Genomic DNA, 144179 nt, shown 5'->3' with positions numbered 1-144179 from the left:
ATCAGTTAACATCTTGTGAAGTGAAAAGCTGTTTGTTAAAGACAAATCCACCCTTAATGCATTTTTAATTTCAAACTACAACTTCTGGCAAAAATACGAATCGATGATCCATAATTACACTTTGTGCAGTGAAAAAAATCCACAATCTCACATCAAAATCCACCAACATGTTTGAATGTTTTCGATTTTAAATGAAGCTTGATCTTTACACACATCTCTCTTGATAAAGATAAGATGACTTTTCCATCTTCAGAAATCAATATTATGGATAGAGGACTCATATTTTACACTGGAAGCAACATTTTAAAGATACAAATCGGTCTTAATGATGAAACGGTTTTCGGCAAACATGCAGCTTTTCGCTACACACAAGACATCAATTGATGGACTGTAGTCCTTGACTGGACTGTACTATTTTAATGTTTTTATCAGTTGTTTGGACGCTCATTCCCATTCACTGCAGAGGATCCACTGGTGAGCAAGTGATGTAATGCTACCTTTCTCCAACCCTGTTTTGATCAGGAAACAAACTCACCTACATCTTGAATGTCATCAACTTTTTGATTATATTCTAATTATATGATGAGCACCTGTACATTTTGGGGTCAATTATCACTTTAAGACACCTTTACAAACAAATTGTGTTTTCTTGATTTGGAAGTGTACTTGAATATAATCTACAAATAATCAAATATAATTAAATAAGAAGCATCACATTATTTGTCTTTTATTAATTTGTCTGACTTGTGTGTTTTATGAACATTAGGAATGAGTCCCACAATCTAAATATATAAATAAATACTGTGTGTTTGTATGTACGTGTATATAAAAAACACATACAGTTGCCAGCTAGTAAAGCTATCTGTCACTGCAAATATGGCAGCTGAGTAAGTGGCTACTAGTGGCTATAAACGGTATTGCAAAATAATAATAATAATAATAATAATAATTTGAATGTGAGAAATTGTTGCATTTTCAAAAACTCAACAGCATAGTGTTGTAGCAATTAGCTGCCAGAGCATTGCTTTGCTGTTGTTTTTTTTACTATGCAGTTTTTATAATGTTCTTGGTTCAGGTCCAAGTCAAAATAAACTACTCTTAAGTCTGTATGACCGGTGCAATCTGAGCCAAGTATAATACTTGGGATTACAGATTTGAACAAAGGTGAGAAATAGTAAGGTGCACCATGAAACCAAAATTATAACAGCACACTTACTTCCTCCTGGAACCTTGAACAAGATGTATTTGGTTTTGCCCTTCTCTGCAATGGATGTTCCCATACTGTAGCTATTTCCCTCTGTATCATAATGTGTATGTGATGCCACAATATTTGCAGGAAGGTATTTCAGGTAGTCCACCTTGAGTGAATAAAGCCACAGCAATATTCTTTGAGAACATGTAAATATGAAGAACATGTTGGTAGATAAGACAATGTTAATGTATTTGGTCATGGCGGAATAAATCTGCTATACAAGCTGCTGATATATGGACTTGTTACTGACAAAGATACATAGACAAGCTGCTGTGAGCATGCAAGATTTGCTGCTGCTGCATAAACAGGCAAACATAAATCCTGTAGCAAATCTAGACAAGTGGAGCTGGGGGAGGTGGGGGGTTTCAGAGGAATCAGCTTACAGCAAACGCTGAACCAGGCTATTTAAATGATGAACCAACAATCTCATTTGCATCAGAAAAAGCTTGTGTCATTTACTAAATTATAGCAGATTGCATGTAAAGAGCATCTTTAAAAGTCAGCACCATCTAGAGCTCCATGAGTGAACTCTCATTTTACAAATGTGTTTTTTTTTTTTTACCTTGTCTTGAGTCTCTAAAGTGTTGGGGTCAATTTTACGAATATAATTGGTTTCAGATGTCGCATGGTAGTCGTTTCCATATTTGATTATATTATTGGCACAGTTGTCAGTGAAGTCCGGGATGGTGTGGCTGAGGAAGGTGATCACTCTGAGTTAAAGAGAGTTAAAAAGAACATTTAGAGATATTTAACATCTGATGAACTGTTTTATATGAATAGAAAATTAAACTCTACTCTTATCTTTTAGTCACTACTAGTTGAATTTCAGCTGTTTGTCTCATGAGTTAACAGGTTTTATATTATTTTCAATTCTCAGTTACATGGGTTAGTTTCCATAAAAATGAAAAGTAACGGTAAAACACTCTAGTTTATACCTAGTAGTATGCTAAATAATTGAGGTGAGATTTCTTCTCATTAAGTTGATGCATTTCTGCTTTTCATTGAGGAGTCATGTTTTGATAAATAGGCCAACATGTATTTTTTTTTCTTCTGAATTGACTGAATCAGACAATAATGTTACTTACTTGGAGAATATATTTTTGCATGGGTCTGGGTATGCCATTGTCCCCATCTCTGACACCACTATTCTGTTGGCCTGCGTGTTGTTGTTGTAGGTGTCACCTCGAAGATATTTGCTTCTATATATCACCTCTCCTGAAAATTAAACAATCATCAATATATTCGTTTGGAGCAATGAGGTAACAAAACCCTCATGAGAGAAGAAATGCACACAGAATGCAGAGAGACATTAAATACCTTTTTTAATAGTGAAACTGTGCAAAAGTGCCATTCCATCAAACCAATGGTTGTATCTTGTCTCTCCCAAAGAGAAAAGGCCAGGTCCATTGCGTATAAGCGTTCCCTGCAGCCATTCAGGAATCAAGCCTGCAGAGTTTGTTATAATTAACTGCTTATGTCCACTTCTCGGTCCAAACCACTTGCTATCACAAAGAGAAAACAGCTAAAGATCTACTCGAGCACTAGAATCATAAAGCACTTAAGGCACTCTCTATTTTCTGTAATTTACACGTCTGCTCTACTTGATACTGAATTTAAAAAATAAATCATTATGTCACATTTTGTCAGCTTTTGTATTTTCCCTATTTTGCAAGCAACTTTGACTAAAAGCATCTGCTAAATGGGTAAATGCAAGTACAGATTAGAAAGAGTGAAATTCAAGCCCTTTTCCAGTACTTTCAAGCAGTAGCTGCCGGTGCTTTTCAAGGGTGGGGACGCGGTTTATATTAAACTATAAAATTACTTTACATTTACTTATGTTGTTGCATAAAGCAGTCTCTGTCTGGTGTACATGTATAAGCAGCACACACATTTTGAATCATTTTGAATCATTGGTTTTTTAGGTTATTTTATTTATTTTTTTTACCACTCCGGAGTTATTTTAATATTTTGGCTGGTTTTATTTGATAAAAATGAATTAAATACTAAGAGATTATGATGTGAATGTCAAAAAATGAATAATGTGGCTTTTGGTCACCATGGAAATGACATAAGTGTTCTAGTATGGATTTTAACATATGCACGTCGACCTATTTCACAACGCAAATATTTGTCCTAAGTAAATGAGTTATCATTGAAGATTATACTGTGTCTGGGTTAGCTTTATGGTGGCTGAGGAGAGAGAATTCTTCATGTGTACTTCATATGTGCTTCATATGTGCTTGCATTGATTCCAAAGTCTCTGTAAGTGTATTCTATAGTCTTTGGTTGATTCGGTACTAACAGAGCAATGATCTATATACCATTGGTTCTCAACTCCACTCACTCAGATTCAATTTTTCTTTGCTTTAATCATGCTAACTGGAAACTCTACGCAGAAAAAAAAAAGAATTTTCATGCAAGATATTGAAAATAAAAATCAAGCACTTTCCAATTTTTCAGAACTCTGTATGAACCCTGGAGGAAGTACAGTGAAAACTACCAATCTGATCATGTCTGCGATTACATTTATTTAGTAGATGACAGAGAACTTCATCTAACTACACATTGTTTTCAGGCATTCTTTCTCATTCTCTTTAAAGTGTTATACACTTTGGACTAAACATGGTGATATAAAGTGCAAAAAACTATTCTGCTTCAGCTTTATTATATGCAATGAATGTATTTAATCACTGAGAATTGTTATTAAAAGTGTTAATTAGAGAAAAGTTAATTAATGGCAATCTTATGCTTTATTGTGCTTTAACGTGGGAATTGCTGCGTGTAGTTATATAGCCTGAATATTATTTCATAACCAGTTTTACAATTTAAATATATTTTAACCCTCTCAAGCCAGGCGTTGCTGATTTGCAACAGTTAAAAACTAACTACCTTATTACTCCAGATATATGTTATCTGGAGTACTAAAAACTTGTTACAAAAACTTAATTTGAGCTTGAGAGGGTTAAGAAAACAATATAGGCCTATAGTAGGATATTTGTTTACTTTTGAGACAAAGTTTCTTTAAAAACGTGGCAGGTATTTGCCATACGTTAACAGTGATCCATTTAATAAAAATACACCATATAATACAATACATTACAAAATTGTCCATTTGGATCTGTTGTGGTAATTATTGTTTACTTCACAGACATATGCTGAGCATATTGGTGAACGGCGTAGCCTATTTACAATATCAGTGTTTTTACTAAAGACGCTCTCGTGAGAAATGCAATAAAACACGGAGAAGTGCAAATAGAAAGGTGTATTTCATGTTGCGCGAAGAAACGCGTAAAGTTTTAAAAGTAGGCTACTCGGTTATTTGTCCTAACAAACGGCAGTGATTCAATACAAGCGCGTGGTACAGGCAACGTCTTTTCTCCTCCTACCTTTAACCTCAGCTTTAATGGGCTCCGGATGTTCCTCCTTGTTTTTACTATAGTCGTACTGCATCTTCCCCAAGTGTTGTCCAAAGTTTCTCCAAAGAAGTGACGGTCAGTGCTCCAACACAAACTGTCTATAAAGCTTCAGGAAGATGAAGACTCCGCCTCTCATTTCAGAACTGAGAGAGAGTCTCATGTTTACAATGTGTGCTAAACGAAACCTTATCTCCTCGGTACTGCTTTGGGCTTATGATTGTTTTTAAAAAGTAAACAGTTGCAAATTGTATTTACCCAATTATAGAGACTACAGATAAGCAGCAGGTCATTCCGACCTACTGTAAATTTTTTATTATTTTTAATTTTTTGAATATGGGTTGCAGTAAAAAGTGTTTCTGTGCATGTTGAAATTAAGTGATGTGATGTTACATTCAGCCAAGTATGGTGACCCATACTCAGAATTCGTGCTCTGCATTTAACCCATCCAAAGTGCACACACACACAGCAGTGAACACACACTCGGAGCAGTGGGCATTGATTATTTAGGCTGCGGTGCCAGGGGTGCAGTTGGGGGTTCGATGCATTGCTCAAAAGCACCTCATTCGTGCTATTGCTGGCCCAAGATTCAAACCCACAACCCTAGGGTTAGGAGTCAAACCTTCTAACCACTAGGCCACAACTTTCCCACAAAAGGGGAAGTGAGGTCTGTGCTGTGAGGTCTATTTTATTTTAGATAAATACGATAACAAAGTCATATCAGTCATATGTATGTCATGTTAAACCAAATAACCAAATATTTTTGTTGCATAAAATAATCAATGGTTGTGAATAGCATTTCTACAGTTCTATTGGAAACTATAAACATTAATTTTAAATTAAAGTCAATCCATGCTGATACTGTCAATATGTTCGGTTTCATGTAATCACAATGAATTCTACAATAAAATATATATTTTCTATATTCAATAAACATAGTTTCTAGTATATTTTAGTATTCATTATGATTGGAATGTATGCCGTTCTGCCAATAAATTGTGAACAAATGGGCATTTGCCTGCATTGTGCTAAACATGCTGAGAACCTGAACCTGAAAAACATAAGTTTATGTTACAAAAAAAAAAAAAGGAAAAAAAAAAAGGCCACAGATTGGACAGTAATTTGTTACAAATAATAGTCATGCAGTCAGCCCATGATAGCATGAGCCAAACAAATCCTAATTTCCACAGTTTCTCATTTATTTATTTGGCGAAATATCCAATAGTTTAGTTTTATTAATTTTAATTTTACTGTTGTCTTTAGTTTTAACTAATTAAATTTTTTTTTTGTACATCAAGTTCAACTAAATAAAAATGAGAAATGTTGCTTATTTATTCGTTTATTATTATTATTATTATTATTATATCCATGAGATGTGCTAAATTTAGCTTCATTTGCTGATACTACAACAGGAGGTTGTTATTATTTTTGGTTATTTTCAACCCAACTTATTCAATATGCTTTTGTAACATTACAGGACACAACATTCACTTATAGGTTATAATAAACCAATGTTCTTGACCTTCAACATTTAAAGATAACCACCATGATAATGTAGATATGAAATAAGAACACATGATCACTGCACTGATAAAACAAATTGGCCTTTTCCCAAGCCATAGCCATATGCAGACGTTACACGGTCTCTCTCGTTTCCAACAGAAGAGAAAAAACTTTGAATCAAACCCATTTGTAGCACATGAGAGCCACTAATCTCTTAGCCACAGCTTCGACAGAGCATGCTGTTTCAAACATCACTTCAGAGAATGCATGCAAAGTTACTGCTGATTTCTCTGTAGTGCCCTTTCTTTTCATTACTGGAATTTGGACACAGCCATTTAATTTGTGGTCAGACCTATTTTAACTGTTTTGAATAAAAGCTGCAAATCACATCCTTCCATTATATTTGTTGTGGTAACTGTCGTAACGTATAAAATTAATATGTGCTAACTGTGCCTTTTGTTTCCTCAAGTAAAACATTTAGCCTACTGCTTCAAGTTTATCATAAATGTATGATAAAGTCCTAAGAAACATCTTTTTAAAAGATAAGATGAGAGCAGTGTTCCTAAGAAGACTTGAGTAGGCTATACTCAAACAAGAATTAATGTCTTATGGCACATAATTAACCGACATCATAAACTGTCAAAGGCCATTGAGTAACAACTCTGAGAATACATTGGATGCTGAACTAAAGCAGAGCAATTAAATCCAATGCTGTAAACCCGATCACCCATCATAAATCTCCTTAAAGTTATCATTTTCAATAAAAAGATTTCACACCCCATATCCCAGCTTATAATAAATGCTGATGTTTCAGCTGACAAACTGACTTTGTGTAGCCCCGCCCCTTTTCAGCTCTGCTCTCATTGTCTTCGGTTTTTTGGTTAACTGCTGATTTTACAATCTTCCCAGCCTACTGGCATTTGTTACGACATCCGCTTCAAACATTAGGCCTACAATGCAAATGATAACTTTCGTTAACTCTACAATAAAATCCACTTCACTTCAACAGCATTGCTATAGAGCTACCGCAAAAACGGAAGTTCAGAGATAAATTCTAAAGATGGCTGTGCACTTGTTCCTCTGATGCATGTTCTGTACACTAAATAGCTTATATTTGAACAAACAACCAACCTTAAGGGGATACTCCATCCCATATTAAAATGTTGCCATTAATAACATACCCCATGTCATTCTAAATCTGTAAAAGCTTCGTTCGGAACACAGTTGTATATATTTTGGATGAAAACCAGGAGTCTTATAGACTGCCAAATAAATTACACTGTCAAGGTCCAGAAAAGTATAAAAGATATTGTCAGAATATTCCATCTGCCATCAGTGGTTCAACTGTAACATTATGAAACAATAAATGGCAATAAAGCTCATTTTGAATACTTTTTGTACGCAAATAAATACAAAATAATGACCTGAATTATGAGCTGAAGGCGGGCAATGTATGCTCTTCTGGGTCAGCTGCGCCTGGAGGATATGTTTTCTATGTGTATTTACGCTTTAATTTGAAAGAAAACAGTGCATCCTTGTGTCCCGGCTGACACAGAAGAGCGTGCTTTGCCTGCGTTCAGTTCATATTCTCCAAAATGGCATTATGGGGATGTGGAGAGAAACAGAGGAGACAAATTGTTGACTAAAGTCATTAGTTTTGTTTTCTTTATTTTTGTGTTAAGAAAATGAACTAAGCTTTTACATGTTTGGAACGACATGAGAGTAAGTGATTAATTACAAAATTGTAATTTTGGGGTAAGGTAGTGATGTTTGGTGCATAACTTGTAACATATATATTGCCTCAAATTATGTCTTGCTAAGGTAAGAAATGCTTCCAGTTTTACCCGGTCAGTATTTTACCAGGCAAAAAGAAATATCCTAAAGACTCACTTTCAAGGAAACTGAGCTGTGTAATGAGACTTACGTGTAAGAAACATTTGCAACCACTTACACAAGGTACAAAACCTATCACGGGTGTAACCATTTAAAATGTATACGTACCATTTAAATAATATGTACACTTTAGGTATATGGACCTTTAAACTACTAATATAGGAGTAAATAAGGTACTTCTTTTAGATACCATATACAGTAGATATCAAAACTGTACATTGCCCTTTCTGAACTTTACTCTCAGTAGTTATAGTAGTAATAGTAATAGTTGTCAGACTTCAGCACAGAAGTCAACTATAACCTATATGACATGCAAAGATTCGTCACATGGTGGCAGTGCTGTCTTTAGAAACAAGTAACAAGCGGGGAAAAGCCATTCTAACAGTTTATGAAATAAGATGAATTATTTGGGTTCTGTAGAGACCCTAACCCTGCATTAAACCTACCCCTCACACAAAACTTTCTGCATTTTTAGATTTTAGATTTATAAGCCTGTTTCCTCATTGGGACCAACAAGGACAATGATTTTGAATATTGCCATCTTTGTGGGGACATTTGGACCCCATAGCCTACACTGTTAAAAATGTTCCTTTATTTTTACAGTAAGTTACTGGCAGCATGTACGGTTACCAATGTACTGTAATTGAACTTTACAGTGTGTAAAATAGAGTACTGTATAACTAAAAAAACTGTATTGTACTGTATATTCACATATTCAGCAGTAGTTAAAGAATGCATAAAGAGACTAATATCATATATTAAACATGAATGTGAAAACAACTTAAAAATGGCAACTTCTCTTTTTTGGGACACAACAATATACACAAAAAGTGTAAAAAAAAAAAAACGTTTTACAGCTTTAAGCTATGACTACAATGAACAGTTCAGGAGATCTTACGAGTCATTTACATCGCATATATCACAATAGCCTGTTTTACAGGATGTCTATCAAATTACCATAATAATTCAGTCACCAGATGCCTTTTTTTTTTACAAATTGACTTAAAAATATGAAACATAAAAATACATTTTTTTCTGAGAGCCAACAATTTTCATAGTGTATAAAGCTAGGTTTACTATATGATGCTATATTAGGAACAATAAATTACAAAGTCTACAGCTTTAAGCTATTTGTTTTCTACTTCAGACCTACTCAATTGTCACAAACAATCAAGAATAGATCATTTTATATAATCATGTTACTATGTAACAATAGCCCTTTTTTTTACAGAATGTCTATAAACATATCATAAAAAATAATGTAAGGATGATAAATAATGTTGGCATAGGATTTGTAAGAAAAATATTGATTAATCTCAAATATCTTTACAAAAGAAAATAAGATTTTTTTTTTTAAATCCTACTCCCTAAAAATGAGTTGTTTGATTATTTTAATGTCCATTTTAGGTAGATTTATCATGGATGAAAAGCCCATGCAGGTCCATATGAATAGCAGTGTCAATGGTAGCGCGACCAATCTCTTTAAAGGACTTAGCATCCAGGACCACCAGGAAAGGGGGCTTTTGGGGATTGAATGAAACCACAGAAGACAGGATAACACCTGGAATTGAAGAAAAAGCACTTATGTTATGTCAAGATAACATGACTATAAAAGATTTGCTCTAATTGTAAGCTGCCTAATCATTATGGAACATCACACCTGACCAGTTTGGTTCACTCTACATAGGCAGCTTCTCCATGTGCCACACAAATAGCAAAAAGCATGGGTGACTCAACTTGCAATTGATTTAAACATAGTTCAATCACAATTACTTTCTCAGTAGTTTCAGTATGGATAAGTTGTATTTGGACTAGATCTGCAACACGCTGCTGTATGGAATTGCTACATACTTCCAATAGATACACAGGCACACTTCTATGAGCATTGTAATATACATCAATCCTGTAGCAGTGGAACTAGGGGAGGTAGAGGGTCTCAAAGCAACTGTTAGGCTGATGATACACCTGGCAACTTCCTCCAACATTTTTTGAGCAATGTTGCTTGAGCACTTCTCCATTGAGAATGGGTAACAAATTTCTATCTGGATCCTTTAGATCGGTCGTGGGCCCTGTGTCTCACCTGGTCGCCTGCTGATGGCAACATTAGCCAAAGTTGCCCTGCAACATTGTTTAAAGTGTTGCCCCGTATGTCATCAGCTTTAGAGTTTTTTTGCGGAACCATCTTACAACAAATACTGAAACAAACTATTTAAATGAGCAAGCAATCTCTAGGATAAGCAGAGGCCAACACTGCAAAAAAAAAAAATATATAAATAAAGGCTTATCTCAGTTAGTATTTTTGTCTTTTTTCGAGTCAAAATATCTAAATTGCATAAGATATTTAGTCTTATTTCCAGTTTAAAAACTAAATTGTATTTAACAAAATGCACTTATTTTAGTTAAAATAAGTAAAATAATCTTCCAGAGTGGTAAATAAAATACTTATGTTAAGAATATTTTACTTACCCCACTTTTAATTGTTTTATGCAAAATGCACTTAAAATCAAGGTTTTTTTTTACCCATGGAAACATGGAAACCCATGGAATTTTAAGATATTTTACTAGAAACCAGACATAAATACTAAGATAAGCCTTTTTTTGTTGCTTTTAATCAGCTTGTGCCATGCAATAAATTATGTGCGTGCTGCATTTAAAGACTAGGTTTTTTTTTTTTCAAATCTTTTCTTATGCATAAATCTTATCAATATTTAGCAAAGATGTCAAAGGTGTCTAAAAAATGCTCACCCTCATCTTCTTCAACAGCATCTGGAGATGCCACAAACACTGGCTCAGACGGGTAACATTCCTCCTCTATCCACACTTGGTGTGTCCTGGTAGCTATGTCCACTTTTGCAATCTATGTAACAAGAGGTCATATTACTGAATTATGGCATTTTATGGTGCCAACAACAGCAAGGTATTTGGTTTAAAATAAATGCAAAACATTTACCTTGCTTGGATATGGTGACCAATCCACCCTGGTGCCATAGAAGTACCTGTACTTCTTACTGTTGAATTTGTAGTTAATCCCTGGCAATTCTAAACCTGTTATTATTCAAGAAACAATGGTAAAAATTAGGTGTGGGGGGGGGGGGGGGTACATAAAAATGATAAAGTTCCGAATATAGGAATCACCCTCAAAAATAGTGTCAGGGGTGCAGTAGATGGAGCCGTCCTGCTTCAGCACTGCTGTGGCTGTTGTGTCCTGTAACTTCACCAGGTTGGTGTCTGGTGGAGCTTCCTGATTGCATGAGAGAAAAGATTTGTTATTCTATGAAAAGTGATATGGTAAAGTAAAGCTTAAATTGGATATGGAATTTCGTCTCAATTCAGTTTGATTCTATTCAGTGGTATTGATACAATGAATAATTATTTACAGAAATATGCTAAGACTTCTCCTGTTTTATCCAATTTATCCACAGATCTACATACTGTTCAAGACTGTTTACTGTTTTTGTGTGTTTATGTCTTGCCTATAATACAGCATATTCTAAACAACTATTAAATTTCATCATGATTTGAATTAGAATTATTTTCAGAATAATGCATTTGCAGTTTTCCTCTTAATGTTTCCTGCTTTACCTCGTCTATGTTGAGAGGAAGGACAAACCGTTGACATGTTGGTCTAGAGAAGTCCTTGTTGTTCTCTATAAATTTGTCAACGTCTTGCTTCATGTTGTGTATGTAGAACATATCGTACAGATTGCTGTCCTGGTATGTGATCAAGTCAAAGACAACATGTCCATCTTCTTCATAAGCATTGATGTGATGGAAGACCACAAATGCGTCTGTGTAGTACTTTGTGCTCACAGTTTTCCCAGTCCTCTTACTGACCAGATGGATCAGTGTCTATATGGTGATCAAAACCAATAGTTAGACTTATTTTTATGAACGAATGGAGTACTGTTTTACACAAAACAGAAGACTTTTTTCTCACAATGTCATCTTTGTCGAATTTAAGGCAACTGCCCCAGTTGACATCCCTGAAGTAAGCTGTGGCCAGTTTGAGGATATCCAGCTTGAAGGCCTGCTCTACAAAGATAATGTAGTTCTCCGTCATGCCGAAGCTGTGGAAGTAGCTCGGATACAAGGTGGAGCGGAAAGGAATGGAGCAAATTTGTTCCACCTTCGCAAGAGCTGGCTTCTTCTCTTTATCTGAAATCAGAAATGTATGCATTGTTTAGCTGTTACTTCTGAAATATGATACATTTTATACAATAACACTTGTGGTGTAATTAAGATGTCTACTGCCACACCAAAGCTTAACAACTCATTACGGAAAAACAGCTGAGAACAGCCTAAGCTGATTTACTGCTTCGACTGGTCTACCAAGCTGGTTTTAAAGTGGTTTTGGCCACTTATTTAGCAGGTCAGGCTGGTCTTAATAGGTTTTTAGCTATTTTTTATTTTTTTAATTTTGTATATATATATATTAGGGGTGTAACGGTTCACAAAATTCACGGTTCGGTTCGATACGATACACTGATGTCACGGTTCGGTTCGGTTCGGTTCGATACGTTTTAGATACAGCAAAATGTAAAAACATCTCAACTTTTCAGAATGCCGCAAGCGCACCGCGGGTCATGTGACAAGAACTAACCAATCAGCTTCATCCTTTCCCGTAACAACGTTGAGAGCTCAGCCAAGATGAAGGAACAGCTGATCATAGTTGTATATGGATTGCAATTTTGAAATAAATTCAGTAGCAGAGCTACTGCAAGCGATTTTTAGAGCTGCAAATCCATTTATCCTTCGCTGAAATTTCCGCGTCTCATGGAGAGAGCACGTCATTGTTGCTTAGCAAAGACAGACGCCTCATGAGCGCTTCTGCCCGAGCGCTTTGGAAAGGAGGAGAAAGACGCGCTTATCGTTTTCCATGCGTTTTTAGGCACGATATGTGAACGGCCCCTAAGGCGCTCGCTCACTCAGCACGCGCTGAAGGCTCGTTGAAAAATGTCTAATGCATTTAACAGACCAGAAATATAAGATCCTAAAATAACCAACAGGTCTGGTGTTTGGGTTGGATTCCCTGTAAGCTATAGTGTCTAAATGCTGCAGGGATAGTTTGCTGCGTGCATGTTTCTCCTTTTTTTCGTCTTTTCCCAGATAGTACTGACGCATATATCCCAGATATTCCCGCTGTTTTTTTTTTTTTTTTTTTTTGTAATCCCGCTGGTGTACCCTGTCATGTTGCAGATGCGACATACCGTTGTTTTTTTATCCACCACTCTCTTGCCATCACCATTATAGCTTAAAGGGAATCCAAAGTGCACCCAAACACCAGACCTGTTGGTTATTGGAGGATCTTCTCATTTCTAGTCTGTTAAACGCATTGGCTATTTTGCAACGAGCCTTCAGCGTGTACTGAGTGAGCGAGCGCCTGCTGAGTAGCCTAACATAAACATATAAGATGGTGTTTTTTTCTTCTTCGGGAGTGTCAGGGGCGTTGCCTGTTACGTTGTTTGGGTTATTGGGCTACCTTGTTGAACGCATATCATTATATTTCTTTCTCTCTCTCTCTCTCTTTTTTTTTTTTTTTCAAATATAGTTAATTACTCCAACGAACCGTTCGGTATACATAATGCGTACCGCGTACCGAACCGAAAGCGTCGTACCGAACGGTTCAATACGAATACGCGTATCGTTACACCCCTAATATATATATATATATATATATATATATTTTTTTTTTTTTTTACTGAATCAACTGGTTTTAGCAAACAAATGCAAACATGCTAACAAGCTAGTAACCTGCTAATCTGGCTAGAAACATGCCAGCGAAATGCTAGTAAGTTGCTAATCAAGCTTGCAAAATGCTAGTCATTTGATAATCATGCTGGAAACGTTGTAGCGACATGCTAGACACTTACTAATCATGCTAGCATCATGTTAGTAACTTACTAATCATGCTAGCAACATGCTATAGAAACATTTAAACATAATGCTAGTTACTTGTTAATAATACTAATTATTATGAATGAATGAAGGTCAGTATACTCCTGAAGAATGGAGCATTGCCAACTGTTTGTGATCTAGGTACACCCCAGAAGTAAGTATCACATGTTAGTTTTGCAAATTGCCTTTCTGAAAGAACTTCTTGGCACTTTGTAAGGCCAATATTGTTAAAGCAACCATTGTCTGTCTGTTTTCACTGATGCTGAGTTCACATGCTACCAGAATGATCGTAAACAGGAATGTGGGAGTTAAAATATACAGTTATTTAAAGATAACAGGCTTGTACTAATAGTGGAGTCTTTATTTGCAAAGGCCATCACCGATATTTGCCCTGAGCTTGAGCACTTGAAGCTCCGCCCTCTTCTCTGGGAGTACCAGCTCATTTGCATATAGAAGGAAAGATGAAAATGGCACGTTCTGGATCATATCCTAATAAGTGGCAATTTTAACAAGCTATAAAAATTATCTGTAAGGTATCTTGAGCTAAAACTTCACACACACACACACACGCACACGCACACACACACACACACACACACACTGGGGACATCAGAGACTTATTTTACATCTTGTGAAAAGGGGCATAATAGGTCCCCTTTAGGCTTTTAAAACTACTTCAAATTGTCTGGCTAGGCTTTTTCAAGCCAACTTAAAGTTTGCCTACAAACTTTGCTATCAAGTTTCTATATAAAATAATAAAAATATAAAAACAAATATTTCATTTTGGGCTATAAAGTCTTCAAGTTGTCTAAGAATATTTGTAGACATGATAACTTTTATTAAGTTTAGCATTTGGACATATTTCGATATTATAAATAACTACTTTGTGGCTGATTTGTAATTTTTTATTGTGAAGTTCACAACTCTGACTATTATTTATGCCATTTCTAATCATGTCTATGTTTTTTGTATTCATACAGCAAAGGGCCACAATAGTCACCAATTGTATACATTTCTCTTGTTACCTGTGGCATTGGCTGGCACCTTGAAAATAACATATTTTGGTCTTCCGAAATTCATGATGGCAGTGCCCATGTTGTACGTGTTCCCTTCTTCATCATAGTGAGGGTGTGCAGTTGCCAAGTTAATGGCAATGTGGTTTCTGTAGTTAGTCTACAATGATAATAAAGACATATTTATCTGTAGTGGCATGAGAAAAACATCTTGAGATGCAGCAGACAAACAAATGAATGAATGAACAGATATGGACTTACTCTTCCTAATGTTTCTAATGTCAGTGGGTCAATTTGGTTTATGTAGTTCACTTCTGATGATGCGTAATAATCTTCACCATATTTTATGATGTTTATGAGATTATTATCTGTGAAATCCGGAATGGCGTTCATCAAGTAACTGAAGGCTCTACAAAGCAATACAAAGTAATTTACCAGGTCATTTTGATTGGACTCTTAATACAAAATTAAAATGGTTTAGAAGGAATGACCGTTTACTTGGAGAATATATTCTTGCAGGGATCTGGATAAACCATGGTTCCAAATTCAGACACAACGATCCTATTGGCAGCTATGTTCTTTTTATATGTTTCACTATTCAAGAATTTACTTCTGTAAAATACATCCCCTGAAAAAAAAAAGAGTTTTATTGTTTATGATGCATCCAATACTCTATACATACAGTAAAATAGCACATGCACTTTGCAGATTTTGCAACAGTTTTCAGCGTAGTACTGCACTTTCCATGAATGTAATTTAAAAGGTTATTTTTCACCCAATTTACCGTCTTTAAATGTGAAACTGTGGATGAGTGCCATTCCATCAAACCAGTGCTTGTAAGAAGTGTTACCAACTGAGAACAGACCAGGACCATTTCGCAAGAGTGTCCCCTGAAGCCATGGCGGGATGGAGCCTGAATGAAAAAAAAAAGACCATTTAATGTTTAAATCTCACATTAAGGCTTTCAGCAAATCTATCAAACGTGAGGCAAGAAGGCGGAAAATTACAATATTTGGAAAGACAATTAATGAACTGATCAGTTCACAATGGAACAAGTTCTGTTATTTTTCCAAATTGTGAAATAGGCACACAGGGTCTCTCTCAAACCCTCTAGGGCCACTGACAGTTCAAAATGTTTGTGTAAATTTGATCTAATAACTTTAGTCCTGAAAGACTGCTCTTCAGTTGCCTCAAGACAATGAATCAGTTTCCTAAACTTTGCCTATGCAGCATTGTTTGACTGCATCTTCTAATCTTCTGATAGCTTTATTATGATTTATTTACAGAAAAAAAACTCACTTTTTATAATAAGTATCTCATTTTATATTTATCTTTTTAGATGACATTGCTGTCATAGCTCACGGTAGATCTGAATTTATAGGATAATATGTACGAATTTAAAGTAAATGCAGTGAAAATGAATGAAATTCTTACTTCCAGAACAGACTCTTGCACTCTAAAGATACGACATCCCCAGTATGCTATTCTGAATTAAACAAATTAATATAAAGCCATAAGCTATAAATATACATATGTCACCATAAAACGTTTTTGAGTATTTCAATAAAATGCTAATATTTTAACAACATCTGTTTTTTAACGCTCACACGCTGGATCATGGTCATTCATGGTCAGAATCGATTCGAGTCGTGCCAATGGTTTTGTGAAGCTGTTCAAACGATTCATTTAAAAGATCCGCTTCAGGTGATCGACTCGTTCGCGAGTCAGAACTAATTTCATTCCTTTTCCGTAGAAAAAAAAAGCCGATGACACATGTGGATGTGTAATTTCTTTCAGAAATGTGTATTTGTAAATACACACTGATATTTCGGAATCAGAATCATCTGTTTTCATTGCTCTTGCGGCTAAGCTAACATCTGCTTGAGGAGTCTTGATGATACAGCTATGTTTTTTTGTTTATGTTTTGTTGCGAAAAAATGTTGTTCAGTGAAACAGAAACATTACCTGTCATATCTGCTTTAAGCGGCTCCGGCGTCTCCACCCCGTTTCTCCAGAAAAACGACAACATGCTGAGCTGAAGCTGAGCTCTTACACTGACATGGCTGTATTGTACAGTATCTGATGCGTTTGTGAATCATTATATAACAGTTGGAGAGTTCCGCTAAGGTCACACGCTTAGTTGAGGCAAGTTCACGAGCTATTAGCCTGCTTACTCTGCAGAACATTTCATGCAGATAGTGGGGTCTTGTTGCAGTTGCTTTTAAATGCAATGTTAATGCATGTATATACAGCCAGATCTGATAATAAACGAATGAATTCAAAAGTCTGAGATATGAAAAATTATGTACATTACACACATTTTTTTGTTGTGTTTTTACATTTGTTTAAGAAAGCCTTTTATATTTTTAATTTACTTTTATTGCATTTTTTTAAATACATACATACATAGGCTACAAACATATTACAATATTTTGACCTATAGGGTAAATGGCTTGATTGTTGCCTGTCTAACAGAATTAAGGTTAATTGCACAATCAATGTACCTGCATGATAAACAAATAAACCAGGCCTTTCAGTACACAAACATCAATGCACTTTTACCTCAGACTAAGATAAATAGTTTTTGCTTTGATAAGAGTTTAGTTGTAAGCCAGCAATGTTATTTGAGATTTTCAATTGTGGGTCATGATTAGAATTTTTTATGATAATTTTAAGGTCAAATTTTTTCGGGAGACTTTATTTTTACACAGGATATCTTTATAATGAATGTCTTTTCTCAATATTTTGTATTAATTGATGAGTTAACCTGCAATTGATTTTGACCTGTTTTTGACCTATGAGAATTGATTTGAACTGCGTTTGATCAGTAAGAACAGACTTGTTTTGGTACATTTGTATATGATCATAATCTCAGATCTGTTATAGGCATCGTCTCATTTCTTGCACATTTCTAGCATCATCTGTAGCTACTTCATCATGCAGACGCAATAACATACGTGTTTCCAAATGTCTCAAATGCCATTTTTCCGAGAGGACTATGTTGATACATAAGAGATAAAAAAAAAAAAATGTCTGTATAGCCCCTTAAAATGGGAACTTTGGTTAGTCCAGGTTTCTTGACCTCATATCTAACAATACAAATCTTAAAACATTGGCATATTTTGACTTAATTAAAATCTAATTAATAGTACTAAAAGCTATTTGTGATTTCAAATATTGTTGCTGACTGCAGTCAACCTCATTACCCAAGCTATTTTTAGAAAAAAGAAACAAATAAATACAAATTTCTTCTGAGAACTGTAAATACTACAAACTCCTGGCCCCAAACTAAATGACAGAAGTCCTGTTACTTGCAAAATTGTAATGCATTCTTGCATACGTACACTTAATTACTTTTCTCTGTTTGATTCTTCTGTTTACTCAAAGTTTTATTCCTTAAAATCAGCCAAATCAGGGACATAAACAAATTTTGGTAAAAGGGTTGTAATTCTAAACATCATATAAATATAGTCAGAAATTCAGCATCATATAATATTTTGTTTGACTTCCTAAGATTTATACAATCAACAACAAAAAATTTTTTAAGAATTACATGAACCTTTTTGTACCCTAAGTGCCATAAACAATAAACACATTTTTTTTTTGAATTTCAGGCTTGTCACTTAAGATTTAATATATATTTGAAAAATAGTTTTATGCATCCAGTCCCAAACCTTTATATGGTGTATTATTAAAATTATATTGCAAAATGATTCGGTTTCTTGTTTCCGGTCAAGAGCACTGCCACGGACTGCAGGTGTGTCAGCCTGCTGCCAATATTTCATCTTTTGGAGAGCCATGCCCTGTGCTGGGAAGCCATTTTTCAGTAGAATATCATTCCAAATATGGTCAGAACTCTTTTGTTCCCACCCATTATGAAAGATGATGTAACACTAGATTTTCCTTTCATAAAAACACATATCTGATGTTGATAATATGGCGCATTATCGTCTCTTATGTATTACACACTGTGACCTTTAGACAGTATGTTTATTACCCCAGTACGTGTCTGATTGCATGGATTCATGTGTGACTGTCAGCTTATCTGTTGCACAATTCTTAATATATTTAGAACTGTTGGTCAAAAGAACATTTTCTCCTCAAGTTCATGAAGGTGTTCTATAGCAGATAAATCACAGTTTTAGCTCATCACATTAACTATGAATATATTCCACTAGCTTCATAACCAGAGTCCTGTGAGTATTATTTTATTGTTTGAAACCCAGCACATCTGTATTTATTTATTTATTTACATAGAAATAAATGCTACTTGGTTTGATATTATCTAATGCATTCTTACCTGAAACAAGCGAGAAATATGCACAGATCAAACACCATTTACAAGTGAAAAACAATCCAAGACTTTCTTAACAAATACTGTAATATTTTATCAAGCTGTTTGGACTCTCATTCTGATGGCACCAATTCACTGCAGAGGATCCATTGATGAACAAGTGATGTAATGATAAATGTCTCCAAATCTATTCTGATGAAGAAACAAACTAATCTACAACTTGAATGGCCCAAGGGCAATTTAGTTACATTTTTGGGTGAACTTTTACTTTAAATGCTTTTGGGGACCACCAAATTAGATAAAGCTTTGTCCTTGTTATACATATGCCTACTTCTATATAGTAAAAAAAAAACTGATTTGCATAATTACATTCAGCTACCCTTAACCAAACCCTAACCCTATTATCTACATGATGTAAATTGATTTTACTCTGTATTTGTGTAATTACACTGTATCAATGACACATAAAATAAGGTGTAACCCTAAATTACGTTGTGCATCTTGAAATTTAAAGGCTATTACTTCACCCCAAAGTGAAAATTTTGTCATTAATCACCTACCCCCATGACAAGCTTTGTTCGTCTTCAGAAAACACAATTTAAGATATTTTGGATGAAAACCAGGAGGCTTGTACGGGAGGCAGAAGTGTCATTTTGGAGAATATACACTGAACCCAAACTGTATGCTATCCTGTGTCAGCCTCGACACAAGGATTTGTTTTCTAAGTGTATTTACACTTTGATTTGAATGAAAACAGTACATCTCTGCAGCGTGGCTGACACAGAGGAGCCCAAACTGCCTGCATTCAGCAGATGTTCTCCAAAATTGTGCTGCAGTGATGTGGAGATTCTCGTTTTCTTTGCATACAAGAAGTATTCTCGTCGATTCATAACTTTACAGTTAAACCACTGATGGCAGATGGACTTTTCTGACGACATCTTTCATACTTTTCTGGACCTTGACAGTGTATTTTTCTTGGCAGTCAATGGGACAGTCACAAGCCATGGGATTGGAACGACATGGTGGTAAGTGATTGCTGACAAAATTTTAATTTTGGGGTGGAGTATCCCTTTAAGACCCTGGTTGATTGATGCCAAATGTGTTCTCTCTTAGCTGTCAAAGGCAGCTTATCTGGATCTGCTAGATACACAGTTCAAATTGTTGATACGTCCAGTACTGAGGATTGTTCAGTCCAGCCGCTTTTGCCGACCACGGTCTCTTCACCATCTCATATTACTGCAAATCACTCAACTCTGTAACTCTGTAATAATCCCTCCCGCATTAGTATCCCTCTTGTGGGTGATGTTCTCTCTCCTTAAGATTCATCTTTTTGCAAAAGGGTCCTGTATTTTCTGCTTCAAAGCTGCCAAGGTGAGAAATTAATTGTTTTTTTTTATCTAAATTTGGTTCTTCCTGATAAAGGTCAAAACAACCTATGTGTATAAAGGTTAACTTTGTGTACTTTGACCAATTTTGCAGGTAATTATTTTTATTGCGGTGCAGAGCCCATGGTGGAGTCACTTTACCTCCCTCTAGGGAATAAACATAACAACTACAGCCTGATGGTGGTCATCACTGTTAAAAAAGCTGCAGGTGTTACTGTTGACACTGCTGTAACCACTCAGGTTTGTAGTCAAGTTTATTGGTTGATTAGCATCTTCCCAAAAGCAAGTTTAAAAAACACACTTCAATACAGTTCAGCTGAATTGATTAGACAGATGGTTCTTGCTCAGAAAACTGTGCCAAATGTCCTTCAGAAATGGAATAAATCACTGCCAAATTTCAAGAAATTATATTTTCCACTTCAGCCCCAATATTGCCAGATCTGTAACCACTATAAAGTGACCAAACAGCATAGAGAAATAAATATTCAGATAACCAACACATACTTGTTCTTCAAAGGCCAACTCTTAAAACTTTTCAGACTTATATATAAATATGTGGCTATAGTTTTACAAAGTACAATTTTTTTGTTAATATATCTTGTATCATTACTAACCTTAACCCTAATTCAACCCTGTCACAATAAGTTTGGAATCTATATACTTATTAATACTTGATAATATGAACAGATATCGAAGTACATTTTGGTAGTTAGGTTACTACGTTATCTTGTAATAAACCAACCATGAATGAATAAAAAAGTTTGAATAAATAAATATAAAAAAGAACATGTCTTGAATTTGAAAACATTTTGTGTTATAGGAGTACAGCTAAAGAAGACCAAACATTTTGGAAACCAAGTGTTATTTATCAATAATCATAAAAAACTATACAGAAAGTGAATGAATGACTGTGATTCAATAAATGCAAAATGTAATTTTTAAATCCTAATTGTATGTTTTTTTTCTTCTAATTTCAGTCTGTTTTTAACCTGTGGAACCATTTCCTGAGAATAAGTCAGATAGATAAAATGATATACAGAAAAAAAGAATGACAGAATGATATGACAGAATTATTCACTTACAGCCAAATAAGACCACATAGAGCTCTCTATTTGGGCGTAGCTAACTTCACATTCAGTCAGTGACTTTGAGGCAGAGCTAAGCGCCTACCCATCCTGAAGCAAGACTGCCCCGAGGCTATATGTGGATGCATCCACTTGAGATGCAGTTCATAGTACAGTTCATAGTATGCATGTACCAGTCCAGGTTCCTTAGTTATGAGGTCTTTCGTTTTTTTGGGTGCATCATCGTGATGGGAATCCCATATGAAGTAACTGGACTGTATGAGCAGCTAAAGAAGTGGTGCATTAATGTCCGATGCATGTGCAAACTTGAACAGATATTTTTTTCTTTTTACAGAGTACTGTAATGCCTACCTACCTACCTGCCGAGTTCATTTATAACCCTGCTGCAACACCCCGGTCTTTAATTATCTACTGCTTCTGAAGATATAAATTAGTTGGTTCAGGTGTTCAGGTTCAGGGTTGGGGCTTAAGTTTGCAGGAAGGTACATCTCCATTAACAGCACTGGGCACCCCGAATTAGGCACTATATATTACAAGTTAATAACGTGATGAACAGACTGAAATGAAGGGAATCGTGATTGCCACCATAACTCTCATTTGCAGAAAGCACACATTTAATCTGATCAAAGTTTGACAACTTGTATCCCACTAGTGAAATCTGATGTACGGTTGGAGGCTCTACTCATAAGAACTCTGCTTGAGCCCTGCATTATCCTCAAGACATTTGAAGTTATCCCTATTTATAATCCAGTGCTATGCTACAGTTTTCACCTTTATAATTATTTAATTCAATGTTTATCTCTTTTCCCTCAGTACTCTGAAGAAGAGGAGGAGATCGTAGACCTGATGCAGATCTGCGGTCTTCTTGGCATCAAATGCAAGAAAAAGTAAACTGACGCAGATGCTTCTATGACTACAGCTTCAGTCATGTCATAGAAATGATACTTGTATTTATAACAATGTCACAGACAGTTCAAGCTTTATTGTAAAATGCCTCTTGGTCTTTGGACTTCATCTTTGCATTACATCTATTACATGTCTGAGTAGGTAATAGATGAAAACATAAATTTTTCTTGCTGGGTAGCTTTAAAACAACCTGCGGTAAAATTACTATCTGGGAAATTATAAATTCTGACAACACACTGTGCATCGGTATTGATACATAAAGGGATCTGAATCATATACAGCATTGTTTATGCCCTGCAGGAGAAATAAATTTGCTGCCATGCACTAAATGTCTTTTTTTTTAAGGAAAATTTCAACCATACCAACTGGCTCAGCCAATTACCCCAAGGACTATACATAAAAAAATGGCCTGTGATTGTTTTTCAGGACTCAACTCTTATATTGCTTAAACAAGACAGTAAGCTCATTTAAATGACCATTTACCAAGAAATTAATAGGCCTTTTGGGTGCCCAGCCACAAGCATGCATGTACCAGCAAGAAGACCAAAATCAGTCATTCTTACTAAATATTGAGTGCCGCAACAAACCTATTGAACTAATCAGTATGTCAGATATTTGGGAGTCTATAGCCTTCAAAAGCAAATGCAAAATGATTGTGAACTTTGGTATACTTATTGGACAGCATTACTGATAGCAATGTAAGCATCTAACACTTAACCTACAGATTATATTCAGGTTTTATCAAATTTGGATCAGGTAATCTTGAGACTACTTCTGTAGTTATCAAGCTTTGATATATACACAATATTTATTGTACCATTCCTGAACCCGAAGAGCCACTTTCCTAAAAGTTTAATTGTAAGCGTGCCCCAAACATCTGGCAGTTATTTTTTGAGGCAAGACACAAAAGGTCATTGCAAAAAAGGCTGGCTGTTCATGGAGATCTGTGTCCAAGCACATTAATAGAGAGGCAAAGGGAAGGAAAAGATTTGGTAGAAAAAAAAGTGTACAAGCAATAGGGATAACTGCACCCTGGAGAGGATTGTGAAAGAAAACGCATTCAAAAATGTGGGGGAGTTTCACAAAGAGTGGACTGCAGCTGGAGTCAGTGCTTCAAGAATCACTAAAGACGTATGCAAGACATGGGTTTCAGCTGTCACATTCCTTGTGTCAAGCCACACTTGAACAACAAATTTTGCATTTCCTTTGGAAATCAGTGTCCCAAAGTCTGGAAGAAGAGAGGAGGGGCACACTTTTCTGAGATACTGAATTTAGGATTTTCCTTAGTTGTCAGTTATAATCATCAAAATGAAATGAATAAACATTTGAAATATATCAGTATGTGTGTAATGAATGAATATAATAAACAAGTTTCAGTTTTTGACTGGAATTAGTGAAATAAATAAACTTTTTGATAATATTCCAATTACATGACCAGCACCTGTATGCAACTTTTATTATACTGCTGGGCTTTCATATAGTTTCAAAGCTGACAAAGATATATAACCAAACCCAAAAATCATGATTAGTTGAGCCAATGCATTGAAATACAGTTTAAGTTTGATTCTGAAGGAAAGTGGCTCTTCAGGACCTGGAATGCCTAAATGAATGTTAATGCAGGGATGGCAACCATGAAGTGAAGCTGTATTTTATCACTTTGGTGTCCAGAAGTAAAATTGGGAAATGATCCTTATCACAATGCCCACAGAACCTGATTTCACCAAGTGTGACATGTTCCTAGGATAAACAATATTGTGATTAACCAATTTTATCAGATTTGAAGAACCAGTTCATAGTTTTTATGAAGTTTAGGCTTACAATCAGTGTTTGGTGCTTGTACATCATTGTCATTATTCTATACTTTTCTCTGATTCTAGAGTTTACTCATGGTTTAGTTTAGGTTCAGCTGTAGGGATATATATAATTTTTTGGATTAAAATATTGTTCCAGGGTCAACAAAATATGTTGACCTAGGAACACATATGACTCTGCAAAATCAGGACGTGCCACAATGGGTTAGGTGACAACAGCACCTACAGGACATTTTTTTTTACAGCTGTAAAACATGATGACATCCAAAATGCCCAAAAGAAACCCTGAATCAGACAAAGTAAATAGCCTTATAAATTTGTCTTTATTATTTTCAAGAAAGTAAGGCTAAGTGGTATGGCCAAGACCATGCCTTAAGGGACTCTTTATAGCTCTGAGATCCTATAGCTATATTCTCTGCTTTATTTTTCCCCCAATAATATTGCAAGACTACAAAACTACTAGCCAATTAAGTGTGAGTTTCCATGGTAAAATGGCCAAATCTCCATCAGTGGAAACATGTTGGTATTAAGACACACTTTACAAACAAGTGGTGGAGTAATAACCTCTGCTGATCAATTAGAGATTGTTATTATTGTCAGACCTGTATAAAATACACAAGTAGAGAGCTGTTCATTTTTTAATTGCGTTAACGTGCAGTATGTAATTGCCAGACATGGTCCATTCAGTCAGCAGTGTTCTCCAAAAATAATTTTTAGCTGATCTTAAAAATGTGGCACAGAGGACTACATCACTGTTTTTGAATCCCTTTGTGTCATTTTATTTGATGTTACAGATTTACTCACTCTTCAAACACCGCGCTGATTGTTTACACACTAATATATGTTTATAAGAAATGAAAGAGATTGGAACATACTGCATGTTTCCTTGCATATTGTGTCCAAGAGCAAGATCAATGCAAGTCAACATCACGCTAATAAGAAACTGTACTTCAAACCACAGTCCAGGTGTTGCAGTTCCAACCACACAACTCTGCAAATGAATGTTTGTTGGAAGTATGGATTCAAAAAATAGAATCATTGACTTTATCAGCAATGACAAACTGAAAGCATAGTTGGTTAACAATGCTTTTGGGATAATGGAGAAACTCCACCAATAACAAACTACCAGAAAAGGCGGATTGATCAAAAAGTATCAGATTTAAAGCTTTTTTTTTTTTTTTTTTAATGTTGTGTATACTGATGGTTCATCCATACATCAACCAAATGCTTGAGACCTCCTCAAATCATGCTCCAATGACTTACAGTGCTTGTAACAAACAATATCTTTGCCCAGATTGAACCCTATGTGCATTTCTTTTGGAGCCTAAAACATTATCATTATTACAAGCAGCAAATGATTGCCAAACACCATTATTGAAGCCCTCTGAACACCAATCATTATAGGAGAAGTCACCATCCAGGTAACAATGTTCCAATTCTTAAATAGTTTTCAACCAAGTTAAAAAATTTGCAGTCTGATACAGAAGGCTAAGAGACCTGAACAATATGAAAGTGCTAGTCATTAATTTACAGATATCAGGCATCACTGACAAGTATCCAATATGCTACATTTGAATACACTTTTGACACCTTACAAACACCTCTGGTTGTTTGACCAAGCAACTTAAAAATCAAGTTCCTTGGCTTATGTACAATATGAGATTTGTTTTTTGTGATGAAGAAAAACGTTGACACCACTGCCAGAGGTATAATCTTGAAAAGGCCCTTTGGCCCATACAGTGACAATTTTAATATTATGTCTCAATTTCAATTCATTAGCCCCCGTAGTATGCGTGTGTGCGAGCTGCTGTTACAGTATCCCTTGAATTTTTGGATTCCGTAAGACAACATTGTTCAGAGCTTTATTTTTTCTTTTTTTTCCCCCACTTGCTTAGCGTTCAAGTTCTTGGTTTGTTTTCCCAGGCATCAGTTGCGTTTGGTTGCCTTCCCACATCTTCTGGTGCTGTTTAAATTGGATAGTCAGATTGAAGAGTGAGAGAGAAGAACCAGTTCTGGAACCACTACTTCAGGAAGCAACACAAGTGTTTTCATTTCACTACATTCAGTCACAGTTAGAAAAGGGAAGGGAAAGAGAGGACTCAATTCATCCCAGGGGCGCTGCCACCAAAGTTGAAATTGGATGGCACCACAGGATCTGCAAACTTGTATCCTCCGTGCTTCTCAATCATCTTCGATTCTAAAAATCAACAGGAAAGAAAACCAAAAGTGGGATAGAAAAAAAATCAGGAGGCTGAACAATTGGATTACATTTTGGCAGCATATTAAGAACACACATTAATCTGGATAAATTTGAAAATGCATCTTTGTTTTTCTCTTAATGTTGGTATTTTAACCACACCAAAATGCATTTTTTTTTGAATAGTAAAAATTTTCTTTTTTTTAATTTATTGCGTTGTAGTGTAGATGGTAGAAACAGGTTTTCAAAAAAATAACTACGATAAACTACATTTGGTTGTGATGCATTTTTATTCATATTGTACAACGCATTGTTGCGCCGATCCAGGTTGTGCCAAATTGGCTTAGGACTAGGTCTACAGTGAAACATTGTGATGGATGATGACATCGTCGGGGGCTGGGGTTGGCCTGATGCGTTAATCTGTATTGAGAAAGCCACGGAAAACAGATGACGCATTTCAAGGAGCCACTAAAGGGACATGGATAGCTGTTTGCTAGCAGTAGCTTGTTACAATAGAGTAAATAAAATTTCCAATTAACACAAAGAAAGTAAGGACAGATGACTGGGGACAATGGAGAATGACTTGCAGATCCTGAAGACCATAGACAAACATCTAATCTTCTAAAATGTGCGCCAAGTACTGGCGCGCCGTAGTATACACAGTTACGTGTAATCACCAATCTCGAAAGTAAAAGGCTAACGTGCATTCAAAAGTGGTTTCAACGACCTATATATTAAGTACCCCCTTTTAGTACCAACCCTACTGCTGTACCTAAACAATGTACTGAATGCTGATTTTAGGTGGGACCTAGGCCCCGTCCACACGGAGACGCGTTTCTGTGAATACGCACAATTTTTTTATCAGATAGGCGTCGAGTCCACACGGATCCGGCGTTTTCATTAGGTGAAACCGCTATTTTTTGAAACCGGGTCCCAGAGTGGATAAATTTGAAAACGCCGTCTTTGCGTTTTCGTCTGGACGGCTAATCCGTATATTTTCTGAAAAGATGGCGTCATCAACCCACGTCTCCCCCCTAGTCAGACACCTCTACGTCACGTAACAGCAACAAAAACATGAACAAGCACTGAACGATTGTCTTTATTAACTAACATTAACACTGATTAATAAATGTATTGTTCCATGTTCGTTTGTGTACCACGTGCAATGTTTATGAGCATAGTCCAAGTCTTCTTCTCTGTTTTTAGTGTAACTCTGTGGCAGAATTACAGCGCCACATACTGGTCTGGCATGTATACTACATCATTATGCAGTTTTGTGTGGACGTGGATATTTCTTGAGACGAGGAAAAAAAAGATTGGATTGGGGTAAGCTCCGTCTCCGTGTGGACGGGGCCCTAGACGCATGAAAAGTGATGTCAGTGTGGATCAGTAAATTTTGGACTAGTGTGGACAAGGAGTTTGAATCAAAAACACCTTCAAATATATCTAGATTAATAGCCTCTTTTCAAAGCCCAGCATAAAGTATGTTTTTGGTCCAATGTCTTGCCAAAACTACACAAAATTAAATATTGGTAGAATGTCAAGGGGGAAAAGTAAGTGCTGTGCAAACAATTACTCCATCAGCTTTTTTTTCTTTTGCCTCACCATGTGCTGCTTGTCGCTGATCTGCGAGTGTTGCAATATCCTGAAGTTGTTTTCTTTGTTCCTCATCGAGACACTGTGTGAGTGCTTGGTACCATGCTGGGTCACGGGCCTGGACATCTAGAGGAAAGAGAGCAGTCTGTCAGTAAAATACCCTTTTAAAGGGGCTCATTTAATTTGTACTATATGTGAAAGCCATACTCTGGATTATGACTTTGAAGATCTGGTATTCATCAACAAGGTTGTCCTCGTCATCAACTGAGGTCGTATAACTCTCAAGAGCGGTCTCCTCTGCGTCATCTTCCTCCCAGTCTTCATCGTCACCGTCCTCTCCTGCTTGTTTAGCGAGCATTTCAAGGTATTCCTGGCCTTCATCGTCTATGTCGTCTTCATCACTGCCTAACTCGACTGCATGGATACACAATGAGTCACGTCAAAATTACAGTTCATTACTTTGAAACGACAGCAGGAAATAAAGCAACTTAATTGAATATACCAATTTACTCAATTCGACATTCCATTTTCAATTTAATAAATTAACTGGAAGACAGACAAGCTTAACTCTTTATCTGATCCAACTCCACATTGGATTTAATTTCAGAATTGATACATTTCAAAATAAACTAAAATTAACCAAGTAGTGTGTGTCTATATAAACACCCCACTAAAGTCGGCTTTATTTCTTTTTAGTATCATTTGTTTCACATAAGGTAAAAAAAAAAAAAAAAAAAAAAAAAAAAAAGGTATGCACTATCCATATTGCAGTGTACAACTGACTAAATATCAATGTAACCAATATCTAAAAATACTCATTTTATTCAGAAGACTGAAGATTTGATGAAGTTCATTTACCATTCTCCTCTTCCTCCTCTCCATCCTCTGCATCGTCATCATCGTCGTCATTCTCATGTTCAGCCCTGCAGGCGTAGGCCCTCTTCAGGCCATTGAACAGGAGAATGGCTGCGGGCAGGAGCTGACCTGCGACCTGATTGACAGCCTGTGGCCTCTGATCAAGATCCATTAGAGCGCACAGTCCCAACACGCACATCTTTCGATCGTGGAGCCTGCAAACGATACAAATCACATGTTGCAATGACCAGAACTTTTGTCCTGATAAATGTTTGAGCATTTTAGGTATCATTGTGTACCCAAGGAAGCAGTCGATGTCTTTGAGCCATTGGGAGATGAAGTGGTTTGTGATTGGCTCGGTGTTGTTAGGGAAGCGCAGATTCTCCAGTGTGTTGAGGAGCAGGGGAGGACTGTAATAGAGAGCAGCGATGGCCACCTGCAGACACATGGTCCTCAACTCGCTGGTCTTCACTTCACGTGTCAAACGCTCCAAAGTGGTCGTTACAAACAAGGGTACCACCTACAAGAACAGGAACCAAGATTAACCTTTTCATTACATTTCCATTATTGCCAATATGTTTTGTCCAATATGAGTGGTCAAATCCCAGAAATTAGCATTTTAACACTTTCAGTTCCATTGTCAAAGTCAATGGGCCTCATTCATGAAACATTTGTAATGTATCGTCAGAGATTTGAGGATAAGAGCACTGCAGTGGACCGCGCTTGATTTGAATACAAGAACACGGTTTGAAATGGATTAGAAAAGTGCAAGTAAAAAATGTAATAAAAAATTAATAGGGCCTTGTGTAGGCTACAAAGAGGTTTAATTTTGCCACAGAGGAACACAACCTGGGATTGCCTGATATAAAGAGACGTAGTCTCCAAAACAGAGCTCCCCACTTGCGCAATACAGAAATATTTACTAAAGTGTCTTATTTTTGTCAACCTGGCAGCAACCATGTGCACGCATGCTGTCTCCTCTGTGCATAAATGCACCAGCTTTCTGAAAACACTGGTTAGCTTGCAGTTTAGTGATCTCCACTTATAATACATAAAAAAATTTTTATCAAGTGTTCATTTATGTATTTTACCACCTTTGCAGTGTTTCTCCATAAACAGTGTGGCTGTGGATATAATAGGTTTAGAAACAATGTTACTAGCTCCTTGTTGAGAATGTAGCTCTTCAGCGATTAATCTACTTTATTGATAAAATGCGGAGCAGCACTAAAAAGAATGTCTGCGTGCATGCAGCGTGATCTTGTGACTAATTTGAAAATACAAACTTCTTATGTATTCGAAAGTTTACGTCAAAACAGCTTTATGAATGATTACACAAATTTGTTCTGCTTGTGTTTCATGAAAAGGGTTGGGTACCGAAACCCGGTACCAATATGGAACCGGTATGCACTGAAATAATTAAGAACGCATATTCCGGTGCCTCTTAAATGCCTGAGCAATCGTTTGAAATATTTGTCCTGGTTATTCGAAATGTACACAAGAAGCATGGGCGTCGCTAGGCTTTATAAGCAGTGCTATAACATTTAGCTCCATAAAGTCTCAAAATAACTCAAATTCGTGATCACCTCAGATTCAGTCCGATTAAATTTCATATGAAAACGGCAGCAGATCTGTCTTCTCTCTGTCTTTCAGCGCGCTCTCCAATCCGCAGACCACGGCGGAGCAGTGCGAGCGGACTCAAACACAAACAGAGGACACAAGGTGTGTGTTTATCGATAGATTTTAAGAATATCTGTATCTGTGCGGTTCTTTGTCATAAATAGTTTACAAACGGTCACGAGGGAGCAATCAGTTTCTCATCTACTGTAAAGTTTTCGCTCTGATCACCGCTCATCACACTATAGCGGTTTCCTCCAGCGAAAATCGAGCCCTCAACACACACGAACGCATACTTTAATTCATACTTTTTTTTAATATACTTAATTTAATTATACGTAATTTATGCATTCACTAGATTATTATTCAAATTAATGGCAAAACTAATGTTTTGAAATATAAACTGGTATTTCCTACTGAAATACTTCAGCAAAAGATATAAATAACTGTCTTAAAACTCTTTTTCAGGGTGAAAATACTACTGTGCCTAAGACTGTACTTTACAAAAGACATTGTTGTTACTTTGTAAAGAATGAGCATACAGTCAATCACAGAACTGATTAAAGACAGTGTCAGACAGCAATCATTTTAACTAAATATCAGAGTGATTGACAGATACAGTAGAAACATTACGTGTGGTTTGTATTAAATAATGACCCAGATCATGAAATACATTTATTAGCCTTAGAGAAAGGGAAGCTTGGGAAATGAGCATCCAATGAGTGTGTGAAAGCTATGGATTTATTTTAAATCTTATGAATGTTATCCTTTTTAGGCTTTTTACATTTTATTTATTCATTTTTATAGAAGTTCCAATTAAGGCACTGGTACCGTTTTAAAAGTATCGAAATGGCACCGGTATCGAATAAAACCCAATCAATACCCAACCCTATTCATGAATGAGGCCCACTGTTTATTTTTATTTTTATGGGTTTTTGGTTAAATGTCTGAAATAAGGTCTGTGGTGCATATTGTAACACGGACAATGTTCAGGAAACAGACCTGGTCAATACCACGACCTTTGCACTGTAGAATGATGACCTCCAACAGCTTGGCCGCATGGCATTCTGGGTCCTCCCCTGGGTCTTCTGACAAAATCTGATTGAGCACACAGTCATATCACCACAGTTTCTTCAAACTACAGTAAAACAGTACAAACCCTGAAGCAAAGCCTAAACCTAACCTAAGCCCATATCAAGTAGTGCCCTTACATTATTCAGTACTTTCTTTATACATACATTGTTACATTGTTATACAAACATACAAAAGTGCACTGGACTTCACTTTTAGTTTGCAATGAAGTGGCTGTACCTTTTTGCACATATTGTAGATTATTTCAAGGTATTTGGTGTCAGACAGGAGTGTGTCTGTGTCAACTGTGATGTAGTTATGGAGAAGTGGCATCATATCTGAAATAAAAAGCACACGTGAGAAATTATTTTAATATCTATCAGTTAAAGTAAACAATTCTCACACTTTTCTAATTCGTGCAATCATCTGACATTATTTACAATTTAAAAAGGAAGTTAATCAAGTGAACATGCAAAGTAAATGCCAGACACTGCACTACCTGTGAAATAGTCAAATCCGTCTTGTTGGAAGACCTCATAGACCAGGGGGAGCAGCTGCCACATCTGAGGGGACACCTGTTGACACGTCAGACTGTGGGCCAGGGACAGGATCTCCTCGTAGAACTCTGGGAAAATTAACCCAAACCAATCAATACACAACCAAAAGGTCACACAAAACAGGTTTGTCCATAAGTGTGTGAAACTCACCCAGGACATGCTGTTGGAGGACTGTGCCGATCACCTGCAGGCAGATGCCCTCTAACTGCTGGGTAATCTGAAATCAATCAATCAGCAGTTAATGCAGAGACATCTCTCCAATCAACATCTGAATCACAAATAAATACCACTAATGTTTGGCAACTGCAAAGCAAGCAAGTACTGAAGAGTATGTTCAATGTGCTATCTGAGAGTGCGCTTGTCTTATTTCTCTCCAAACTCCACATGGTTTGATATCTTTGATAAACGACTCATACATTTTTAAACAAGCATTCTGTTCAAATTCATAGCAATAGGATTAGCATGAAATTGCATACAGTGCAAAAAAAAAAAATATAATATTATTATATATACACACACACACAATTGTTTTTGCACTGTATGCAAACTTTTTTTTAATCTGGACTACAACACACCCTAGATATCATTTGAACACTTTTGGATTCTTTATTGTTAATTTAAACTTTACATTGGTATTTATATTCAATAACACTTTGTTAAAATCTAAAGTGGCAACTCTGTTATTTAATGAGCTAACACGAACGATGACTTGTATTTTTTAACAAATATTAATAACTTCTGTAGCAAATGTAGCTATTGCTCTATGTGAATGTTAATGGTTAATTAACAAGGTCTTATTGTAAAGTGATATCTATGGGTCGAATGTTCAGTTGTTTTTGTTATAAGAAAAAAAGTTATTTAACCTGTTATACTGTATCATGACCACTTTTTTCAAACTAAATTTCAATACTAGACAATACTATATACCGTGATAAAATTTTATACTTGCATATCCCTATCCCCATCTATAACTATATCTATATATATCTATCTATATCTATATATACATACACAAATAAATAAATAAATATCAATTTCTTCAAGGCTATTTAAAGATGCTCTGCAGCCAGTGAGGCACATTGTCAGAAGTTGGCAGGGGGATTTTTTATGTTTGTTAATTCAGCAGGGTGCTGCAGGCTAGAGGGACAGGAAGAACTTCTGCAGTCCATGTTTCTATTCTCACCTCTTTATGGTCCTCCACTACACTCAGCAGTGTGTCAATGGTGTTAAGGATGCCCATGGCAGTCACTGCTTTATCATCACCTCCTTCCTCATCAGGCCCTGTCTGGATCACCTGGTTGAAGGTCATGGCCTGGGAGAGAGGAATCAAGCAGGAATGTTTACAAGATGATTCACAACAGCTCTACTTGTCTTGTCTGATTGATAGTTTATACTTTTTTAGCAAATCAACAGCATTTTTGTATAGTAAAAAAAAAAAAAAACTATTGTGAAATCTCAGATTTTTCATAAACTAAACATAAGATTACATTTTAATGCTGGGCAGTTTGACCAAAAATATATATCACAGTATTTCTTCTAAATTATACCGGTTTCACAGTATGAGACTTTTTTTTGTGCATGACCGGGTGTTAACCACGTTTTCTACTGATTGAGAGAGGAAATACTGCAGTAGATTGACTTGGAATGCCCTATTTTACTGTCATGAGTGAATACTGTAGAAGGAACTCACACAAAATGTTGTTAACCACGAGTCACTCACTTTACTCCTTTAATCCTGATTTATACTATTTTTAATATTGTAACATTGTCTGATAAAATCAACATGAATCTACACTAAAGAGGGGCAGTGTGGTTTTGGCTTCATTATTTTTTTATCACTAAGTAACAAACCAAATGCATGTTAACAGATATGCTCATATTTATAATTCCAAACAGTCAAGCAGAGACAGGAAACGCTGTTTTGTACTCATTTACTGACGAGTCTGCTGCAGTGTTGACTCAATAACCACAACTGTATTTAGCAATAACACTCTTTACTGCTCAAACACATTCAACTCCCTCAGCTCCGTATACAAGACTGAACTGCACTACAAAAAACCCGCGCTAACCCCCAAAATGGTGCTCTTCGCACATGCGCAGAATATAAAACATAACTTAACAATCTCCCCTTTTTTTTTCTTTTATGCAAAACTAGTTAACAGAGATTTAGTTTGAATGACTAAACATTGACAAAACATAAGAAAATCATTGTTAGATGATTTTAGTCTAAGTTGGCAAACGCCTGTGCTCAGAGCTTTCAAAAGGCCAAGTGCTGATGCTCCTTTTTTTGTTAAGCAGTTAGCTAGCTGCTCTTTGGTGGCTGACCACAAGATCTGCTGAACAGTTCCAGAGTGTATGAGCTCCTTCATACTGCTGATTTCTAGGCGCAGTCTCTTTTCGGTGACAGATTTTGTAGATTTGAGAGCATCGAGAAGGGAATGATTGTCTGTTATACACACAATGGGTAAGTTTTTGCATGAGCAGTCACCAGTGGTAATCTCTGAGTAGAATGTAGCAAGGAAAACAGCACTGTCAATCCCATCTGCAAGTGCCAAAGTCTCTCCTGCTAAGGTACTCCGTACAACCCTCCTGATGCGTTTTGACTGCCAGGATATAGGTGAGAATTTTCCATTTTCTCCCATAAGAATGATGAAATGTCCACCCTGTGTCCCGCCATCTGAAAGGTTTCCCATCGAGGAATCACTGTACACCACTAACTTAATAGAACTGTCTTTCCCTAGGTACTGGAACCTCAAGGTGACCTCTTCTGATTTTAGTTTTCTGATGAGTTTATTTGCACAATGCAGGGTCTGAACAGTAGCATGTTTTGTGTTATATGCCAAAATGGATATGTCACACATTATGTCCGGTCTGCTTTGCCTGGCAACCCACAATATTTGTCCAATCTTTGATTTCAGCATGTCCATCTCAATGTCTGTCAGTGAAGCTTCACGTTGTGTTGCTCTGGTAGAGTCCAATGGAATGGGTTGCAGATTTTTTATGTACGTTCCTTGTTGTACATGTATTTCATTCTCCAGAGAGTGTACTTCTATTCCAATATAGTTGAAACTGTCATGCTCTTCCCGTCCAACTTGAAAGGCATCTTTCAACTGAGGAATGATATCTGTGGAGAATGCATCTGTACCACCCCAAATAAAGTCATCCACGTGAGATGCAAGAATTCCCATCACTTTGCAGGAATCATCCAGCCAGTAAAATACAGCTGGATCTACCTTTGACACTGTAGCACCCAGTTGTTGCATTGTGTCTTTCACCCTATTATACCAGAATAAAGAAGCATCTGTTAAGCCATAAACACATTTTTTTAACTTCCATATAATTTCTTTGCTCTGCGCTTCTTTTGGTGGCCGAATGTAAATGTCCCTGGTTAACTCTTTACCTTGTAAAAAGGCTGCTTTAATGTCCATGGAGTTTAGATGCCATTTTTTCTGACATATGACTGCCATGATCATTTTTAGAGACTCTGAACTACAAGTAGGTGAGTCTTTGGGAAGGTCTTGAGTGTTTGTTTCTTCAAAGCCTCTCGCAACAAGTCTAGCTTTAGGCAGAACTCCAGCAGTTGTTTCTTTTAGTGTGCACACCCATCTCGTGGAGATGCACTTCTGCCCTTCATCTTTCACTTCTTCAAAGACGTAATTTCTCTTCCAGGTGTTGAGTTCTGTATTTTTTGCAGCAATGAAGAGATCATCATGTACTATCATTATATCATCCTCATTGTAGTCAGTGCTCAGCTTAGAATGTTCAAATGGAATCACCTGAACACTGTCCATCTGTCCAAGATCAACTGATCCAGTTGTCCCAGCAATTTCCTCAGGCTCACTGTACTGCAAATTATACCAGTTCTTGTGCTTTCCAGTAGCCTTTCCTGCTCGGCTGAGGATTTTCCCAGTGTGGGTTTGTCCACTTTGATTGTCGATGTATTTCACCGTTTGGCCAATTTTTAGTCTTAGGCCTTCACAGCTCATGGATGAGTGTGTTTGTGTTATCTGGGATTGATCAAGATTATCTCCTCCTGGCAGCATTGATGTATGAGGTTCACTGTTATCTTCAGCATTAGTAGGTCCATCATTTTCTGGTGTCACTTCCTCATTTTCACTTTCAGTGTCACTGAGATCTGCTGCTGGCGTTACTGTAGGATTTTCATATGTTTTCATTTGTTCTCTTTCTGTCTTCTCCAGTTTTGTTTGCGGATCATCCACCTTTCTTAGTCTAGACTGATGCACCCTAACATAGGTTCCGCCGTGCCTGACAAATACCACCACACCATCTTGGCCTATTACCACACCTGGACCTTTCCACTCATTACAATCTACTCGCTTATAATACACTTTGTCCCCCGTTTCATATTTGTCATGAATGGGCCGCAGTTGCTTACGAAGCGCTCTTCTGATTCTCTCTGAGCATTCAGCTTCTGTGAATGCTTTTCTCATTGCATGTAGTGTTGTGATTTGTTTAGCTATCCAAGTACTCTTACTTGTTTCCATAGCAGGGGGCTTATCAGTGAGGACTGAAGGTAGATTTGGGTTCTGCCCAAACACCAACTGGTAGGGACTATAACCATGGACATTGTGCAGAGAGTTTTTTGCCATTAATGCCCAATCTAGAGCTGTCTTCCAGTCACAGTTGTTGTCCCTCTTCACTTTCAGCAAAATTTCAGTGAGGGTCTGATTGTGCCTTTCTAATAGGCCATTGCTCCATGGACTGTATGCTGCAGTTGTTTTAACTTCAATGTTAAACTTTTCAGCCATGTCCTTCATTTCATCATTGTTAAATTCACCTCCGTTATCACTAAACAGTCTGCATGGAGGACCATGAACACTTATCCAGCAGTGAATAAAGTGCTTCACTATCTCTTTTGGATTCTTTGTGGTTACAATACTCCCTGTACTGAAGCGTGTGAAGTGGTCAATAGCGTGCAAATACCATACTCCTGGCTCAAGCTCATGTAAGTCCACAGCCACAGTCTCATTATAGGCTGATGCCATAGGCAAACCCACTACAGGCTTATGTTTTGGCTTGCTGTATCTGATACATGTATCACAGTTTTTAACAATGTTCTTGAGGATTGTGTTGCTTTCATCATCATGATTACCTGAGCAGGCCAATAATTTTTGCAGTCTATCAGCTGAAGCATGTCCAAATTGTCTGTGTAGTTTCAACAGTACTCTCTCCTTTTCTTTTGTTGTCATGTTTTCTGTCACAGCAAGAATTTCATTTTCATTTTGTGTTTTGCTCTCACTTGTCTCCTTTTCACCCAGATGACTGTCATCTCTTAAGTTCACACAATAATGTCCTGAAGATGTCAGTTCAAGCTTAACAGGTTGTTTAAACATGGTTGCTTTGTCATTTGCAATGTCAAGAACTGCACTTGCTCTTTTCAATGAAGCCTTGCTTAAGAGCATTGGTATATCTGCAGGAACAACTTCTGTCTCTATTTTGCACTTGGTATGTCCTATTTTAACTGGAATGGTGACTTTCCTTGTGGAGTGAATAACTTTGCCATCACCAAATCTGAAAGGTCTTGAACTTTGTTTGTCATCTATTTTCAGTAACTCACTCTGTGGCAGCCCACTTGTATAATCATCAAGCCATTTTTCTCCACACACTGTTCTTGTACAAGCTGTGTCAATCACAGCTGATCCTAAAGCCTCCACCATGAAGATTTCTGTGTTAGACAAGGATTCATTTGAAAACAAAGTGATGTTGCATTCTTCAACATTATCTTTAAGTCCTTCATCTTTTGTCAATCTTACATGTTCTTTTTTGTTTGGACAGTCCTTTGCCCAGTGATAAGTGCTTTGGCAAATTGCACATTTTGTTCTTCTCCCATATTTATCAATGGGGTTTGTGCCTTGAGCCACGGTTTGGGGTTGTTGTGTGGTGTTTGACTTATTTCCCCGTTTACCTGAGTATCTCGTGTAATAGGCAGTGTCACTATCTGCGCTCTGCAGTGCACTGTCGCCCTCTAGTGGTGAAGCAACGTTATCTCCAAAAATTCTTTTCAAGGCTGATTTCATATCAACGAAAGAAACGCTGGGGCAAGCTGTAAGCGCTAACTGTTTATCTTTAACGGTAAGTCCGGCAGTATCTAGTAGCTTGAAGGCTAGTACGGCATCTGGGAGCTCCATTTTGAACTTACGTAGCCTGTTGTATCGATGTTCGAACTCGACGATGTATTCCACCATAGAAACGCCGCTTTCTCTTGTGATCCGGTCGAACTCCGTGTACGCCTCATATTGTCGATCTTTTTCTTCTTTTAAAAACACAGAGTCCAATTTCGTTATAAGTGTTTGCATTCCAGTGTCTGCATTTAAATCCTCAGCGGAAATTTCCAGTGCACTCTCCCTTGCTCTGCCCGTTAGTGACAGGGTAACTGCCAAAGCTTGTTTCTTTTTGTCCAAGTCGGTGACACGTCTCCAAATTTCAACCTCATTTTTCCAACTTTCGTACGCCGTCTTCTCGTCAAACGGCGGGGGATTTTTGTAATTTCCAGCAGCAACCATCCTCTGCTACCAATGTTGACTCAATAACCACAACTGTATTTAGCAATAACACTCTTTACTGCTCAAACACATTCAACTCCCTCAGCTCCGTATACAAGACTGAACTGCACTACAAAAAACCCGCGCTAACCCCCAAAATGGTGCTCTTCGCACATGCGCAGAATATAAAACATAACTTAACAGCAGTATGGCCAGGTTTCAATAAACTCTTCCATTTCAAAAATACAATTCTTAGAACTGTTACTTCATGTGTCAGGCTTTGTGGGTTGAAATGAATATTTAAAAGGCTATTACCAAATGCTGGGTCATCTCTACAGCGATTGGTGTGACCTCCTCACTGTACTCGCAGATCATCTTCTGAATGACGTTGGTAAGATCATCATTCTCAGTCTCTCGCACAATTTGGAGGAGGGCCTGCATCACGGGCCGGATGTGGGGGGTGATGTAATCTTTGGCTGAGAGGAAAACCAAACAAAGCCATCTCAAATTCAGCAAATGCAAGAGGAAGGAATTAAACAGAAAGAGAGAAACAATTGAGTGAAATCTTACCTTTCTCCTGATTGCTGATGAGGACCTGGAGGGCGATGGCAGCCTCTACTTTAACAGGCATCTCGTTGTCGTTGATCAGACACAGGCGGGTGAGCTCGAGGGCTGTCTGCAAGTTCTGGTCAATCTTGAACTTGACCTCGCAGAAGTAATGAAGAACCCAGCAGGCCTAGAGACAGAATTACAATGAACTAAGACGAGTTGACACTTTGCAGCACTCAAGTCGCTGCTTCTATCTAGTGGTTGAATTCTTCTTTAATAAGAGTGCAATGAGCACATCTCTCACCCGGGCTCTCATGTAACCCAGCTCACTGCGGAACAGAGGGAAGACATGATTCTGCAACATGAACTCCATCTGGTCTTTGTAGATCTTCCTCTGATGGGAGAAAAAAAAAACATCAATACAACTTAACCAATGCTGCTTTTTAAGTGTTTCCTAAACATTATAGCGATTTCAGAGCATCTAAGCACAAGAACATGCAGAAGAACTCTATTTGAAAACAATACACACAAAAAGTCAAAAAGCCTGTCTTGGCGAGCATCTTCAAACATTTATGCCTTAAGTGAAGATAAACTAGAAGTGTATCATTACACTGGATTGTGAATTTGGTCTTAAAGTGACAGCAGCCCAATATTTTATGCACAGATTATAAAATTTATACTCCTGAATAACACTGTTAAAACTAACAAAAAAATTTAAAGGACTGCTTTATCTTTTTACTGTACTTTTGTACTGCTGCTTGTAAAATTCACTTCTCTTCAATATTAGTTGAAGTGGTTTTTGTTGTAGTACCGAGTATATGTCGAGCTCATTTCTTAAAATACAAGTAAAAACAGAGGAGATTTTCTATTATATTATTAACTGCATTATTATATCTTAATAAAATCACCTTGAGAAGAATCTCAGCCAGCGAGCCGATCATATGAAGAGCACCATCTTTTTTCCTGGGGTCACAGGCCGGGTCTGTTAGGATCTGATAGCAGAAGCCCATTGACTTCTGCAGCACCTGTTATACAACAAAGGTGGTTAACGTAAGATTCAAAATACCACAAGCTCCCATGATTCTTGTCATGTGTGGGTTTTGTAGGAGACTATGGAGGCTGGCCAGTGGTGGATAGTCATTTAGACGTCACTGGGCCAGTACTATGATCTCCAGTGGATCTGTGGCTGTGAGTGTGGTGTGAGAACCGTCTCACAGCCTGTAAGACACAGACCGGAGACGGCACTAAACGCAGATGGACACTACGCACACCGTCCACTCACAGCCAATTTATAGGCTGAAACACAAACTCCCATGGTGCTTACACAGCAGAGAAAGCTTGTGCACGAATACACAAGATCCAATTTAAATGTGGGACACTTTCAAATCGAGCAAAGTAACCCTAAACTAGTGTGACATCAAGACATGGACAAACATAACTGTGGATACAGAGTGAATGGGGGCAGAAAAAGAATCAAGTTATTAAAAACATGAGAATGCATCATATGATGCTTTAAAAAAAAAAACTTTAGAAAGTAGTGCAGCATGGCTTATCAAGCGCTCTGGCACATTTATCTGCCGTTAAATGCATTTGGAAACTGGTTTTCCCCTGTGCATTACTTCCATTTAACTTACATTCTGTAATACATTTTGCATAAAAGTTTGTCCTGAGAGGAAGCGAGTCTCTGTTACACAGGCTTCATGTGCAGAAGGACTACATTCAAAAGGCCTTGAATGTATATACAGAAAATGAAATGTATATGGAATATTTTAAAACGTTTAATTGAGCAAATCACATTAACTGCTTATCAAAATAAATGTTAGTTGCACCCCTTAAAATAAATAAGGGACACAGCTCTTTGAGATGACGGAGAAGCTCTTTCCACCTGGCGTCAGAAGCATCCAACAGTTCTGTGGAAGGAGCCGCAGGATGCTGATTGGATACATGAGGGTTGGCAGTAAGAGATACACAAAACTCAGCCAAACACAGTCACATCATGCCAGATGGTGCCTCCAAACACCCACCTCCTTTCTTTTGTTGCAAGCGGTGAAGAGAAGCGTCTGAGCTGCAGTGGAGGGGGAGATGAAGTCTTCAAAAACATCTAAGAGGAAGCAGAGAGATTATGAGCAGATCTATCAGGCTTTGGTCTTCTTCTCAAAGAAACATTTGGTTGTCCAGACAAATAAGGTGACTCTCTAACCAAATTTCATGCGGATGTACTCGTAAGGGTCTTCCTGCCAGAGCTCTTCATCGCTGTCTGTGTAGCACATGAGGGGGAACACCACGTCCTGAATGATTCCCTGAAACCACATACATTCAGTTTACCAAAAACTTGGATTAGGTGTGTGACAATACGAGCAGTGCTTTACAGTAATTTTACACTGGTTACGGAGGTTTTCAGTTTAGACGTTACATTAGATAAAACAGCATTTTAGGGAAGTCTGATTTATTTCTGAATCAGTTCTTCTGAAGGGTGTTTTTCAATCAATCAAACATACTGTCTGATTGATTTACACTTCAATCTTTTCTTCAATTTGCTACTAAATCACACAATCACTGAAGTTGGTCAGTTCATATCTATCAGCTCGGACCGTGATAAAAGCATTAGCAATTAATCGCAAGAGAAAAATATGATGCCGGTATATCCTTATACAGGAGACCAAAAGGCACCCTACACCCATAACTCAAATTTCCAGTAAAAAGTCAGACTTCTCTCTCTAACGAGATATGCTGGACTTCACCAATATTTCATCCACTTAAAGTGCTCCTATTATGCCATTTTTAAGGTTGCTTATATTGCTTCATCAGTCTCCTAAAACAAGTTTACATCACAGGCTTTATAAAAACATGGACGTAGTGTCCGTGACGTCAACCGTAGACTCCTGAAGAGCGTTTTTGAAGCTCAAAGTGTGCAGAGCTGGCCATCACCAACTTGGCAGCGTGTCACTGTCCTACTCTCCCAGACAATCGAAAGTGGGCAAAAAGGTGGGAGCTGGTTGCTGAAGCCACACCCACCTAGCTCAACAGCGGTGGGCGTGTCAAGTGACCACGCCCTTTATGCAGAACTTTAAGGCTTAATATAATTTAAACATGAGTTATAAAAAAAATTCACCCACCTCACAGTTAATGAAGGGCAAAATTAGCTATATAGACCAAAATAATTTTTTGAACCAGGCTGTAAACGTTTTTTTTCTGCCGTAAACCTCTATGGGAGTCTATGGGACTGACTCCCTTTTGCAGCCAGTCTCAAGCCGCCAGTCGATCAATTACAGTTTTAGTCACTTCTTTGTTGGCTTCACGAGAGAGAGCAGGAGGTTGGCACTCGGTTTACATGCATGCAAGGTCAAAAAACATTTTTCCCAGAAAATATATTTAATTTGACCCGATTTCTAATGAAACGCCAACTGACATGACAGATAGACAGCGCTGGAGACTTGTCAATACATTAAAAAAAGATTGTATGGATTGTAGCTTACCAACTCAAGCTGGAGTCTGAAGTGGTTTATTGACAAGAGACTGATTTACAAGCATGAGTGGAGCAGGACATTTCTCAGTGCTAAGTGTCAAGTGTTGACAAGTTTGTGGTAATTATGAGATGTGATCAAATTTACTCACAGCTTAGGACATGGCGTCTTATCAAAACAATATGTTAACCACACATGGTAATTTCTCAACATTATGTTAACCACACCACACAAAAGGCATAATAGGGGCACTTTAAACACTACACCCTTTTTTACTATTAACTGCACTTTTACACTTTTAGATGTTTCTATATCTATTCAATTCTCTTTTTCAAAATGCATCAAAGAAAGTGCATGTGTCACTACCTGCATTACACTGCAATTTTATTATATTTGTCCCTAATACTTTGTTAAAATTTCCTATAACAAACATATAACATGTACATACTTGGATGTGTGGCTTTAGGTTCTTCCAGGTAACAGCGTGTGCGATTCCTTGGTTGATGTAATTCAGTGTCTGCTGTAAGACTCTGGGAGCCACGTATTGCTTTTCCTTATACTGATACAACACCTTCAACAGTACCTTTCAGAAGCAAACAGTCAAAGGTCAACAGTTATCTCAACTGAGCATACGTCATGTCAACAACCCACTGAAATATCTACTGAAGTCTCCTGTTTACCTGCTGTGCAGCCACGGCATAACCCTTGAGGAAAAGTTCTGCAAACTCTGTGTACTCTTTGGTTGTGTTGCCAGGGCTGCCATACCTTGGGGCAAAAACATGCATGAAAATCCAGCAACCATTTGAAAAACACAAGACCTACAGCTGAAAATAACTACTCAAGTGTTTCCAACTGCTCAGCGTGGGCCAGGATTCAAATGAACAATGAGTCATCTGTGAAAGCTTTATCTTTAGCATTCCTGGGAGGAAGTGATGTTATGTTAGTACTGCACCTTTCGAAGAGCCGGGCGAGGATGTGAAGCGCCCACTTCTTGCATTTCCACCAGGGCAGCTCCGGCCTCTCGTCTTCATCTACCTGAAGCGTCTCCTGCAAAGCCACACACACACACAAGCACTTCAGAAGATCAGAGCGACATAACTTAATGCATAATATAAAAAAAAAAGTTGAAGTTGAAATTGAGGAACATTTCAAAACCTAGGTATTTCCTTCACAGTATACATTATGCAGAAAAGGTAGTATGTTTTTCTGAACATAGCCATTGATTCATGATCTTTAGATGGCGTTTACTGGATCTTGTAGGAGACTATGGAGGCTGGCCAGTGGTGGACGGTCATTTAGACGTCACTGGGCCAGTACTATGATCTCCAGTGGATCTGTGGCTGTGAGTGTGGTGTGAGAACCGTCTCACAGCCTGTAAGACACAAACCGGAGACGGCACTAAACGCAGATGGACACTACGCACACCGTCCACTCACAGCCAATTGACAGACACTAAAAGACCATTAAAACCAACGCTGCAACTATATTAAACTCCCATGTGAGCCCCATCACAACATCTATTATAAACATAACATCCTTACCGGAGGAACATCTCTGTCCACCACAGTCTTCAGGATCTCCATCCACTCTGTAAGAATCTGCCGATTGATCAGTTCCAGAGGAAGGTTGTACTGTAAAAACAGACCAATCAATCCATGAGACCCAAAGCACGAAAGCTTTATTGTGGAAAAGCTGTGAGCTTCTTTAGTACATGTATCAGAAGTGACAGTAATACCTGGAAGAGAGCGTAAAGGATCTTGAAGATCTGTTTCTGCACAAGGACAGACTCGCTGGAGGGGTCCGGCAGAAGCTGTATGAATCTGTCCTTCAACATAGGCATAAAGATCTGCATTGCAGCGACCAATGGCTGGCGCTCCTCAGGCTTCTTATACCTTACAAAAAAAAAAACAACAACACGCAGACTTTTATCAGGACTCCACATCGGTGGTATAGTATGGCTGTTCGCACTGCCTGCTCAAATCCTTTTTTGGTAAATCAGACTCAAATTGGTTGTGTTTTAGTATATGTGAACCACTCCCCAAAAATAAAATAAAACACACCAAGCCTGATTAATACAAACTCAAATTAAATGGTTTGAAAACGAAATAGTGAGATTTTTTGGAATATGATAAATATTCAAATATATAATGTCTATGCGTAGATGCAATAAAAAAAAAAAAATGTATTTGCAAAAATGAGTACACCTACCACAATTAAATCAGTAATGTGAATGTACAATATAACAATCTAAGCAACCGCAAATCAATTCAGAAATCATGCTCAGATTGAACACCACCTGTGAGTGTTTCACGGCTCTTACTCGTAATTCTTGACCAGCTGGTAGAGGCACAGCAGGATGCCCAGCCAGCAGCCACTGTTATCAGACTGCAGGTAAAAGCCGATCTTGTCCACAACAGCCGTCCATCTAGCGGGGTAGTCATGCTTGATCATGTGGTGAATGCAAGTTGTGAGTTGCACTCTGTGAAAGTGAGAAGAAAAGGTTATAAAAGAAAGTGATCCTTCATCCCCCCCACCGTGTGTACATTTACCGCTGTGTTACCTGAGGCGCTCTGGGGACTGGATGATGGCCTCCACTATGTGGTCTCGGATGAACTGCCTGTCCTCTTCTGGGATGTTACTGGTAGGCCCTTCGGTGTTTGCATTATCTCCTTCACTCCAGTGCTGTGTCACCATGTTCTTCAGGTAGATCACACCTGAACAACAACAACAACATATGTCAGAGAGAGAAGTCCTAAAAGCTATGCATGGATCACAGGGACAATTGCAAAAAAAAAAATTCAGGAAAGGTCACAGAATTTGGTGATTTTTTAATTATTAAATCCAAATGACTAGAATCATAACCATCAAAATGAATCCAGATAAAAAATAAATAAAAACAACACAGAAAACATAACTGCAGAAAACAAAAATAGTATGAGTGGCATCAATGCCTTCTATTCTGAACGCATCTTAAAACTTGTTGGCCTTGAAACCTAGCCCAGTTCGCGCAAAGAAAGGATGAGGTTAACACGCTCTGTTTGAACACCCATGTGATGTCAAGAAAGCCTGAGCTATGTCAGGCACTCAATGCAGCTGTGCATCCGTTGAAAAATCCCAGCAGGTGCACCTGAGGACTCTCCAGAGAGCAGCTTTTCATATTTAGAAACACTTGGCATCTGAGTAAAAAAATTCTCACAGGCAGCCAGAATACATTTGTAAAATTCAGATCTCAGATATTTGTAAAATTCATAAACTGTTTTAGCACAGTTGCTGGCACAAGTGCTGAATTTACAACCAGCATTAGATGATGGAGGGGACGAGTTAGACCAGAGACAATCAAACAGCAGACTGATGGCTGACAGGTTCATAAAGCCGGAAACCAGTAATCTTGTCTGCTGCTGCAGAATCAGCAACTCCTCTCATGCCTCCCTTTCTCCCTAATCTAATGGTGTTATCTGCAACTGGGCATGTGAACACCAAACTTCAGAACAGCAGTCAGGCGATGGTTCTCTTTAAACGGCTGATAACACTTTGAGCAAATCCAGCCACTTCACAATACTAAATTGAATAAATTTAAGTCAGATGATGTCTTGTATGCAGCATAATGCAATAAATAAAATCCCTGAGTGGAGTACACAATGATTCTTGCCTTTTGTAAAAGTTTTTCTTGTAAAAACCGTAGTTTACAATAACATTTCCAAAAAATTAACCTCCCGACAGTTGTGTTCACAGTTACAAGTTTTCTTCAGGCAGTAAATGGAGTCCTTTGAAATCCCCTGTAATTTTTCACATTTTCTATTGCATTTGATCTAGATTCAGTTTCAATGATTTAATTAAATAAAAATCATCAAAAAAGCAGGTCTAATCAATTGAACATCATAAAAAAAAAAATTCCCTTCCGAAATTCCGTTTTATTTCTTTCCCCCAAATCCATTTTTTACGATTATTTAACAAACATTTTTCATCCTAAACAATGGCAATTGATTAACTGTACAGCACTACTCCTTGATTTCTCATTCTGCTTTATATTAAATTGTTAAAGACTGGATGTCAAAAAAAGGTGACAAAAGAAAAACAGCTCTCAGAAATAAACTGCACACATCAAGATCTTTCAATGTAAAGACAAAATATTTGAAGAACGCACTGCCAGTGCACCTCCTATCTCAGTTATGAACAGTGTTTTTCTTTATAATTACCATTTGTAAAATCACAAAAGACAGTCAGGCTATAGAAAAAAAGACAGAATGCGATGAAAAATTGTCATGGAGCAGCACAAAAGCAATTTCAAAAGCAAACATCCACCCACTCTAGGACTATACAGACTGAATTATACATTTGTGCTACAATTACACTTTTGTGCCAAAGTGTGTATTTGTATTTTCTACAGCAGGCCATCTAATAACCATAAATAGGAATATAGAAAAAATTCCAAATGTAGCAACTAGGCCCTTGAAAACACAAAGTGACAGAATGTCTCAGCTCTGTGTCAACATATGACATCTGATGCTAAAGACAGAACAGGGACAGTCACAGATTGACAAAGGAGGAGGTTTCAGTGTGCAGTTCATCGCCTGAACATGCCAAATGGTATGACAGCAGCATTGAGACTAACACTGGTTTCTTCTGACGAGAGGATGAGAAAGTAGGTTTTAAAGAGCCATAACCGTACCTGCTTGGCGTACGGGCAAATCCAACTGATCAGTCATGGTCACCTGCAGTAGTGTAGACAAAAAGTTCACCTGGGTATGGCCCTGTGGAGAAGAAAACAAATCACAAATGTAAGAAATGCACAATGTAGCATTTGACTGAATCCAGTTCATTTAAAGTATGGTTTGGGTTCTTATAGATTCATTACAATTCAGGTGTAAAAGTGGATCAAGTTGCTAGAAAATTAAGTTTGTGGTAACTTTGGTTGTTGTTAAAAGAAACTGAGAAATATATCTTTCCCCAAATGCAGCTGTTGTTCTTCAGTGTGCGGCATGAAACAGACTTTATATTAACTGAAAGGATGAACTGTTTACAAAGAGACCTGTATTGCTCCACTGAATAAACCGAAACAGTGTTTCAGGGAACTCCTTTCAAGTTCACTTCCAAACGAACACCAAACATACTTCTGGCCTCTGATACCGAACACCAGAAACAGACAAAATGCAGTAGTCAGCGAAGATTTCTGTGGGAAGAACCACTGACATCCAGCCAACTTGACTACAATTTATGAACTCACACTAGACTCTAAGAAAAAGTTTTATCTAGAAAAACTTGATTAATTTTTTTTTCTCTCCTATGAATCATACAGTTATATATATATCTTTTTACATCCTCGCTTGCTCTCATACATGAGAGAAAAAGCATCACATTTCACAAAACTAGGCAAAAACAAAAGACTTCCATCCAGGCCGATGGGCTGGTCTCAGGTATTGTCTCGTGTTCCTCAGGTAACAACTACTGTATACAGATTACCACTAAACTACTAAATAAACTCAAGCACCTAGATACCACTCAATATAAGTTGTCTAACAACCTAATTAATATTGATTCCTTTCATTTGAAGCAAAGCAAGCAAAAAATCAGATCCAGTGATGGAAACTGCCAAAAGGGTGTGCTCTCAAACTAATACACATCACACAAATCAAGAGCAAGGCTCAGTTATTAGAAACATTACTTTAGACAAGGATGCTAAATTTCAGTGAATTAGATCTATTAAATCTTCATCGCTCACAACCCTGTTCTTTGAGAATCTGCATTTTTGTAACTACTTCGTAATGAATGACATTTCATGACAAATCTGCTCTAACTAGACAACTTTGCAGTGGAGCTACCCTTACATCACACAATTTGGCGTTAAGTTGTTGGCTATTTACACAAAAAGTACCATGGCGGTGTTTACATGACATATGACAGATGTAACTTACCAACGTTTTGGGGTTGGCACCTCAAAAAAAAAATACCAAGAACAACTACTTCTGTAACAACTATTGAGTGTCAATAACGGTCTAAGTTACTAAATATAGCCAACACTTAACTTCAATAAATTTTCGATGATTAACTTTAACTACAAACGTTACAAACAGTACCGTAATAACGATTTATGTATTCTTTACGGAGTATAGCTTACTGGCTATGTTAGCTATTACATTAACTAGAACAAACAAATGAGATATTTATCTGATTATCATAATGTTATCATCGGACACATCGCTGTAGCTTGTACCACAGTACTTATAAAATACTGACGCAGCTCGCTAAAGTAACGGGGCTAAAACACGAGTACAATAGCGATTTAACACATCAGTGAGCATCGGAATCTGTCGCTGTGTTGTTAAGATATGCTCATCAGTTATTCTAAAAGTTAAGTTGGTGAAAGGATTCACGAAAGAGAGAGCGAGATGACAACAAGCCTTCTGCCTCATGTTGACACGTGAGACTAGCGCCTAGCATTTCCCGCGCTAGCACATTAGCGCACTCCAAATAAACCGCTTAAACATACTCCGACACATCCAGGTTTGCCCTTAGAGCATAGACACGTATACAACCTCGTGTATTCTAGTCACCTTTTCAAAGTCACATTACGTTTCAGAACGGTATCGTCCGTTTAACGCGATCACATTTGCTCGAGCCTTTATCGCGGTGACGTAGTACGCGGACACGAGCTGCTAGCGCGTGCTACAAAACGTTAAAAAATATATGATATTTGGCCTTTGATAGATTATCAACTTACATTATGTGTTACTGAAGGGCTGTGCGCCAACAAAAATGCTTTCAAAAACACATTTTAGCGGAATTTATTAGCGGCTGCAGCCACCCTGCTGCGCCAGGCCCGAGGCGCGCCACCATCATCAGATCACTTTACCTCGTTCAGTTGTCTCTCTGCGGCCTCACGCAAATTTGCGTCCATGGTGCCCCGAAGGGCCTCGATCAAAGAGTTGAGATCCATCACAAGGTGGCGGTCTGGCTCGGATTCGGAAGGCTCGGTGATCTATGAAGTCCCGGGCGCTGCGCACATGGACGCTCGGTTCGTCGTGTACCGGCGCGAAAGGAAGAGCAGTGGAGATGGACCGGATACATCACCAGCGAGCTTCCATTCCGCCTGAGACGCGCAGGGAGTTGTAGTTTTTTTTTGTCGTCGACGCTGCCATAACGTCATGACCTCAAGCGATACGAAAACACATGTTACCATGGTGACTGAGGTTGTGTGTACACAATTAACATTTTTTTTGTGAATTAGGTTCCTTATCTCTGACATAAATGTGTTAATGTATTGGACACGGAGAGTAAATATGTATACAAATACAAGGCATCTTTAGCATTAGCTTTGGTGAAAAGTGTTAAATTAGTGGTGCATTATGAAGGAAAAGGTCATCTTTTTAATGAGCATGTTTGTTGGTGGGCATTACTTGTAGGTTATTTACATATTTTTGATGTGACTTTTCACTCCAATATAATGGAATTTGTTTAAACATCTTAATAGCCTACATCTTACATTTGTATAGTCATTTGATTTTTTCAGTGGAGTGCTATTATATTTATCAATTAATGAATGCTTCTCGAAACCCTTTACAATTTGACATTAACTACATTTTTGCAGATTTTACTATAAGAAAAATCCAGAAAAATAAATAATAATTTTGTAAAGTTGTTCTAGACAGCATGGGTCCTCCAAAGCTTTTAGTGTCATTTTTATTTTCGGTTACGTACTTGTGTGGCTCAAAGGTAGCTGTGAACTCGTTTTTGTATAATTTTTCTTTGCTTTGTGTATGAATTTCTTTGCTGTGGTGGGATATGGTTCACATTGTGTTCAATAGTCACATACTTGGATTTTTTTTGCTTCATACTATAATTTTCGCCTCATGTCGTTCCAAACCCGTAAGTCCTCCGTTTATCTTCGGAACACAGTTATTTTAGATTTAGTCCGAGAGCTCTCAGTCCCTCCATTGAAGCTGTGTGTACGGTACACTGTCCATGTCCAGAAAGGTAAGAAAAACATCATCAAAGTAGTCCATGTGACATCAGAGGGTCCGTTAGAATTTTTTGAAGCATCGAAAATACATATTGGTCTAAAAATAGCAAAAACTACAACTTTATTCAGAATTGTCTTCTCTTCCGTGTCTGTTGTGAGAGAGTTCAAAACAAAGTAGTTTGTAATATACGGTTCACGAACTAATCATTCAATGTAACCGGATCTTTATGAACCAGTTCACCAAATCGAACTGAATCGTTTGAAATGGTTCGCGTCTCTAATACGCATTAATCCACAAATGACTGAAGCTGTTAACTTGTTTAATGTGTCTGACACTCCCTCTGAGCTCAAACAAACCAATATCCCGGAGTAATTCATTTACTCAAACAGTACACGGACTGAACTGCTGTGAAGAGAGAACTGAAGATGAACACCGAGCCGAGCCAGATAATGAACAAAAGATTGACTCGTTCACATTTTCGATGCTTCAAAAAATTCTAACGGACCCTCTGATGTCACATGGACTACTTTGATGATGTTCTTCTTACCTTTCTGGACATGGACAGTATACCGTACAAACAGTTTCAATGGAGGGACTGAGAGCCCTCGAACTAAATCTAAAATATCTTAAACTGTGTTCTGAAGATAAATGGGTTTGGAACAACATGAGGGTGAATTATTAACGACAAAATTTAGATTTTTGGGTGAACTATCTCTTCAGATGGTTTTATATTTTGAGCAAATTTCTTATGAGGCACAAGTATTTTGTGTGTGTGTTCAGAAAGACATATTTTAGTGTATGACAGTCATTTAAGTTTATGATGCTTATCGTGTTATAAAATATGTTCTGATTTTAAAAGTTGTTTTAAAGCTATGAAGCCAATTCTGCAGAGCGTTTGTAGAGCCGACTTTGCTGTATGATGAAGAGATTTTTATTTATTATCTTTTATTCAAATCTTAACACTGACCAACACACATACATAGAGCTCATTAAAAATGGTCAAAGTGATAATCTGTAGCATGATTTCCGTGTGTGCCAGGGCCCAGGAGCCTGAAATTTGTAGAAATTCGCCTGAAATTCGTACATTCGTGAAAACACAGCTTACTCAGAGTGCACGAAGTTTCATTGAGCTGCAGCAATTCTGGCCTGTGTGATGCCCAAAAAGTTTCTTTAAAGAAAAAAAGCTCAATAGATCCACCCTTCTGAACTGTGAATGTTTTTATCATTCATCATCCAGAGATAAAATAGGCGCACAATTACAATGATATTGTTCATCTGAGTACTCATTGTTTTAGTTGTGTGGACTAAAATATTCTTATATAAAGCTTATTAAACCTTTAGTTATAGTTATCGGCCCTTTAGTCAGTGTTCATGACAATAAGAATGAGTCAAATAGACTCTCCTAAGAAGAGCAGCAATGCAAAAACCACAGCACATAACAGGTTTATGTGGGCATTTACTTTTAACTGTGTCTGTTTAAATAGGCTAATAAAGTCTATTTTCACTAACTTCACCCACCATTTATCAGATAATTTACCCAATGTAAAGTAGTTTGGATAATTATGCTTAGCCCCCTCTACAATTTGTCACCAACTTTGTGTTTGTACGACTTTTCAAGAAAAACTCAGACAAGGAAACCAAGGCTTGTTTTAAAGTTAGCTGTCAACCCGTTTTTAGGGAATGACTTGTCAATCATCCTGTCACAGATAACTTCCTTATACACTTACCATATTTTAGTCCTGAACTTGTTTTTAGGGAATTTTTCTTTACTGTTAACCCTAATTTGTCAATCATGCTTTCGCAGTTAACATTCTCATGTACATTCCACATTTTAATGAATTTAAAAACACTACTAGTACACTATATTCCACTGTACCAGTCTGACTCATGTTATGAATTGAATCATGTAAAATTGTTGTACATTTTATAAATTTTCCAAGAAGTCATTGTACCAACCCTTTTTCTAAGTGGGACGTGGCATTGGAAACCCCTGGCTTAAGGCCTGTTCCTGCCAAGAATGATAAGTATCAAAGGGCTCATTTGATGCGATTTCAAGTTTTCCTTTCTCTTTGGAGTCTTACAAGCTCTTGGTGCAATAAAGAAGATCTAGATAAAGTTGCAAAGACTAACGTGCAAATCCAAAGAGATATTCTTTATCAGAGTTAAGACTCTGCCACGCTTCCCTAAAATGCCTTGTTTAAACATGTCCCCATGTGTCTATGTCACTGTGTGGAAACATTTGTGTAATGCCGCACAAATGTTCACGCAAAGAATGAAGGCCTGGTTTCAGTAACACAGTTAGTGTTGAAGCAGTCATGCCAGAGAGATACTGTGTGTATCAAGGAGAAAGCAAAAGCACTTTATTTGTCCTTAAGAAAGTAGATGCGTTTAGGAATCTTTAAGATTACTTACAACAGAACAGTAATTCATTTTATGGACGACAGTTTCATGAACCTAGGAGAGGAGGTCATTCTGACTTTGGTACCACAGTCTGGTGCTTCTGAATCAGCTACTGGAAGTATGTTTTATTATTAGTTTAAGTATTTGCTATTAAATGTTCAAATGCTGAAGTTTGCCAATAGTATGATATCTGCGTGTCATGTTGACGATCACACAGTGGAGTCAGCTGTCTTAACCGTCCGTGGCTTGTGTACTGCAAACACATATGAACTTCATCACTGTGTCTGTCACGTGACTCTGTTCCCCTTTCGGCTTGAACTGATGGTAAAACTAAGGACATTATTAGCTGTCTTAACATTTATTTTGAAAGATGAAGGAATTCCATGATTATAGAAAGGGGCGTTACATCACAATGCACTGGGTCAGTTGGCCAATCAGAGCAGATTGGCCAACTGACCAATTGGTGCTTGTCAGAAGGAGGGACTTTGTAGAAAATGACTTGTTTGAGAGAGGCGGGGCATAGAGGACCTACAATAATGTACAGTATTTGAAAAATACTTTGTAAAAGTGATATCATTATATGATCTAATATAATTCCCATGTGTTGTTATTGTAATAGCTGTGTTCTGGATTTCCCTGTATGCAAAACAAAAACCACCACATACCTCAATGAATAGTTTTGTCTAATCATCTGATCTGGATGATTGTTTGGGATAGTATTTTATGGACTGATGGAACAACATTTGACACTTGAATCAAAAAAAAAAAAAATGTTCAAACATGTAACTGGGTAATGCAGCAGGAAAATGACTGATAATAAATATCAGGTCATAAGATTAGCTAAAAATAAACAAAAGCTTTAGATTCCTGATCACAGTCGTCCCTTAAATTCTGGGCAGGACCTTAAAATAGCAATGCAAGTCTGCCAAGATTCCTCAACAGAGATAACCAAAACTCATATCTTAATGCTAAATGTTGTCCAATCAGATAACAGGTTTACGAGGCATTTACTTTTGCCAGTGTCTATTTAGTGAAAATCACTAACTCCACTCACCACTGCTGAGTTATTTTATGTATTACCAAATTATTAAGAAATATTTATTTTAGTACAAATAGCATATTACGTCTCTTTACGCTTTATACCACTATTTTGAACATAAAGTGTAAACAAAATGCTATTTATTTCTATTTATTCCTACCATTTTTTACACTCAATAGTATACTATAAAATACAATTTTACACTATAAAATAGTATAGATACTATTTGGGTCATACGTCTATTATAAGTAGGCCTAATTATCCTTAAAATAAACATCAAAATAATAATTTGGCTCAAAAGTTAATTTTGTACAATAGTTTGCATTTTCAAGCATATATTTTCCAAAAGTAAACTATTATTTAGTTATTATTATTTATAGTATTATTTATTTATAGTATTTAAGTATCTGATTGCGTATATCAAATTACGTGTAATGCGTTACCCCAACACTGTTGACGCAGTAGGGTTTTTATTTTTTATTATTATTTATTTTGATTTTAAGGTTATTTATGTACAGTGTTACTTACGTGGTTCTTCAAGGTGCTTCAGAAAAATCGTTGTACTTTTTGTTGTCAATTCACAATCTAATGTCTCGATATCTTCACTAGATGGCAGTAGCGGCTGACAAATGCGCTGTCATCCGAGCTGAACAGCACCGAGGAAGAATAAAACACCGTCACAGATCACCGGGATCACGAGAAGAAAGCCGGTGTGGTGAGAAATCCAGTCCCCCCGCGAAATCGAGTCCGCTTAGGACCAAGGCGGTAGCTGTTTTAAATGCCTGATCAAAAGTTGTTATCGCGATAACTTGTTGCATGGCTAATCGGAGCTGCGGTAGCTTGTTGTTTCAAGCTAAAATAATTTAATAAAAGCAACATACAGAATGTAATTGATCAAAATGTTTTTTTAAATGTCATAAAACTAGCAGCATCTCATAAATAATGCATTGTAATTAGTTTTAATATTCGGTTACTAGAACGCCTCAGCACAGCTTTTGAATATATTTTCCAGTTCTAAAATAATAATAATAATTCAGTTGTGATGACTAAAACACGTTTAGCCCACAAATTCAGAAGATTGTGGGATAGTTGAAAGATAATTATTAATAAAACGAACCTATATATATATATATATATATATAGACACACACACACACACTTTGATTTTTATTTATTTTGACTTACTACCTAATTCATGTAATTTTTTACATTATTTTCAATATTGTAATAAGTATACTTATGTTGTTATATATGGTTTTGCTTACAAGCAGTTCATGTATTGCAATTGCTGATTGTATATTATTTAAGAAGCTATTGTTTTCAAAGAAAATCATACAGCAATTATCACATTATGATGACGAAATTACAATTGTAATTGACTTTAACTCATATAACACAGTACATAAAATAGTACAACAGTTACTTGTACTATTACAAATCAGTAATAGTAAGGCAATAATGGCTGTTTGTGCACTGAAAGTAACTAAAAATGCAGCTAGTTTATAATTGTTAATTATAACTTGCAATTATAATATAATTCCACACAATTTTTTTACATATAAAGGTTCAAGCAATATGCACACTATCAATGTAAGACATTTATACATTTTTCAAAATGCATAACATTTTCAAATAATTTTTACACAAAGACATACTATTGTGTCTATGTGGTCAAAAACACCCTCACTGTTTTAATAGTTGGTGTTAAATGCATTAGTCGTCATACATACAGCAAGCAAGCCAAAGGCAACAGGGGTTAATTAAGAAAAAACTGTAAGATGTCGATACTGGAGTAAAAAAAACCTTTGGAGAAACCAGACTAACCAAAAACACTGGGGACCAGTTCTCCTCTGTATATTCAGTCTGAACATTCAGCTGTAAGGTTAGAGGTTAAATGTGCCATGTACAGGCAGCAACATTGTTTTCTCTGTGGCCCAGGTGAGGCATGCAGTGGGAGTGAAGAGTGCTAAGGTGCAGTCATCCATTCATAAATTCTTGCTGTTTTGCTGAAACTGGAAACAGTTCATCCTATGTGAAGTCCATTGTGGAAGATTGGGGAATCCTCAGTCTCAACGTAACTCGAAAGCGTCTCGGGACAGAGCTTCTGTGGTAAAGAAAAATATAAAAATTGTTTAGGAACTGTAATATAATAAAAAAAAAAAAAATCCTCTCTGCCTTTGTAATATACAGTATGCTGGAAGACTTTCTTGACATCATACAGAACGGGTTCAGAATACAACAGAAGCAGGAAACATCAAAAATCCCTGTTAACCGTATAGAGCATCGGTTTACAATTCTTTGATTCTTTGAAAATGTTATGCATTTTGAAAAATGTATAAATGTCTTACATAGATAGTGTGCATATTCCTTGAACATTTATATGTAAAAAAAAACAAAACAGTAGAATCATTATATTATAATTGCAAATTATAATTATATAGCAATTATTGCTATCTATATAAACTATCTAGCTGTATTTTTAGTTACTTTCAGTGCACAAACAACCATTATTCACTTACTATACTTAATGGTATAAATATAATAGGCATACTGACATACTTCATGTAAAATTAATATAACATTCATTTTACATAAAATAATAATATATATGTATATAATACAACAATAACACGGTTCTGCACAAGCAATTGCGATATTATATCATTTAGATTAACAATATAAATTTACACACACACATCGAGTAGCTGTATGCTATGCTGATACGCGAGTAACAAAAAAAAAACAAAAAACGAGAAATGTTTGATTTCACAACCTAAAGCGCGTCGGCTATATACTAGCATATGAAACATGTAATTTAAAGTACATAAATGGTCATTATAGCAAAGTTCAAACGACAAAAATAAAAACGCTATTTAGCAGGAATTGTAATCAGGCGCTAAAAAATAATACCCATTAATTGTTCGTTGAGCCAATGGGATCACTCGGGGTCCTAAGCGGACTCGATTTCTCAGGCGGACTCGATTTCTCATGACACCGGCTGAAGCTTTGCGTTTAGCTCATACATTGACACATGATCTCGGTTAAGTTCTGAGATCTACCTTCTTAGTTTTCTTTAGTTGAAAACGATCATCATGGTCAAGAAGAGAAGCGGTAACCGTGAGACCGAGAGCAGTCCGCTGGTAGAGCCGGAGCCGAGGCCCTCCAAACAAACTCCAGTCCTCAAAGGTATCGCTCATCCTGACGGTGTGCCCTGATATCAGTCTAATACGCTGATATTGTGTAGCTTTCCACGATAATAATAGATATATACGGAGAAATAATTTTTTTTGCGAAGACAAGAAAATCTGACAGACGGAGGTTGACTGTCCAGGACTAATTTTTAATATTGATGAACTCTTCAGTTTTGTCGAATATAAGTCGGCTCTGCAGTGGCTCACAATGGAAGAAATCAACACAATCTACAGCAAACAGTTATCTGAAATGGTTCTAAATGTGACTTTATTTGGCTAATAATAACATGGACTGAAGGATTGTGTAATGCAGTGATGATATCCGCTTCCTTTGGTTCGCATCTCTCATCCTTTCAGAGTTCAGCCTCAAAAACAAGAGCTATTATATCGTCATATTATTAATAACATTAGGTGCTAGAGAGAAAAGTTACAGAAATTATGCTTTTGAAATATACGTTTTTCCAAAAAGTGTATGTTTAATATTAAGTCATTTTAAATTTACAAAATGTAAAATAAACATTGCTATAAAATGTAAAAAGTACTTATGTATATGTTATTTGCTCTCTCTCTCTTTATAATATTTGATTGTTCTTAACGTTTCAAAATGCCATTCTTAAAATAAAATACACAAATCCTACCTTCATATTATATTTTTCTAAATCCTTCCAAAATAATGGAGCAAAACCATAGATAAAACAAATGCGACAATTATTTTTTTTCCAGTACACAAAATTCATAGGTTTATGTTCAACTTAAATCTTTGCAAGACCTGCTTAAATTGAGCAAAGTATGTTGTAGCATACTTTATTCATATTGCTATTATTGATACAAAATTAGTTTTTAATATTTAATTCCCCCAGAGATATTAAACTGGTCAAAACATTTAAACATTTTGACCCGGGGCGTCACAGGGATAATGCAAGTTATTATTATTTTTTTCATTTAGAAATTGGACTGAAATTGGTATGAATGGTCTCTTTCTGATTCATCATAATGCTGAGTCAACCAAATCTCTTTTAATACTGCATAGCAAAAATATTCTCAAATCAAATTGACTAGATCTGTATGACAATGAAAAAGATTAGGATTTAATATTAAAAAAAAATCTTCAGTTCAGCTTAATGCTAATTTGTTAAATTAATTTGATTAAAGTTGATCTAAATGCATTAAATAAAGACCACAATGCAATGACCTGTGCTTCAGCCTGTAAACCACTTGGCACAGTAAAGAGCACCTTAGATTTTAAATGTAAACTTCTAGTTTTGTAAATCAGTTTGGTGTCAGTAATGTGGTAAAATTTACACACTGCTCCTTTAAGATGATGTCACACTGATGTATGTGATTTTCAGCTTTGTAGTTCTCCGGCTCTCCACATGCAGAGCTCTCAGGGCCTGAATCCCCCTGAGGAGTGTGAACCGCTGATGCAAATGTATGCAACACATTGCACAGGAGATATTCGAGGTCATTCATGATGTGTTTTTGACTCATTCTCAGGAGCCCAGTCGTCAGGAGGAGCCTCCGCACGCATGTCAATCCTCCTCCTCATCACTATCTTTGCCTGCTCGGCTTGTGTCATGTATCTGCTGTTCAGAAATTTCCCAGAGCTGAGCGAGTAGGTCTGCCTCCCCTCTGAGTGTAGTTTGTGTACTGAACATAGAGGGTGTTTTACGGTGACTCAACAAACGGTGATGTTTTTCTTCATGCCTTGCAGGGACGAGAGAGAAAAAATCAAAATTCCTAAAGACATGGATGACGCCAAGGCATTGGGCACAGTGCTGTCCAAATACAAGGACACATATTACACTCAAGTGCTTTTAGCGTACTTTGCTACATATGTCTTGTATCCTTTGTGCCATGATTAATCTGGATTTGTTTCAAGGGACTGATTATTAACGTTATTGACCGAGTTAGACACTACATTGAGTTTAATACAGATTAAATTTATTTTTGTTTGTTTAGTTTTTACAGTTTAAATCAGTCCCTCGCTGGCAGATAAAATGCTTGTAGTTTCTGTTATTTATGTTTGTATCAGATACATGACAAATTTGGACCAGCTTTCTCTAAGTTTTTCCACTATTGAGGTAAAGCCTTAACTAAACCCTCTCAGCCTTCAGACGTTTGCCATCCCAGGCTCCATCTTTCTCAGTATACTGTCTGGTTATCTCTACCCTTTTCCATTAGCTCTGTTCCTGGTCTGTCTGGTAAGTTCCTTGTTTGAAGTCAAATGCATTTCAAAAGAGTCTGTCTGCCAAACATTGTCTTCTGGTATGACTTATTGTTGTGTTTTATGGTTTACAGTGTTCAGGCCTTGGAGCGTCTTTTTGCTATATGTTGTCTTATTTAGTCGGGAGGCCGATGGTGTACAAGTACCTCACAGAGAGGGCTCAGAAATGGTCACAGCAGGTGAGATCTTCATATGAATAGCTTTCACTTTTGTATGTAAATTGACTGGTTATAATGTTGAGCCAATCTTGTTTAATTGCAGGTGGACAAGCACAGAGAGCACCTCATTAATTACATCATTTTTTTGAGAATAACTCCGTTCCTTCCAAACTGGTTCATCAACATCACCTCGCCGGTCATTAATGTGCCTCTGGGTGTCTTCTTCCTGGGGACCTTTCTAGGTAGGATTAATCTTCACACAAGATCACTTTTACAGAGAACAATTTACAGTAACACAAGTTAGTTGGTGATGCATGTATCATGCAAGGAATAGGTTGTCAAAAGCAATTTTCTCCTTTTTAAATGCTCCTTTTTTATATATATCCACCTTCTGTTAAACATTTTTTTCTTCTCAAATCTCATATCAAACTGGAAAGGCATTTATTTTCAATACAAATGAAAATGGTTAAAGTTGAAAAAGCATCGTTCAGGGTTAGGGTAGGTGTAGGGAGGGCTTTATTGTCACAATAAGGTGGCATCCATTTAAAAAATGATTATTTACACTTAATACATTATCATTGTATACGGTTTTATAATGAGATAATTGCCACTATTTGCAATAAGAAAACCCTGCTATTTTACCAGTGTAAATGGAATCTACAGCAATTTGCACTTAGTGTAAATAGCATATTGCTTAAAAAATACTGCTATTTTCATTTAGTGTTAACAGAATCCATCACTATTTACAATACTATTACTATTTATTTGCTGTGGGGTAACCACTAGATGTACCTCTACCTGTGTAGCCTTATATTTAAATATATACCATGCTCTTTTTTTTTTTATAAACCCTTTAGCCTTTTCCAATCATGTCACCAAGTTTCATACCACTCTGATGAAGTATGAAAAAATAAAAAAACTGAAACCGTACTTATTTTTTCCGGGCTAAAATGATTATAGGCCACTAGAGGCCGGGTTAATTGAGATTGTGCTCACTTTGTTATTTGATCACTCGACAGCTCTTCTAATGGCTGTTATCTGATCTGTACTGTAGGAGTGGCTCCTCCATCGTTTGTGGCGATAAACGCAGGGACGACATTGTACAAGCTGACCACAGCCGGCGAGGCCGTGTCCTGGAACTCTCTTCTTGTGTTGGCGGTTTTAGCCGTTCTCTCCATCCTGCCCGTCTGCTTTCAGAAGAAACTCCAGCAGAAACTTGAGTAGAGATCACCACCCCTGCTTGATTCAGCTCAGGAATGATACTGGTCCTCTAAAGCTTTCTTCTCTTCTTTTGTGCATGTACGACAAACTCTCATTTCATCATATGATGGGCAAGTCAGGTCCACCCTCCATTGTTTCCACAGTACTTTCATGGGATGAAAAATTCTGTCATCACCGATTTCCTCTAGCGTTATTTTCCACATCAATGTCTTCGGGGGAATTTCAATATTTTCCACAAAACCGCATTGATTAATGTGAGATCCACTGGAAGAGACATATTTTCACTCCCTCTGAAGATGCTGAGCTAAAGAGGAAAGTGCCAACTGCGACCTTTTTCATTCTTATGGCTAATTTAATATTCAAACGTGTTCGAGAATGAGGTATTACATGCATCAGAAACCGTCTTTGTGGGTATTTCTCATGAATGGACAATCTCTAAACAGTGCCCTGTGTACTGCTGCTAACTGTAGAAGATACTGCTTAGCTCTTGTTATAGACCTAATTTTTCCCAGACAACTGATAAATATGGATGATGCCATTAGTATTACAGATCACGACTGTAGAGTGTATATAATATAACAGCCTTAATGTTACAGGTTACTTGAAGTAAAATAAATGGAACGAATTTACCGACATCACATGTACTGAACTATTAACACCTGTTTTAACATTTCAAACTATTTTTCTTCCTTCATCTTCATCCTCAGGCCATCCGAGATGTAGATGAGTTTGTTTCTTCATCAGAACAGATTTGGAGAAATTTAGCATTCGTCTCTTGCTCCGCAATGGTTCCTCTGCAGTGAATGGGTGCCGTCAGAATGAAAGTCCAAACAGCTGATAAAAACATCACAATAATCCACGATTGATCCAAACAACTCCAGTCCATCAATGAATGTCTTGTGAGGTGAAAAGCTGCATGTTTGTAAGAAACAAGTTGGACTCTAAACGTGTCTAGATTATTGTGATGTTTTTATTTTTATTTTGTTCTGACGGCACCCATTCACTGCAGAGGATCCATTGGTGAACAAGTGATGCAAAACTGGTGAAGAAATAAACTCATCTGTATCTTGGATGGCCTTAGGGTGAGTAATTTTAATTATTGGGTGAATTATTCACTTAATCGGCAGGACTTTATACAGTTAAACCTTCTGCAGTGAAAATTCCCTTTCAGTAAAATAAATCAGTCCTAAAAAAGGTCTTGCATTTTGTATAATAAATGTTTTTTCTTAATATCTTTCTAAATAAACCTTCAATGTACTAGTTTCCTGTCTGTAAAGGAAACCGAATCCACAATATGTGCAATAAAGCATTTGCACAGAAATGTCTCTGAAGTGGAAGAGTGTGATGAGGGACAGTTCTTATTATCATTAACCTCGTTACCTCATTTGAGTCGTTTCTCTCATGTTGCATTCATTTATATATCTGCAGTTTTTATTTGAATATCCACCCAAACGTTTAGTTTTTGTCATCTGTAAATGTCTCTTGACGTAACATGGATGGCACTAAACACTACTGTACTCTCTCGGACCCATTTATAAAGTTGTACTCATCCTGATTTTTCTCTAGCATATTTTTACAGAACTCTATCAATAAATGAATGTTACTGATTAGAGTATTACAAATCATGTGCTGTATTTTTTTTTTAAATCTATTCATTTATGTCTGTCCATCTTCTTGGAATATAATATATTGTGTAATATATTGCATATATATGTTTAATATATGATGACATGATTAAATACAGTAACATTAGTAACATTTGCCTCTTTTGAATTTGTCCCTTGTTCATTTTAACTGGATTGCAGTGTGTGTGCGTGTGTGTGTGTGTGTGTGTGTGTGTGTTTGCTTTTCTTTTTATAACATTATATTGAAATGAAGGCTGCTTTAAAAGAAACAAAAAAAATACAGTATATCACATTTTGAGCCCTATTGAGATGATTTACAGTATATTTGTTATTTTATTTGAAACATTTTTCCAAAAAATATTAGTTGGCATTCATATTTATTGATGTCTTGCCACTTCGGTGGGTTATAAATGTAAACTTTTTGTAAAAAGGAAAACGGTTGAAAAGTAAGAGGTCAAATGAGTGCTGGAAGAAATAATTGGCTGAATAAGTATTAGATCTATCAAAAGCAAAATAACTTCAAAATAACATTTAAATTAATTTGGCATTCATATTTACAATATGAGGAAGAATAACTGAAAAAGTGACAAATAATTGCTGTCAACAATACTGCTGTGATTACCATCACTTTTTTCATTTTAGAGTTTTGAGAGAGATTTTTTTTTAATTTATTTATAATTCATAATCTATTTATATTAATAACTTAATTGATTACTTGTGTTGGCAAGTCCAAGACTAATCAAATTTTATACAAAAGGAAAAAATCATCACCATCACGTACAATAAATATATCATTACACATTATGTCAATATCCAAGACATTGAAGTTCTGCGTTTCGTGTTTGTTCTATTCATTCGATTTCCAAACGCACCACCAGAGGGCCACATCAAACAACTAATATGGCCTTGCTGCTACAATGTATAAAGATTAATTTTAAACACTCCACACTAATGCAATTGTTTAAAGTTAATTCTTAGTTAGTTGACGACTTAATATGCGACTTGACTCTACTTGCTGTTAAAGAAGCGATGATGTATTCGCAGCGGAAGTGTCGGCTCGGTGTCCTCGCGCTCGATGATGCTCAGCGCATAACGTCATCCCGAGCAGAGCGGTGCGCATGCGCAGGAACAACGCCGAGCACCGAGAGCTACTTTAACGTTACCGGAGGCGGAGGCCACAATGCGACTGGCGCTCGGGGCTCCTGCCTTGGTCCGCATCCGCAATGGCTGCGCAGAGTGATCCACAGAGCTCGTACTATGCGCTCCTCTAGACCCGCACACAGAGGAACACAAGCGGAGCCGTCTCACAATGAGCACCGGATTCAGCTCGAGCTCGTGCCGCTTCGCGGATTATTTCGTGACCTGCGGTCTGGACACCGAGAGCGGCTTAGAACCAGACGAGCTGTCCGGTAAGACCCGAGCAACAACAAGGCTTTTCAGGACTCTGACCTCGCCAGATTTATGAGATTTTATTGTATCTACGCTTTACGTTTCAGTGAAGTGATTTATCAGTCAATAATAATAATAATAGAACCAAATACGCACAAATGGCTTTACAGTATGGTGGACGTGCGTAATATCAAACACACGAGTGCTGAGATTTATGTTATTATATTACATTAATTGTTGCAAACAGTAATTTGTAGTGTTAAAGTTGACATTTGATTTGTCTTTGAGGAAATCTGTCAACAGTTTTTTTCATCTTTTATTAGGAAATGCTTATTTTAGTTAATTAAACTCAACCCAAAATAAAGCATCAGTCATTTCATAACAGCTCCTCCATTCTTATTATTTATACAGGCCAAAAAACATACCCAAAACAGGGAGAATGACACTATTTACTTATGTAAGAGTAGTAGCTGTGAAAGCCATATCATTAATTTATATTCTGCAAATCATTTGTTTTATTTGTTTTTGTGTTTACTCAGTAGGTTTTACTCTTTCATAAACAGTTCATTTCCAGCAGTCATCAAAGCAAGGTGTTATTATTATGTAATCTTTTCAGACTATTCCAACTTATTATGATTAATTCCTTCATCTCTAGCTTCCAGTTAAGTAACACAGTACTTGTTAAAAATTATCCATGTGTTTATGGTGGATCATTTACACTATCGTCTCATCTTAAAGGCTCTCTGAAGCAGCACGTGAAGAGTTGTTGGGCGAGAGTGCAGATTTCCTGTGGTTTCGGGCTTCCTCAACTTGCGTTTTCTGTTTTTGTAGATTTCCACTGTTGTAATAAGACTCAGATGTTGATGGATTTCTATGAAAAAGGCTGTTTTGTTTCCCAAGGGCTCTGTTGCATCAGAGTCAGTGGGTTATAGTGCTGCTCCATGAACTGCATCGGTTTTAAATCAGATGTAAAAGGTGAAACTCAGTCACTGAATTTAAGTTTCAAGAAGCTCTATTTATGGATGTGGAGATCAACAAGGGTAGTTCCTGTTGTGCCAGTCGATTTGTTCTTGGTCCCTCCTCAAAAAAGAAAAAAAAATTCTAAATGCAATTTTTATTATACTTTTTTGTTGTTGTTGTTGTTTTTTGAGGAGGGACGTTAAAATAAATTAAAAATTGTAAAATAATTATCATAATTTATAATAATAACACAATTAGTTACAATGTGTAAATATAAAAATGTACATATAATTTTATAAATATGTTATAAATAGTACGATTTACCTGTTCTAACCTGTTTCCCAGACTGTCGCAAATCATTCTTATGGCATTTAAATTTGAAGAATTCACAAGAACAGTGTTCAGTGCACAACAGAAAACCAGAGGTTAAAGTTTGGAAGGTCTAAAATACTTGATATAACAATTGAAGATAACAAGACAATGTGCCATTGGCCATTTAAGTATCAGTTTCCTTTGTGTATTTTGTTTAGAGAGTATGATTATACTGTTAGATGTGTGTTGTGTGACTTTGAGTCTTGGAGTTATACATATCTGTTAAGGGTCTAATGCATTGATTAGCAATGAATGATGCGTTTAGAGATGGCTGTGGTAAAACTGACCCTGTAGTGAAAGTCACTGGTGTCCAAAATGACGTGCCCTCTGGGGAAGAGCCCGATCAATGGAGCGTGTCCCACACGTACCCTAAAGACAAAGAGAGGTCACTGAGATTCTCTGGGGAGAACAAAAAGCCATCAATTCCTAAAGCAGCATCCAGTCACAGTGTTGTAGCCAGAGATGCTGTTTAAAAAAAAAAAAAGGAGATTTAGATTTTAAGGTTTTAAAATGTCTTTTGAAAAGTTTTAACATGTCAGTGTTATGGGTGATATTCTTTGATTCTGTGGTGGCCTAGTTTAACTGGGGGACTGAAAGTGCTTACATGCTGTTTTTTTTTGAGGAAACGAGTCAGTCAGGTTTTTTCTTTGTCATGCATTTGTAATGTTACTGTCTTTTAATGAGTTCACACTCAGTAGTTTTTGATTATTTGTTGTCCATTTGCTAGGGTTTTTTCTGTATGGTTAACCTTTACAAAAAAGCTACTGTAGGAGTACTATGTTACACTGATGCTATCAAATAGTAATGGGATTTTGCTTTTGACATTTAATTTGCCACACAATTTTTTATGTTGTATTGAATGGATTCTGATAAACACTTGAGAAAAAGTGCTCCACATGGCCATGTGAGCGTCCTGTGATCCTTTACCGAAACTTTCCTCCCACTGGCGATGAGAATGCTGTGCATTGCTGAAGTGTTAGCATATCTCTTGGCTAAGAGAGCGAAAATAAGAGCCATTGTCATTCCTTGCATTTCTCTGTTGGGCCAGACGGTTGGGCTTGAGTTAGCTGTAATGAAAAACATCCATTAGACCGTTAAAAGTGGGTCACTATTGCATTAGAGCACCTACATTTTCCATTGTTATGTTGCCTTCCTTAAATTTGAGGTTAAATGAGGACAAAACTGAATAAATATTTGTCCTATAGGTGGAGAAAAAAAACGTACTAATGTATATCTTTAACTTAAAGCTGCGGTAGGTAACTTTTGACGCTCTAGCGGTTAATAAACAGAACTGCTTGCGTCTTGCGGAAGAACATCGTAGCCGGAACAACTTCTCTCTGTTTACGTCTATGAAGAATCACAAAGGTACTGGGTTACTCCGCCGCTGAAATTTCATTTTGAGTGGATATCAATTTAAGGAATGACGCCTTATAGTTCAGAGAGTCAGATGATGATTTGTCAGACTAATTTAAGACATATTTAAACTGATAATTTGTGAGTTAATGAGTCTTTTCACTGAGAAACAGGCTTATAAGAGTAATCTGTTTGTGAATCACTAGTAACACTTTTTTTTACAGCCTGAGGACAACGTCTTCTTTTTTTGCAGTACGCTTTTTTTTTATCTTGATCAGTTCTCATAGCAAGCTCACAAATCGTGGAAAATCTTTATTTTGCCTTTGCACATGAGTTTCAGAAAAGTACTGGGGAGATTTGGATAAAATAATTTCTTGTAGATTTTTTTAAAATAACCTTTCATATCATCTATTTTCAATTATTTGCTGGGACTGTTTTAAGGGACACATCTGATCCTGTTCTGTATGCAACCCTTTTTGTGAGGTTTTGTGTCTGTGGCTTTAAAAACTCTTGCTTGTACGTTCCTCCCACTTCCTGTCCCCTTTAGCAGGTTACAATCACCAGATATTCACAAACAGCAAGAACGACAAGGAGAATACAGTTTGCTCTGCACATAAAATTGGCTGTGTGAAGTGTGTTTAGACAAAAACATATTTTTCATGTTTTTGAGATGCCGTTTAGACCAATGAAGTAAGCGGGCGTCTCTCTGTTAGTTAAACATCACCAGTGCTAACTTATACTTGCAGTAGAATTGCTTTGAAGGGTCCTCATACTTTTACCAAACTGGTTTTCCTTAGTTTGTTCCCTTGTTCCCAAAGTACAAATTAGCATACTTTTAAAAATAGTGCAAACACATAACTAATGTAATTTAAATTCATATAGCACATAAGTGTATTCTTAATTGTTTTCAGAAACTTAATTGCTATTAAAAGGGAATGTATTGGATTAAATTTATATTAAACTTAAAAGTGCTTTTTTGACCCAGTTAAAGGGATAATGCATCCAAAAAAAGATGACAGAAGTTTACTTTTATGTAGAACTGATGATGTTTTTCAGAATGAACAGTTTTTTTTTATATATATATATCTTTGACTACAAGTGTATTTTAATTTCTTTTTCACAGGGGTTTGTGTTTTTTAGAACTGAAAGTTTAAATGATTCTGGTTCACTTGTGGTTCTTTCTTTCCTTGGAACTCCCAGATTTACTCAGTAAATGCTGGTGTCCCTCTTGTATTTGTGTTGGGACCCCTTGTAATCAAAGCAACCCTGGGTTTATTAGTAGGTATCCGGGTGGTTTTTATTGCACATCTTTATTTTTGATTTAATGGATGAAAAGCTTTGGTCTGTTCACAATCACGAAGCAGATAAGATCATTGCATCTCATGTTCCCTTTCATGCATAATTACTTTTTGTATCTTTGCAGCTTAATCTAGTCTCTTAGACATGGATGATTGTCAATTTAAAATGCCTTGTGGGAACTTATGCTGGAGCTGAAATGTTTTTCCTTTTGCTCATCAAAGGAGCTTCAGTAGTAGTTAAGATACGTGTCATGCCAAACTTATATGCTAAGTGTATGCATACAGCTGCACAGCAAAGAATTTGCAATTCGATAGCTTATATGCGAATACAGGTGATTGACACATATTGTTGTTCGATCTCTTCCTTTCTTTTTCAGCATTGCTCATTGCAATAACCAGATTTTTTGCTGATAAATCGACATGCATGGATCATAAACTACAACAATGGGTTGAAAAATATGTATCACATACGCTAAACTCTACCATAGACCAAACCAATAGTGTTAATTAGAGGAAAAATAACATATCACGTTAGCTGAATCAACCAGGCTGCATGCATGTCTTTGAAAACTTTTATCATGAGTCTGTTTGATTGATTTGATTCCCATTTGCTCTTCTTTGCAAGTGCTATGCTGTACCAGGTGCGCTACCGAGCAAGTTTACGTCACGAAAGCCATACATATAAGCTGGTAATGTGATGCAAATATGAAAATGTATTAGTTTACAATTGCACAATGGTAAAAGTGTTTGAAATCTTAACATAATATTATGTAAGGCACCTCACATTATGTAGTATTGCTTTTTGTAATTTGCTACTCTTCAACATGGCATCTTGTACATAGATGTCAGGCCATCACAAAAATATAATAAAGTTTCTTGTAGACACTTTTCCACTATGAAATGCCGAAGGAATCCCTTTAGCAACTACTCAAACAAGTTATTAAAACGTACTTTCATTTTAACCAAGAGGAAACCAAGGGGGCATCAAAACACATAACACATATATTAATATTCATATATTCAGTGCTAAAACTTTGTGTGAAGGAAGCATTGAATGTTTGCACATTCTCAGAGTCAGACTGTGCATTAAAAAAAGGACATCTTCTGTAATGTAACTGATCAAATGAATGCTGGTAATTGGGGCTGCAGACTAACATACTTGTCTTCTCCACTTAACCTTAGATTAGATGCGATACTATTATTATTATTATTTTTAATGAGCTTTTTCATCCTCTGTCCTGTTGCTTTTGCATAAAACACTAGTAGTTCCAGAATTCTGCAAAGTTGGTGACAAAACCCTCTTTTATTCCCAATGACAGGGCACAGGGTGAGGGCTTCATTAGCATATGCATGAGAGGCCCTGCTGGCAGAGCGTTCTGATTGGCTGGCTCACAGCCTGGGTACACCGTCAGGCCCTCAGTACACTGAGGACAGGCAGCTGGGTTTGACACACACTCGCACACACACAGAGTTAAACACTGTCCCCCAGGAGTTCCCATGCACCCCCATCTCTTGAGCTCGTTCTCAATGACATCACCATGAAAGAGCACTCCTTCAAACTTCTTGCCCTCTGATTAGTCATTAATGTAGTGTGCATGATAAAGACATTTTTATGAGTGGCTTTATAGGATAATTTTTAAGCTTTCCTCTTCATTGAGAAAACGATAACAAAACATCCATGTAAAGTCCAATTCCTTATTGAAAATCCACTTTCTGTAATATCTTGTAAATGGTCTAACTCTATCTAGCATACACAATTTAAAGATGTGTGACTGCTCAATTAAACCTATTTTAAAGCAATCCAGCCCTAGCCATTTCATAGTACACCATGTACTTACAGAGATTAGCTACAATTGTCTTTAACCATGTATGTAGTCAGTTTGTTCCTGTGTAAAAATGAGCTCAATGAAAAAAATTAGTCTTTCTTCCTGTGGGAGCAGAGGAACACAGCGTTCTTAGCCTGCTGGTTTTAACCACGCTGCATGTGTTGCTGAAGGGTTGCACTGCAGTAAAGGAAGCGCTGTTCACCAGTGATTCTCCTCTGTGCCAATGGTCTTGATTTATTCTCCAGCAATAAAATACCCCTACACCTGTACACTGCGTCCTAGGGTACTTTTAGGAACAGTTTAAGGCATAGTTTACTCGAAAATGAAAATTCTGTCATCATTTACTTATCTAATTCCAAATAGTGCCTTGCACACCTAAATCATTCATATATGTACTTTGAATAAAAGTCCAATGTAATCCCGAAAAATCCTGCACACTACTCAAACTTGCATCATTACAAAATTGTTTTAGCAACAATTAATCAAGTTTGTTCAATTAGCCATCCTTGTGCTCTTCTGTGGAGCACAAAATAAGATATTTTAATACGTATATACAAAATTAAAATATAAATACAATGACATTCAATGGTGTCCAGTGTGGTATGGACCACAGAGTCCTTAAAACTATCTTTCTTTTGTGTTCTGCAGAAAGTCTGTGACACAATTTTCATTTTTGTGTGAACTATACCTTTAAACAGTTGCGAATCCCAAAAACAAGTGTAGTTCCCTGAAAAAAAAATCATAGCCTCTAAATCTCTGTAATCTGGTCACATCTTGGCCAAAATATGATATCATGATATGACTACCAGTAATTTTGTGTCACAATAACAATATACATAAAATACAGTAATTTTTTTCTGGAAATAAGCTTGTTACCAGATCTAATACTAATTGATATGCTGTTTCTTTTTACTTATGATTTCAGATAGACAGACCTGGGGCTTTTTTGACTTGTGCTATAAGCAACCACTCAGAATGCCTTTGCAACCACCATAGAAAAAACTAACACCTAAGCAAAAACTTAATGCCTTAGCATATGTGACACAAAGGGTGCATTTACATTGCATGGTTCAAGTGACCCAATTCAGTTTTTTTCTCTCTCATATGACACAGAGCAGATATGACCAACGAACACATAAACAGGAAAAAGCACATGGATACTGATATTCTCAGATCGGTTTCAGGCCTCATTCGTATGTGGGAATAAATCTGATATGAATGGGATGTGTGCATCTGCTTCTGCTGTGTAAAAGGGCAGGTCAGACATCCCCCTGTCAATGTGAGGCGTATGTCATTGAAAAAGCTGGTCAACTCAGGTGGATACTTTTACGGGCAGTGTTGTGGTTTTCACGCAAATTTGGGCTTCTTTAACTCTGTTGCTGCAGGTTATTTTTTTAATTTGCGGGTTAAAATGATCTCCCCTGGAGTGGGATTTTGATGGGATGGACTTCTGACAGAGGGGATAACCATGGAAAAGATGCGACTGGGCTAGTTTTGATTAGCAGCTGGATTTTTTCATTGACCTGGCAAGTGGCAACCCTGTTTTTGGCAGGCATGTTAATGTAGATATCAGGCATGGGTCAGTTTTAAATGAAGATATAATCTGATCATCATAAATATAAGATATAGTCAACCAATCAGAATTGGGCATCAAGGCATACAGTGTTAATGCAGCCAAAGTGACACTAATTGTTCTATATTTTCTAATATAAGATTATGTAACTTTAACTGAATGTTTCCATTTGTTAAAATAAAAAATAAGACAGTATTTCAGTGAGTAAAATAGGAGAATTGGTTAAGAAAAACATCTGCTAGACATTGCAAGTTACCCTGACCTTACATACAGTAATGGTAACAGATGAGTAGATGTTGAGCACAGTGAGCAGAAAGCCATCTGTTACTCCTCTTCTCTGAAATTCATTTGCTCTCTTTGTGCCCCTGTCTTTGCTCACACATAGATGTAGGCTACCCACTAACTCTCTCTGTCTGGACTCCACTGCAAGGGTCAACATTGTGCCATCACATCAACTCCAGTCTAGTTATTCAATAGCAGAGGTGATCATGCCTCACTTCACAAATGATCATCTAATGCATAACCGATCTGTCATTTCTCATTCTTAAATACCCAGGTTTGTGTATTTCTTTTCAATGTTTTCCTGCAGCTGTGTGGATATGCAAAATATGCAATTTGGTGCAGTTGCTGAATGATTCAATTCTTACCAGATTGTAAATCAATCAGACCTTTATAGCAGAGAGTCTTTGAGAGATATTATTAATTTTAGTTTTATGATCAAAACTCTGTAGTACAATGATAATTGAGAGATGAACAATCCTCAAAAGTCTGATGATGCATGCAGTATAAAATAACTTTTACTGGCTAAAAAAGCATAACGTATCAATCAGACAACAGAAGCCATAATAGATTGTGTACAACAGGTTTTTCAGCAAAGTTTTGATCAAGCTGATAATTCCAAGGCCTTAGAAATTAGCCTGTCAAATGTGGTACAGTAGGCTTCATAGGGTTAATTTTGTTCTTTCCTGCATGAAGTGGCCATCACTAAAGAGCTCTCCTCCTCCCAGAGCTAATGCATGCATTCATGTCAGGCCTGTAGCCTCTGGCTGTTCTCTGGCCACCATACACAAGTACCTTATAAAATAAGCTTTATCTCTTCCCTCATAGCCTAGAAACAAAAACAGTTGGAGTACTCAAAAGAATCAGCTTTTCCTTTTTTACAGTCCAACTTTTTCCTATACTATATCAAATTAAAAGCATTTTTCCACAGATATTTAAAGCCACCATAAATATCACTATGTAAAAATAAAATCACTATTGTATAAAATTGCAGCAGTCAGCAAACGCAGTGATGCACTGATCAAGTATTTTTTTTTCATTCAAGAAACTGTTCACTCAAATATACGGCACAACAATAAAAAGACAACTTCCATTTCATGTACTTCAACATGTTTTTGTAAAATGTTGGTAACGTAGGTTAAATTAAAATGCGAACAAATGTAGTTTGGAATAGCCGAAACATATACAGTATTGTGGGACTTTCCATTGTGTAGAACTGTGTGGTTTGTTGAACCATTTATTTTAATGTGGTTGATTAGTTATCTTTCTGCTCTTTCCCAAATGCAGTCAGAAAAAAGGTCTGATATGTTTTCTAAAGCACTGACCTTTCCGAAAACCACAGCGTCTTGTCACTTTATTACAGTGTGTTTTCCCCCTCCGCTTCATTTCATGGTTTCTTTCGGCTCTGATGCTCTTTGTGAAAGTACCAAAGCCTTTTGCAGGGGTCATTTCATGAGGAATCAACTTTTAAAAAAAAATTCCAAACAGAATAATATCTCACTTTTTGTAAATCAATTTTTAGAGCTGTTTCATAATTAATTAAAATCAAATAAAATCATGGTGTATGGGCTCCAATCGGCAGCAAATACAAATATGACTGCACTTATATAAAGGTTGAACCACTAGAAACACTGAGAATATATTTGGGGCCCTGTTGTTTGTTGTGGTTTGAATCTGACCCCTTGGCCTCTTGTAGTTGAGTACTTTTGCTTTGTTTACAGCAGCGGTGCTTGTCACCTTGGCCTTATTGATCTGTTTGCAGTTCATAATATCTAACGCTTGTTTGCTGTTGACAAAATGATGAGTGTTTAGTTCTTCATTGGCTTCATTGCTGTTGGCTCATCCTCACTTGATCTCGGGCCTTTTGTGCTGACAGTCCCATGACTGAAACAAATCATGTGTGAGGTGCTGGCAGAGAAATAACAAGGCAGATGAACCATGACGAAGTCTTTTCATTCATCAGAGCTGATTGCTTTTCTCCACTCTGCCCGCCTCTGCGTGTGGCACTGCCTCTGAATTCATACTTAGGATACTGGTGACCACAATTTGCTTGCAGTACCTTTTATATAAGGATTTGTCTAAGTGAAATAATACTGGGATTAATATGGTTAACATTCTGAGTTAAATATGCTTCCATAATGCATCGGGTGTCTTTGATAAATGATAATAAATCGTTCAACAATGGTACTGTACAATACAATATATTTAGTTTTTTACTAAATTGGTTTTGGTTAATACCAAAGTTTTTCAATGTAGAGTTTTTAGTGATCCAAATTTTCAGTATGTTTTTAGTCTGACAAATTAGCAAAATGGAAATTCTGCAAGATATTTTCCCACATATTACTTGAACCATTTTCCTTCCTGAAATTAGGCTAAAAATGTATATATATAAATTATACTACAAATTTTTAATCCATGCTTTTAATCCATGCTTTCCATACAATTTAGCTGGTTCAGCTTTTTTGTTTTTCCAGTGGTAAATTAAAAGCATTGTTGCATAACTTTTATTTATTAATATGGTTGGGATTGTAACTAATTGCACCACAACAGACCGAATTTCTTAAAGGCCGCATAACTACTTCAAATATGCATACAATTTTGAATAATTTATTGATCTGTCATCAATTGTTATTGCATACGTCACACTTTATGAAATGTTAGTCTCACCATTTATTATATTAATGTATTATCCTAGCATTATTGTATTAAAGATAAATAAAGATTAAAAATGTCACATCTGAACTCTCAGTATCATTAAGCATTAAAAAACATTCTGGAGCAGAAGCTTAAAAGCATCCTCATAAATATATATATTACACAACATATGCCAGTCAGTCTCAATTTATGCCAGTGTTGATGTTGAATAAAAATAATCTATTATTTCATCCAGGAAAAAGTTTTTTCTTTTTGAGAGTGAGAGTTAAAAGTTGAAAAATATTTGAATAATTGAATCATCTGGGTATCCACACATAAAGATTTTAACATCTGCCTCGGTGTTTGCTTCTCAGGCGTTATGTAACATTCCCCTAAGAGTCTGTAGTGTTTGCACACTACCTTTTACTAGTTTTAGTCAGATTCTCGTCTGAATCTTCTTTTTATATATTTGACACATATTATAAAGAGTGGAAAGAGAACAAGAACATGGGAACAAGTTTGGCATGGAAAATGACAGATCGGAAACATTAATAAAGTACAGGAAAATGGATAATTTAGCAACATATTAAATATTGTAGCATGTTGTTATATTAAGATTGTGATGTTGTCTCTGGTGGTCACTTGTAGAACAGTGACACTGTCCACAGCCTCTAGTGTATGTGTTTTGTTGGTCAATTCCACACATTCCTGGTCTTATCCCTGTAATGATCCCAGGCTGGTGAAACCACCGGATTTGATTTGTTGCTTGCCCTTTAAATGCCACACAAAGATTCCATTAACTCTTTAAACACACGACATCCCTAAAGACTGGTGACAAATAAACGTGTTCATACCCTCCACTTAAACCTGAACACATTCCTCAGGGAAACATCTCTCGGAGGCATGTCTGTTCTTGTTGCATCAAGGCTGTATTTGTTCATTGTCTGAGGCAGATCAGGTAGGTATCTTACACTTTCTCTGATATGGGAGCTGAAAAGCTTTAAATTAGTCAGCTTTTACTGTGTGGGCAGCAGAGGAGAGGAAAACACCGGTGACATTCATGTGTGCGCACACCGCCTCCAGTCTCGGTTGTTTCAACATGCTGTGTCTAATGTGTGTGACAGCGAGCAGAACGTCTCAAAACCAAAATTACACACAGTCAATCTGTAGGATCTGTGACCAGGAAAGGGAGTTAACATCTCTGCAACAATGGACAGAATACAACGTAATTGAACAGAGGGGTTTCAAGATATTTTTAAAGGAATTGTCCACCAAAATGAAAGTTTTGTGAAAATTTTTTCACCCATCAGGCCATCGAAGATGTAGATGAGTTTGTTTCTTCATCCGAACTGATTTGGAGAAATGTAGCATTTCTTTACTTGCTCACCAACGGTTCCTCTGCAGTGAATGGGTGCCGTCAGAATGAGAGTCAAAACAGCTGATAAAAAAACATCAACTGTTTCTTCCGGCTTACTAAAGAGTCTATAATATCACTTTCTTCAGCTGTAAAGTTGACTCGTCTGAATCAGGAGAGAAATATGCACAGCTACAGTCCAAAACAGTTCTAATCAAATATGTTGGTGTCCTAAAAAAAGTTGGAAATCCTAAATTCCTCCAAATCTGTTACGACGAAGAAAACAAACTCATCTACACCTGAGAGGGGATACATTTCTGCAAATTAAAATGTTTGGGTGGACTGTTACATGGTGTTGGAAAAAAAAAAAAAAACATGTCGCAAATGGCTAAAGAAATCAATGTCAAATACGATTTTTTATTATTATTATTGATTTATTGTTTGTACATTTTACCAAAGATTTAAACATGAAATCGTATACTTTTATATGTGTATTTATTTATTTATCAGTTTAAAAATGATTTATTGATTTATTATTATTGTTTTGTGACAGTTAACTATAATTTAAATATTACTTTATTTTGTAATTAATGAATTGAATTGATCATTTTTTCTTAATTTTATTGTTAAGCAACACTAGTCCTCTATATTGGACTTCAAGAAGTGCCCTTAATGATGTTGTGTATGAGTAATAAGTGAAGATTACTCACTCTCTTTATGTAAGTGATTAATTGCACTGTTTTATCTTTTGTGTAGCTTTATGCCAGTATATACAGGCTACTAAATTCAGAGATGTTGGCAGAGGAAATTTGGCGAGTGCAGACGCAGGTAACCCCCTCGTCCCCCACTATGCTCTCCTGTCCTGCAGTCAGTGCTCCTGTTTGTGTCACAATCAGCCACAGCTTGGCCTGGGCCCGCTAACCTTTAACTTTTCCACGCACCTCTTTCACAGCACCACTGTTCATGTGTGAGACGACTGCGTGGTCGGGTAGCGTGGGATCACCTGTCTTCCCACCCTTTCCCCCTCAACACCTTTTCCTCTTCCTCTCTCAGCAGCAGAAATTTATTAGCACTCCAAACTGTTTGTCAGTCACTGCTTGGTGAACTTTCAGCAAGGTTTGCTTGGTGGGCTGTAACTCCTTCACTTTGAATGATTTTCGAGGCACATCTTTTCCACGCGTTGCAACACTTCTCTGCTTCAACTGTTCTTGCACTTTTGGCTTTGACTGGGTTTGATTTCCATTTTTTTGTGTTTTTTGCAACTTTCTAAACAAATGTCTTCTTCCAGAAATTGTTATATATATATATATATATATATATATATATATATATATATATATATATATATATATATATATATATATATATATATATATATGTAAGGGTAAGATATACACCAATATATAATTTATTTCTGTGATGTGTTTTCTTGAATTGCAATGAAGTTTTGAGGATGATTGCCAGATAAGAGCTTTCTGAGCTTATCTGTCTTTTTCTTTTCTCTTTCTCTTTCTGTCCGAATCTCAGGTGAGAATTTTGAGCAGAGTCCGCTGCGGAGAACTTTTAAATCTAAAGTTCTAGCGCACTATCCTGACAATGTGGAGTGGAACCCTTTTGACCAAGATGCTGTGGGCATGGTGAGTGACACACATTGAGGTCTACCAATATAGGCTTTTCAAAAACTAGTTCTAGTTTTTAGAATGCAGGGTGGCCACCAGCAAATAAAATGAACATTTTTCGAAAATATAATCATTGAATGAACAAGTTGTCAATTCCATTCCAACCTTTAAAGCAACAGTTCTCCCAAAAATGAAAATTTCGCAATGATTTACTCACCCTAAAGTCATCTAAGGTGTATATGACTTTCTTCTTTCAGACAAATAAAATCATAGTTATATTTAAAATGTCCTGGCTCTTCAAATCTTCATAATGGTTGTGACTGGGTGTTGAGATTTTGAAGTGCATCCATCATAAAAAAAATTCTACACTGCTCCGGGGGGTTAATTCTGAAGTGAATCAGTCTGTGTGTGTAAGAAAAATATCCATAATAACCCCCCAGCGCCATATGGAGTACTTTTTATAATAGATGGATGCACTTTATTGGACTTAAAAATCTCAACACCCATTCACTTCCATTATAAAGGTTGGAAGAGCCAGGACATTTTTAGATATTATTCTGAATGCATTAGTCTAAAAGTGGAAAGTCATATACACCTAGAATGGTAATTTTCATCTTTGGGTGCACTGTCCCTTTAAGGCCAAGGTATGCTTCATATTCTGTGATCCACTCTGTCTCAAAAACAGTTTATTGTGTAAGCCTTTTAAAATATAAATTTCTGACCATAAGCATGGATAGATGTGGCTAGTGGACCATAGCACTCATATCAGAAGCTTTGTTTTTTCATGCAAGAACAAAGCAGACTGCACTACAGATGAAAAGGACTTCACGCAGGCGATCTAGGATCCAGATCAAGCCGGCTCTTAGATTAGACTGACAATTCCTGATTCCTTAAAATTGCAAAAATGTGTTTATTTTTCGGATCCACACCAATCCCTTCGGTATCTTTAACCTGTCATAAAGCGGGAAGGCACTTGAGGTGGTGTTGTCATGCCTAACAACGCCCTTTTGCCAGTCTATATTAAGAATATAGCGCAGCTTACTGTAATGCATTGCTTAAATAAATCAAATATGCAAGTTTCATAAAAAAAACAACATTTTGAGCAAAAAGCAGAGAAAATGTCATGTTGTAAAACACTACATCTGGACTAGATTCAGAATTATGTTCAAAATGATGGAGTAGATCACTTCCATCTTCACACTCAGGCTTGCACTTCTGATACTACTTCCTGACTCAACATTTCATTCAGTAACATTGGGCAGTTTTGATTTATATGCTGTTTAATGTTTGATGATCATGTTATTTTGCATATGTATCTACATACATATGTGATTCTTCACTGTGTTTTGACCCGGCTTTGATTCAAGAAGATTTCAGAAGATCTGTAATAGCACCTCCTACCATATAACAGAAAAGAAAAGTGTCAATGCAGGGACAGAATTAATGATAGCATTTGAAATATAATAAATATGATAAAATACACAATCTCAATGTTTGAAAACAGAAAACATTGCACTTTCCAGATGTCTGTTAATTGTCCAGACAAGTCACTTTTAATATGAATGGTTGCTATATCGCAGTGGTTCCCAAACATCTTCCTAAAGGCCTCCTAGCAGTGCACATTTTGCATGTTTCCTTTGTCTCACACCCATTTCAGGTCTTGGAGTCTCTCCTACATGTGCAGTCTTGGGGAGCGTCCAGGAACATGGTTGGGAACCACTGCTATATCGATCTATCGGAGTGACTCAAATTAAGGGAACGTGTTGGAAGATCTTTTTAATATCTGTAGAGCCTCAGACTTTTTTGTTGTTTCCCCCACAGCTCTGTATGCCAAAGGGCTTGTCCTTCCGCACCCAGACAGACATCCGCGAGCCCCAGTTCCACTCTTTCATTATCACTAGAGAGGACGGCTCCCGAACCTACGGCTTTGCCCTCACCTTCTTCGAGGAGGTGACCAGCAAGCAGATCTGCAGTGCCATGCAGACGCTCTACCACATGCACAATGCAGAACAATACGACATATTGCACACTCCACCCACACCTCGCAGTCCAGAAGACACCCGTCCCACCCCTCAACAACTGCTCGCTGCTCCCTCCTTGTCTCGGCTGCAGCGTTTCAACTCCTACGACATCAGTCGAGACACACTGTATGTGTCCAAATGCATCTGTCTGATCACACCCATGGCCTTCGCCCAGGCCTGCAGAAGGGTTCTGGAACAGCTGCACCAGGCTGTCACCTCGCCTCAGCCGCCGCCGCTGCCCCTGGAGAGCTACGTCTACAACGTCCTCTACGAGGTCCCGCTGCCACCGGCCGGGCGTTCCTTGAAGTTCTCGGGCGTATACGGGCCAGTGGTGTGTCAGAGACCCAGCACATCTGAGCTGCCCCTCTTTGACTTCCCTCTGCAGGAGGTGTTTGAGCTGCTAGGAGTGGAGAACGTGCTACAGCTCTTCACCTGTGCACTACTAGAGATCCAGATCCTCCTGTACTCGCAACGTGAGTTACTATCACTCATACTTCTGTAGATCTAGTTCCTGTTTAGTATTAATCTCAGCGTCAGACAAATCCCACACAAAAATGGCAAGGGGTTTCTCAAAACGCCAAGCTCTAATCTGATTGTATGGTTTTATGCAATGTCTAGGAGGGAAAGTGTCTGCAGGAAATCCGTTTGCAGACTGTTCCTACGAGTTCTTGTAGGGAGAAATTGAATTTGACAAAGTTATCAAGATTTGCGGTGGCTTTTAGAGATCCCTAACAGTGTTTTGTGTTTAGACACTTGGGAGCTCACATGTAAACGCCAGTTATCAAATGTTGGGGGCCTATCATCTCAGCCAGATGGCGCCTTCCTGTTTAAACGGGTCGTTCTAGCAGAGTTAAGTGTACCAGACTATTGATGAGATTAGTTTATTAAAAGTTTTGTTGGTGCCGACATATAGTGCCGTTGCGTCCCGAGTTCGAGTCTATCTACCGTTTGCAAAATAAAAGTAATAAACATAAAAATCACAGATACTATTGTTGTGGGAATTTGTTTGCAAAACCTAGTAAGCTGCCCAAATAGAAATCTGTTCTAATCAGTTAAATTATACCTATACTAAATTGAAGATCTTTTAACAGTGTTTGAGTGTATGTATTTTTATGCTAAGTGGAGCTAGCTGTTAGCTTAGCATGTGCTAATGTAAACATGCTAGCTTCAAATGTCGCTGGAATACATATACATAGAGTTAGGGTTGCAGAGGAGCGGAAAAAGTTTGGTAAATTTAGAAAACTTTATAGAATGTTTTTGGAAAATTTCAGGCTGCAGTGTAAGTTAAAGGCTATGGCTGTTTTATCCAATATGTCCCTTACAGCTTGCTGTTTAAATAGGACATATAATAGGAAAACCTCATCAAGTTTCTATAAATTGTTAACGAAGTGTCTGTAATTTGCTCCAAGTCATAAATCATTGTTCTTAATCATCCAAAGTGAGTAAACGCAGAGATTTTAATTTAGGAAACGCTTTTTGACATAGGTTAGTATTGCTCTTTGCTGCCAACTAACACCATCTTTTTCAAATTAAAGCTGATTTAAATCTGATGGCCTTAATGTAACCTAACACAGTTTTGAATGCATGCATTGATTTTAGCTCATTTTCTTGATTTTTGGCTTGTTCTGTTCAGTGCAGGCTAGTTTAAGACTAGAGCATAAACATACGCAGTTATATTGCAGTGTACTGCGACATGCTCTTTCTCTCTTTTCACACTCTCTCTCTATATCTCAGTTTCGTTGTGAGCTCATCTCAGCGCTTTGTTCTCTCTCGTTCTAGTCAAACTCACAGCCCACCCTTTTCTCAGAATCACCTGCTAGTTTGCAAATTAAACTCGAAGCTTTCTGTGGAGTATTTAAGCGAATACGTTTAGAAGTTGATTAAAATTGTAGTAAAATTGAGTCTTTCGTGTTTGTTCATATGCTTGAAGTTTTCGTAAAAATCACAGTATGTCTCACAATATGTCCAAATATCATTATTATATTTATGAACATGTCACTTGTCACATGTACTTTCTTTGATTCACATGCTACACACAATATAATTGGCAGTGTTTCCTGCTGGAAATCCTCAGCAGGCCATTTTCGATTGAATTTAAAGCAGCATGGGAAGATTGTTTTGCGATTCAGTGGCAGATGTGCTGATTGGATCAATTACACCAACAAGGAAGAGCGAATTACAGGAGGCAGCTACAAAGCGACAGGAGGCTGGGTGGATGCATTGCTGTGGTGTTGCCTAGCAACCGTCCTCCAGATAAGGAGGATGGTGGTGATGCAGCATAAATATGATTGGCTGGAAATGACATCATTCCTTTCTGTATCCAGAAAGCTTGTGCTTGTAGCCAAATGTTTGTGGAAAGTGAGAAAAGGACTTGATGTCATGAGATTGAGCATCCATCCAAACACACACACACAGAGCAGGGTGTTAGTGCTAAACAACAAGGTAGCCTACGCTGCTCTATAAATAACAGGCACATTTGTAGCATATATAAACACCCTGGCCCTTTCCCAGGTACGTGAATCTTTGAGACGGGCATCTGCTGCTCGATCAATGGATGTTTGCCAGTCACTGCTCATTTCTCTGTATAGACTTCTGCCTCAGTGCAGGACAGTCACTTAGCTTTACACTGATCACTTACTTGAATTAATATAGTATTATAACTTAATGAAACAAGATTGTTTCACAATCCATAATTGTTGAAAATATTTACATTTATGATATTTTATTAAGGTAATATTAAGTAAGAAAATGTACTTAATTTAAATTAGATTTTTAAATAAAATGATTATATGATTATATTAATATACAAATGAATAATGCAGTATATATATATATATATATATATATATATATATATATATATATATATATATATATATATATAATTTATTTATTTATTTATTTATTTATTTTATTTTTTTTGTAAAATGTACTCCAGTAATCTTTTTATTTATAAATTTGACAAATAAAGTCTTGAACTTTCTACTTCAAAGTGGCATATGTAACTTCTGAGTGAATATTGTTTCTTTAAAGCTTATTTCCAAGAAAATTCTACACCAATTTTTTATCTGTGTGTGGGATGTGAGGAGTGTGTGTGTGTGTGTGTGTGCGTGTGTGTGAATAGGCCTTTTGTTGTTACTCAGGGTGCTTAAAGACTGGTTTAGTATTCTTGTCTCTCTGACAGTCGTGGCACCCTCTGAGACTGCAGGGTGGAGACCATAACAAAATAAATGCCCATTTTGTCTGGATTTTGTGTGTATGAGCATATATGTAATATATACTCTATATTGTGATTAGTTTTATTTTTAAATGCCCACTTGAGAATGCATTGTGCAAGTCACTTAAGAAGCACACAATTAAAGCATTTCTACCATACCCTAATGTGTGGATGCAATTAGAGTACTGAAAATGGAAAAATGGAGTAAAGGAAGACAGTTAAATGGTTATTTCACCCAAAAATGACGTTTATGTCAATTCAATTCTGTATGACTTTCTTTCTTCTGTGGAGCTTAGATGATATGTTGGTAACTAAACAATTGCTGTTCCCATTGACTTGCATTGAATGGACAAAGAAATAAAGCAATGGAAGTTAATGAGAACCGGAACTGTTTAGTCACCAAAGTTCTTCAGAATATCTTCTGTTATGCTTCAAAGTAAAAGAAAGTGGACTATACCTTTAAAACTGATATATGTGTGTGTGTGTGTGTGTGTGTGTGTATTTAATCTGATATATGTATTATATCATTCAAAAAAGACTGGTTGACAGTTGTTTGTTTTCATTGAATCTGATTTATATCTAGATAGTGATATCAGAGTCGAGATAGTGATTTCAAACAGCTCTTGCCATTTTTATCTGTAATAAACCATGTTGGTTCAGTAAACAGACTATGTGGGTGGACTGTCGGAGCATCCCTTAATGTTGACTGTATCCTCAATGTAACACCCATAAGTATCTGTTTCTGATGTGGTCTCAGGTTTGATTATTCTGTCCTTGCAGATGGATAATCTACATCACTCTGTAAATGAGCTCTGTGTAGAGTAACCCTGCTCAGAGAGTGACGTGTCTGAATGTGTCTCTGTCCAGATTACCAGCGGCTGATGACGGTAGCGGAGAGCATCACAGCCTTAATGTTCCCCTTCCAATGGCAGCATGTGTACGTGCCCATCCTGCCCGCTTCACTGCTCCACTTCCTGGACGCTCCTGTGCCCTACCTCATGGGTCTGCACTCCAACGGCCAGGATGACCGCACCAAGCTGGAGCTTCCCCAAGAGGTGCGTGCCACACACTCGCTCCCAGAGAACCCACTCAGCACAGGATGAATTCATGCTCAGGGATGAGGTCATGGGGTTTTATTAAAGAATTAGTGCTGCAGTCTTATAGGAGGTGATCATCATTGTAACCCAGTTAAAGAAAAGACTCGTGCTGAAATCTCATTAGGTCATGCGTCAACATCACCCGTCCGTAAGATGTTTGTGGCACTAAGGCTGAAATCCTAATTCTACCCAATTAAAAGAGATATAATGTATATTTATGATTTTTTAAATGTGTTTGATAGGCTCTTATGCTCACCAAGACTGCATTTATTTGATGAAAAACACATTCATGTTGCGAAATATTATTACAGTTTAAAATAACTGTTTTCTGTTTTTTCAGTATTTTAAATTTATTTTTGTGACAGCTGAATTATTTAAGAGTCACGTGATGCTTCAGAAAATATTCAGATATGCTGATTTGGTGAATTATTATTCATATTAATAGCGAGAATGGTGTGTTTTCTGGATTTTTGGATCAATCGAAAGCTCAAAAGAGAAAAATTTCCTAACAATAACATCAATTTCATAATTTCTTTAAGTCATACTTATTGTCAGAATAATGTTAGTTTAATAATATATATACCATATATAGCTATAATACCATGTAACCTTAAAACACACATACTGGAGTGTATTTTTCAGTGACTAGAGTAGTAATATCTCCCTTTAATACCTACTGGTCTTTTTCATCTCCCTACTGAGATGTGACTGAAACAATTTTGGTAAAACCTGTTTTAGGAAGACAATCTCTATGATCTTGCTCACTGATGAGATACGCACTTTTTCCTTGATCTTTCCTGAAAAACAGCAGTAAAAAGTCTGCTCTTCATGTGGAGTTCCTTTCAGAGTAAATCTTCTATCAAACATTTGTCGGCAGTGTTGCCACTTTTCTTCTTTTAGTGCTTATGAAAGAAATCGGTGGCACCAATCTGTAGGGAAACAAGCTCTCTGATGAATCACTGCAATGTGCCATTTAAAAAAAAATGTGCTGTGGCTGCATCCTGGTACAATGATGAGAACCATATAAAATATGATGAATGTATATATTAAAGTTACCACAAAGAATACCATGACATATAGTATTGTAATACTACTATTTGGTACCTGCATTCCTATTTGTACCTGCTTGTCAAACCAAGTCATTTTTTAAATATGATTATATAAGTATATAATTCTCAACTGAGCATCACTGGTTTGTTAGCTGATGAAGGTCAGTGTTACCAGATTGTTCATAATCTCTTACAGAGTTTTCTGTTGCATAGATCAATATTTGTGATGAAATAACTCTTGTACCCTTCAGGCCAACCTTTGTTTTGTCGATATTGACAACCACTTTATCGAGCTTCCTGAGGACCTGCCTCAGTTCCCCAACAAGCTGGAGTTCATCCAGGAGATCTCGGAGGTTCTGTTGGCGTTCGGCGTATCTTCAGAGGCAAACCCCCAGTGCAGCGAGGGCCAGGGCAGGCTCAGGGGCTTCCGCTCGGGTGACATGGCTTCTGACAAGCGCAACGGCAACCTGGCCGGCTCGCCGCTCAACTCGTACTTGCTGAGAGAGAACCAAACCATAGCTCGTCTACAAGCGCTGGTCAAGAGGACTGGAGTCAGTCTGGAGAAGGTGAGCATGGCATTGAGGACACAGAGCATGTGTCGGTTTTAAGTTTTATACAGGGTAAGGTTCTTTAAAAGCTTGTTCTGTTTTTTTTAAATGAATTCTGTGTTTATAGCTAGCAGGCAAGCGAATAAACATTTGCAGTGTTTGATTATCACACTGATTGGTATCCACATTAGGATAACATAACAGGGACTTGGAAGGGACGTGACATACAAATTTGTAAAGCACTGTTTATTGCACTGTTGCTTGTGGGAATAGCATGATTAAAGCATAAACAGAATTTTATTTGACTCAAAATGATAATTTAAACTACTTCAGACTTCAACTTTAACAAATAAGAAAAAACAAACATTCTTAAAAAATCCACTAAATTCTGGTTGTATGTTGTATCTCAGTCCACATAATAATTCTACAAGTTAAAAGTATGTAATTTTCTTGTATAGGAAATATGTAATAAGACAGTATAGCAGACAGTATAGCAGATTAAAATTAAGTGTTATTATTGTATTACACTAATGCATTTATGTATTAATGTTTTACATTAATGTATTAAAGGAAGTGTCTGCATCTGAATTCATTAATTCATTATTACCTTATTAATGCAAGGGGTTGTGGACAATATTAGTCCAGAAGGTAAGCATTTTATTTTACCGTATTTTTTACTATTTTAATATTATTTGGAACCACTTTTTCTCAACTTGGATAATATTTCTGAAAGATAGTATCCAAATAAGTGTAAATGAATATGTTTCTTAAAATGTATTTTACTATGCATTAATAATGCATTATTCTTTCTTTCTTTCTTTCTTTTAACAAACTAAGCAAAACAATTATAAACTATATATATATATATATATATATATATATATATATATATATATATATATATATATATATATATATACAGTTGCAATCAAAATTATTCAACCCCCTTGACTTGCAAGATAATTTGCTGTGGAGGATAACATTTTATGAAATCAATTCAACAAAGGCATCAGTAAAGTATTAGAGAAAGTTTGTTAATACACTTTTGAGTGATTCTGAGAATGGAACATTGATGAATCATGATAAAATTTGAATTTGCTCTAAACATTCATGTTCAAAATTACTCAACCCCCTTTGTGCAGAATCTTTTATTCTTTAAAATCACCAATAAATGCTGTCTGTAAGTGTTTAGAAGCTTCTGTCACCTCTCTCCTACAGTTTTGGCCCATTCCACACCTGAAAAAGCTTTCAGATCACTGATATCTTTGGTTTTCACATTGCCACTGCTTTATTCAAATTCAACCAGATATTTGAAAATGAGAATTAAGCCTGGAGACTGAACAGGTCACTCAAGTACATTCTATGACTGATCCCTGAACCAAGCAGAAGTAGATTTGCATGTGTACTTTGGGATGACTGGCCTGCAGGAAAGTCCATTGATCATCAGCTTCAGTTTTTGCACCAAAGGCATCACAATTCTTGTCAAAATGGCCTGATACTTCAAAGAATCCATGATGTCCTTCATACAGTCATGATTTCTACTTCCTTCTACAGTAAAGAAACCCCATAACAGGACTGATCCACCTCCAAGTTTGAGGATGGAGATGGTGTTCTTCTGCTTATGAGCTTTGCCTTTTTTGCAGCAGACATAGCGCTGATCCATGGGTCCAAAAAGTTCCAGTTTGTTCACATCACCCCATAAAACATTCCTCCAGAGCTCCACAAGTCTACAAAAATAAATTTGATCAAGTTCAAGTTGGCTTTTGTTCTTCTTGATCAAGAGTGGTATTCTACAAGATGTCTCAACATGAAGGCCATACTTGTCTAGTGATCTTTTTACACACTGCTTTGAAATGGGTTTCCTCATCTTGCAAGTCTTTGGCTTAACATTGCAGATTTTTCTCAGTTGCTCTGATTAAACATTTTATGATATTGTGCTTTTTCTTCCACAACCTCAAAGATTTTCTGGTAAAACACACTTTAAGCTAAGGAATAAGGCTGAGAGCTGTGTCTCTAGGAACTTTCAATGTCTTGGAAATCTTCATATAGCCTTAGCCTTTCTAAAGTACTACGATATTTATTCTCTTTAGCTTTTGTGAGATCTCTGTTGACAGTTTTGTTACTCAACTTCAACACATGCACGGGCTAACTGTATGTGTAACGACTCAAGCTAATTCTGTTTTTAATAGAGTTTCTAAAAGCTTAATTGTGTTTTGAGACCATTTTATTCCCCACCATGCAAATAAGTGATTTAAAAGCAGCAATGTTGAATAGGGGTTGAATAATTATGACATAGCAGTATTATTAAAAAATCTCATAACTCAAAAGTATTACATTATATATTGACAATATCACTTTTAATATGCCAGTAAACTGTTATAGATAATTTTTTTTTATTTTATCCTGGATCTTCAGAAAAGCTTGTGCTTGTAAAGTACTGCAGTCTCTAGGGGGTTGAGTAATTTTGATTGCAACTATTTATGTGTGTGTGTGTGTGTGTGTGTGTGTGTGTGTATTAAATACATACTCTCAGACAAATACATTTAGTTAATCTGGTTTCTCTGGGAATTTGCTGTGAATTCAATCATTTTCTCTATTTGAACTGAACAATGACTTGAGCAGTGATGACAGCTGCTTTGTGGCAAATAGATCTTTTCAGTGTGGGAAATAATTATAATTATTGTGTGGGCAATGAAAAGATGAACAAATGGCTATTAAGACTGAGCGTGCTCTGTTCTGATTCTCAGAAAGCGTGAGGTCTCTCTCGATGACATTAAGCAGCTTAAGGGCAGACTCTGTCTAAAGACTTTTAATATAGCTCCTAGAGAGAGTTTGTCACTCTACTAGTTAAATTCCATCATAGCGACTTGATATTCAATGATTCCCTTATTTAGAATGAGCTGTCAGGCACTTGTTTGCTTTTCTTGCTCTCTGTGTACTGCCGCTTGCTCTGTATGGTTATATTCTCTTGGGAACGAGCCTCATTTGCTTCATAAATCAAGGCAGATTTGTAGACTTCCGTTCCCAGCACTCCCTGCTCTCCATTCAGGGTGTTACCATGGAGAATAGATAACTCAGATCAGCTCCGAAAACTGTGCGCTGATATTTGCTACCACATTTTCCCACTCTCTTGTTCCTCCTCTCTTTTAGCTCCTACTTTTACTCTTAAAGTTGACGTGAAATGGAAAATCACCCTATTTTCTAAATTGCTTGATTTTGATCATATTGTAAACAATTAATTCATGCATGTTTCATTCTATTGGAAAACAACAACAGCTATAATTTTTTTTTTTTTAATCTAAAAATGTCATAACTCTGAAAGATTGATGTATACTGGGCTTCTCCAGTCATTTAGTCTTAAATCCCGCCCTTTTCTTTCAATTAATTTTGTATTTAGATCTTTCTCCATCCAATCAGCAATTGATGGACAATTCCAAGTATTGCCCATTTACTCTTTTTATTATTATTATCATTATTAAAATATCTGTGTAATTTAGCATTTTGGAAAATATAGAGTGGTGATTGTGATCTTTTGGAAAATATTTTTTGCTGAGATTATATTAAGATGACATTCCAAAACAAAGTTTGAAGGCTGAAGTACATCATCTACCAGCACTGAAGTCTAAGGACAAGTTTTACTAACATTTAGCCCCAGCTCAAACTTTTGGTGTAAAAATAGTACTGTCAGATTTTACTAAAGACGTGCAGTGATGAATTAGAGCTGAAAAGGCGTGGACACAGTTAGTTTTGTGCCTGACCTTATTGAACATGCATTTCTAGGACTTTCCCTTTCAGACACAAAGTTTATATGAGGAGAGTATTAAAATGAATCACGCAATGAGATTTACTAACGTTTGCACTCATATAATTACTGGTATTTGCACCATTATTTAACGCCCAATAAAAACATGTCTAAAACTATGTCAGAACTGGTCAGAACATATCGTTTGCCAACCAATGTTTTTATTTGCTTCAGGAAATAAAAGATGACTTGAAACTAGTGGTCGACCGATATATATCGCCAAATCCGATATATCGGCTGATATTTTACATTTTTCAAATATCTGCATCGTCCAATACGTTTTTCTGCCTGGCAGATATGGGACTTTTATTTTGACGGCGCTGAGAGCGGCAGTGCTTGAGTACACAGTGCTCACACTCTCTCTCTTGTTTGTCGTTATCAGTTATGTCTAATACGGATATAAGTCTATCTAATATTCAGACAGAACGGTTAAACTAAATAATTAATGTATACAGAAAGTATTATAACAACTGCTTTTATATTAGGCCTATTAGTAATAGAAAGGCAACCATTATAAAACTTTCTCGTCTGCCACAGCATTAAGCAAATACAAATTTATATAATTTAAACAAATCTTTGAATGACTAATGAACATTTAATTTCACAAACCTTGCAAACTTAGTTGAATCCAGCTGTGAGATCTTGTGAATGTGTATCCAGCATGATCACGTGTTCTCTGCGTGACAGTAGGTCCGTGTGAATTGAATGCTTTAAACTTTAAACTCGTGATTTCAAATTATGCTGCACTTCCTTTTTAATTATACTTTCAATAATACATCACTTTCAAATACTTGAATTTAACCTGATTAATATTCATGAGCTACACTTTTGCCTAATCATGCCAGTGCCACTGACCCCACCAGTACTTTTTAATACAATGTGACACTTTTTTTGACCTTCACGTCTGGGCCTGTTTATAAGTGCATTCTTCTTTTTGTGTGTTTGACAGTTGGATGTGAAGGAGGATACGAGCACTAATAAGGATTCAAAAGTGCAGTGTGATGAAGAGGAGATGAAAATGCATCAGTTGAACATTCGAGTGCGAGAGGTCTTCGCCAACCGCTTCACGCAGATGTTCTCTGACTATGAGGTGTTTGTCATTCAGTCCAGCCAAGACAAAGAGTCCTGGTTCAGCAACCGAGACCAGATGCAGAACTTTGACAAGGTGATGTTTCGCTATCCATTTAAAAAATTCTCCACTAGAAAAACTAAGTCATGTTGGTTTATTGAGCGTCCAAATTGGTAAACCACTTCTGATTAGCTTTAAGACCTACTATGTTGCAACCAGCTCTGACCAAGAAGTTTTAAGAATTAAATTGATTAGCCATTCTTTTCAATGATTGAAATGTAACCAGAAAAAACAAAAAACTAAAAATATAGAGTTTTGGAAAAAATACACCTTAAAAAAAAACAACAAAAATAGAGTTTAGAGTGACTGAGTAAGATGTTTTTGGATGCTGAGACAATTTGTAGCACACAGCAGCTTCATGGTGTTTGCCATTTCTGAATTCTGCACGCTGCAGGCTTCTTTCCTGTCGGATCAGCCCGAACCTTACCTGCCGTTCCTCTCCCGCTTCTTGGAGACGCAGATGTTTGCCTCTTTCATCGACAGTAAGATCCTGTGCCACGACGACGAGGACAAAGAGCACACCCTGAGAGTATTTGATTCCCGTGTTGACAAGATCCGCATGCTAAATGTCAGGACACCCACCCTGCGGACCTCTATGTACCAGAAATGCACCAATATTGATGAAGCAGGTGAGACGGCATAAACCTGGTGACTAATCTGTTTTTAGAAATGGAGCTATTTGGAATACTTAAACTAATGGCATAAAAATGCCTTTTTTGCCATACTCATATAGAGCAAATATAAATTTTCCGGCCATAAATATATTTTACTGGTCATTGATCATTTAATCAACCCCAAGTTGTTCCAAACCTACATGAATTTCTGTCTTCTGTTGAATACAAAAGATGAAGATATTCTGAAGAATGTTGGTAACAAAAACAAGTTGACAGTAGCCATTGAATGACTTCCATAGTAGGGGAAAAAATACTATGGAAGTCAATGGCTACCAGCAACTGTTTGGTTACCTACATTCTTCAAAATATCTTCTTAGATCTGTCAGCTTTAAATAAAATAATACACTAATTAATAACCAAGATTTTTACTATTGCATATTTAGAGTGACCAGTACCTCAACTTTGTTTACCAAGCCAATTTTTAATTGCATTTTGCACTTGGCTGCTGATAAATATGGACGCTTCCGCTTCGTGCATTTATTTGTCTCTTTGTGTAATTTTCAGTCGTAGTTGTCATAGTTCAGATGTACATCAAACGTGTTATGCACAAATGTGAATGGAAGAAGAACTTATTGATTGCGGTTGTGACCTTTATTTTCAGACGTCTTGCTTTTAAAGTGTTACTGGAAAGTTGATCCGTTTTCCTCATGGCGCCTCATTAATAAGAAAATCTATAAGTTTTAGCTTAGTAATACACAGACAGCTCACTTCATGCAACGGTCATGAAAAATTCCTCTTCCTGCAATACATTATGGATAGGATTCTTGAATCGCGTGCTTTACATTTAGATGTCTTCCATTAGCTCTGCTGATGAAACAGGACAGTTCAAGCATAGAGAGCCAAATGGAAATGTTATTTATTATTAAAGTGAAAAATGATTGATTAAAATAAGTCTATGCAGGGAAACTCTTTTAACCCCATTCATCATCATTGAACTCATTGGAAAGTTCATTTATTGCATTTCATTTATTTTGAATAATATTTTTTTTAATTGGTGTTGTTTGCTAAGATGTAAGCCCCTGAAACCAAGGACCAGTTTTTCTAAATGGAAAATTAGCACGAGAGCACAATTCCAAAACAGCACGGATGCGTGTGGAAATTTCTGCGGGTGACTTACAACGCGCAAATTAAGACTACAGACTCAACATTTCATTTATATATTCACAACGCAATACACCAAGAAGAGAGCAAATTAGCGTAGTCGCAAATAAAGATCAAACAGTCACAGGTAAGTTGAAAAGATCCAGAGGCCAAAAAATTCAGTTTTGATAGACCTTGACCTGCGAGAGGATTCCAAGTCGTCTTTTATTTACTGAAGCAAATTGAAAGTAACATGGCTTGGCAAACGATATGTTCGAAAAATGTGTTCTCCTGGCATTCCAGATAAATTAATAAAATGTGGAAAAAATCCTCTCCCTTCTATCACACTTTCTCTGTTCTCTGCGGTGCATCTCCTTGCAACAAATTGTATCTATTTTAAGTTCAAAATAGTTTAATACATGCTTTTTTTGGGATGCTATAAAATGGCGCTAAAACCAGTTATTAGACGAGCTCAAACGTTAGAAAATCTCGTTGCGTGATTCATTTGAAAACTCTCCTCCCATAAATTCTGAATTTAAAAGTCCAATTTAATTTTACATTTAAATTAAAATTTTTATTTTCAATTTGGTTTAAAAAATATTGTTAAATTTTGACTTCATTTTTTATATATATATATATATATATATATATATATATATATATCTTAACTTTGTTCACAGCTCTCACTGTATCATCTCTAATGGCTGATAGATTTTGTATTGAGTAAGAGATGTTTTGAGCGTGGTGTGTGGGTTAACATCAGTGGCTTAACTGTCTCTTTCATTTTACCACAGTGCTAACTCACACTCCTCCCACCATGTGGGTTTTGTGTCTCTTTGACGAGGACATCATTTCTTTGATGACTCCATACAGGGTTTTTGTGTTTTATGGGTAATATGTGTGTGACGTGTTCCTGTCGTGCCACTTTAGAAAAGGCCATTGAGGTGAGGCTGTGTAAGATCGACCACACGGCTCTGCATCCCCACCTGCTGGACATGAAGATTGGTCAGGGCCGCTATGAGCCGGGCTTTTTCCCCCGTTTACAGTCCGATGTTCTCTCCTCTGGACCCACCAGCAACAAGTGAGAATAAATAGCTTTGCATTTCCTAGATGTGTTGAGACATCAATTTATTAAGTAACTGGTGCACAAACGCTCTCAGGGCTGTTGATGCTGGCATGACGTGATTCATTTGGACATGTTCCTAGAACATCATTTGTTAGTCCTGGAATGACTTTCCTAAAATATGACTGTTTGATCATAAAGCTGGTTGGATTCAATCCTGTGAGTCAGTGCTTTTAGATTTTAGAACAAGATTTTAATTATTTCTTAAATATTTTGAATCCACAGCAGTGACTGATTTGTTGAAAAGATGGAAGCAACTCAACAAAGCATTGGTTTAGCTATATTACTCCAGCTTGAGACCAGTTCTCATAATCCATATGCAAACTCTGGGGGTCAGTTGTTTGTGATTTTTATTTTAATCTCACAGTGTTGTTGTGGTGTGTTAGATGGGCGAAGCGCAGTGCACCGGCACAATGGCGGAGGAAGGACAGACAGAAACAACACGCTGAACATCTCTATTTGGACAATGACCAGAGAGAGGTACGGAAATATAGATTGTGGCTACATTTGAATTTGAATTTTATTTATAGAGTTTAGTTCTGGTTTATTTTTATATTGCTAGCTAGCTCACCAAGCCTGAAAGTAAAAAGACTCAAATTGCACAGTATTATTACAATAATTTTCTATTTAAATATATTCTATGTACAGTTCATTTCAATAATGGTGAAGATGAATTTTCAGTAGCCATTACTCCTGTTTTTACTGTCAGTCATCTCTCTAATATGCTGATTTGATGCCCAAGAAACATTTCAGTATAACTTTACAATAAGATTCCGTTAGTTAAAAGTAATTAATGCATTAGCAGCAATGAGCTAGACGTTTGTTACTTAGTTTACTAATTTTTGTTAATGTTAGTTAATGTTAGCTCAGGACCGTTAAATAATATTAACAGATATAACTTTTGATTTTAATAATGCATCAGTAAATGGTGAAAAAAATAAAATTATAGATAGATAGACAGATGGGTTATTTCACAGTGTAATATAATTACTATTACTAATACTCTTACTATTATCTATATTTTATAAAAATAATTTTAAAGAATGACTATCTGTTTCCCAATTTTTGACTGGTAGCGTACAGGTTTGTTAGTTGCGCATGTTTTGCTAGTTAGTTTCTGAATGTTTTTCTCCCATTCTTTATTTTCCTCTGTATACTCTGTCGTTTTATTGTCCATTGTCATTATTATAGTTTCTTTCATAGCATGTTTAATGTTTCTTTTGTTTTTTGTTCGTTAACTTTCTCTTCCTTGATCTCTCTTCTTTAACCCCTCTTTTCCACATTTGTTCGTCTCTCTTCTGTATTCCTCTCTCTCTCTCACTCAAACACACACACACACACACACACTCTCAGCATGTGGAGTGTCTGTTTTCTGAGCTTCAGCTTCTGCTGGCTCTGGACTACTACTGGTTCTCGCAGTCCTTCAGGCCCTGTCTAAAGTCCGTCAAGGTGGATGTGGTATGTGCTAGATGAGAGATCGGGCCGCGCTCAGGCTGTGAATCTCAATCTGCCAACTTTGACATTCCCCACTGCCTTTCCCATCACAAAAGCTTGAGCTCTCATCCCCATCAGTGACTGTAGCTTCCTGCTTTTGACACTTTGTCAAATTCAAAATGAATTCCCTTCCCTTATGTTTTATTTGGCTGGTGAATACAATCCAGGCAAGATTTGAGAGTCATTTATACTTACTGCAGAAAAAAACTATGTCTTATGTCTTATGTTGCTCCAAAATTTAACAAAAGAAATAATAATTTACACTGAAAATGAAAACATTTATTAAGCCCTTTAAAATTTTTGTATTGCCGTATTATTTTCTTACTAGAATTAAACTCATTTAAACCCCTCTCCTTCATTTGTCAGTTTGCTTTTATCTTGTCATAAATGTCTACTTGAGTTGTAGTGCTTGAGTCTTGTGGACCATTTTTATATTGTTTCAAGATCCTTTTATTGTGCTTTTGTGTGATTTTAGGCCGTGTCAATCCTTTTGTATTGTAATTTTATGGTAAAACATCAGAACATTCTTCAGAATGTCTATTTTTGTGCCCCATGGAAGAAAGGTCACATGGGTTTGGAAAATAATTGCAATGAAAAAAAAAAGTTGGTCCTAAAAATAGGTTTAGTTTATATACAAACCTGATAACAAAAAAGTTGGCACACTGTACAAATTGTGAATAAAAACAGAATGCAATAATGTGGAAGTTTCAAATTTAAATATTTTATTGAGAATACAACATAGATGACATATCAAATATTTAAACTGAGAAAATGTATAATTTTAAGGGAAAATATGTTGATTTTAAATTTTATGGCATCAACACATCTCAAAAAAATTGGGACAAGGCCAAGGTTGTTCTAGAACTTGGATATACCTTTCAGCATTGATGGTGCCTTTCCAGATGTGTAAGCTGCCCATGCCCCACACATTAATGCAACCACATACCATCAGAGATGCAGACTTGTGAACTGAGCGCTGATAACAACTTGGGTTGTCCTTGTCCTCTTTAGTCCGGATGACATGGCATCCCAGTTTTCCAAAAAGAACTTCAAATTTTGATTCGTCTGACCACAGAACAGTTTTCCACTTTGCCACAGTCCATTTTAAATGAGCCTTGGCCCAGAGAAAACGGCTGCGCTTCTGGATCATGTTTAGATATGGCTTCTTTTTTGACCTATAGAGTTGTAGCTGGTAACAACGAATGGCATGGTGGATTGTGTTCACCGATTATGTTTTCTGGAAGTATTCATGAGCCCATGTTGTGATTTCCATTACAGTAGGATTCCTGTATGTGATGCAGTGCCGTCTAAGGGCCTGAAGATCACAGGCATCCAGTATGGTTTTCCAGCCTTGACCCTTACGCACAGAGATTGTTCCAGATTCTCAGAATCTGTGGATTATATAATGCACTGTAGATGATGATGATAACTTCAAACTCTTAACAATTTGTCTCGGAGAAACTCCTTTCTGACATTGCTCCACTATTTTTCGACACAGCATTGGGGGAATTGGTGATCCTCTGCCCATCTTGACTTCTGAGAGACACTGCCACTCCTTACATGTACATTTAACTTTTCCGGCCTCTTATTGCTACCAGTCCCAAATTTTTTGGAATGTGTAGTTCTCATGAAATCCAAAATGAGCCAATATTTGGCATGACATATATATATATATATATATATATATATATATATATATATATATATATATATATATAAACGAAACCTATTTTAAAAATAATTTTATTTTGTGGTTAACTGAACACAATACCAAGATTCAAATGTTTAGATGTGTAGGAATTGTAGGTGTTCTGTATATTTTAAACCATCTGTGCTTACCATGGTGTTTAACTCAATGAACTTGGGGGTGTTTAACGACCAGAACTCTAAATCTAAAGTAACTCAAAAGCCACAAGCTACATCAGTCTTTTGTTGGGCATCATGTGACTTTGTGATATTGTCAATGCAGAAGTACATCCAGGAGGCCAGGAACCTGGGCACCACTCTCCGCCAGCCCAAACTCTCCAACCTGTCACCTTCAGTCATCGCACAGACCAACTGGAAGTTTGTAGAGGGACTATTAAAGGAATGCAGAAATAAGGTGTGTGTTTTGATCCTCCTCCAGATTTTAATAAATGAAACTGGTATTGATATCCATCTGGGTGATCCAGCGTTTAAACTATAACTGACCCTGTGTGATCTGTGGCTTAGACCAAACGTATGTTGGTGGAGAAGATGGGACGGGAAGCGGTGGAGCTGGGCCACGGAGAGGTCAGCATCACTGGTGTAGAGGAGAACACACTCATCGCCAGCTTGTGTGATCTGCTGGAGAGAATCTGGAGCCACGGTCTGCAGGTCAAACAGGTACATAGACAACATAGACTGGGCTTACAATCATCTTTTATGATGGTAATGTGTAATGTAGTGTGCTTGTTTGACCGGGTTCTTTTCTTTATGTTTATTAGGGAAAATCCGCCTTGTGGTCACACCTCTTACATTATCAAGAGAGTAAAGAGAAGAGAGACGCTACTCCAGCAGGCCTCGGGCCTCCAGGTAAAATACTAAGATGATACAGTAATGTGTGCACATTGTAATTCTTTACATCTAGCTGCCTACATAGGATTCTTCTTCTAAGACAGCATGTTAACCTAAATAGATCCTCATATGTGACTGATTTGAAACACTTTACATAAGCAACTCCTCACATTAACCATACAAAAGACTCAACTAACATGAGTACTTCCAACTTTAAAATTAGAATAGAACTCCACAGCTATAACAATAACAGCACAGAATAACGTTATTGTTGGAATCACTTTCAAAACTTTTTTTTCCAGCTGATGAATCATAAGAATATTGACGGCCAATCCTGACTTTAAAGAACTTGAGCATTTAAAACGTCAGATGACAGACGCTTGGTGTAAAGAGCTTTAAAACGGAAACGTACAACTATATTCATTAATTTAAATAAAGATGATATAAAATAAATTGTACGTATGAAATGGAAAAACGTAAAAAGCTTAAAGAAAAATCAGATATGTTGCTCTAGAAAAAAATGAAATAGAATAAGTTTAAATACTCAATAGAACGATGATGAAAACATACAAATGTAAAAAAGTAAAATATTAATATATACAATAATACTATATTAATAAAATATAGTACTGTATTCTGTAATGCACAAATTGTACACATATAGGTAAAAATGTAATTTGTTTGAAGATTTAGAAAAAAAATTACGTTTTACATTTTCATTTTTAATATTGACAACATTATAAGTGTAAGTGTATAAGTGTATACGTTTTTTATTTTTATTTAATTTGTTGCAGTGCATTCTGCGATGAATGCATTGCTTTAGAATTTTGTAAAAAAGTAAATGTTTTTGAACAGCCTCCACATCAGATGCCAAAAATATTTTGTAGGTAGGCAGCTCTCTAGGGTTTGGATCAGAGCCTGTATTGTGAATCTGGCTTTCATTGAAAACATGCTGAATAGGTTTGATTTTTCAGCATATTTCCCTGTTTCGTGTCTCAGGTATCATTCATGACACAGAGAGACGGAAGTCAGATGCTGGCTGTGCAATGCCACCTCTCAAAGTCTCTTTGATCCAGGACATGAGGTGAGAATTAAACCTTTATAGTGTGGAGCACAGCAATAAACACTACAACAGAGAAGTGCTGATGCCTTCATTTGTACTCAGTTTTTGTTTCTGGCTGTATGGTTTTAGTCTTAAATATTATGTTTGCTTATCATATTACCTTTTTCCACCAAAATGGTGCTGGTTCTTGTGGTGGGGCCAGGTTCTGAAGTAGGGGATATAATCGCTCTCTCTGGGTGAATGATTTTGCTAAGTTGATGATGCAAAGACAAACAAACAAAACAAAAATCATGTATGGACATCCAATATATTTCCTTAGTAAAATGAGCATGTATATGCACACCAACCGAGGTCCCAGTCAGAAGACATCAAAATAGCTTAAAGAGACATAAAAAGTGATTTTTTATTTACCAACACTTCGGCACAATGCCTTTGTCAAGGTATTGGACATCCAATAAAAACATTAAAAGTAGCCATAGTTATACAGTCGTATGCGAAAGTTCGAGAACCTCTTGCAGAATCTGTGAAAATGTGAATAATTTTAACAAAATAAGAGAGCTCATATAAAATGCATGTTATTTTTTTATTTAGTTCTGTCCTGAATAAGATATTTTACATAAAAGATGAAAAAATAACATAATATTAAAATAACCCTATTTTATTGGTTCTTAATACTGTGTGTGGTTGGTTACCTGGATGATCTACAACTCTGACTACTGACTCTGATATATGTTTTTTGTTTTGTGATGGTTATTCATGAGTTTGTCGTTGTTTGACTCAAACACAGCTATTAAAAAAGGTCCACACATTCACTGATGCTCCAGAAGGAGAAACAATGCTTTTAGAGCCTGGGGGTGAAAACATTTGAACAGGATGAAGATGTTCAAATTTTTCTAATTTTACTGAAATATCATTGTATTCCATATAGTACAGCCCTTCAGAAGCAACAGAAGATACTGGAAGACAAATTAAGTACAAATTCTGGAAGACAAATTAAGTACAGTTTACCTTGATCTTCAAATTCCAAAAGGCTCTTAATGCATCCTGTTTCCTTCTGGAGCATCAGTAATTTTGAACTTTAAATCATGTAAATATATTCTTGCAGACCTTCAAAAAAAATATTAGCTTGTAAATGAGCATAACATGGGAAAAACTAAAGATAAAATGAAAAATATACTGCAATAATGGAAAAAAAGGAACAGGATGTCTATCAAATGAACTTAAACATTACTACATTAGTCATTTTAAGTGTTATCTGTTAATACCTCAAAATGAACTTGTTTTATGTCTAAAAAATTATTAGAAAATAATTGTAAAAATCAAAAGCAAACTGGAATATTCCTAACATGATAAAAAAATGAAAATATACCCTGAAATCCAAGGTCAAATATGGGATCATGTTTTTTTTGGTTTTTTTTTTACAGTTCTATAGTTTAGGAAATCTGAATGGAAAATACATTTTAACTTTTTTATTGTTATGAAAATAATAGGTAGAGTGCTTGCAGTGCAGTCAGTGCATGCAAAGGGGGGTCGACTCCTCACATTGCATGAAGAAAGCACAGAGACGTTTCATGTTACCACATTATTTCCAGCCTAATTAGCACCAGACCCCTGCTGAGCTGTCCCGTGACATAGCGGTGCAGGAAAGCCTTAGCATGACATCCCTCTCTTTAGCTATGTAAGCATCTCCTCCTGAAAATGCTAACTGATAAACAGTATTTCAGTAATATTATTTGTGGAAGAAGCTTTTTTCCTGATGTCAGCGTAATATAGCATGACGATGGCATTGTTTAGTACATTAATATTATGGCTGCAGGTCTACACATTCAAGTGTGGCTTCAGCAGTCTGTAAATCTGAGGTTTGTAGAGTCTGGAGGGCAGCACTAAAAGCTATAATACATTTATGTAATGGAAGGTCAGACTGTGTTGACTACCAGAGATGGAGTGGAAGAGAATGCGTCTGGACGTGGCATGCATGATAGTGGCTGCGAGCGATGACAGCAGGCTGGCTGATGCTCCAGGGAGTCTGTGAACCATTTCTCCTGCCCCCATTTTCTCTTTTGAACAGCTCCTGAGAGCACTGAAAGCATGCAGTGGGTTTTCGTAAACCTGTGCATGACAGGTTACGGCTGCATCTCAGCAAGAGCTCTTTTGATTCTTATAGAGTCACCACTTATGGTGCAATCAAATTTAATGTCATTAGGGCAAATTTTTTTGGAAGAAATACAGTATTTTCAGTTGGAAAACATGCAAACTCAATAGGAAATTCTGTGAGAAAGCAAAATATTTTTTTAAATTGGTCATGCATACTTGCCACACTGACCAACAGAATCCTGTTCGGTTTGAAAGGTGAGTTGTGCTTCATACATCAATTTACAATCGACAATAGATAACAGTCCTTTTTTTGTCTTTGCAAAAATCCTAAGAAATTTTGCTCATGTGAACACACCTGAATATTAATTCTAATTAAGGTCAGAATTTTGAGTATATTTCATAAATGACAATATACTAAAAATGTACTATATTCAGTGTATTACATGGAGTTAAAATGAATCTCAAATAAAAAGAAAAGATTCGTACTATGGCTTAAGATTTTGCATGTGATAAAGTTAACATCACCCAACAAACGTTTATGATTTTAACAAGTTTTGTTCATCATGATAATCTTCAAAAATGTACACAGCTTTTATGAATTTTGAAGCCTAAATACAATCGCAGAAGTATTTCCCTCCATTAAGCTATTAAACTCTTTTAGTCTTTATTAGAAAAAATAAAAAATCCTGAAAGGTTGAGAAGTTTTTGAATAGTTTGCAAGAGTGTGATTATAAACACAGCGAAGATGTGTAAGCAACTAGTAGATGAGTTTACCTGTTCGGTATGATGACTCTTTATGTCCATGACAACTTATGTAGTCCCATTTAACTACTTGTTAGCAACCATGTTTTTTTTTTTGTTTTTTTTTTACTAAAGACAAAAAACTATTCTCTGGCGTTGTTATTAACAAATTTAATGACTGACACAAAGACTGTGTCCAAACCAGACACGATGCGACCAGTGACAAGCAATTTGTCTGTCATCAGACACGACAACTAAAGGACGCAACAAAACCAATCAGCCACTCAGAAGAGTGTGTGGGCTGTGTGTCTCGCATTTAAATTCAAATTAAACCATATGAACATTGTTCAAATTACATTACCCAGCGACTGATTCAATGTTTGTCATGCAAATACAGTTTTTAGTTTATTTTAGAGTTCACAGTTGGAATTGTCTTTTTTCCTTTATTATGTTATTTTCAAGCTATTAGTTAAATGACTGTGAATATTACAGTCATACAAAAATGATATTTGAACTCTGTTCCCCCGTTCCTCATAGCATATCGCCATTGCGGCTAGTTAGGACAATAACTTGAAAAAGATTCTTCTGATAAAGGAAAATATTTAATCGTGCTGGGGCAAGGTTTGATGTCTGGTTAGGACATGCTGTAACTTGTTGACTTAATTCTAGTAGAACTTGAAGTACTGTTATCAATATCACGTGACCGTAATTCGCTGTTTGCCATTCTTTAGGCACATACAGAACATCAGTGAGATCAAGACAGATGTTGGGAAGGCCAGGGCATGGGTGCGTCTCTCCATGGAGAAGAAACTGTTGTCCAGGCACCTGAAGCAACTTCTGTCTGACCATGAACTCACTAAGTAAGACCAATTGACTAGTTCCTTAGTGACATAAAGGGCAGTGTTATAAATCACTGTAGAGGATCACTCAGATATCAGACAGTTAAAATGCAAGAGATGTAGCAGGGGAAAGAATAAGGCACCATTAAAAATGAAGATTTTTTTAAATTTATTATTAATGGGCCTTGAACAGTAAAGTGGCTCATCCTCAGTAAAGAATGCTTTGTGGTGTCCTCTTCTGACCTGAAATGCATTTGAAATCATTTTTCCAGCATCTTTGTTCATACACTTAACTTTCAACTGTTTCCTTTAAAGCTTTTGCGTTTAGATTTGTACTGTATGGTTTAAATGTGTTTGTATTTGTTTGAAGGAAACTCTATAAGCGCTATGCTTTCTTGCGCTGTGATGATGAGAAGGAGCAGTTCCTCTACCATCTCCTCTCTTTCAACGCTGTGGACTACTTCTGCTTTACCAACGTCTTCACCACGATTAGTAAGAGTCACCAAAATCTCTCTGCAAACACACTATACTATTAAAGGTGCAGTAGGTGATCTCGGAAAATGCTTACTTTAGCCTGATAGCACCGAAAGCGAACGTCCCACCCTCCCTGTAAACTGCTGTCCAAAGCCACACCCCCTGAATGCATATACGCTCACAGACTAGATTACCAGAGACAAAATTATTACAGTACATTATGTGTTGTTCACCGGTTAGAAAACTTTATAGCATAGTTGGTAAAAGTTCTACAATACCAGGAAGGAAGGTCAGGTTGTTGATGTTTGCCTGCCTTTCTTGCTCTGTCTGCACAGAGTACGTGAACGCGCTGATGACGTATTGTGTTTGTGCAAACAGGGTGCACAGAGGTATGCTAATACATATGTTGACAAGCAGGTAGGAAAGCCAATCAAAACACTCGGCCGAGCGTTTTGATTGGATGAACATTTCTTGGTCCTACGCCTTCCACAGAATATATAAATACATATAAAAAATTTTTAGACCACTTATTTCACTATGTTCTTCCCTCAACATAGACGAATTGAAACGTATCTCTCCCATCTCAGTGCATGCACTCAATTGCTGTAGCGTGCGGCGCCACTGTTAGCGTTTAGCTTAGCACCATTCATTCCTCAGGATCCAAACAGGGATGAATTTAGAAGCCACCAATCACTTACATGCTTTCCCTATTTAAAGACTGTTACATGAGTAGTTACACAAGTAAGTATGGTGGCACAAAATAAAACATGGCGATTTTCAAAGCAGATAAAAAAATAATAAATATAATGTATGGCGGAAGAGCACTTCGCAGCACTTCGACCCACTTACTGTAAATATACAGGGAGGAAAACGGATATACTGATATACGGGAACGAGTACTGCGTCGAAGACGCATATGGGAAAAACTAATTTTTTCTCCTGAACTGAAGCCTTATTCAATCACGCAGTGAAACTGCACAGCCATTGAATCGAGCAGTGTTATTAAAACAAACCAATGGCTTGGCAGTGGTGCTGCAAGAACCTATGACAGCGAAGCCCGCCAAAGCCCGCCAAAATGGGCGGAGAATCTGGCTATATATTGCCCGCTTCGCCACAGGAATTCAGGTTTCTTCGACTGAAGCGACGACTGAGTTGTGCAGCCCTTTTAGCATGGCAAGGAACGCAGTACTCGTTCCCGTATTTCAGGGAACCGAGGTTACGTTAGTAACCGAGTACGTTTCCTTTCAATACTTCACTCGTATTGCGTTGAAGACGCATATGGGAACCCAGTTCAATCACGCCATGATAAGAAGGGGGGACGACCAACGCAATCATACTTGATCTGCGAAACCAAGATACTGAGTTGTGCAGCCCTTTTAGCATGGCAAGGAATGCAGTACTCGTTCCCGTATTTCAGGGAACCGAGGTTACGTTAGTAACCGAGTACGTTTCCTTTCAATACTTCACTCGTATTGCGTCGAAGACGCATATGGGAACCCAGTTCAATCACGCCATGATAAGAAGGGGGGACGACCAACGCCTAAAGTCGGTCTGACAGAAAGCTCTGGAAGGCTCGTTGAACTGCAATCATCTTGAGGCAGTTGATGTGAAGCCTGCTCTCCTCTTTCAACCATTGGCCGAAAGCGGGTTTCCCTTCGCACAGCGCACCCCAAACCTTGTTGGACGCGTCTGTGGAGATCACTTTCCTTCTGCAAACCATACCAAGTGGAAAAAGGTTGGGCCTGCTGCCATGAGGCCCAGCAAATTCTGGAGCCGCGGCGCGCTCCTTCACCATTGTTGCCCTCATTGTCACTGAGTCTAACACTGTTCCCAGAAACAATATCCGTTGGCTGGGGGACAGCGAACTCTTGGCAAAATTCACTCTGAGCCCCAGGCATTCCAGATGGCTGAGGAGAACATTTCTGTAACCCAATGCCTCCCCCTCTGACTGAGCTAGAACTAGCCAGTCGTTGAGGTAATTGAGAATGCGGATTCCCTTCTGCTTGAGAGGGGAGAGAGCCGCATCCATGCACTTTGTAAACGTGCGAGGCGCCAGAGACAGCCCAAAGGGGAGGACCTTGTATTGGTAAGCCACGCCCTCGAAGGGAAATCTCAAGAACGGCCTGTGACGGGGGACTATCTGGATGTGAAAGTAAGCGTCTTTCAGATCCAGCAAAAATAACCAATCCCCTGAGCGGATTGAGAGGATTTGTTTCAACGTGATCATTCTGAAGCGCCTTCTCATGAGGGCACGGTTCAGATGTCTTAAATCGAGGATGGGGCGCAGCCCTCCATCCTTCTTGGGAACTAGGAAGTAACGGCTATAAAACCCTGAGTCGCGGTGTGCTAGGGGAACGATTTCTATAGCTCCCTTCACCAGCAGATTTTCCACTTCGGCACGAAGAACGTGAGTGTTCTCGTTGTGCACCGAAGTTGTTACCATCCCACGAAAGCATGGTGGTCGTCGTGTGAACTGAAGGGAACAGCCGTGTATTATTATTCCCATGACCCAATCTGATACCCTGGGAATGGCTTGCCATTGTGAGGCCCGGATGGACAGGGGTTGTATTAACTTGAGTGTTTGTCCGCCGTGGGGTGACATAGCACTCGTGAGTGTTATGTGAGGGAAACTGCTCTTTTTGTGAAGGAGTGTGCTTTTTATTTTGTGCACTTTTGTGTGCTAAAAAGGGCCCATTTTTTGCAGCAAGAACAACTTCGTCAACACCTGGAGATGGACGGCAAAACACACGGGGCAGTTTGGGGGGTGGTCCGGCCGCGGCGAGACTTAGCCCCCTCCTATTTCTTTCCTGTAGATCAGGATGACGGTGGCGGCACAGGGTCCAGCACTATCTTGGGCCAGGGTCCCATGCGTTTAGGGAACTGAATACGTCTGGTGGCCGAGCGAGAACTGTGTCGAGAAACAGGCTTGCTTGGGAGGCTGACGAGTCAGCACCTGTTTGGGGCACCTGGCAGCAGCAGATGAAGCGCGTTTTGGCAGGAAGTGTTGCATCGCCTGGGATGACTTCTGCACCTCTGTGAAGCGTTCGGTGAACCCCTCTGTCGCCGGACCAAAGAGGCCACTGGGGGAGATCGGTGCATCCAGGAACTGGGCTCTGTCAGCATCCTTGATCTCCGTGAGGTTAAGCCACAAGTGGTGCTCCAGGACGACCAGGTTAGCCATCGAGCGCCCAATGGCCTGGGCAGTGCTCTTGGTAGCACGTAGTGCTAAGTCTGTTGCACTTCTCAGCTCCCTGAGCGTGGCAACATCTGGGCCAGACTCATCAGTGGCGGCGAGAAGTTTGGCCTGGAAGACTTGCAGCACTGCCATGGAGTGGAGCGCCGCGGCTGCTTGCCCTGCCGATGAGTAGGCACGCCCGGTGAGCGCCGACATCATACGGCAGGGTTTGGACGGATGGTTGGCCTTGGCTTTCCATCCAATATCTGCTGGTGGGCAAAGATGCACAGCCACAGACTCGTCCAGCGGCGGCAATCGCTCGTATCCTCTTTCTTCAGTGCCGTCAATTGCTCGTATGCTCTTTCTTCAGTGCCGTCAATTGAGGTGAGGGCGGATGAAGATGAAGTACACAAGTGGGCTGAGTAGGGGGGCGCGACACGATTTTGTGAGCTCGTCGTGGACCTCCGGGAAGAACTGGGCGGTTCACTGATGAGGGGCTTGCTGGCGCCCCGGCAGAAACCATTCATCCAGACTGCTACGGGCTGGTTCCTCTGGAGGAGACCATTCCAGACCAAGCTCATCCACTGCCCTGTAGAGAACGCGGATAAGCTCGGTGTCCATCCCAAGTTTCGAGCGGCTGGGTTCAGATAACATCGAGGGGGCGGGGTCCGGCAAGCCCGACAGCTCCTCAGCATCTAAGCAGCTAGAGACATGCTGTCCTCTAGCAGTTCCTCCTCAGTCCCTCCAAACAAAACCAGATCACTCGCGGCAGCAGAGGGACACTGGTCTGGCTGTACAAAGAGGACTGGGGAATCCCCTCTGGGCGGAGAAAACGAGGCAAGCTGGGGCTGAGCTGGCGTGAGATTGTTTTCATCCTGCTGCTTTGATCCTCTGCCCCACCTTTTCTTCCTCGCCGGCTCCCGGGAGGCAGAAAACGGGAGGGCGCGAGGAGCGAGATCGCTTTCTGAAAAGAAAGTGATTTGCGAGGGCAGAGAGACTATATTTATGTTCTATATTTATTCACACTCGCTGTGTATATTTATACACACTCGCTGTGCTCGTCATCAGCGTGCAGAGGGGCCCTGCACGAGCTGCAATGACAAGATGGCATTTGCAACAACGCTGTAGAAAGGCTCTTTTAAAGAAATTTGCTCTTTTAAATCTCTCTCTCTCTCGCCGGATGGCCGCAGGGAAGCGATGAGTCTGCAGCGGGGACTGGCAGTCGCGTTCCAGTGCGAGGCGTGTCAACGGCGAGCAGTTCAGCGGAGATCAGCAAAGCGATGTGATGTCGTCGCTGAAGGAGAAGAAATCTGAATTCCTGTGGAGAAGCGGCCAATATATAGCCAGATTCTCCGCCCATTTTGGCAGGCTTTGGCGGACTTCGCTGCCATAGGTTCGTGCAGCACCACTGCCAAGCCATTGGTTTGTTTTAATAACACTGCACGATCCAATGGCCGTGCAGTTTCACTGCGTGATTGAATAAGGCTTCAGTTCAGGAGAAAAAAGGAGTTTTTCCCATATGCATCTTCGACGCAGTACGAGTGTAGTATTAAAAGGGAACTGCAGTAGCCAAGGCGAGCTACCTGGTGTTATCAAGTACGCTGCATTTAGTAGAATTACCGGACTTGTGTCGTCCTGTTTGCGGGAGTTCACACTCCTGAGTCGGACTCGCAAAGTCTGAACTACCGAAGATGTAAGTCCGAAATTTGTGTACATTGTATTGAGAAACGTGGGCAGACCTATGTCACCAGACTATTTCCTGCGATAAAAAGTTAATGGTACAATTGTTCCGGGTAATTTCGGTTGAAATTGGTAACCATTTTTAGAATGTTGGTGTTAAAAAGGCCCGCTGTAAACAAGCTTTTATTTTGAAGTTTTCTGGTGATCAGCCAGTGTTTGAATGTGATGTCATCGCAGCAACCTAAAGACACTATGCTCCGCCCATTTCCAGCAGGTGGCAGTGATTAGTGTTTGGTAGAAATAGCCTGCAACGAGTACGTGAAAGCAAATGTACTCGAGGCTTTCTCAAGTGTTGGTGTTGTGTGCGTATGTTAGATGAACCAAACCACACCCAGATGGAAACACCAATGTAATGTCTGCAACATTTGTGAATTGTTGTGAAGAAATAAATGCATCAAAGACTTAACCTGCATCTTTATGTCTCTTACCGAACATCTGTGGTGAACTAGTCCCCCCACTGGCAACCCCAACTGGTCTAGTTATACCAGTTTTCTTTAGTTGGTAACCAGGCAGTTTCTGTTCCTATTGTATTACATTATATGTTTTGACCATAAGTCAATGGGAACTAAAACTGTTTGGTTACCAACAAAATATCTTTGCATTTCAAAGAAAAATTATCTATATTCTGTATTTTGCATCCTTTAAAAACAGTTGCTGTTAGAAATAGTTATGGATGAAAAAAATCTAACTTTTTCACAAAATAACTGCAAGACACAAAGAGGAATTATATTTAATAATTTCCTGTATGTAAAAAAGATAAAGAATAAAAAAATTCATATTAATAAAAAAAAAGTTGCATGATTTCTTTGAGAATTTTGGAGCCATGCTCAGGGTCTGACTGTCAAAAAATTTGGGAATGTAATCTAGTTTAAGGAAACTTAATGGCCTAATAAACTGTGTATTAAATAATAATTTTCATGAGGTTGCTTACTAATATAACATTAGCATAATCGTTGAGACAGTATCATGTATATTAAATATATTAAAGCGATCATTTACTCACCCTGATGCCGTTCCAAATTACCTTTTTTTCTATGGAACACAAACAGAGATTTTTAGGAAAAATAATCTTAGATTATAGAGACAGATTATTTTTATCTGATTATCAGATAAATTTCACTGTTCAGTGTTTATCCGAAGCAAGAAAGTCTGGGACAGCATGAGGATGAGTAAATGTTGAGAGAATTTTCATTTTATCCCTTTCATTCTATTATCAAAAACCTCTGTCTGCACTCTGCTTTTCTTCTCTTGACCTTGTCCTTGTTGTTCATAGTGATACCATATCATGTGGTCATCATTCCCAGCAAGAAACTAGGTGGCTCCATGTTTACAGCCAACCCCTGGGTGTGTGTCTCAGGTGAGCTAGCTGAGACTGGGGTTCTGCAGGTCCCTAAAAACACCCTGGAGATTACGTTTGAGGTGAGTCAATATATATATATCAACACACACATAATTATGTCTATTACTCTGGTTTCACTATATACTACCAAAAAATAAAATTTTGCACTGGATGACTTCAATAACTTCCGACTATCAAAACTCCTGTTTTCTGCAAAATTAATTAAGCGTATTGTTGCCCCTTATTTGTGTAATCTTCTCACAGTTAGTTAGGTGTCAGGAGTCAGAGCTGTGTTTAATACTATGGATCCAAGTCTAATACTTACTCATCTTGAAAGAGTGTTTGGTGTGTCTGGGACCGGTGGTTAAGGTCTTATTTTACTGACCGCTCCCAGTTTGTTTCTATGGGTGGTTATAAGTCTGACATTAACTCTGTCTCAACTGGCATCCCTCAGGGGTCGGTTTTGGGTCCTTTACTTTTTAACATTTATTGGTCACCTTTGGGCCACCTCTTGAGATCACTCGGCTTTCATTATCTTTTTTATGCCGACAATACACCGATTTATATACATTCAAAAACCCATGAGTGCCTTGACGTTGTTTATTTGTCTGACTGCATTACTAAGATTAAAATATGGATGGATAATAATTTATTGTGATTGAATTGTGGTAAAACTGAAGTTATGCTCATTGGTTAACGTTATCAAATTTATAAAGCTGGTTTTCTGTCCCAGACTCTTGACGGCCCTGTTTTGGAAATACAGAGTCGAGTGAGGAACCTTGGAGTTATTTTTGATGCAAATCTGTCTTTTGAGCACTGTAAAAGCCTATTTTTTCCACCTCAGAAAAATTGCAAGATTGTACCCTATGTTAAATTTTACAGTCGCAAAAATACGGATTAATTATTTTGTCATCTCACAGTCTCACAGACTACTGTAATGCTCTTTTTACCTGGGCTTCTAAATCTACACTTAATAAGTTTCAATATGTATAAAATTGAGCCCCGGGGATTTTAACTGGGACTAGGATTGCAATCATATTACTCCAGTGTTATAGTCTTCACACTGGCTCCCAGTCAGGTTTAGAGTGGATTTTAAAATTATGATGCTTTTAAAGCATTACATGAACTGGCACCACATTACCCTACAGATTTGTTACATCCATACACCCATAGTAGTATATTGCTTTCCTCTCAGTCAAACTTGTTGCTTGTTTCTCAAACATGTCTAAGATCTATGGGTGATAAGGTTTTCTCTGGTATTAATGTTATACTAAAACTAAAACAATGGAAAACCCCTTAACATATCTTATTCGTGCAGAACAACGTGAACTTTGAACGATAAATTGCCGCTTTGAACAGTTACGTAATTGTGGCATCCATAATTGTAATTGCAATTAGAAATTTGATTAATTGTGAGTTGAAAATATGGATTTCTCGATTTTAATCGATCCTCATCTTGATTATCGGATGTTTGTTCTAAAATACAAAGAATCTATGCTGTTTTCAGTTGATTCTTGAACAAAACTTTATTTGTAGTGCGCCTACCATCCAATAATTCTAAATTAATAATTACAAATTCTGTAAATTTTATTACCAAATTCAAACAATAAATACTGTTTTGGTGCTCTGTAATGTAGCATGACATCGAACTGACCATCTCTTGCTCTTTACTATTAGTTACTGCACAAAATAAACATCAGAAGGTGTTGAATGAAACCGTACAACTTACCGAAATGTATCATTATCATGTCTCATGTAATTGCTCAATCAGTGTTTCAACAGAAAGAAAGATGTCAAACAAAACAGTTTGTAACCCATGTCAAAGAAAAGCCATTCAGTGACCATAAACTTGATAGTTAGCTAGAAAAGGGAACTCTAGAAAGGAGCATTTTGCTAAATATATGTACTATATTACATATAGAATTACATTTTCACTTAATCTGTTTTAAAGTGTGTGTTTGACTAAATCTGTCATGGAAACAAGTTAAGACATTCGCTGTATAAAAGTGTTTATTTCAACAGCATCAAGATTTTTATTTCTCATGTACACGTTATAGAGCGAATTTATAATCAGCAGTGAAATGTAAATGATCGTTTTTTTTTTTTATAACAGTTACTATAATAAAGTTTTATTATACATATATGTGTGTGTGTTTGTGTGTGTGTGTGTGTGTGTGTGAAGAGTTCAGATGCAAAATTAGCATTTGTATCAAGCTCCTGTGTTTGTTATTTCACATTTATGGCAGTGAAAAGAAACTATTCAGTGACATTTACTGAACATAAACACAGCAGCCAAATAAAAATGCTAATTTTAAAGGAAATTTTCAGAAGGCTTTTAGAGGGTTTTGCATCTGAACTCTTCATAGAGAGCGAGAGAGAGAGATAGAGAGATGTATTGTTGAGCACCATGCTAGATATGGACTTCAAAGTGAGTTCCTGTTGTGTTGATCTGTTTGGTCGAGGCTTGTTGTATAATTCTGTCTGTACTTTGCACAGTGCCAGAACCTGGGGAAGCTGACCACAGTACAGATGGGCCATGATAACTCAGGACTGTATGCTAAGTGGCTAGTGGAGTGTGTAATGGTCCGCAACGGGATCACAGGGCACACATACAAGTGAGTACCAAGATTTTAGTAGCTCCATATTCACATTATTCATTATTATAACCCTTAACTGATTGCTGGACTGTTGTCGCTTAGGTTTCCATGCGGCCGTTGGCTCGGGAAAGGAGTAGATGATGGCAGCTTGGAGAGGATACTGGTGGGCGAATTGGTGACTAGCTTGGAGAATGAGGATAGGATGTGCCGGACTCCTCCAACGCAGCAATCTCCCGGGATGATGCGAAGATTTGTCACCATTTCGCCAAACAGCAAACCAAGTACATACTTGGAAATCTCGCAAAAGTCATATCTCATAGATTGTATAACTGCACTTATTGCTGGAGGATATTGCTGTTGTCTAAAGTACGTTTACATTTGTGTGCCCACTAGAGTTAAACACGGGCCAGATCCAGGAAGGGGTGGGAGAGGCCATTAACGGTATCGTCAAACACTTCCATAAGCCAGAAAAAGAGGTAAACTCATTTTTTTTCTGAGAAAACATGCAGCATGGAAAATGTGAATGGAAATGTCACATATGGATGATCTTTTGTCATTCTTCTGTTGTAGAGAGGAAGCCTCACATTGCTTCTGTGTGGAGAGTATGGTTTAGTATGGGCTCTAGAGCAGGTGTTTCAGCATGGCTTCAAGTCACCGCGCCTTTTCAAGAACGTCTTCATTTGGGACTTTTTAGGTAACAAATACTGTTACATTTCATGGAATATATAGAAGAAGTGTTTGTTAATTTCTCATACTTACAATTTTGTGCATACAGTAGCATACATGGATCAAGTGCTGCTGAAAATTCAGCTTTGCCATCACAAGAATAAATTTTATTTTTAAATAAATGTAAATAGTGAACATTTAGTTCAAATTGTAATAATATTTCACAATAGTACAGTTATTATTATTATTAAAATAATTACGACACAAAGTCATAATTACAAGATGTTAACTCAAAATTGCAGATATAAACATGTAATCTGAGAGGAACACTCCAAATTGTGACATATAAACTCACAATTGCTTGGAAAAAAGTTCAGAATTGAGAGATTTAAAAAATCGCAGTTAACTGTTTTATTTTTTTGGTGTAAACACAAAACAGAATTGTGAGATATAAATTTAGAACTGTGAGATAAAACTTTTTTTTTTGCTATTCCTTGATGGAAACGGGCTTCAAAAGTTTTTACTTTATTTATGAATTTCAAATAAATCCAGCCTTGGCAAGGATAAAATACTTTTTCCAAAACACTAAAATTTTATAATATATTATTATAAAATATTATTAAAATATTAATCATTCCAAACTGTTGAACAGCAGTGTATATACCACACTAGCATGGAAGAAGCTAATAATAATAATAAAAAAGTGTATTATGAAGTCACTTTTGAGCTTCCATCCTCAAAAGTGCTCACTGAAACATAATGTGTTTCCAGACTGATAGAAGACATCTGTGTCATTACTCTCTGAGGTTTTGTAAAAACAGCCAATCAGATTTAATCTTAGTATATTGAGAAAATGCACCAGATGGTAAGAGCAAGAACTATGGGTGGTTCATATTTTGAAGCAGAGACTAGTATTTTGTTCAAACCTAAATCTTTTTAGTTACATAAATTATTCCTAAGAATGTTGCAAATTGTCCTAAATCCTCCCATTTCTGTTCCACAGAAAAAGCGCAGGTCTACTTTGAGAGTGTGGAACAGAGTCAGATGACCCAGGATGAGAACTGGCAGATGAGGGTGCGTCATTTCTGCCATTTCATGCGTGCCATCAACAGCACACCCAGAAACATCGGCAAAGATGGGAAGTTTCAGATGCTCGTGTGTCTCGGAGCCAGGTTGGTCATTATTTACATTGAATTGTTGAGATTTATGTTGGGAACTTTTAGGCTGCTCACAACCTGATTCTTACTCTAGAAATCACAATCCGATTAAAAAATTAGTCTTAATCTAAATTTCAATCTAAATCTAAATTACTGACTTAAGGTATTACATTTACAGTATTAGTGCATTTTTACTAAATTACTTATACAAGTACTTTAGAATATTACAAATTAAAAATAAATCTGTATATGAAACTGTATGTTAAAGGGATAGTTCACCCAAAAAATTAAAGTTTGATGAATATGTGCTTATCCCCAGGGCATCCAAGATGTAGGTGACTTTGTTTCTCCAGTAGAACACAAACCAAGAATTTTAAAACAAGTCATAAAATGCCAGTGAATGGGAATCACAGTTTTGAGAGTCAAAAACATACACAAGCAAAACCAAATTAAACTCTGCGGCTCGTGACTATACATTGATGTGTAAAGACAAGAAACGATTGGTCTATGCATCTTCTTCTTCTTCTTCTTGCATTATGGTGGATCGCAGAGTGTCAATTAGAAGTGTCAATGCTCCATTTGAGAGATAGGTGGCGGTAATGCACTTATAAGTCTGCGACCCGTCCATAAAGCAAGAAGAAGAACAACAGAACAAACATTTCATGTCTTTACCAGGGGGCAAGGAACTCGACCGGAAGTTGAAGTCGGGTGGGGGCTGCCATCTTTTAGCAGAACTTCACTTGCGTTAGCATTCCCATTGACTCCCATTCATTTTGGCGTCACTTTGAAAGCGAATAACTTTACATCTGAGGCGTTTAAAGACTCCGTTTGTCCATTATTTATTTCTAAAGATACACGACAATGTATAAAGGGCTCCATTACCTTCTATGTTACATTATGGCCCCGTATAAACAGTTTTTGTAAAAAATAGGCTAACGATTGCGTCATAACCACTCGTCTCTCTGTCGCATTACCGTACAGACAGGAGGAGAAGCTCGCAGGCACTTAATATGGCTTACTGGCGTTACATTTTAAAATACTATACAAAATAATTAATCAGAATACTTACTCCTGCTCACTCACGACAAAGAACTCCCCGCTCAAGCTCGCCGTCTCTGCAAGATTAACGATGGCAGTTTTCACGCACAGCTACTAGAAGATTTACATCTGGCAGACAGGTTGCTGACCTCGTCAAACTTCGTTTGAGTCTGCGCGTCAGAAACGGAAGTGCTAAAAAACGCTAAAAATGGACTTCACTTGTCTCAATTGAGTTCCAATGGGGTTGCTGTGTCCATTTCTTTTACTGTCTATGGTCTTTACCAGGCGGCAAGGAACTCGACCGGAAGTTGAAGTCGGCTGCGTGCTGCCATCTTGTAGCAGAACTTCACTTGCGTTAGCATTCCCATTGACTCCCATTCATTTTGGCGTCACTTTGACAGCGAATAACTTTACATCTGAGGTGTTTAAAGACTCCGTTTGTCCATTATTTATTTCTAAAGATACACGACAATGTATAAAGGGCTCCATTACCTTCTATGTTACATTATGGCCCCGTAGAAACAGTTTTTGTAAAAAAATAGGCTAACGATTGCGTCATAACCACTCGACTCTCTGTCGTATTACCGTACAGACAGGAGGAGAAGCTCACAGGCAATTAACTTAATATTGCGTACTGGCGTTACATTTTAAAATACTATACAAAATAATTAATCAGAATACATACTTCTGCTCACTCACGCCAAAGAACTCCCCGCTCAAGCTCGCCGTCTCTGCAAGATTAACGATGGCAGTTTGCACGCACAGCCACTTAGAAGATTTACATCTGTCACACAGGTTGCTGACGTCGTCAAGCTTCGTTTGAGTCTGCCCGTCAGAAACGGAAGTGCTAAAAAATGCTAAAAATGGGCTTCAATTGTCTCAGTTGAGTTTCAATGGGGTCGCTGTGTCCATTTCTTTTACTGTCTATGGTCTTTACACATTAGTGTATCGTCATGAGGCGCAGGGTTTCATTTGGTTTTGTTTGTGTATGTTTTTTTTTTTTTTTTATTGTGTGTTTTAGCCGTGATTCCCATCCACTTCCATTATAAGACTGAGAGACTGTAACAGTTTGTTTTAAAAAATCTCTATTTGTGTTCTACTGAAGAAACAAAGTCACCTATATCTTGGATGCTCTGGTGGTAAGCAGATAAACATCAAATTTTCATTTTTGGGTGAACTATCCCTTTAAGAATTGTAAACTAAGTATAGCTTCAAAACATACAAGCAAATATAAAATAGTGTAGGAGATTAAAACCCATTACAAGCAATAAAGGAAAAGTTTTTTCAGTATCTGAGAATGCTTTGAGTGAAACTGAAAGTTTTCTGTGCAAGGGCAGTAAGGCAAAAAACTGATTCAGAATTTTTCAAAACCACTTAAAAGAGAATCGCCATACATTTGTACTCTTTTGTCATATCTATCAGTCACATATGTTTCTGCTTGCAGAGATCACCTGTTGCACCACTGGATTGCGCTTCTTGCCGAGTGTCCAATCACAGCACAGATGTATGAGGACATGGCGCTCTTAAAGGACCATTCTCTGGTGAACTCTCTGATTCGAGTGCTACAGACTCTGCAGGAATTCAATATCACTCTGGAGGCCTCTCTTGTCAAAGGGATTGGGATATAATGTCATCCGAATATAGAACTAACACAGATCAGCGGGACCATGGACTAACTTTTTTTTACATGGAGAGACTTGAACAAAAGGACTAAACCTGGCTTAGGTTAAAGCTAATGTCATGTTTGCCATATATTAAGTGCAATGAGCCTTTTCAGACGTGTCATGATTTTTATCAACAACGTTACTGACATTCAAATATGTCTTCAATTTTGATCCATATTTTTCATGAAAGGTGAAAACCCCCTCCTGTGCTATAGCGTTTTATTGAAAGCTCAATATTTTTCGTTGGTGTTGTGGACTGCTGAGAATGGCTATATTTAAAAGGAAGACATGTAAGAAAAACCGCTATTATATTTTCAGAGAAGAACAGTGTTATTTTGATATGTGTCAGGTTGCTTGCTCTGTGCTCTAATCTAGTCCATACTGTCACAATGCAGAGTTTGAAGCAAATGATGTAGAAGTATGCTTTATAAGTACAACTTGTGGGGAATTCATATTTTTACTTAAAGAAAGGAAAGATGAGAACAATGGTAAACAATGCCAGGGACTTGTGTCATTTCTCTCTAAATGCAAATCAGTTTAAAGGGACAGTTCACCCAAAAATTACACTGCCAGTCAAAAGTTTAAACTAATTAAGTTTTTTTAATGTTTTTAAAAGAAATCTCTTATGCTCATCTATTTAGACTATTTTAATTAATTTTAAAAATGTAATTTATTCCTGTGATGGCAGAGCTGAAATTACAGCAGTCATTGGTTAAATTAGTTTTCAGTGTCACATTTTTTTTTCTTATAAACATTATATTTATCAAAGAATCCTATACAAAAAAAAAAGGTTTCCACAAAAATATTAAGCAGCAAAAAAAAAATTCCCAACATTGATAATAAGAACCATTTTTATAATTGAAAACCAAAAATAATTGAGCACAAAATCAGCATATTAGAATGATTTCAGAAAGATCATGTGACAGTGAATTAATGACTACTGAATATTCAGCTTTTGGATCACAAGAATAAATTACTTTTACATTTTTTTTTAACAATGACTAAGAAAACAGTTTTTTATATTGTAAGAATGTTTTACAATATTAATGTTTTTACTGTATTTTTGATCAAATAAATGGTGAGCATGAGAAATTTGTTTCAAAACCATAAAATATGTAATTATTACAAACTTTTGATTGGTAGTGTACAAGTAGGTCATCATTTACTTCATCAAACCCACTTTTTTCTTTCTTTTTTCCCCCCATACAATGAAAGTGAATGGCAGCCACAAATGTCTGGGAATAGAGCAGCTTGGACTTTCATCTAAATATCCTCTTATGCTTTCCACAAAGGAAAAAAAGGGTGAACTGTCTTCTTGAGCTTATTGTGATCCCCTAAAATCAAAGATATGACTCATGAAAGTGACACTCGAGCATATTTTACGAGATGGACTGTAAAAACTAAAAACAATCAGTGCAGAACGGATAACGTTATAACGTTTCTTCAATCCTTTCTAAGTACCGTAACATTCCTCATCTCTTCAGCCCTCAGGTCTCGACTGTGGCCAACTACAATGCCATATCTGGAGTAGAATTAATTTGCGGCACAGTTGCTGTGTTTGTGTCCCTGTCCTTAGTTAACCCCAGCTTCCCCTCTGTTTCTGCTATGCAATATTTACAGCTCCAAAATGTTGTTATTGAATCTTGATGAAATATCATTTACCTGTTTAAGAGTGTAGCATAATTTGTAGGATGTAACTGGGAGAAGCACATTAAAGGCTGATATTCATGTGCCAATTTCATCATGACTGTTCTGGTACCTCTTCAAACACAGCTGGCATGAGCATTCTGGGAGTTGTTTTTTCTTGTGTTTTATCTCTTGATACATTTATAGACAAAAGCAGTGTAATGTAGTGTTAAATATCAAACAACTGTGTACAGTGTATAGAATGTATTAAAGGTGGCAATTCAATATGATTATGCTTCAGTCTGGACTTTCAAGAGCAGAATCAGTCCGAAAATGGAATTGCAGTACAATCAGTTATTTGCATGTTTAATGACTTATTTCAACAGCATTTTCCTCCCTATGTATCAAGCTTTATTGTTTAATAACCATATCAATTCATGTTATATATATATATATATATATATATATATATATATATATATATATATATATATATATATATATATATATATATATATATATATATTTAGATTTCTAAAGGGGCATGTGACTTCTGAAATTTTTTATGTAAAATATAACTAAGTGAAGCAGTGAAGACAGAAAGGTGATTAAAATTTAGGAAAATATGTGTGAAAACCTAAATAGAATCTTAATTATTCATAAACATTTCCGATCTTAAACTTAAACAATATGGGAAATGTTTTCTTTTTTTCAAAATTAATTGCATGAACATCTTATGTTTCATGGACCCATTTTAAGGCTAATATCGCGTACAAAAAAGTATATTACATTTAACTATAGAGAGTATTGTTACGTATCGCTTACAAAAAGGCGACTGCGTTTCACTAACTCAGTCATAATAAAAGAACGTACAGACATATTATTAGCACATTTTGGAGCGTTCGACAATTTAATGGCATGAAGCATAATGCTAATTAAAAACAAAGGTAGCGTATTTGAAGCATTCAAGCGACAATATTTTGGGAAATGGATCCAATCACTCACATTCCAGTGAGAACAATAACAATACGTGCGGGACGGGACTGTTCTAATCTGTACTTCCCCGGATGCAACATTCTTATATGTCAAAAGAGTGGAGTGCAGTGATTGGTTGAAATAACGTTTAAACTTGGCGTCTACGCTCCTTATATGGTCTTCCTCCGACAAACCCCCTTTACTCAATGTTTGTGCGTAGGCCCCGCCCCCACCATTCATCAGAGTCTGGCCGTAGTAAGGCATGCGCAGTACAGACGAGTAAAACGGACGGATTTCAAAGTTTCTGACGGTAAGCCTTTTGTTATTGTTACGAACTAGCAGTACGAATGTAGCATTTCATTTTAATTGTACATACTGTCAGTCCTTGGGTGTGTAGCGTGTTGTGTGTTTGATGTTAGTGGTTTTACAGCGTGGTTATTTACATCAACAATGGGGCTTTGCGCGCGTGGATGTGGAGCGTGGCATGGTCGCGTGCTAACGGGCTAGCTGTTATTGTTACTGGGACGCGCGTTTTGGCGCTCTCGTGCTGTGTGGAAGTTTAGACGAGCGAGACGGTAGCGTTCAACCCCTATTTTAACCGAGAAACCCTTCATGTGTTGTTTAGAAACAACTTCGCCAAACGTTTGATTTAAGAACGGGTGAAAATGTTAATTTACGACAGTTCACCTACGCGCAATTAACATTTTTCATTTCGGTTTCCAGAGATACAAACATAGAGCATATGAACGGATACAGAATAAACCGGAAACACAATGTGTCGTATAAGGGATATTTTATCTGAATAGTGATTTTGTAGTTTGTGGAGTGAATGAGTGGCTTGTGACACGCTTGATGTGGGTTTTCAGTCGTTCATTGATGTATCAAGCGCGCGGCGTGTCTTATGTTATGCATACAGATCGTCTAAGAGGCGTTTTTGAAAGTATTATTACCTGAATATTTGTCTTCCAAACATGCCTTTGGGCTTTCCCGTGTCTTAAACTTTGACAAGAGGCGCCTATTTAATTGTACTTTCGATTTTACAACTGCTTTCTGCTGACACCAACAGTTCCCGAAGGAATGATCAAAATTCGAATCGAATGCAACCAAATGTAGATCATTCAAGAATCCAATAAAGATTGAAAAAAAAATAATAATAATGATAATTGGTGTATCCACTAGAATAGATGCAATTCCTGTTCAGTAGTGGTTCCCAATATTTGTACAAATTCCATTATTAGAATTTCTATGGTTTCCAAATTAACCGTTTTAGTGCACACATGCAACTGTTGTGATGTTTTTTCCTCTCAAGTCTACGGTCATGTGTTAAAGGTGACTTTAGCGAAAGGCTTTTGTCAAACATCAGAAGTAGGTCATTGCCGCAGACGCTTGCAGATTCAAAGCAAGCGCGCACACGCTTCCAGACGCACGCTTATAATCCGGGATTTTTGCCTAACTTCTATTACAAATTAATGAACCCAGTGAAATTGTCAAGTGCAAGAGATATATTCCTGTGTCTGCACTCTTGAATCCACTCTCAAAACGTGCAGGAGATATGTTTTAATGACGCTCTCCATTCATGTCTAGAGCCCGTCAAGATGTTCGGCTTCCATAAATCCAAGATTTACCGCAGCAACGAAGGCTGTTGTATTTGCAAAACCAAGTCGTCCAGTTCTCGGTTCACGGACAGCAGCAGATATGAGGAGAACTTCAGACTCTGCTTCGGGTGAGTGTTTTCCCCTGACACCACTCGTATTCCAGAAATTCCAGAAGGAATGCTGGTGGAATTTCTGTCACAATTTAGAGCCTAATGAGATCAACCGAGAATCCTCTTAGAATGAAATAATACAATTCTGTATAATCCAATTGAGACTGAGGTTCCAAAAAGTCTGAAATTCCATTAAATTATTATTATTTGATAATGGGTGATAATATTTCAGCAAAATATGTTTATATTTTTATTTCTTAATCTGAGTAATCAGTTCTGTCCTAACTAATTAATTTTTAGTTTTTCATGTTGTGATATGTTTGGTAGTCTATCAGAGGATCGGGTTGGAGACATCTGCAATGCTTGTGTGCTGCTGGTAAAACGCTGGAAGAAATTACCACATGGATCAAAGAAAAACTGGAACCATGTAAGAGACGGTTATGTTGTTTCTAATGGAATCATCCATTTACTTAATCAACCATTGTGAGAATAATATTTTATTTATCCCCCCTACCAAGGTGGTGGATGCAAGGGCAGGACCTGGCTTCAAGCTGACCAAACCCAAGAAAGTCAAAAATAGTGATGGAAAGAAGAAAAGTAAACTGAAAAAGATTCATAAATTCAAAAGACAAAGTGAGTTTTCTTTTAAATAATTTATATCTATCTATCTATCTATCTATCTATCTATCTATCTATCTATCTATCTATCTATCTATCTATGTATATAAAAATTTAAACTGTTGTGGGAACTTTAATTTTGAAGATTTATTAATTGAACACACACACACACACACACACATATATATATATATATTTTTTTTTTGTCTATTTTTCTTTTAAGTTTTAATTATTTAACAGAAATGAGATGCAACTGAAATAAAATATAATAGAATTATAAAAACGTGTGTATATTTTTTTTATTATTATTTTATATTTCAGTTGCATTTTCATTTACTATAGGGTAAAGTACTAAAAGAAAAACTTAAGACATTTGAATAACAACAAACATGCAACATGTATGAGTGTTTTTATTTTTTGTATTTTTATAAAAGGTTGTAACTTTAATTGGTAAAAAACTAACAATGCTATGCTTCATAAGTTCCCTTACTATACTCTGTGGAAAAACTGAAATCTGAGACATTAAATGTAATTTTACAGTAAAATAGTTAGCTTTTGCAGATGGCATGTTAATGTTTGCTGTCATGTCTTTACAGATTCAGATGCCCACAGCACCACATCCAGTATGTCTCCCTCTCAGTCTCCCAGCCACAGTAATCAGTCTGACGACGGGTCAGACATCGAGACCAAGCAGAGGCGTCCAAACCCACTGGGCTTCTCCTTTCTCGACCTGTCCTACTGGAAGAGGTATTCCTTTCCTTCTTTTCACAAATTAAGAGATGTGCTAATTGTTGAGCTGAAAAATAACACTTCTATTCATTTTCAGGAAAAAGGTATGCTGTGGGATCGTCTACAAAGGGCGTTTCGGTGAGGTGATCATCGATCCTCGTCTCTTCAAGCCCTGCTGTAATAAGAAGCGTCCAGCTCTGGCATCCTCCTCGGACTCTCAGATCTCACAAACACATCCTTCCCCTCTTCCAGAGGACCTGAAGGAGGCATGGTGATCCAAATAAAACCCTCTCCAATCTGTCTCGTTGAGGCCCTCATAGCTTTGTCTCCAGTGGTAGACTCTGATATCTTCCCTTTGTTAGATTACTGCGTATGAGTTGTTTCCCCTTGCTTTTGTATTTTTTTTATGACTATTTTGTAAAATGTAATTTTTTTACCTTTTTTTTATATAACAGAAAAGGAAAATAAAATTGGACATTAGGACATATTTATAGGTCTGAGTTAGGAAATTTAATGTAATCAATTTTTTATTATTACTGTAATGTTTTTTTTTTTTTTGGAGTTACCAGTGTTTTGTAAATATAATCTTATTTTCCATACCAGTGCACCAAACGACTTCTATTTGGCATTTAGTTTGACGGGTTACAGATGAATAATGTAAAGTGCTGTATCTAACTTTACAGCCAAGGCATTAATGAGATGGGTGTACTTTTAAGCAAACATAATATTTTACTCAGCCTTGCAGTCTTCTGCTCTGATTGAAGTTATATCACACGCATGCATTTTCTGACTAGGATTCTTGGGCACAATATTCACAATGTGAATTCACCTCAGCTGTGGTCTATGATATGGACATGTGCTTGTAAAATCTCGTTTTCCTTCTGGTTTGGCATAAAGATGTTGCTCAATATTTAAAAAACGGTTACGGGTTTGTAAATCTTTTTAAAAGCACGATGCAAAAACTACGTTATCTCAGAGTATTTAAACGGTTATCATTTACACAATGGCATATGAGAGCATGCATAATGTATTTGTAGGCATGATCAGTTTTATGACTCTTGGTGGTGTTTGTATTTTATTTTATTGTTGTATGAGAGCGTTATAATACAGAGAGTAAGGGATAGTACTGATTGATGAACTTCTGACCAGGCTTTACACTGTGTTTTTACCACGCTTTTCCATGTTTCAATATTGTACACTAAAGGTAATCTAATATGAAATTGTACAGTCTTTCAGCCTTGATGTATTGACTGCAGCCTTTTGTATTGTATTGTATTTTTTTGGCTCTGAAGTTCAATATTATTATGGAGTTTGCAATTGGATTTGGAGGTTCAAGATTTTGGTTGTATTTCAGTGTATTATTTGAATGAATGTTTGTTTTTATTCACCAGCAATACTTTGAGTCCGCATTACTGTTGACTTCAAGCTCTTGTTCTTAAAATGCATGAGAGCAAATACAAGATGTCGATAAATTTCAGGGAAAAAAAATTCAACTATTAATGTGGCACATTCTCAGTCAATGTGCCTTACCAGAGACTTAGCTGATCATTTCATTACATTAATTTGTCATTTTTTAACTTATGCTATTTATTCAAAGCTGTCTGTACAATTAATGCTGTAAAGAAGTTTTTGTGCACTTTCTTTTTATACTTTTTGTAATATTACCATTGATAAAAATTTTTGTATCTCAATTTTCCTCACATTGGTATTTTCATAAAATTTTTAAAGTAAATGTCTGTCTTTCTTATTTGTGTTTTTGGTATAATTTTCTAAATATATGTTTATTACATCGTGGATAAAAAAAAAAGAAAAACAGAGAGAGAGAAAAATTAATAAGGACGTTTCGTGTCATGGTTTGTGCTTTCTGAACATTTAAGTGATCCCAAACAGGTTGACTTATATATCATTAAAGTTATACTTTAATTGAACAGAGGCTTTCGTTTAACAGCAAACACTCCCAGATATGGCAAACTTCCAAAAATATTAAGCAATATATTGTATAAAGCTCCATTTACTGTATATGTGTAATAAAAAAAAATTACAAAAATTGTTAACTAAATAAATGTATTTACTTTTATCATTACACTAAATATGATTAATTTTAATTACAACGTACAGATCAACACATTTAGAAATAAATATTTCCACCCAATAATACTGTATGCAGATTACATTGCAGTCCCCAGGGGCTCTGCAGACCCCAATTAGAAAATCACAAAGCTCCAAATGAGTAAAATAAAAATAAAAAAAGCACTAGAGTGAAGATTTGGTGTAGAATGGAGGATCCACCTTTAAACTCCACTGTGTGATGGGACTGAACAACTGTTGGTTATCTTGTGGTCACAATTTCATCATTACTGTTGAAGCTGACCTGAATGGTGCCCTTTGATGAGCTGTAGTCCACCTTCCGTGTTTGACATGTGAGAGTCAAAAACCACAAGAAAATAAGGAGACCTAGGCGATGAAATGAACAGTATTAATTTCAGAAAATATAATTTTTTAATCAAGAGCTTTTGCTTCACATAGCAAATTTAGGGCCAAAACCAGACTCAAATCAAATAAATAAACAACTGGAACTTAAATATGCATTAAAATCAAAAAGAAAAAAAAATCAAGTCAATTGTTTTTTTGTTTTTACAAATGGTCAGCCAAAGGACATGCTTAATTATCAAAAAATTCAATGTTTTTTTGCACAACTCACAAGGTCAAACTAATAATACTAGCGAGAATATAGTTTTATATTAACATGTGTTACATGTGCACCCTGATATATATGATTATAACTTTATAAAAATGAAAATTAAACATGAAAAATCTAATAAAATTAATAAAAACTGGACTGCAGATTTAGACCAAATTAAACTGTCACTTAGTATTATAAACTGAAGAAAGATATTTGTAAAATATGTTTTCTTACAATTGCTAACAGGGTTGAATGTTTGAGCTTTGCAGACAAAATGTTACAGTTTGTGCAAATATTGAGGAAATTAAATGATCTCATTTATTTGTCTTCCTGTCATGCTGTGGAAAAGATCCGAAACCATAATTTCCCTGGTGTCACGATGCTCTGAACTTTAAAACTGTGACATCCGAGAAAAACCAACACTTACATATGACTGTAAAGAAACAACATGTAGCCTATCTGGAACAAAGCGGTCAAGACTGGTTAGACCAGTTCGCACTGAGAGATTCTGAAGCCTAACTACACCACAGGCCTTTAATAGCACAGACACAGCAACATATGACATTTTGATCAATAAAATAGCCTATTTCATAATAATAATAACTGACAATTCTAAATTTAAACATGGTTTACACATTACGCAATAATTTTATGAAGTCATCTGAATGGTTCACACTCACATGACAGGAATAGCCTACTGTAGGCTCCTTATAATAGTTTTACATGAAGTGTTTTAATATATCTCTTGTGTCGAGAATCCAATCCTCGCGCTCACTGGCTGCCGCCTCTGAAGATACGATAATAATCTAATTTAATGTAGTTTAGTGTGTCAAAAAGCGAAAATAACACACTTATGATCGTGCTTTACCAGCGGGAAAAACGGGAGAATCAACTGAATGCAGAAGAAGCAAAAGAGATCGACAAAAACAATAAAAGGAGCGTAAACTAACATCGGTGAGGCAAACACAAGGTATAGTGAAAATAGTAGTAGCCTAGTGATGCCCAAGTTGCTTCTGTTTTAGTTTTAAAGAAAAGGGGATTCATTTTTAGCATAGACCACTCTCTTAAACTCACTATGTGTAATGATTGTACTGGATGTTTATAAACGGCAGAAACATAATCTTTTGGTTCGAGTCAGTGGCGCTTGTTGAATTTTAGCTGATTTGGTCTGGTTTAATCGGATCTCGGGTCTGATTAGTTACTTGTAGAATACATTTTCAACAGGTATAATATATTTGGAGATTTTTCAATGCATTTTGTAGGTTAGATTTTCATGAACACATTTGCAGTTGTTCTGTAAAATATGTTATTATGAATAATCAGAGTTTTAATTGTATTGCAATGTTTTGACCAGCAGGTGGCAACAGCAGGAGGTGATTTGAGCAGTGTTAGCTACCTCAACATCTATTTTTATGTTTTTGGCTAGCTAGCAATAAATGTAGCTATTTGTAAAATGTATGACCCAAAGCATAAAAAAAAACACAACAAGAAAAAGCCAGAAAAAAAGCACACATTTTCCCTCTAAATTTGGCCTACACAAAAAGAGGCAACCATTGAACAGCTACATTTTCAAATTATTTAAGTACTTTTTATAAATATGTGTATTTTGTAAAAGGCTTGCAGCTACTTTTATCACTTATTGGTAGGGACTGCTAAACAACAATCTAGAAGTTTATTTTAAAGTTTTGCCATTTAATGTATTAATAAAGCAATCAAAACACTGTGTTGTAATGCCATACTAAAAAAAAAAACTGGGTTGTTTCAATCCAACTTTTGGTCATCAAATATAGACTAACCCAGCTCCCAGACAGCAACATAGTGCTGGCCCAGATCCGGCCCACATCTGGTCTGTGTGAAATCCATGTGGGCTGTATGTGGGCCAGATCTGGGCCAAAACTGCTTCCTGCCTGGCTGGTGGGTTAAAATGTTACATAAAATTGTTAACCCAAATATGTACTTGTGTTAGTCCATATTTAAACTAAAGTTTAGCTGAAAAAACCCAGCATTCAACATTTTCTTGCTTTAAAAAAGCGATGGGACAAGCAAGTATTAATGAGTGACAGTTATGTATGATTGTACCTAATTTACACCTGCTTCAGTTTCAACTAACACAGTTTCTTACCCTGTAAACTGTTGAGAATGGTGAAGACATAGAGCGCAGGGAGACTCAAGGGGCCGTAGGTGGAGAAAGCCAGTACCCAGGGCACCCCCAGAACACAGCTGAGCCCCAGGAGAGACACCCATTCCTTCCATGCCCTCCTCCGATGGTCTTTAATCTGAAGAGTTTGGGATCTCACCTTGTGCATCTTAACCAGCACCACCCCCAGTATAACCATGTTAAAGAGCATCACCAGCCCGAGATAACCGTTGACTGTAATGTAGCTCACTATCTGTGTGCTTATCCAGCATCTAAAGGAGAAGAAGCCAATGAAAACACTCCTGTTATACGCCTGAGAGATGATGGAGAAAGTAAAACCGCAGTGCAATTTGAATAGATTGATCTTACAGAGGTGTGATTGTTGAGTTTTCTTCACCCATGTAAAAGGTATATCTGCCATACACTTTAGTCACACCGCATATTATCACCGTAATGGTGGGTACACCTATTAATACAATAAAACAAGCTTATGATGCATGTTTAATACAAATGTAATTGTTATTTAAAGGTCAGTTTGCCCTTGTGTTCCTCCATGAAGTTGTTTATTGGTACGCTATTCAGGATCGAGTTGAGTTTGCCTTTTACAGTCCACTCTGATTCCAGAATTTGAATTAAATTTGAATTGAGGTAGTAGCAAACAGGATGCTAATAAGGATATCTTCAGATTATTAATTTTTATTTAATAAAGAAAACAGAAAAATAAGAAAATACTATCTTCTTTCATTTTTCAAACTCGTAACTTGATATTTTTTTTGTTCTGTGTAAAGTGATGGAGTGACACGAAGATAAGCACATTATGTTTTTTTTTTTGTTTTTTTTTAATGGTCGGATTATTGCACAGTAGCTATCTATGAATTACCATTTTTTGATGGTCATGGTGTGTGCATGAACGAATGTGAAATTAGCTTGCACTTTTTTGAGACTGAAAATGGTGCATGTGTTGTTTCGAGGGTATCTAATAATTTCTTGATTGCCATTTTGAAATGGACTGCCTGCATATTTTACTCATGTTTGCTGATCCTCTTTAATGTATAGGCTATTTGCCCTGGTCTGATCTGTTTAGCTAACATTATAGGCCTATTTATATTATTTTGTTGTTATTATTTAGTTTTAAGGTGTTAAAATGCTCTTATCACACTTGATTTTCAACTGTGATATGTCAGCTAAAGTTTTTGCCATTTTTGTTGTTGTTGTTGTTGGAGTGGACAGGTTTCTGTGAGTTTATGGGCTGGAAATCATCCATCCAACATGGCAACAATTATCAAACTGTGAGATTGCGTACATTTACTGAGAAACGTTCATGGATTGAAGGAGAGTGTTTGTTTTTGCTTTTGTAAGAGTTTGATTCATGCATTTAGTGAGTGTAACCATTTTTACAGCTCCTTGACGCAAACAAAAAGGCTTATATTAATGCAGCGAAATAAGCCTTAAAAGTGAAACAAGGGGTTTCATGACCCTTTAAATAGTCTTTTTGAGGTTTAATATTCACAGACCCTAGTCCTTAATATCATAATCTGATGAAATGTACAGCCTGACTTTTGATTTATTCATCCAAATTTGTTCAAATTTTATGACATTGTGTGTTAAATGGTAAATAATTATTTTTATGACTGGAATTTCATAATCACAGCCGTGTTTTCCACAATAGGGCCCTAAATGAGTAATGTAGAAATAGTACTGGCGATACAAAAAATGTGATTTTGAACTCACCCCATCCCACAAGACTTAGTTTAAGCATGTATCTCTTGATGTAGATATTGAAGACCCGCACCACCAGCAGGTAAATGTGGAAGCCCTCGATGGCTGTCCAAGTGAAGGTGGCTAAAAGACACCAGTGTAGAAGAAGTCCTAGAGCTTGACACACTGAAAGGTCTGTGTGGCCTGAAAACCACACGCTGCACAAAAACGAGATGTGCAACAAGAAAAGGGAGCCTGAGAGCTGCACATGAATGATGACTGAATGTTCACATTGCTTCCTCCTGTGGGGAGAATGGTGAGAGATATTATCAGTTTAGACCAGAACAACTCAGAACATCTAATTCTGAAAATGTATGAGAAATCTGATTTAAAAGCTTACCTCTGGCACAAAAAAATAGCAATCATTAGCGCTGTAAATGCTATTGAAATGGCAGAGCCAACATATGAAATGTAGTTGAGAGCGTCAATATGGGACGCTGAAGGAATTTCAGGATTCTTTCAGAAACATTGAGGACAGAAGAGGAGATTCAAATGAGTACAGCTAAACAGACCAGTTTAATTCAAAGGGGTCATGAATCCAGAAATCTAATTTTACTTTAATTATTTACACAATAGGTAATTGTGCTATAAAACATCCTCTGAACGTCAGAGCTCAAAACTTCCTTGTTAGTCCTAAACAGCTTTTATTGAGACCAATTTCACATTATTACAAGTTTTTTTCACATTTGTAGGTGTCCGGGTACAGAAACCGAATTGTACAAATTAAATATTGTCTAATTCTTGTTAAAACTACAATTCAGTAAAGTAATTCAGTAAAGAGCAGTGAGTGATATTCTCACATTTAATTCTTGGATTAACATTAAGAACAGTGACAGCAGCTAGTAAAAATTAGATGCAGTCACTTTAAGAAACAATGCATCCTTTTTTCAACTGTTTATGTTCACTTAAAGGGATAGTTCACCCAAAAATCTAAATTATGTCATTAATAGCTCATCCTCATGTCGTTCCCATGAAATCTCCATTTATCTTCGGAACACAGATTAAGATATTTTAGATTTAGTCCCAGAGCTCTCAGTCCCTCCATTGAAGCTGTGTGTACGGTATACTGTCCATGTCCAGAAAGGTAAGAAAAACATCATCAAAGTAGTTCATGTGATATCAGAGGGTCAGTTAGAATTAGTCCATAAATAGCAAAAAGTATGAATTTATTCAGCATGGTCTTCTCTTCTGTGTTTGTTGTGAGAGAGTTCAAAACAAAGCAGTTTGTCATATCCGGTTCGTGAACGAATCATTCGATGTAACAGGATCTTCTTGAACCAGTTCATCAAATCGAACTGAATCGTTTTAAACTGTTCGCGTCTCCAATACGCATTAATCCACAAATTACTTAAGCTGTTAACTTTTTTAATGTGGCTGACACTCCCTCTGAGTTAAAACAAACCAATATCCAAGCCTTCGGTTTACCCGCGCTCATAAAATTAGCACAGAATCAGTTCAGAATCAATTATCAAAAGAATCAGTTCGGTTCAGACATCTGTGTGTCGGTCTGCTTCACACTGAATCACACATGCACAGTATCATCAGCTCCTCGGTTCACGAATCGGACGCTTCTGACAGGAACGGTTCTTGACTCGTGAACAAGTCAATGTTTTGTTCGTTATCTGGCTCGGCTCGGTGTTCATCTTCAGTTCTCTCTTCACAGCAGTTCAGTCCGTGTACTGTTTGAGTAAATGAATTACTCCGGGATATTGGTTTGTTTTAACTCAGAGGGTGTGTCAGCCACATTAAAAAAGTTAACAGCTTAAGTCATTTGTGGATTAATGCGTATTGGAGACGCGGACCGTTTAAAACGATTCAGTTCGATTTGGTGAACTTGTTCAAAAAGATCCGATTACATCGAATGATTCGTTCGTGAACTGGATATGAAAAACTGCTTTGTTTTGAACTCTCTCTCACAACAGACACGGAAGAGAAGACAATGCTGAATAAAGTTGTAGTTTTTGCTATTTTTGGACCAAAACGTATTTTCAATGCTTCAACAAATTTTAACGGACCCCCTGATGTCTCATGGACTACTTTAATGATGTTTTTATTATCTTTCTGGACATGGACAGTATACCGTACACACAGCTTCAATGGAGGGACTGAGAGCTCTCTAACTAAATCTAAAATATCTTAAACTGTGTTCCGAAGATAAATGGAGGCCTCACTGGTTTGGAACGACATGAGGGTGTGTTATTAAAGACAGAATTCAGATTTTTGGGTGAACAATCCCTTTAAGACATAACTGACACTTTTGAAGGAGGACACAAGGAGAAGAGCTCGGCTCTTTAGTACAAGTACTCAGTTATTTTTTGTTTGCTGCTTCAGTGGTTTAAACTCTTTTGAATATTTAAATTAGCAAAGCTTAAAAACACATGCAATTGACAAGATTTTGTGACGACACAAAGCAGTGGCCCATCAACTGTCTTAAATGACTTTTAGGCTGTCCTTGGCCAGTCAGTTTAAATCATTTTAGTTTAGATCAGGTTAAATCTCCCTCTCAGCAGTGGGCCCCTAAAATCGTCACCACCTTTCACTAGCGATGGCCCTGTTAGATATGGACCTGACAATAATACCACAACATTTAAGTAAGTGTTTGTTCTAATGCCTTATCTGCGATCAGTTATTATTTCTCATATGTAACGTGTTCAGTCAGATGCTCTTTGTCTCAATATCTGTTTATGCATCAGTAAATCAAGCCAGTGACAAACAACACATAACTTCTCTTATAAGCATGTTAATAATCTGTTATTTAAATTGTGATTAAATTACATACACAAAACAATCAGTGAATGCTCTCTTTATAATCGCCGGAGCTGTCAATCACACAGCACGAGTTCATATTCAGTGACAGTCTACACTACACTATTAATATTATTTACATAATGTTGGCACTGTTGTGATGAAAGCATTTGTGAATGTGCAAAACTCGATTTGTAATGATATGTTCACCGCATGCATGAGCTTAACTTCCTGTCATTTGTTACAGTGCTTATGACTGCGACCTTTCATGCAATAGAATAGAAGTAGATCTAAATATAATGCTACAGTCAACACAATCCACGATTAGTCTCACAGGGAACATGCCCCCTCCAATCAGAGGGCTAAAATCAGGGTAGAAAATGCCCTGTTATTGTAAACATTTGACATGTAAACCTCTGCTAACATTATCAGATAATTAAGAAATGACCCCTTTGAAAGTGAAAACTTTAAAGCAAAAAAAGGTGACTGAAGAGCATCACATGACAAATGCACTTACAATGAGCACTGCAAAAAAGCTCAGATGATTACAGCTGCATACAAAGTCTCCGTTGTCGATGGTAGTATTACAGCCGTCTGTCCTCCAGTTACCTGACAAACAGACACAAATACATACACTAAAACAAAAAGTCGATCCAGAAACATCTATTCCAGTGGTTTTCAACATAATAACATTTCATATATATAATTAAATAAGAAAAAATAAATATTAAACTCTATCTATGCTTCCACTGTTCGAGCTCACTTATTGGTTTAAGAATAAACCACCTTATATCTTAGATATTTTTGCTGCATATGCTACAGAACAACAGCAGTTGTACCAAGTGGTGCCAGCCCGAGTTATTTTCTGTTCATTGCCAGTTCAATCAATAAAGACAAACTAGCTTCTGAGTACTATAGTTATTAACCCAATAATAGTGTCAGTCAATTTTTTTGCAGTGGGCTGCGCAAACATATGTGTTTGGTTGTGTGGCCCGAAAGTTGAAAAAGGTTGGGAACCACTGCTCTATTCAAATGAGAACTGTTATTTATTCACATTAATATGACTCATTTTATGACGGTTACAAAATGTATAGGTCGTTCTCAGGAAACAAGTGGTGTGTTCAGGTGCATTGTTGGCGTGTTGCTATTTTGAGGAACTGATATTAACACGCCACTTACCATCTTGACTATCAAAACACAGAACATGCTGTAAAGAGGGGATAGAGTGCAATGAAGTTACAGCAGTGGGCATTTATATCTATTTCTACAAGAGGTAACACCCCTTGTTTTTCTCAGTGAGCAAATTTTTTTTATGAAAAAAAAACTTTTTTCACATTTATAAACTAACTTTGAGAAACATTTAATACAAATCTGAAACTGCATTTTAATGTCCCCTTTAAGAACTGTGATGACTGTGTCTGTATGGACAGTCTGAATACATCCTGGTACTTTGGGCCTGAGATGGGAAATTAGTTATTTTCTTATATAGCATTAACAATTTCAAGTGAAAAATCAACACACCATCTGACAACGACCTAGATTATAGAGAATTGAACATTTGTTTTAGTTTATTTATAGAGGTTTATTTTTGATGGTTTGAAAATCATACAGACCTTTGCCATTGTCTTCAAGATGCCAGTAGACACAGGTTCCATTTGGACTCTGCAGTAATAAAAGCACTCATTTACAGAATAAATTTGCAAGTGCTCAGCCAACTCCACAAGGGCCACGGTGTGTTTTTATATTGGCATTATAGTGTGAAATTAAATCATCTCACCTGTTTGGTGTCATTGAATCTGATCTGAACAGGCTGAGAAAGGTTCTGAACTTCATTCTTACCAAGCCACACTCCCAACACAGTTTGCCCGTGCAATATTGTGTTTGGCTTACTTGAGTCTTTCCCCTTCTGTGTCAACAGCACAATGACAAATTATTCAAAGAAGAAACCACTAGGTTATGAAATGCAGATTTTGCCCGAAAAAGTAGATAAAATAATATTTAATTAGACACAAACAAGTCTTTGAGGGACAGACATACAGTAATTCTGTATACCTTGTTGTGTAAACTGCTGCTGACCCTGAAGAAAGTCTCATTGATAAGAGACACAATTAAATTGGCATCCCCCAGTCCATTCCTGCTCCTCTGTAATGCCTCGTCTGAGATGTGGATTAAATATCCTCTCTGTGTATCGACTGTTTCCTGAAAAAAAAGTGAAGACACAATCCAGCGTGTGATCTAACTGATCTTCTTGTGCTGCTGATCATGTTGCTGACACTTGAACTTTTCTTCTTACTTCTTTCTTTCTTTCTTTTTTCCTCAGTTAGCCAATCAGACAGTAACTACTGTCTTAAACCTAATATACCTTTACATTTACATTCATTCATTTGCCAGATGCTTTTATCTAAAGCGACTTACAATTGAAGAATATGACAAGCAATTTACCAGAAGATGTCAATAATTTTATAGAACATATATAGAATAACTTTTATAAAATAACTTTTTCTAGTATGTATAGATCATAATACTATTCAAACACTGACTTTTTCCACATATGGGTTCAGTAAATATCTAGTAGTTTTTTCATCCACCATTTAGCCTTACCTCTGAGGAAATTTGGGTAGAGAAATATTTTGGGTCATATATCACAGGGCCTCGAGGATCTTTATTCTCACAAGTTTTCATTCTATCTTCAATACACCTGTTAAAAAATACATTCATAACATTTTATACCTCTAAACATTATAAAATATTATACTTTATACTTCTTAGCTAACATGGAACGTTCTCAAAACTTTGGCTAATATTCTGGCAAGATACTTTCCCAATAATGTTAATATAACATTCTTTTCAAAGTCATTTGGTCTGTTATATTATTCTCAAAACATTATTTATACATTTCTAATCGTCAAAAGTATTAGCATTCAAAAGAAACTTTCCCATAATGTTTGCGAAATGATAAACGGAACCTTCCCTTAATGTTTAATGTTCACCAAGCCACTTGGCAGTTAACAAGATGCTCTTAGAATTTATATTGTTAGCTGGGTTATTATAAGATAAATAAGATAAAGAAACTCACAATGGTACATTCTGATCTGTCTGACATTTCTCTGGAACCTTACGACAAAGCTCACCTGCAAACATGTTATATCATGGGAGGTCAATAGCATTGCAATCAATTATTCAATCCAAGTCTTTATCACTAAAAAACATTAATCAAGTTAAAATTACATGATTATAGTATTTTTTTTCAGAGTTGAAATGTACAGATGCACAGCATATTCATACTCACGTTTTGTAGGTGCTATTGTCGAAGAAAAGATTGGAAATATCCAAAGAACAACACAGCAAAAGCCTCTCATTTCTCCCTTTTTCAATGCTTTGTTTCTCTAGTGTGTGTAGCCTCTGTTCAACCAGTCTGAAAGGCAGGTCTCATGTGATTGCTGTGGTTTCCTGTCTGACAAAGCTTAGTTTTATCATCACTTCATAAAGAACCATGACACATTTAACTCGAGGCATACGTACTAAATTACCATCACGGAACATATGTGGTGTAATGGTGAAAAGAACCCAGACATTTCTAAATGAATAACTAATTACATTTAAAATATGCAATAGCATTTAAATGTACATACTGTATATAAATGGCATTGGTGGAATGCCTTTCAATAGGTCTGCCTTAAACATACATCTCAGATTTATAGATTTCTTATACAGTTATTATAAAGTTCAAAAACACCATAGAACATATATGTGCATTTACCATATTTATTTACAAATCACAACTTTGATTATTTTTGGTTAAATATGACATTTAGGTTTGAGATTTGATTTTTTAGATCATAGATAAGGTTTTACAAAGAGGAAGTTGTTTTTTTCTTCTTTCTATGATTCACTGTTATTACCAAAGGAAGAACTCTTGCAAAAAAGTTAAACCGAACAGCTCACAATGAAAGATTTCAAATGTGCCATTGTTTGTTTGGCTGTTTTATAAAAGTCATTTTCATTAACCCGGGTGTATTTCTCTGGGTCAGCTGGAAGATGTCTTCTTGTAAAAGGTTTTAGTAAGAAAAATGAATGAGAGGACCTTATATGGAGCTGTCCAGAGTGGATTTAAATTTGGAATGAGGTGTTAGCGCTCTGTTTTTCCTCGCTGTAACACACATCCACATAAAGATGTCAAACCATGTAAACAAACATACATGATGCTTCAGTCCACCAAAACGTTTCCATTCCTCTTTTCTGTAATCTTTATGTAGCTGTATTCTTCTACGTCTTTTACTTCTTCTTAATAACAGGGAAACGAAGATCACAACTTGTTGTATTTCACATCCTCCTGTACTAGTGTCGTGACTTCATAATAACCCGTTTTGACCCTAACTGTCTTGGTAGCAGAAAAAATGCTAGTTTCACATAATGGCGTATCATTGTAATGTGACTTATATTTCACCTGACCAGAACAAACCACCATGAAAAATCACATCACTTTATCTTCCAGAGTCAATGTCATGATGATCATGACTTGAACACACCTCTTTTATGACGAGTATTACAATTAATTTGGTATTTTTGGGGCGAATGCAAAGCCATCGAGCATAATAATGATGAAAAAGCTTGATTAAAATATTGAAATTCTGGAAAAGATAACATTAAATGATTTGGTGTAATATTTTAGCAAAGCGTCTTATTAATATTTGACAAACAAGATCATGTGGTACAACCAACATGTGGAAAAAATCAAACTGGAAATTATGGAAGACCCTCCAAAGACTTATCACATTCATGACTTGATAATTAATTAAATTTGTAAAGATAAAAAGAATTTTACATTGTAAAATGTTAATTTGTACATTCACGTCTATTTAAGCGGTGATGTAAGATGTAACCTAATGGTTACGCCACATGACATTTTAGTGCCATTCAATTTGAACTTGGATTGAAAAACCATTTGAAACTAACATTTAATATTAATAGTACTGGGCATTTCTAAGAAAATGCCATGGGATTCATCATGAACACTCTGGTATGTCATTAACCCAAATTTTCTCTCTTGTAAACCTAGTAAACTTACCTTGCATTGTGTTTAAGATGCAGATCAGGATCAGTTTCGGGTAGTTGATAGGCCTATAACTAGAGCTGAATGTTATACCCACCAGACACATGAGGCCCAAAACTGTGCCAGCATCCTCCAAACTGGCATCTTGTCATGACTGTTGCCCACACGTCCTCCTAGCTTAAAGATCTGTCTGGACACTGTGATTAGGATTGCTAAATTGAAAATGAATATGATGGACAAGTAGAAAATACAGCCATACACGATGTGAAGATCTCTGATCCAGCAGCTGTATTGTATGAAAGGAAGTTGAGCAGCCTGTACTTCATACGTACGTTTGACAAGCAAATTGTGCTACATTTTTTACTACATTTGTCTGTATGTAATGCAAAGTTATCAGAACAGATTTGGAGAAATATAGCATTATATCACTTGCTCACCAATGGATCCTCTGCAGTGAATGGGTGCCATCAGGATAAGAGTCCAAATAGCTGATAAAAACATTGTAATAATCCACAAGTAATCCACATGACTCCAGTCCATTAGTTAACATCTTGTAAGAAACAAATCAGCCACTAAGGCATTTTATATTAAAGCTTTCTCAAGTGAAAACGTCCATCTTTTGTAGTCCTATGACATCAAAATCCCCAACATATTTTTTTAGGACTGTTTTGGACACTTGTAAAGTTTTGCTTGATCTGTTCACATTTCTCTATGTTATTATGTAACTATAATGGAAACATGACTCATGTTTAATCCTTCGGTGGATGCTTACATGTGGATACTGTGATCTTTTTATCAGCTGTTTGGACTCACAAATCTGTTCAGATGAAGATACACATGGTGGATGGCCTGAGGATGGGTACATTCCTTTAAAAGCAAACATTTACTGGTGCATCTCAAAAAATTAGAATGTCATGGAAAAGGTTTTTATTTTTTGTAATTAAATAAATAAAACTTTCTTATACTCTAGATTAATTGCACACACACACACACACACACACACACACAATATATATATATATATATATATATATATATATACGTATATATATACGTATATATATATATATATATATATATATAATTATTTTTATTTTTTTTTGGTTACGACTTACAGCTTAGGAAAATAAAAAATTCAGTATCTCAAATAAAATGTATATATAAATACTGGGTACCTTTTGGGCTAGTTTAGAACACACAATTATGGGAAAGAGCACTGACTTGTCCAGAACACAATCATCAACATCCTCCACGAGGAGGTCATTGCTGAAAGGGCTGGCTGTTCACAGAGTGCTGTATCAAAATATATTCATAGAAAGTTGTCTGAAAGGAAAAAGTGTGGTAGGAAAAGGTGCACAAGGAACAGGGATGACCACAGCCTTGGGAAGATTGTCAGGAAACGCTGATTCAAGAACTTGGGAGACCTTCACATGGAGTGAACTGAAGCCAGAGTCAGCACATAAAGTCTCCACACTCAGACGTCTTCAGGAAAAGGGCTACAGCTGTCACATCCCTAGGACCAAGACAGTCCTGAACCAGAAAATGTCAGAAACATTTCACCTGGGGTAAGGAGAAAAAGAACTAGACTGTTGCTCAGTGGTACACAGTCCCCTTTTCAGATGAAAGTAAATTTAGCGTTTCATTTGGAAATCATCAAGGTCTGGAGTCTGGAGGAAGACTGAAGAGGAAGTTCAGTGTGAAGTTTCTGAAGTCAGAGATGATTTGGCTGCTGTGATGTCTGCTGGTGTTGGTCCATTGTCTTTTATCAAATCCGAAGTCAATGCAGCCATCTACCAGGAGATTTTAGAGCACTTTATGCTTCCATCTGCTGACAAGCTTTATGGACATGCTGATTTCCTTTTCCAGCAGGTCTTTAGCACCTGGCCTAACTGCCAAAACAACTTCCAATTGGTTTGCTGACCATGATATTACTGTGCTTGATTGGCCAGATAACTCACCTGACCTGAATCTAACAGAGAGTCTGTGGGGTATTGTGAAGAGAAAGATAAGTAACATCTGACAATCAATACATAATGAAATGTAGAAAGCAGGGCCGGGACTTTAACGCGTTAATTGAGATTAATTAATTACACAAAAAATAACGCGTTAACTAAGATTAATTAATTACAGGAAAAAAAATTCCGCATTTTTAATAACTTATTTTTGCACCGCGGAACGTTTCTCACTGGATGAGTGTCGCCGGACCGATTATACTGAAGCACCAACTAGCGTTCGCATATCACCGCAGCACACATCCAGCCTCAAGTATCACCTAAACGCAAAACATATAGCAGCTAGCGTGGACTTTCACTTTATGTTGAATTATGTATTATTTTGTTGGTGCAACAGTTTATGTTGAACTCTTTATTGTTTTGGCCAAGGTTATTGAGAGTTGGACCTGAGTATGTTATGGCCTCTGAAGCAACAGAGAGATGTTTTCTAATAGTCAGTGTTTCCAATGTTCTGAATGTAATTGACAGTATTGTGTTTTACTTAAAAAACACTTTACAGAAGGTTCCAGCACCTATAAGCTTCCTGAATTTCTGAAATGTACTATTTCTAAATTGTTTCTAAATATGCTATTGCTACACTTCATGGCAAAAATTGCACTGGTCTGCTAGACTTGGTTGAACAAAAATAAACAATATTTTGTTGCTTAAGCTTATGTATTCAGTCATTATTCAATGGTAAACTTTAAATAAATGTGAAAAAAAATTACTTATTACTGTTCTCAGGTCAAATATTTATATGCGATTAAAATGCGATTAATTTCGATTAATTAATTACAAAGCCTCTAATTAATTAGATTAATTTTTTTAATCGAGTCCCGGCCCTAGTAGAAAGATATACATTGTGTTGAGCACGCTTGTTTTGTGTGCTCTAGATGGCTGCCAGTCTGTGCATTAATGGTGGGAATTTTTCTGTATCTCTTGACCTGATTAGGTCTGGTTTATACCACGTCTTTCACACTGCAGCTTATTCTGGTTAACAAACACCCACATACACAGGAAGACTGTCAGACAGACTGTGACCATTGATAATATATTTAGTTCATATGTGCCATTTGAGTAAGTTCTTGCTAGTGTGAAAATTTAGTAAGCATTAGACATTTAGTGTCCAGACTGTGAGTGGCCTGAGGATGTGCCTTCTGACTAGGGTGACCACCCGTCCCACGTAGCGCGTGCGCGCACAGCGTTTGAAGCCCAATTCATGCGTCCCACAAATTGAGACTGTGTCACGCGTAATCGATGCTTGCTCAAAAAAAGTTGATCGCTCATCTATATCTGGAGTCACCAACCCGTCGATCGTGGTCGACAAGTCGATCTTGGAAGCATTTTAAGTCGATCACGAAGATTTTTCAAAATCTGAGAAAAAAGGTGCGAGCCTCCGGTTCGAGTTGGGAGGTGTGAGCCTCCGCTGACTGCGCCTCCCGAAACAGATGAGACATTTATACTTGACGCAACTGTATGAGACTGAAAACCAGACCATACAACTGATTTAGACGCGGGTGCCGGTGTGATGAGATGTATACTAATATCAGTCTGATCGGGCATGATTGTTTTAGGCCTGTAATTGATTGATTATTGAGGTAATAGGGATGGCACGGTTCGCTGAAAAAACAAACAAACAAAAAAAAACGTTTCTGTTGATGCATGCGCATTCTGGCTTCCCAGACATTACATGGGAGAGAAAAACAACTGCTGTATATGAGCAGTAATTTATTCTTAAAGTGAATAAATTGTAATGAAAAATAAATAAAATTAAATAGCTAAAGTAAATCGTAAGTGGAATTGCATTTGTTGATTCTGTCATAATTATACAGTAAATCAGCAATTACACATGTTTAGGGGAATAGGGCATTATTAATATACCATGTAAGGTGGTATGTGCTAGAAATGGGTAAACCACTATCAGTGAGTCTGCCCATGGGGTGGGGGCAGTGTCCCACATTGTCCCTCAGAAACATACCCCTTGGGCTTATTAGGAGGTGGTCACCCTACTTCTGGCACTGGACGCAGGGGCAAGGCCAGAAATTTTCAAGTGATTGGACCTGCATGAAACTAGGTGGGCAAAGTATAGCATATGTGTGACGAGTGGGGTGGGGCCGAGAGACGTGGGAACGAGGAGCGAGGCCGGTGGAGTGATTGGAAATGAGCGACACCTGCTCAACCCACTGGTCTCGAGTCCCACGGAGGAGATGGAGGGATATAAAACCAGAGCGACAACAGTGACGGACGAGAGAGGACCAGGCCTGGATTTTAGTTTGTGTTTGGTTTTTATTTGTGCGCGTCAGTCGTCCGTGAGGGGCTGATGTGCTGTTTTGTCTTTATTTTGATTATTAAAACCTTATTTGATTGTCCGCCAGTTCCCGCCTCCTTCTTCCAGATGATTATGAAGGTTTTTTTGTTACAGTGGTGCCGAAACCCGGGAGAAGGAGGGACTCGCTGCTGTGGTGAATCCGCGGTGCCATCGAGCAGGTGAGGAAGTGTGCCTCCATGGACGCTTGAGGCGGTTGGCCGGAGTGAGTTGCCGGGGGCGGGCATACTCGCTGCCGGCCGCCCGTGATGTGGAGGGGCGGCTGCCGTCTGTGAGGGAGCGGAGGAGTCGGCACCGTTCGCCAGGGGGCCAGAGCCTGCTGCCATCTGCCTGAACGGGGAGGAGCAGGGAACGGGGGACTCCGGCCGGCTGCCTGAAACCGGAGGAGCCGGAGCCGGAGCTGGAGCCGTCCACCGGGCGGCGGAGGAGTGCCGTGCCGTCCGCTGAGGGCCTTCCAGAGCCACCGCCAGGCACCGCAGAGGAGATCACCCAGCTGGTGGAGGGCCGAGTGGCAGTGCGTCTGGGAACCGGAATTTTCTCGTCTCTGTCGCTCCTCCTTCCATCTCCTTTTCTCTCACCTCGTCTGTCTTAGCCCCAGGTTCCCCCAGGTCCCCGTGAGCGGTCCCCCCGGAGGGAGGGGGGCGGAGTACACTCTTAGAAGAAAAGGTTCAAAAATGAACCTTTTGAGGTTCCTGGAGATTGCAACTGTGGGGGAACCTTAAAGGTTCATTTTTTAACCTTTTTAAAAAGGTTCTAATTGGAACCTTTATTGAAAGGCGAAATAATGACCCTAATGGGTTCCTTTTTGAACCCTTTTTTATACAGTTTTAAAGCAACATTTTGGTACTATTTATATTATTATTATTATTATTATTATTATATTACTATTTTTATCCCAATTCACAACACAGACACAACCAGTAATTGCCTACGAAAGTTTATTTTCATGAATGTTTATAGACCTACAAAATGTAATCACAGAACATCACTCAGGAAAAGATAATAAATGTTCTCTTTCAAACAAACAAACAAACAAACAAATGAATAAATAGTAATAAGACTGTTTACAACAATTAATATCATATATTTACATCACCTCTGATCAATTCTTCTTGACCAAAAAAAAAAAGCAATATTAGCTGGAAAAAAACCTAAATATTGCATTTCATGAAAAAAATTATAGTAATGTTTACAAGACCATGTAACTTCATCTAATATCATTATACATCCCCCGCCACACACACATACACATATATACATATACATATTCAGTTAAATAAAAAATTGGCCATTTTAATCACGGTAGGTGGCATTGTGGTTTCGGCATTATGGCACATTAAATACTTTTCAATAAAATTCAGGGTGTTTCTCATCTTTGAAGCATACTCAATGTTGAAAATTAAATGTATTGACATTAGACCAACTAGAGCCATGGTGATGTCATCTACTTCACAAATCTTCTCCCCTTCCATCATTACTTCAATTAGAGACTCTGTATCCAAGGCACGTCCCTTTATACATAGCACGGGATTGGGCATGCTTGGTTCCTAAACAGAAACAGGATAATATTATATATGGTATACAATATTTAGCATCTAAAATAGATTTTTTTTTTGTCCAAATGTTCCCAAAATGTTTCCAAAAATTTGCCACTAAGAAATCTGTGACTTTGTGACATGGGTGTGAATACATTTGTTGTTGCTTATGTTATATAGTGGAACTTCAACACAGTCAAAGAGAAGGGGCAGAAAAACAGATTTTATATTTTTTTAATGTTAAGTGGATGGATTGGCTTAAGTATATATACCTCATTGATGAGATAGAAAGATCGTGGACTATCTTTGAATAAAAGTGGAAGCAACAGGACAGCAGCAGCCATTGAGAGACCTTTAATATAACATTGAGAAAATGTCCACAAACATTGTTTTATCTTTATTATGATTTGAAAGTTACTATCTATAAAAACAGGGATTCCTTGATTTAATTCATTCATTCGTTCATTCATTCATTCATTCATTTATTCATTCATTCATTACCTATGTGTGCCAAATCAACATGGGTTTTTTTTTTTTCGCTTCAGCCAACTCTGTACGAATAACCACCCCGATTTCTCTTCTCTGGCACCCATAAATAACTTTCTGTGCCACCAGGTCAAGATTTTTCAGAACATTTTTTTCAATGTTTGCATACAGTCTACTTTCAAACTCCAATAAAATTTGGAAACTATTCACTTACAACAGAAGCCATTTTAAGAGCTGGATATCGTGATAGTATATCTTTTGTGGAGTGATGTTTCATGTATTCTGCCCTCTCATTCCTTGTCCTTGCCATGCAGTCCTGTAAAAGTCGGATATTTGGTGTCTTCTTTGAGCATTCTGTTCTCATTTTCTCCAAGTGCATCCCTATGCTGTAATAATCTTCTCCTGACTCAGCCTATCCACAGACACAAGCACTTATTTATTAACAGTACACTTTAATGCTATTCTTAATTCTTGAAGATTATTCTATTTGTGGCTCTTACCTCCTCAGACCTGGGTCTCTTTTGATATATATCTTAGATGACAGAAAAATCCTCAGTCAAAAAAAAAACATTAAAGACATCCATTAAGTATCAATGAAGGTGTCACTTTATTTGGCATACTTACATCTCCATCCATTACCTTTTTTTGCAATACAGTGCTTTTCTCTTAATTTTAAAATGAACAAACAAAGATTTCGCTTGAGGTTTTGCAGTAAATCTTCTGTTCTAAACTCTCTGCAGTTAGTAATGTCCACCACATCAGTGCTAGGCAACTCCTCTTCAAAACTATGAAAGTCCTCAATATGTTCCTCCATTACTGTGCTCATTATCACAAACCCTTCTTCACTGACCAGTGAAAGAAGATCCCTATGTTTGAGATAAATATGCGATCTATAGTAACTTGAATGTTTGCTGATTTTGCCACAACTGTTTAGTCCACACGTGAATTCAAATTTTTTATCATTTTGATGATATAGTCCAATATGTCGAATCTGTTTAATTAGGGAAAATGTTTGTTTGCTGCATAATGCACAGTTAAAGAGAATGGGCATTTCTGTGAAATCAACCTTGTAATGTAGGGACGAAATCCTGGAAACAGTTTGCAGTCAACCAATCAGCCACATCTTGGACTGTCCACTGAATCACCTCTGTGCTCATCGTTGTTTCAATCTGTATACAGAAAAGTGTTACAGTTTAGAGAACAATGTCTTGACCTTGCCACCATATACCACATAACCAGTCCATTAATATGAGGATAAACAATTAAACATGATAGGAAACTAATATGGACAGAAAAATATTTAAATATTTTAAAAAAATATATATATATATTCTCAACTCTCAACTTTTGTTAGGGATCATGCACAGAATAGCTATGCTTATAAATAAAAAATAATATACAAACATAGCAGGTAAGATAACGTTAACTTATATCAGTAGTGTATTATACACTGTACATTTTGTAATCACAGACCTACTTTACCAGTAACTCATTTAAACACCATGACATTCAATGAAATCATAATAGTTATACACACAAAGAAAACTTTTTTTTAGCAAATTATTCATTAGCAAATTGTTATGAAATACAAGAGATTACCTTAACAGTAAATGAAAGACTGGTCCTCTTTGTTGTCTGAAGACGCACCATGGTTGCCTTGGCAACTCTACTGTCACCCAGAACTTAGAAAATGCAGCTATATACTCTTTACTTAAGGCCCGTTCACACCAAGAACGATAACTATAAAGATAACTATAAAGATAACGATATTAGTGTCCACACCAGCGAACAATATTGTCTGTGTATTCTAAGCGGACGCGCGTCTGCTGCTTTAAATTCTCCAGCTCATTACAGCAGGATTGATTCTGATTGGTTGCCAATGTTTTTATCGTTCATCAGAAAAAAAAAAAAAATCGTTCTGAAAGTGATTCCAACGTTCCCTTTCATAGGTCACTTCGATGCTGCGGTGACGTCACCACTATGGGAACACCTTTGGTGTGACGAATGTCTGAAGCCCTATACCATCCCGCCAATCCTATTGGCCAAATGGCGCATGGCACCTCCCTATGCATGCGCACACATCATATACCTGGGTGCCGCGCGCCATTTCGCTCAGATTTCATTTCC

General features: G+C 37.1%; 7 protein-coding genes, 1 long non-coding RNA gene and 2 other non-coding genes across 15 annotated transcripts in view; 4 read left to right on the top strand and 6 right to left on the bottom strand.

Annotated features, from left to right (window-relative positions):
- Window positions 1–4805, bottom strand: part of bco1 (beta-carotene oxygenase 1) — a 7696-nt gene extending 2891 nt beyond the window's left edge. The window contains exons 1-5 of the mRNA XM_052561985.1: window positions 4639–4805; window positions 2570–2698; window positions 2338–2467; window positions 1815–1962; window positions 1217–1358 (exon numbers count right to left, since the gene is read on the bottom strand). Of these exons, the coding sequence (XP_052417945.1) occupies window positions 1217–1358; window positions 1815–1962; window positions 2338–2467; window positions 2570–2698; window positions 4639–4702 (613 nt within the window). The 5' untranslated portion in view covers window positions 4703–4805. The remainder of the gene's footprint in view (window positions 1–1216; window positions 1359–1814; window positions 1963–2337; window positions 2468–2569; window positions 2699–4638) is intronic.
- A 3828-nt stretch (window positions 4806–8633) lies between these two features.
- bco1l (beta-carotene oxygenase 1, like) lies at window positions 8634–17074 on the bottom strand. The gene is made up of 11 exons (XM_052561984.1): window positions 16935–17074; window positions 15754–15882; window positions 15468–15597; window positions 15231–15378; window positions 14982–15129; window positions 11999–12216; window positions 11644–11910; window positions 11197–11302; window positions 11012–11106; window positions 10807–10918; window positions 8634–9622 (listed from the first exon to the last, which is right to left on the bottom strand). The coding sequence occupies exons 1-11, from the start codon at window positions 16996–16998 to the stop codon at window positions 9465–9467; spliced, it is 1575 nt and encodes a 524-aa protein (XP_052417944.1). The 5' UTR covers window positions 16999–17074; the 3' UTR covers window positions 8634–9464.
- Window positions 17075–19369: 2295 nt separating this feature from the next.
- LOC127961591 (uncharacterized) lies at window positions 19370–23679 on the top strand. Its single transcript, XR_008154476.1, has 4 exons — window positions 19370–20288; window positions 20377–20634; window positions 20743–20888; window positions 22547–23679. It is a non-coding gene; the product is annotated as an uncharacterized LOC127961591 (long non-coding RNA).
- A 1524-nt stretch (window positions 23680–25203) lies between these two features.
- LOC127961590 (importin-7) lies at window positions 25204–49920 on the bottom strand. 2 transcript variants are annotated; one of them, XM_052560770.1, is made up of 25 exons: window positions 49707–49919; window positions 47526–47607; window positions 45417–45570; window positions 45177–45335; window positions 44592–44748; window positions 44398–44487; window positions 43809–43903; window positions 43537–43621; window positions 43305–43439; window positions 41593–41692; window positions 41417–41493; window positions 40301–40417; window positions 39697–39786; window positions 39414–39579; window positions 39159–39319; window positions 33524–33652; window positions 32491–32557; window positions 32283–32408; window positions 32024–32121; window positions 31715–31810; window positions 29398–29618; window positions 29102–29313; window positions 28451–28657; window positions 28253–28369; window positions 25204–26647 (listed from the first exon to the last, which is right to left on the bottom strand). In XM_052560770.1, exons 1-25 carry the CDS (start codon window positions 49788–49790, stop codon window positions 26550–26552), a joined length of 3123 nt encoding a protein of 1040 aa, XP_052416730.1. In that variant the 5' UTR covers window positions 49791–49919; the 3' UTR covers window positions 25204–26549. The 2 variants fall into 2 exon arrangements, with proteins under 2 accessions (XP_052416730.1, XP_052416731.1); XM_052560771.1 differs by lacking the exon at window positions 25204–26647 and adding an exon at window positions 26919–27067 and having other exon boundaries at window positions 49707–49920.
- LOC127962759 (small nucleolar RNA SNORA23) lies at window positions 40491–40671 on the bottom strand. Its single transcript, XR_008154632.1, has one exon. It is a non-coding gene; the product is annotated as a small nucleolar RNA SNORA23 (small nucleolar RNA).
- LOC127962758 (small nucleolar RNA SNORA23) lies at window positions 44109–44289 on the bottom strand. Its single transcript, XR_008154631.1, has one exon. It is a non-coding gene; the product is annotated as a small nucleolar RNA SNORA23 (small nucleolar RNA).
- Window positions 49921–54865: 4945 nt separating the features above from the next.
- LOC127961430 (transmembrane protein 41B) lies at window positions 54866–62803 on the top strand. 2 transcript variants are annotated; one of them, XM_052560516.1, is made up of 8 exons: window positions 54866–54964; window positions 57252–57439; window positions 58939–59056; window positions 59156–59284; window positions 59552–59645; window positions 59743–59847; window positions 59930–60068; window positions 60881–62803. In XM_052560516.1, exons 2-8 carry the CDS (start codon window positions 57346–57348, stop codon window positions 61048–61050), a joined length of 849 nt encoding a protein of 282 aa, XP_052416476.1. In that variant the 5' UTR covers window positions 54866–54964; window positions 57252–57345; the 3' UTR covers window positions 61051–62803. The 2 variants fall into 2 exon arrangements, with proteins under 2 accessions (XP_052416476.1, XP_052416475.1); XM_052560515.1 differs by lacking the exon at window positions 54866–54964 and having other exon boundaries at window positions 57226–57439.
- A 975-nt stretch (window positions 62804–63778) lies between these two features.
- LOC127961428 (DENN domain-containing protein 5A) lies at window positions 63779–117601 on the top strand. Of its 3 annotated transcripts, XM_052560514.1 has the most exons (24): window positions 63779–64081; window positions 76467–76538; window positions 77238–77347; window positions 79151–79823; window positions 83435–83622; window positions 84965–85279; window positions 90013–90228; window positions 90587–90821; window positions 92877–93027; window positions 93456–93549; window positions 94423–94527; window positions 96533–96664; window positions 96775–96927; window positions 97029–97116; window positions 98098–98182; window positions 101728–101856; window positions 102206–102327; window positions 108498–108643; window positions 111060–111178; window positions 111263–111441; window positions 111554–111636; window positions 111731–111854; window positions 112830–112998; window positions 115466–117601. In XM_052560514.1, the coding sequence occupies exons 1-24, from the start codon at window positions 63982–63984 to the stop codon at window positions 115647–115649; spliced, it is 3972 nt and encodes a 1323-aa protein (XP_052416474.1). In that variant the 5' UTR covers window positions 63779–63981; the 3' UTR covers window positions 115650–117601. The 3 variants fall into 3 exon arrangements, with proteins under 3 accessions (XP_052416474.1, XP_052416472.1, XP_052416473.1); XM_052560512.1 differs by lacking the exon at window positions 94423–94527 and having other exon boundaries at window positions 63780–64081; XM_052560513.1 differs by lacking the exons at window positions 76467–76538; window positions 94423–94527 and having other exon boundaries at window positions 63780–64081.
- An 838-nt stretch (window positions 117602–118439) lies between these two features.
- Window positions 118440–121638, top strand: LOC127962170 (SIN3-HDAC complex-associated factor). 2 transcript variants are annotated; one of them, XM_052561663.1, is made up of 6 exons: window positions 118440–118596; window positions 119871–120009; window positions 120319–120418; window positions 120510–120624; window positions 121206–121356; window positions 121436–121638. In XM_052561663.1, the coding sequence occupies exons 1-6, from the start codon at window positions 118461–118463 to the stop codon at window positions 121611–121613; spliced, it is 819 nt and encodes a 272-aa protein (XP_052417623.1). In that variant the 5' UTR covers window positions 118440–118460; the 3' UTR covers window positions 121614–121638. The 2 variants fall into 2 exon arrangements, with proteins under 2 accessions (XP_052417623.1, XP_052417624.1); XM_052561664.1 differs by lacking the exon at window positions 118440–118596 and adding an exon at window positions 118830–118861.
- A 201-nt stretch (window positions 121639–121839) lies between these two features.
- On the bottom strand, window positions 121840–134109 carry LOC127962169 (adhesion G protein-coupled receptor G3-like). Its single transcript, XM_052561662.1, has 12 exons — window positions 133951–134109; window positions 133738–133792; window positions 133263–133359; window positions 132714–132860; window positions 132439–132567; window positions 132275–132323; window positions 131179–131270; window positions 128257–128372; window positions 127890–128158; window positions 126528–126624; window positions 126144–126430; window positions 121840–123792 (listed from the first exon to the last, which is right to left on the bottom strand). The coding sequence occupies exons 1-12, from the start codon at window positions 134018–134020 to the stop codon at window positions 123668–123670; spliced, it is 1533 nt and encodes a 510-aa protein (XP_052417622.1). The 5' UTR covers window positions 134021–134109; the 3' UTR covers window positions 121840–123667.
- Window positions 134110–144179: the final 10070 nt, after the last annotated feature.

The sequence above is a fragment of the Carassius gibelio genome, chromosome B7 (genome assembly GCF_023724105.1).
Source record: "Carassius gibelio isolate Cgi1373 ecotype wild population from Czech Republic chromosome B7, carGib1.2-hapl.c, whole genome shotgun sequence".
NCBI classification, from domain to species: Eukaryota; Metazoa; Chordata; class Actinopteri; order Cypriniformes; family Cyprinidae; genus Carassius; species Carassius gibelio.
Note: the sequence above shows the minus strand (reverse complement) of the source record. Positions and strands in the feature narration are given on the sequence as shown.

What these genes read in the sequence shown, in the direction of transcription:
- LOC127961428 (XM_052560514.1), top strand. Translation starts at nt 63,982, where the DNA reads ATGAGCACCGGATTCAGCTCGAGCTCGTGCCGCTTCGCGGATTATTTC. An exon ending in ACCAAGATGCTGTGGGCATG is followed by an intron (nt 77,348 to 79,150) that starts GTGAGTGACACA and finishes TTTCCCCCACAG; the next exon opens with CTCTGTATGCCAAAGGGCTT. An exon ending in TTCGCCAAACAGCAAACCAA is followed by an intron (nt 111,442 to 111,553) that starts GTACATACTTGG and finishes TGTGCCCACTAG; the next exon opens with AGTTAAACACGGGCCAGATC.
- LOC127961430 (XM_052560516.1), top strand. Translation starts at nt 57,346, where the DNA reads ATGGTCAAGAAGAGAAGCGGTAACCGTGAGACCGAGAGCAGTCCGCTG. An exon ending in AATTTCCCAGAGCTGAGCGA is followed by an intron (nt 59,057 to 59,155) that starts GTAGGTCTGCCT and finishes CATGCCTTGCAG; the next exon opens with GGACGAGAGAGAAAAAATCA. An exon ending in TACTTTGCTACATATGTCTT is followed by an intron (nt 59,285 to 59,551) that starts GTATCCTTTGTG and finishes AAACCCTCTCAG; the next exon opens with CCTTCAGACGTTTGCCATCC.
- LOC127962170 (XM_052561663.1), top strand. Translation starts at nt 118,461, where the DNA reads ATGGTCTTCCTCCGACAAACCCCCTTTACTCAATGTTTGTGCGTAGGC. An exon ending in CAAAGAAAAACTGGAACCAT is followed by an intron (nt 120,419 to 120,509) that starts GTAAGAGACGGT and finishes CCCCCTACCAAG; the next exon opens with GTGGTGGATGCAAGGGCAGG. An exon ending in GACCTGTCCTACTGGAAGAG is followed by an intron (nt 121,357 to 121,435) that starts GTATTCCTTTCC and finishes ATTCATTTTCAG; the next exon opens with GAAAAAGGTATGCTGTGGGA.
- LOC127962169 (XM_052561662.1), bottom strand. Translation starts at nt 134,020, where the DNA reads ATGAGAGGCTTTTGCTGTGTTGTTCTTTGGATATTTCCAATCTTTTCT. An exon ending in GCTTTTTTGCAGTGCTCATT is followed by an intron (nt 128,373 to 131,178) that starts GTAAGTGCATTT and finishes TGTTTCTGAAAG; the next exon opens with AATCCTGAAATTCCTTCAGC. An exon ending in GCTATTTTTTTGTGCCAGAG is followed by an intron (nt 128,159 to 128,256) that starts GTAAGCTTTTAA and finishes TTCTCCCCACAG; the next exon opens with GAGGAAGCAATGTGAACATT.
- bco1l (XM_052561984.1), bottom strand. Translation starts at nt 16,998, where the DNA reads ATGTTGTCGTTTTTCTGGAGAAACGGGGTGGAGACGCCGGAGCCGCTT. An exon ending in GCTTAAAGCAGATATGACAG is followed by an intron (nt 15,883 to 16,934) that starts GTAATGTTTCTG and finishes TTTTTCATTCAG; the next exon opens with GCTCCATCCCGCCATGGCTT. An exon ending in TGCTGTTGAAGAAGATGAGG is followed by an intron (nt 9,623 to 10,806) that starts GTGAGCATTTTT and finishes CTTCAATTCCAG; the next exon opens with GTGTTATCCTGTCTTCTGTG.
- LOC127961590 (XM_052560770.1), bottom strand. Translation starts at nt 49,790, where the DNA reads ATGGATCTCAACTCTTTGATCGAGGCCCTTCGGGGCACCATGGACGCA. An exon ending in CTCGCCCGGCTCTTCGAAAG is followed by an intron (nt 43,622 to 43,808) that starts GTGCAGTACTAA and finishes TTTTGCCCCAAG; the next exon opens with GTATGGCAGCCCTGGCAACA. An exon ending in TAGTGGAGGACCATAAAGAG is followed by an intron (nt 32,558 to 33,523) that starts GTGAGAATAGAA and finishes GATTGATTTCAG; the next exon opens with ATTACCCAGCAGTTAGAGGG.